The 144,179-nt window shown below is 39.5% G+C and overlaps 8 protein-coding genes across 9 annotated transcripts in view; all 8 read right to left on the bottom strand.

Annotated features, from left to right (window-relative positions):
• Positions 1-2,491, bottom strand: part of LOC148069431 (uncharacterized) — a 5,363-nt gene extending 2,872 nt beyond the window's left edge. The window contains exons 1-2 of the mRNA XM_087802800.1: positions 2,434-2,491; positions 2,273-2,364 (exon numbers count right to left, since the gene is read on the bottom strand). Coding sequence (XP_087658926.1) covers positions 2,273-2,364; positions 2,434-2,473 — 132 coding nt within the window. The 5' untranslated portion in view covers positions 2,474-2,491. The remainder of the gene's footprint in view (positions 1-2,272; positions 2,365-2,433) is intronic.
• Positions 2,492-4,953: 2,462 nt separating this feature from the next.
• LOC148069430 (high affinity choline transporter 1-like) lies at positions 4,954-9,912 on the bottom strand. The gene is made up of 8 exons (XM_087803381.1): positions 9,726-9,912; positions 8,853-8,969; positions 8,081-8,236; positions 7,829-7,977; positions 7,034-7,177; positions 6,242-6,395; positions 5,661-5,878; positions 4,954-5,586 (listed from the first exon to the last, which is right to left on the bottom strand). Exons 1-8 carry the CDS (start codon positions 9,907-9,909, stop codon positions 5,047-5,049), a joined length of 1,662 nt encoding a protein of 553 aa, XP_087659507.1. The 5' UTR covers positions 9,910-9,912; the 3' UTR covers positions 4,954-5,046.
• Positions 9,913-15,002: 5,090 nt separating this feature from the next.
• LOC148069429 (high affinity choline transporter 1-like) lies at positions 15,003-20,587 on the bottom strand. Its single transcript, XM_087803283.1, has 8 exons — positions 20,401-20,587; positions 19,478-19,594; positions 18,649-18,804; positions 18,397-18,545; positions 17,563-17,706; positions 16,755-16,908; positions 15,624-15,841; positions 15,003-15,542 (listed from the first exon to the last, which is right to left on the bottom strand). The coding sequence occupies exons 1-8, from the start codon at positions 20,582-20,584 to the stop codon at positions 15,003-15,005; spliced, it is 1,662 nt and encodes a 553-aa protein (XP_087659409.1). The 5' UTR covers positions 20,585-20,587.
• An 11,927-nt stretch (positions 20,588-32,514) lies between these two features.
• On the bottom strand, positions 32,515-38,876 carry LOC148069428 (high affinity choline transporter 1-like). The gene is made up of 8 exons (XM_087802115.1): positions 38,690-38,876; positions 37,817-37,933; positions 37,041-37,196; positions 36,789-36,937; positions 35,911-36,054; positions 35,139-35,292; positions 34,005-34,222; positions 32,515-33,923 (listed from the first exon to the last, which is right to left on the bottom strand). The coding sequence occupies exons 1-8, from the start codon at positions 38,871-38,873 to the stop codon at positions 33,384-33,386; spliced, it is 1,662 nt and encodes a 553-aa protein (XP_087658241.1). The 5' UTR covers positions 38,874-38,876; the 3' UTR covers positions 32,515-33,383.
• Positions 38,877-44,138: 5,262 nt separating this feature from the next.
• Positions 44,139-49,747, bottom strand: LOC148069427 (high affinity choline transporter 1-like). The gene is made up of 8 exons (XM_087803282.1): positions 49,564-49,747; positions 48,641-48,757; positions 47,815-47,970; positions 47,563-47,711; positions 46,699-46,842; positions 45,891-46,044; positions 44,760-44,977; positions 44,139-44,678 (listed from the first exon to the last, which is right to left on the bottom strand). The coding sequence occupies exons 1-8, from the start codon at positions 49,745-49,747 to the stop codon at positions 44,139-44,141; spliced, it is 1,662 nt and encodes a 553-aa protein (XP_087659408.1).
• Positions 49,748-61,335: 11,588 nt separating this feature from the next.
• LOC148069426 (high affinity choline transporter 1-like) lies at positions 61,336-77,182 on the bottom strand. Of its 2 annotated transcripts, XM_087802477.1 has the most exons (9): positions 77,022-77,182; positions 67,627-67,922; positions 66,708-66,824; positions 65,712-65,867; positions 65,460-65,608; positions 64,574-64,717; positions 63,542-63,695; positions 62,405-62,622; positions 61,336-62,323 (listed from the first exon to the last, which is right to left on the bottom strand). In XM_087802477.1, exons 2-9 carry the CDS (start codon positions 67,808-67,810, stop codon positions 61,784-61,786), a joined length of 1,662 nt encoding a protein of 553 aa, XP_087658603.1. In that variant the 5' UTR covers positions 67,811-67,922; positions 77,022-77,182; the 3' UTR covers positions 61,336-61,783. The 2 variants fall into 2 exon arrangements, with proteins under 2 accessions (XP_087658603.1, XP_087658604.1); XM_087802478.1 differs by lacking the exon at positions 67,627-67,922.
• Positions 77,183-85,678: 8,496 nt separating this feature from the next.
• On the bottom strand, positions 85,679-91,126 carry LOC148069425 (high affinity choline transporter 1-like). Its single transcript, XM_087802078.1, has 8 exons — positions 90,910-91,126; positions 90,266-90,382; positions 89,184-89,339; positions 88,932-89,080; positions 88,596-88,739; positions 87,775-87,928; positions 86,565-86,782; positions 85,679-86,483 (listed from the first exon to the last, which is right to left on the bottom strand). Exons 1-8 carry the CDS (start codon positions 91,091-91,093, stop codon positions 85,944-85,946), a joined length of 1,662 nt encoding a protein of 553 aa, XP_087658204.1. The 5' UTR covers positions 91,094-91,126; the 3' UTR covers positions 85,679-85,943.
• A 23,195-nt stretch (positions 91,127-114,321) lies between these two features.
• LOC148069424 (high affinity choline transporter 1-like) lies at positions 114,322-120,083 on the bottom strand. The gene is made up of 8 exons (XM_087802079.1): positions 119,900-120,083; positions 119,256-119,372; positions 118,130-118,285; positions 117,878-118,026; positions 117,546-117,689; positions 116,824-116,977; positions 115,691-115,908; positions 114,322-115,609 (listed from the first exon to the last, which is right to left on the bottom strand). Exons 1-8 carry the CDS (start codon positions 120,081-120,083, stop codon positions 115,070-115,072), a joined length of 1,662 nt encoding a protein of 553 aa, XP_087658205.1. The 3' UTR covers positions 114,322-115,069.
• Between the last annotated feature and the right edge of the window lie 24,096 nt (positions 120,084-144,179).

Genomic DNA, 144,179 nt, shown 5'->3' with positions numbered 1-144,179 from the left:
ATAAATGTCTAACCAGCTTTCACCGTGGTTATGAAGAATTAACAAGCCTGGTTAGAGGTTGAAGCACATAGAAATGGATCTCGTGGATAAGCTGGCGGTTAGCAAGGTTCCACAAATAAGTGTGACCAACAACCCCTGCACATCTGCATGGCTGCCTTTCTTTCTTAGTGGAAGAAAGAAGTAGGAATCACACCCTAAAATTGCAAACCTTCTTCAGAGGGTGTCAAACCTATTTTTATAACTTGGATGTTTACAAATGTAGTCATTCTTTAAATCAATTGTTAAGAGTTATACATTGTTACGGTAGACACAACATAAGACTATGTACAAAGGTTTGGGTTATTTTATCATTAAAAGAAACTTATATCTTGTTAACAGCTAATGGATGTCATCACAAGAAGCAAACAGGTTGGGTTGGCCCAAGTATGTGGGGTAATAAAATGAGAAACTTCGGGAGATCGACTGCTGATTGCTATGGTTTTAAAAAGGCCCAATGGCACCCTATGACAAGGTTTGGCCTAATGCAAGGGAGTATGCAAAGGTGTTCCTGATACTGGTCGACGGTTCATAGCATAGCAGAGAAACGAGTTATCCTCAAGACATTGTTTTAGTAAAATAAACCATTGCTTTGAATCAACAGCACTTTTTTACAGTTCAGGACATGTTTATGTAAGGAGGGTACCATTACTGTGCATGGCAATTTATATCTTGGGACTGAAGACAGTGTCAAGTAGAATACTTGTCAGGATATGCAGACATGGCATGAAATATTGGGCCACTACAACGACAAATGAATGTAGTGTTAATCTAGGTAGATGATGTAATAATTGCTGCCAGCAATGGTGGATGTAAATGACATGCATTCAGTCAATTTGAATTTCTTGAATTTCAAGATGGAAGACTTAGCTAAGCTTAAGCATTTTCTTGATTGACATTTTTACTCCAATCTGATGGATGTGTAAGGAACCAAAACGGGTGCAATGGGTGAGAGGCAGGCAGAGTTCAGAGGTACAAGAGAGAGTGACAGTGAGAAGTTAGGCCTAATAGCTTAGAGTGACCCAGAATTACTGTGTAAGCCTAAGTAAGATCAGTTCTTTAGGTTCAGGAAAAATGAAGAAAGAGCCCACAGGAGCGCTTTTAACCTGTGAGACAGAATAAACAGGTATGGCCTCTACTATGCAAAAGTGTATATATTCAGGGAAAAATAAAGATGACTACAAATAAAACCAAAGAGAAGTATATGAGGATAATCAGGAACCAATCACCTTAGCCAAAAAAAAACACAAAACAATAGGCAGACAGAGGTGCAAATATCAGGTGATCCATTGTGAAGTACGGAATTGTAACAATTGCATTCTGCACTACTGTTGTAGACGTCACAAGCAAACATTGAATCAAAACTGTAAAAGATTAGCAGAAATAACATTGGTGTCTTAAGAGTGGAAAATGCACATTTGTGTTGTATTCTATTGTGTTTAATTTTTTGGGTGGGATTTTAGCAACCTAAGTAAAATTCGGAGATTCAGAGTCATTCTTTATTTAGTGTACTCAGTTGTTAAGGTACATAAATCAAAAACCAAAAAACCTCACAACTAACAAAAAGACAATGTTAGATTGTGAAATTGTATTATACTGCTGTTAATAAACTTTAGATGTAATGTATTATTTTCGCCACAGTGAGGAGTAAGAGTTTAAGCCAGAAGCTCATGTGACCTCATCACATTTTTCTAGATAAAGCCACCTCTAATTTTTTCTTTAGTTTCTGTCGGTATTGTGGGAATTTGAAGTTCAGTAAGTCTTTATTAAATATGCTTTAATAAGCTAATGAATACCCCCCATAAGTTCAGCTTGAGAAGAGGGTGCACAGCTCAACACAGGTTTCACGAAGATCTTCTGACTTAAAACTAGTACAAACAGGTTCTCAGAGAGTCTGTTACAACACCACATTTAACAGATCCCTTGGAGACCTTCAAATACAATAAAGTGGTTTAAACATTAATCGCAGTATAGCTTAGGGTAGGTTAGGTAGAACCTTAGTTTTTTTTCCATGAAGTCAGTATGTTGACGTGACAATTTTACATCACAATAGAGTGACTGTTTTTAGGCATTTTAAGGGTTGTATCTTACAGGATACAGCTAGGATAGTCACAACTGATTGAATACACTATTTTTGAGAATAAAGTTGACACACAAGTAACTCCCTTTAGACTATTATTCCTGATAAATAGGAAAACAGATGACAAAGTTCAGTTAGTGTTAAACAATCTCTGACCTCAAGATCATTGGCTAGACGGCCGAACAGCTGAGTTTTTGAGCTGCAGTTTTGAGGTCCACTCTCATCTGGAGAAATAGAAAATGACACGGCTGCCCAAAGAAAAAGAAAATTGCATTTAAAAAATATATGCATTTAGTTATGAGCAATGTAATATTTACCCGCTAGTGAGAGCATTAGTAACAGTCCTTTGATGTCCATGGCTGATGGGAAACTGAAGATAAATGATACTGTTTATTGGGATCATGCATATTTAGGGAGCCAAGTTTGCTGAACATTGTGCAATTATTTATTTACACAGAACTTTCCTGAATATTTACAAACTGCTGTGATGCAATATGAGCAATGAGTCAACATTCGACGAACAAATGTCATGAAATCAATAAAGTGTACGGGGATATATCTTACATTTAAAATGTTTAACAAAGTCACGAGTCATCGTTTATTTTTGTTTTTTTATTGTTTTTTTTTTTTATATAAAACAACAACTCAAAATACTCAACTCGAAATAATGCAACACAAATGGCAGTGGCTATCATCGAAAAGTTTTAATTTCAGAATGTTTGACACTTTTTGTATATCATTTATTTATAGTAAAAACAGTTTTGGCCCCAGAACTGACCCCTATGGGTCCCCACAGACTATGACCAAACAAGTTGATGTGTTATCACCTATTTTTACATATTGGGATCGCTTGTGTAAATAGCTCTTGACCCATTCCAGTACTACACCTCTAATGCCATATCTTTGTAGTTTAAGCTATTATTATTATGGTTAATGGTGTCAAAAGCTTTTTTCAGGTCTATGAAATTCCTATTGAGTGTAGTTTTAGTTAATGGCATCAGTAATGATTTCCACTGACTCAGTTAGCACTATGAAAGTCGAGTAATTCTTTCTGAATCCATACTGGCTGTCATATAGCAATTTGTGTTTGTTGATGAAGTCGTCTAGCCTATTGTTAAATAGCTTCTCTAGAATTTTTGACAGTTGTGGCAGTATTGAGATTGGTCTGTATTTGGTAAACTCATGTGTACCACCTTTTTTAAACAGAGGAACAACTTTGGCAACTTTCATTTTGGTGGGAAATGACCCAGCTGAAATGAGAGATTGAAAATGTAAGTGAGCGGAGCAATGATATCAAATAAGACCTTTTTAACCAGTTTCATATCCAGGTAATTTACATCAGTGGATGTTTTTGCTAAGCATTTGTTCACCAGGTGTCTAGGTGTGCTGTGTGCCTTCAGTGGTGTGGGAAGCATTGCATTATCAAAGTGGTCCCGGTGTAGGGGTGAGCTCAGAATGACCTTGGCTAGCTCGGGCCCGATGTTGACAAACAATTCATTGAATCTATTTGTTATGACTCATTGGTTCTCTTCCTGCATGTTGTCATATTTGAAGTACTTCAACTCGGTTTTGGGCAATTATTATTGGTCACTTTGTTTAGAAAATTCCATATTTTTCTTGTTTAATTAGAGTTTTCTGCTAATAGATTGCTGTAGTATTCTTTCTTGCATTTATTAAAGATGTTATTTCGAATGTTTCTTTACCTTTTGTATCTCATTTCTGACTGGATTGTCCTAGTTTTAATGAACTGTCTGTACAGTGTTTTTTTTCTGCAAGCATTAATCACTTTTTTTAAAGCCATGGTTTCCCTTCCTTATTCTGATGTGTGTTTCTTTTTTCACAAAACAAAGTTTGCAGAAAGCCTGCTACAATTGCCAACCATAATATAAACCGTATTTTTAGGGATGGCCCTGACTTCACTTTTAAAGCCTTTTTTTTTCTCTGTTCATTTCACAGTAAAAAATAAAACTTAAGCTCACCTTAAATATAGTGGACACTTGGCTTTTGTGTTATTCATTTTAAATACATCCCTGGCCATCCCTTTACTCTTAATGAATTAGATTACATTATCGATTGCTAATGTATATAGATCATGTAATAGGATATTTAATTTACTCTTATTAATATATATAAGAGATCGATATGTGTATATATACTGAATATTGGTATATACCCCTGTCAGAAATGCTTCAAATTCATTAATACAATCATATTCCAGTTAAGGATCGAGACGATTAAAAAAAGCACATTATGATTAGCACAACATAGTGAAACAACTGTCTACTGCATGTCCCAGAATGCAATGTGCAAGCCCTTAATATATTAATACTCTCTATTAATATTATTTTCTTTGGCAAGAAAATTAATAGCATCACATTTTTGAATTTCCATTTGTGCTGTCAAATCAAAATGAATTGTATGTGATGGATGACAGGATTCCTGTGGGTTCATTTTGTGTAATCACGTTAAAAAAACATTGATGTTCATCAGTTTGAAACATGTTAAATGTTGCCTGAACAAACGGATGGAAGAGAAAAGGGATTAAGACCAATGCTTTTTGGTTTTTCTTTTTTCTTTTTTTTTAAATTAAATGTACTTCTTGACAACTTGACAAACTGAGATACACCCGAAAAGACATATGACAAAACTGTCCTCTTAAATAATTAGAGAAGTGCTCATTACTATTTGAACTTTAATAGAATTTGTTTAATTACTATTTCACATCATTTTTAAACCTACTAAGCTCTAATATCTAGTAAACTGACTCACAAAGCTTCAATATGATTAATGTAAAGACAATAAAAATAGTAAGAATTGTGCCTTGGTGTGCATTATCTGCATGATGATGGATTCATCTTCATTAAAAACCCTTAAATCCATATACCAGTGTAATTTATGAAGTACTTTAAAACATACAGTATAGGCAGGTTTCAAAACTTGGTGCTCCTCAGCAACTTGGCAGATCGGTTCTCTGTAAAATAGACACTTTCTCTTGTGTCCATCGTGGTTGGGACTGGCTCTAGTGAACCAGTATTTTTGATTCTGAAGACATCAAATTTGTTGGGTAACACACCCTTGTGGAAAAGAAAGTGGGTCAAGGATGAAAACAAGACGATGTTACTAAAACCAATGATCATGGAAATGGACTTCACTGGAGCATACTGTACATAGACTCCATCTTCCAGAGCATATCCTGGGAAGAGCAGGATTGGTGGAATCCCTAGTAAAGTTTCACCACTCAACAGTCTTATGAGTAGTCCTGACACCAATCCCATTATACCACCATAACCATTGGTTACTTTGATGAAAAGGATGCAAACGAGTTGAGGGACGATTAGAACGTAGGCCATGTCTGTACTCAAGAACCAAAAGAATAAAGAGCTTTTTTTAAAGTGGGTTAAGGCAGTTCCAACAACACCCACAACGACTACAGAGATCCGAATCACCCAATGGATCTCTCTGTCCGAGGCCTGTATAGGAGAGCAGAGAAGGATGAACATAAGAATCTTTGTAAGAGCATAAATTATCTGGTTAAAAAACATACCTGTGGCCTTAGGATGTTCTTGTAGATGTTCGTTGAGAAGAGCGATGATGAAGAAAGCAACACAGAGTCCGCTGATGACATCACAGCTGCGGCAATACAAGCTGTACAAATGATTGAGACATAGTTTGGAGTGAGGTGGAGCAGACTGATCGGCAGTGCAATAGCTGCTTCTCCACGTTCATAAGGAGACGGTGAGCCATAAGATGTCTGGTTCCAATCTGAAAAAGAAGAAGGTTAAGTTCTCAAATTGGATTACAGATGCTGTATTTGATTTTCTTTACTACAATAATGTTTACTAACAAAAAAGTGAAAAAGAAACAATGGAGAAAACAAGAAACATCCATACTCACATCGAGGTAATAAAGTGACATTGGAACACTATGCCCACCCCTGTTAGATAATGAGTATCATTTGTGAATGTTTTGAGAATTAATTCGTTTTGAGAATTGTAAGAAGTATTTTTTGTTATGAGGATTATAAAAGACAAAGTCCAACTAGTGGTCTTCCAAAATTAAGATGATGTATCTACTATGTTCCCTAATGAATTCCCCTTTATTGATACAGATTGAACTGTTGCATACCTGTTGATGCGGCCACAGCTCCAAACAGCATAGAAGGGATAGCAAATATTGGTAAAGAAATGGCTGCAAGCAAGCATGAACGCCTTGCTGATGAAATGTTTGGGGATGACAGAGTCCTCTGGTGTAGGCACTGATATCCCAAACTGCCAAGGCTCTGCAACATAATGTAACGTTCGTCAAAGTTCAGAGTTACGATTCTTTAAATCGAAAATAAACTGTTCATGTGTTGTAACAGTACGACAACAGTAAGACAAGGAAAATAATTTACTCTTAGCGATACTTCACTGATTTGTATAGTCTAGAAATTTGTGGTCGAATAGAAAAAATAAAAATAAAACCAAGCCTATAGTGTACACCAGTGGTCCCCAAACTAACTTATTTTTACCACCCATTTTTAGGGGGTTGATAATTCTTTGAAGTACCTAAATAAGGTTGTTTTTTTTAGGTTTTTTTTTAATATACACCTTCTTCAATTTGTTTGCTATCTAAGAAAGTTTTGTTCAAATTGATTTCATAAATAGTGTTGTTATTTATTTCCTAACTTTCTTTCTGTAAGGAACCTGGAAAGGGTTTGTGTGGCTTTCTTGAAAACAATACATTTTCACGTTTAGGCACCTCGGCTATTTTTTCTGTTATAAATTGAGCCCCTATCAAAGGACAGATTTACGTGGGAGGTTTGGGGACGTTTGCTGTCTGCTCTTCCCCTCTCTAGAGGTTGTTTGTTTCTTTGGCAGATGATAACATGCTCATCATCAGATTCAGTTAGACAATAAAATGAGTGTTTCAACGTACCAAGAAAAGGAATTGATCAATCACCAACCCAATGTTTTTGACTTTCATTTCACCAATCCATGGAGCGTGGAGGGAGTTGTTGAACAAAGTCTCGCTGATATCCAAGCTATGAGGGGTCATCAGGATGAAAGGCACGCAGAACCACTGTAGATTGAAACACAATTATTTTTAATAATTTATCAATGTGTGTAAAAGTGGGTTTCATGGTTATGTCAAGTTTTAAGTTCAGGATTTTACACAGGTAGGTGAAGGTGTGATGATACTGATCAGCTGAGTTGAAAGAACTGTATGTTGGTCAAAGGGTAAAAAAAACAAGCAGTTTTATTGTTTGTTTTAGCTTAGGCTGAGTTGTACCGCATTTCTGAATAAAATTGATAAAAACTACAGACATGAGTTGCTTCGTTGGTCTTGGATGTCACAACAGTATTTAAATATGCAGTACTTTAGGCAGAAATGTATAACAAACGCAATGGCAAGGCAATCACTGTATTTACGGTAAAATTTTGAGCACATTAAGGCTGTTTGATTAGAGATCATGGCTCATGTGCAACTTTCGCAGGCAATTTGATGCCATTTTTAAATATTTTTACATGTCTTTTAAGAAAAGGGCTTGCCAATTTTGTATTGGATGAGGCTCGTTGGAAAATACAACCCTTATTATCATGTTCCTTTTTGTTTGTTTTAAAAGCTTGTGTACAGTAAGCCTGTCACAGACACCTTAAGAAAATAAGCACATCTACCAAATCCAAATTAAAAAAACATTTAGCCATTTAGCAAAGGTTCTAAGAAACTCACCAAGCTGAAAAAAACAAGGGAGAGTTGAATAACATCAGTGTATGCCACAGAGTAGAGTCCACCTAGCAGTGTGTAGGTCACTGCCACAGCTGCAGAGATCCAGACACAAACGTTGTAATCCAAATCCAGAATAACAGCCATGACTCCTCCTGTGTGGTTACATTCACAGTATTTATTTATACATATGTTTAGAGAGCAAGGAATCATGGTCAATCAGGGAATGTTCACTTAAAAGGGGAAAATACACTTTACCTAGACCGATCAATGTTGGTGGAATATACAGCGTTTCAAGCAACACTGAGAGCATGCTGATGACTGATGTCAGGACTGGCCCATACCTCAAATGGAAAGGATCCAACATTGTCGTGTAGCGACTTTCTCTCATTCGCTTTGCAAAAACGAGACCAGCTTTGAAAGAGAAGTTAAAAGATTAAATCGAGAGGTCTACAAATGATTGTGTCTCCATGACTGCAACCATGTTTAACCTAATGATACAAAACAATTGAATATATTAAAAACAATCAACAGGGATAATTAAAAGAAAATATAGACAAGAGACTGATGGTGAATCAACCGATGATCTTCCTGCTGTCAAACAAAAAAGAAGAGGTTGGAGAAAGTACAGTGCTGAGTACTTTTCATTGGGATTTTTTGGGAATGACAATTGATGTAAGTGTACATGTATGAGTGTGCCTGTGTGCACATGTGTATGCATGCTTCTAATACTGAAGGTGTTGCAACAAGTTACATATGCTGTGTTAGTGACTGTGGAGCTTCCAATATGTTTCTCCTCTATAGATTTCAGTCCTTTATGTTCAATCTACAATAAAAAGTGCTCTGTGAACGCAAACAATTTCTATCTATCTTTTATTATAATGCCTCCGTATTTATGGGGTCCGAGTTGGGCCGCAAAGGTTTTCTTTGGGACTTAAAACTGGGCCCTGAGATAAAATAGGTTGGGGACCACTGTCCTCGAAGTTTCAAATTCAGAGGGTACATTTTGCACGTATGAACACAAACTTACCTAATGCATACGTTGTCATATAAGCCACCAACATCAATATAGCCGACAACAGTCCCTTGGATGGGGTATAGACCATTTCTGTGGTTCCGACTATGAAGCCTCCACCAACCCATGTAGCTAAAACCAAGAGAAGGAAGATTGTATGTAAAGTGAAAAAGTAAAAAGAAATAAAAAGCACTTAATTATATATTTTTTTGACTATTTGTCATCGAACCAGATTTGCATCACAACCAAATTATTTTCAGTATAGTCCATCAAGTTGTAACTTGTCCGTCCTCTCACCTGCAGGGGCTCAACTGACAAACCTTGTTCCTCTCTTCCCCTTCTCTAAGTTCTAAGTTGGGCTTCCCCAGTATAAAGTAATCCAATTAAAGTATGTGTTAGTTCAAAGATATGAATCTGTTCATTATTTAGAAAAAAAAGCCAAAGTGGCTCAATGGAAACTACAGAAAAACGATACACAGTATTTACACTCCTAATGTTTCATTTTCAATTAACAAAATTAGCAGGTGATGTTACAGATTGCATTGATCTTTCTTAATAACAAGGGCCTTCAGAGTCAGACTATAAACACCTGACAGCATGTAGTAAACACAATAATAGAACCTTGGTTATGAAGGTAACCAGGGAATTTTATTTCTGAAGACGTGCAAGTTTAGAAATGCATATGATCTCAAAAAAACTGATACCAGATTTCTATTCTAGTCAGTAAGAAGGCAAATCCATGTCCCTGCAGTTCTTAAAAATATTATAGTTGTTCAAGTGTAACTACATGTAAAGAGCCAATAGTCTCTATTTATAATATATATTTTATGTTGTCTTGCATACATACTAATGATTTAGCCTCCAAAGGTTAAGAATTTGCTCTGTTACCTGTCAAACTGAAGACTCCAACCACCCAGTTGATGTTGCGGTTCCCTAGCACTGCCATACTCGTGCTAGTGGCTCCACTCTTTTTCTGCTCCCTTCGGGCCTTATAAGAAGCCCAGATGCCACAGCCAAAGATTAAAAGGTAGAACATTGCCATAACCACAACTCCTGGGATGTTGACAGCCATGGTGCTGGATCACATCTGAAGATTTCCGGGCTCAGAGTGGGAGGGTGGATGCCTTTTTTTTTTTTTCATGTCTTTGAACCTGCTTCTCTACATTCCCTTAGTTCACTGAGACACAAAAGCAAAAATGCAATTAGTTATTACGACCTCTTTTAATGATTGCTGAGGATGACTATGAGTTCTTGTTACTGTAAGATATTACGATAACAACTTTAACAGACTAGATAAACTTTCTGCAAACATAGCAAAGTTCAGCCCACCATATACATAGTATCAATGTGACGTTGGTGAAAGTGTAACTAAAGTTGATCAGATTCACAAGTCTGTTCCTCACCAGGCTCTTGTCGACCGATTGCATGCTCGTCACTGAATTTTCTCTTTCACATGGAAAGCATTTTGGCATGGATTAAAGAGGGATGGCTGTTTTTGATCTAAAATAGTTGTGTAAAATGTGTTTATATTCAATGGTTTGTGTACATTACTGAAACCAACATTACAAGTACAATAGCGAGTTGGCAGATCCATTAACCTGTTCGCGGGCTATATGCACTCTGATGATGTCTCGTCCCTGAAGAAGGATGATGGGCGCCTGTGAGTAAATGTCAAGGATAAAGTGTGCGAATTGACCTTACATTCCAATCTCTCTGCTGCCCCTCTTTCATTCACCTCTCTCTGCCATCTGCCTGCCTCAAAACAATGGGAAGCAAAGCCATCAGTCGCTGGAACTCTCTACCACCTGAACTCTATAACTGTGACTCTCTACCACTCTTCAAGAGCGGCTTTATTCGTCATTACATATTGGTATACATACGTGGAATTTTTCGTGGTTGTGGACGACTCCGGAATTTGTAAAAAAAAAAATAGATTAAGTAAAAACAATATATACTGTAAGGAAATGATGACAATTGATAAAGGTAAGACAAAACGTATTAAGTCAACAATTAAATAGCACATTAACTTTAATTATTACTATTTTCTTTAATATAATCAAACAGTTTAGTGAATAGAATTGAAGATGACGAAAGAATGTGTGTGAAGATGAAACAGCAGGGTGGGTCAGTGAGGAAAAGAGGGAAGTCTTAGAAGTTCAACCTCTAAGTGAAACCACTAATGCAAGGAAGGATGCAAAGGTGTGGCTGATACTGGTCGACGGTGCATAGCATAGCAGAGAAACGAGTTATCCTTAAGACGTTGTTTTAGTAAAATAAACCATTGCTTTGAAGGAACAGCACTTTTTCTTTTACAAAAGTTCAGGACATGTTTATATAAGGAGTGTACCATTAGTGTGTATGGCAATTTATATCCTTGGCACTGAAGACAGTGTCAATTGGAATACTTGTCAGGATATGCAGACATGGCAAGAAATATTACAAATTACAAATATCCGGATGTTATCCGACGAATGAATGTAGTGTTAATCTGGGTGGATGATGTAATCATTTCTGCGACCTATAAACAAAAAATGGTGGATGTAGATGACATGCATTCAGACAATTTCAAGATGGAAGACTTAGCTAAGCTTAAGCATTTTCTTGATATAGATTTTTACTCCAATCTGATGGATGTGTAAGGAACCAAAACAGGTACGTGAGAGGCAGGCGGAGCTCAGAGGTACAACAGACAGTTTTGTGTTTCAAGAGAGTGACAGTGAGAAGTTAGGCCTAATAGTTTAGAGTGACCCATAATTACTGTGTAAGCCTAAGTAAGATCAGTTCTTTAGGTTCAGGAAAAATGAAGAAAGAGCCCACAGGAGCGCTTTTAACCTGTGAGACAGAATAAACAGGTATGGCCTCTACTATGCAAATGTGTATATATTCAGGGAAACTGTTGAAAAATAAAGATGACTACAAATAAAACCAAAGAGAAGTATATGAGGATAATCAGGAACCAATCATCTTAGCCAAAAAAAACACAAAACAATAGTCAGACAGAGGTGTAAATATCAGGTGATCTGCTGTGAAGTACGGAATTGTAACAATTGTATTCTGCACTACTGTTGTAGACGTCACAAGCAAACATGGAATCAAAACTGTAAAAGGTTAGCAGAAATAACGTTGGTGTCTTAAGAGCGGAAAATGCAAATTTGTGTTGTATTCTATTGTGTTTATTCTTTTTTATTTTTATTTTAGCAACCTAAGTAAAATTCAGAGATTCAGAATCATTCTTTATTTAGTGTACTCAGTTGATAAGGTACATAAATCAAAAACAAAAAAAAGTGACAACTAACAAAAAGACAATGTTAGATTGTAAAATTGTATTATACTGCTGTTAATAAACTGTAGATGTAATGTATTATTTTCGCCACAGTGAGGAGTGAGAGTTTAAGACAGAAGCTCATGTGACCTCATCACATTTTTCTTGATAAAGCCACCTCTAATTTTTAGTTTCTGTCAGTATTGTGGGAATTTGAAGTTCAGTAAGTCTTTATTAAATATGCTTTAATAAGCTAATGTTAACGCGACAATTTTACATTAAAATAAAGTGACATGTAAATCATGTTTTTAGGCATTTTAAGGGGAGAGGGGTTCTAAATGTTTGTATGTTACACAAGCTAGGATAGTCACAACTGATTGAATACACTATTTTTGAGAATAAGGTTGACACACAAGAAACTCCCGGTAGACTATTATTCCTAGTAAATAGGAAAACAGATGACAAAGTTCAGTTAGTGTCAAAATATCTCTGACCTCAAGATCATTAGCTAGACGGCTGAACAGCTGAGTTTTTGAGCTGCAGTTTTGAGGTCCACTCTCATCTGGAGAAATAGAAAATGACACGGCTGCCAAAAGAAAAAGAAAATTGCATTTAAAAAATATATGCGTTTAGTCATGAGCAATGGTAATATTTACCCGCTAGTGAGAGCATTAGTAACACTCCTTTTATTTATTTACACAGCACTTTCCTGGATATTTACAAACTGCTGTGATGCAATATGAGCCATGAGTCAACATCCGAGGAACAAATGTCATGAAATCAATAAAGTGTACAGGGATATATCTTACATTTAAAATTTTCAACAAAGTCACGTGTCATCGTTTATTTTTGTTTTTGCTTTTCAATACAAAACAACAACTCAAAATACTAAACTCAAAAAAATGCAACACAAATGGCAGTGGCCTGCTTTTTTTTGTCAGAACTGTGTTTATTTGTAGTGGTAATGGATATAATATATGAGCGGCTTGTTTTAATTCATTTCAGTTTCACTTCATTGTTTATCTTATGTTTGTAGGTTACACATTGCAATACAATCCAAAGTTGTTTTTTTAATTTAACTTAAAACTGTCTAATCTCTGTGCTGTGTGCCTTCAGTGGTGTGAGAAGCATTGCATTATCAAAGTGGTTCCAGTGTAGGGGTGAGCTCAGAATGACTCAACTCAACTAAACTTTATTTATAAAGCACTTTAAAAACAACAACAGTCGTTTACAAAGTGCTGTACAGTGACATAATAGAAAGCATAGTTAAAACACACAAAGGTGAAAACAATATCAAATAAAACAAGTAAAAAGCACTCAAAACAGCTCAGAGTCTCATGCTGTGTAAAAAGGCGTGGGAATAAAAGTGTGACCTTGTCCAGCTCGGGCCTGATGTTGACAAACAATTCATTGAAACTATTTGTTATGACTCGTTGGTTCTCTTCCTGTCCCAGTTTTAATGAACTGTCTGTACAGAGTGTTTTTTTTCCGCAAGCATTTATCTATGTTTTTTTAAGCCATGGTTTCCATTCCTTATTCTGATGCGTGTTTCTTTTTTCACAAGACAAAGTTTGCAGAAAGGAATCATATGGTTTATTCACATCTGTTTCATTATAAATATTGTTCCAGTTTTGCTTAAGTAGTTCATTGTTTAGAGTATTCATTACTTTTTCTGTCCTGACTCTAATGTATGTGTTTTTATTCAGTGTCTGTCTCGCAGTGTTTTCCAAGTTATATGTAGCAAAGATTGATAGGTGGTGACTTATGTCATTAATCAGGAGACCTCTTGCTATATCATTAGCGTTAGTTAAAATGTTATCAATTAGAGAAGCACTGTGTGTTGTGATCCTGCTTGTGATAAGAGGTTGTAAGCCAATTGTGAACATTATATTGGTGTGCTCATCAATTAGCGTGTTTTCGTTTGGATTGAGCAGGTCTTTTTGCGTGAACTTGTGGGAGCCTGCTACAATTGCCAACCATAATATAAACCTTATTTTTAGGGATGCCCCTGACTTCACTTTCAAAGCCTTTTTTTTCTCTGTTCATTTCACAGTAAATAATAAAACATAATTTCACCTTAAATAAAGTGTACACTTGGCTTTTGTGTTATTAGTTTTAAATACATCCCTGACTTTACTCTTAATGAATTAGATTAAAGTCTATATTGCTAATGTATATAGATCATGTAATAGGATATTTACTTTACTCTTATTAATATATATAAGAGATCGATATGTGTATATATACTGTATATTGGAATCACACTAAAGGATCCCAGAGCCCATACCCCTGTCAGAAATGCTTCGAATTCATTAATACAATCTGATTCCAGTTATGTCAGACGATTAAAAAAAAGCACATTATGACTAGCACAACATACTGAAACAACTGTCTACTGCATGTCCCAGAATGCAATGTGCAAGCCCTTAAGAAATTCATACGCTCTATTAATATTATTTTCTTTGGAAAATTAATGGCATCACATTTTTGAATTTCTATTTGTGCTGTCAAATCAAAATGAATTGTATGTGATGGATGACAGGATTCCTGTGGGTTCATTTTGTGCAATCAAAAAATAACAAAACATTGATATTTATCAGTTTGAAACATGTTTAATGTTGCCTGAAGAAACAGATGGAAGAAATAAGGGAGTAAGATGTTTTTTGTTTTTCATTTATTACTAATTACTATTTCACATCATTTTTAAACCTACTAAGCTCTAATATCTAGTAAACTGACTCACAAAGCTTCAATCTGATAATGTAAAGACAATAAGACTAGTAAGAATTGTGCCTTGGTGTGCATTATCTGCATGATGATGGATTCATCTTCATTAAAAACCCTTAAATCCATATACCATTGTAATTTATGAAGTACTTTAAAACATACAGTATAGGCAGGTTTCAAAACTTGGTGCTCCTCAGCACCTTGGCAGATCGGTTCTCTGTAAAATAGACACTTTCTCTTGTGTCCATCGTGGTTGGGACTGGCTCTAGTGAACCAGTATTTTTGATTCTGAAGACATCAAATTTGTTGGGTAACACACCCTTGTGGAAAAGAAAGTGGGTCAAAGATGAGAACAAGACGATGTTACTAAAACCAATGATCATGGAAATGGACTTCACTGGAGCATACTGTACATAGACTCCATCTTCCAGAGCATATCCTGGGAAGAGCAGGATTGGTGGAATCCCTAGTAAAGTTTCACCACTCAACAGTCTTATCAGTAGTCCTGACACCAATCCCATTATACCACCATAACCATTGGTTACTTTAATGAAAAGGATGCAGACGAGTTGAGGGACGATTAGAACGTAGGAGATGTCTGTACTCAAGAACCAAAACAATAAAGGGCTGTTTTTAAAGTGGGTTAAGGCAGTTCCAACAACACCCACAACGACTACAGAGATCCGAATCACCCAATGGATCTCTCTGTCTGAGGCCTGTATAGGAGAGCAGAGGAGGATGAACATAAGAATCTCTGTAAGGGCATCAATTATTTATTATCTGGTTAAAAAACGTACCTGTGGCCTTAGGATGTTCTTGTAGATGTTCGTTGAGAAGAGCGATGATGAAGAAAGCAACAAAGAGTCCGCTGATGACATCACAGCTGCGGCAATACAAGCCGTACATATGATTGAGACATAGTTTGGAGTGAGGTGGAGCAGAATGATCGGCAGTGCCATAGCTGCTTCCCCACGTTCATAAGGAGACGGTGAGCCATAAGATGTCTGGTTCCAATCTGAAAAAAGGAGCAGGTTAAGTTCTCAATATGGATTACAGATGCTGCATTTGATTTTCTTTACTGTTGTTTACAAACAAAAAAGTGAAAAAGAAAAAATGGAGACGACAAGAAACATCCATACTCTCATCGAGGTAATAAAGTGACATCATAAAGAATTGGAAAAAATGTATAAAACTCTGTTTTTGTGTGATGTTCTGTATTATAACTTGTTTCTTCCCAAATGGTGTTCTTAAACTGGTTATTGAGGATGTATTGACTGCCCATAGCTGATGACAATTCTGACAAACTGTGGCAGCACTTAAGTTTGTAATGAAGGATGAATGTGAGAAACGAAGCATTGAGTCTTCAATCTTTCTGCTGGGTTGTCGACTTTTCACAGGCCATAAAAGGGAGAGCAAAGTAGATCACTGACCAAAATGAATCTGTGAAAAACCAAGTTGACCTGTCACAGACAACACTGCTAATACGAAGTGTGGTTATGCAATAACAGCAGTAATATGACAGTGAGGGTGATGAGGAGAGGAATATTTTGGTTTCAACCAAAAGCGCCCTCAGTTAAAAAAAATTGGTTCCTGCTGAAACTAGCAATACCAGTGCGACAGTCAACTGAGTACACTCCTTAGATTCCTAAATTATACAATGTTGTCCTCTTGATTGGTTGGAACACAGACCAGAACTCACTGTGTCCCTTTGTGGAACCCGATGCCCAACCCTGATAGATAATTAATATCCTTTGTGAATGTTTTGAGAATTAATTAGTTTTGAGAATTGTAAGAAGTATTTTTTGTTATTAGGATTATAAAAGACAAAGTCCAATCTAGTGGTCTTCCAAAATTAAGGCGAAGTATCTTCATCTACTATGTTCCCTATTGAATTCCCCTTTATTGATAGAGATTGAACTGTTGCTTACCTGTTGACGCGGCCACAGCTCCAAACAGCATAGAAGGGATAGTAAATATTGGTAAAGCAATGGCTGCAATCAAGCATGAACGCCTTGCTGATGAAATGGTTGGGGATGACAGAGTCCTCTGGTGTAGGCACTGATTTCCCAAACAGCCCAGGCTCTGTAACATAATGTAACGATTGTCAAAGTTCAGAGTTACGATTCTTTAAATCGAAAATAAACTGTTCATGTGTTATACACAAAATATTCTGCATAATTTAAGACATGTTAACAGTACGACAACAGTAAGGAAGGAACAAGGAAAATAAGTTACATTTTATGGGTACTTAACTGATTTGTATAGTCTAGAAATTTGAGGTCAAATAGAAAAAAATGACTAAATAAAACCAAGCCTATAGTGCACCCCAGTGGTCTCCAAACTACTATTTTTTACCACCCATTTTTAGGGGGTTGATAAGTCTTTGAAATACCTCCATAAGTAAGGTTTTTGTTTTTTTTAATATACACGTACTTCAATTTGTTTGCTATCTAAGGAAGTGTGGTTCAAATTGATTTCATAAAAAGTGTTATTTATTTCCTGACTTTCTTTCTGTGAGGAACCTAGAAAGGGTTTGTTATGTGTGGCTTTCTGAAAACACTCACACTTTTTCTGTTAAAAATTGAACCCCTATCAAAGTACACATTTCCGTGGGAGGTTTTGGGACGTTTGCTGTCTGCTCTTCCCCTCTCTAGAGGTTGTTTGTTTCTTTGGCAGATGATAACATGCTCGTCATCACATTCAGGTAGTCAATAAAATGAATGTTTAAGAACGTACCAAGAAAAGGAATTGATCAATCATCAATCCAATTTTTTTGACTTTAATTTCACCAATCCATGGAGCGTGGAGGGAGTTGTTCAACAAAGTCTCACTGATATCCAAGCTATGAGGGGTCATCAGGATGAAAGGCACGCAGAACCACTGTTGATTGAAACACAATTATTTTTAATAGTTTATCAATGTGTGTAAAAGTGGGGTTTATTGTTATGTGAAGTTTTAAGTTCAAGATTCAGGATACACAGGTAAGCGAAGGTGTCATGAGACTGATCAGTTGAGTTGACAGAACTGTGTGTTGGTCAAAGGGTAAAAAAAAAACAAGCAGTTTTGTTGTTTGTTTTAGCTTAGGCTGAGTCGTACAGGATTTCTTAATAAAATTGATAAAAACTAAAGACATATTAGTAGCTTCGTTGGTCTTTGATGTCACAACAGTATTTAAATATGCTGTACTCTAAGCATAAATGGATAACAAACGCAATGGCAAGGGACCACTGTATTTACGGAAAAATGTTGAGCATATTAAGACTGTATGATTAGAGATCATGGCTCATTTGCAACTTTTGCGGGAAATTTTGATGCCATTTCTAAATATTTTCATTATTGGATGAGGCTCGTTGGAAAAAACAATCCTTAGTATCATGTTCCTTTGTGTGTTTTAAACGCTTCTGTACAGTAAGCCCATGTAGGTTATAATGTGGAAAGCGCCTGTGACTTGGAAACTGGAAGAGTAAACATTTCACTGTTATATTTCCAAATCACAGAAAATAAGCACATCTACTAGATCTCAATTTAAAAAAATATTTAGTCATTTAGCAAAGGTTCAAAGAAACTCACCAAGCTGAAAAAAACAAGGGAGAGTTGAATAACGTCAGTGTATGCCACAGAGTAGAGTCCACCTAGCAGTGTGTAGGTCACTGCCACAGCTGCAGAGATCCAGACACAAACGTTGTAATCCAAATCCAGAATAACAGCCATGACTCCTCCTGTGTTGTTACATTCACAGTATTTCTTTATACACATGTTTAGAGAGCAAGGAATCATGGTCAATCAGGGAATGTTCACTTAAAAGGGGAAAATACACTTTACCTAGACTGATCAATGTTGGTGGAATATACAGCATTTCAAGCAACACTGAGAGCATGCTGATGAATGATGTCAGGACCGGCCCATACCTCAAATGGAAAGGATCCAACATTGTCGTGTAGCGACTTTCTCTCATTCGCTTTGCAAAAACGAGACCAGCTTTGAAAGAGAAGTTAAAAGATTAAATCGAGAGCTCTAAAAATGATTGTGTCTCCCTGACTGCAACCATGTTTAACCTAATGATACAAAAAAAGTGAGCATATTAAAAACCACTTACAGGGAATCATGAAAAAGTGAATCTAAAAATATAAGTAAAATTAACCAATAAATAGCAATGACACATAATGTTTAAAATTTAAAACGATATGAAACATTTTCAAATGTTCTTTTCATCGTATTTTTTTTTTCATTCGAGTATTTTACATGAGACAAGGAAATGAGCGATAAGAACTTTTGTTATTATCGGCCGGACCTAATTGCAGTGGACCGCAATGCACTTGACTCGTTTACGCTTGGCGTTGATAGCAAAAGCTGGAGTAGAAAAAATGGATATCTGTTTCATATGCTGTTAGTGACTGTGGAGCTTCCAATATGTTTCTCCTTTTTAGATTTCAGTCCTTTATGTTCAATCTTCAATAAAAAAGTGCTCTGAGAACGCAAACAATTTCTATCTATCTTTCATTATAATGTCTTCGCATTTTTGGGGTCAGAGTTGGGCCGCAAAGTTCTTTGACACTTAAAAGTGGGCCCTGAGATAAAATAAGATGGGGACCACTGTCCTCGTTATTTCAAATTCAGAGGGTACATTTTGCATGTATGAACACAAACTTACCTAATGCATACGTTGTCATATAAGCCACCAACATCAATATGGCCGACAACAGTCCCATGGATGGGGTATAGACCATCTCTGTGGTTCCGACTATGAAGCCTCCACCAACCCATGTAGCTAAAACCAAGAGAAGGAAGATTGTAAGTAAAGTGAAAAAGTATAAAGAAATAAAAGGCACTTGACTATATATTTTTTGACCATTTGTCATCGAACCAGTGTTGCATTACAACCAAATTATTTTCAGTACAATCCATCAAGTTGTAACTTCTCCGTCCTCTCACATGCAGGGGCTCACCTGACAAACCTTGTTCCTCTCTTCCCTTCCTCTTAGTCAAAAGTCGGGCTTTCCCAGTATAAACTCAATTCAATGATTACAGTATGTGTTAGTTCAAACACATGAATCTGTTCATTATTTAGAAAAATAAGCCAAAGCGGCTCAATGGAAACTCCAGAAAAACGATACACAGCATTTACACTCCTAATGTTTCATTTTCAATTACCAAAATTATCAGGTGATGTTACAGAGTGCATTGATCTTTCTAAGCAACGAGGGCCTTGAGAGTCAGACTATAAACACCTGACAGCATGTAGTAAACAAAATAATAGAGCCTTGGTTATGAAGGTAACCAGGGGATTTTATTTTTGAAGACGTGCAATTTTGTAAATACATATGATCTCAGAAAATTGATATCTGATTTCTATTCTAGTCAGCAAGAAAGCAAATCCATGTCCCTTCAGTTATTATAAATATTATTATAGTTGTTCAAATGTAACTTCATATAAAGAGCCAATAGTCTCTATGTTTAATATATTTTATGTTGTCTTGCATAGACTAATGATTTAGCCTCCAAGGTTTATTTAATCTATGTCATGCCTCAACATCTTTTAAGAATAATGAACTAGTTAAGAATTTGCTCTGTTACCTGTCAAACTGAAGACTCCAACCACCCAGTTGATGTTGCGGTTCCCTAGCACTGCCATACTCATGCTAGTGGCTCCACTTTTTTTCTGCTCCCTTCGGGCCTTAAAAGAAGCCCAGATGCCACAGCCAAAGACTAAAAGGTAGAAAATTGCCAAAACCACAACTCCTGGGATGTTGACCGCCATGCTGCTGGATCACAAATGATGTTTTCATTCAAGATTTCCGGGCTCAGAGTGGGAGGGTGCATGCCTTTTTTTTAATTCTTTGAACCTGCTTCTCTACATTCCCTTAGTCCACTGAGACCCAAAAGCAAAAATGCAATTAGTTAACAATGCCTAGTATGCCTCCAGGACCTCATTTAATTATTGGTGAGGATGACTATGAGTTCCTGTTATGTAAGATAAGATATTACGATAACAACTTTACCAGACTAGATAAACTTTCTGCAGACATAGCAAAGTTATCTCGATCGCTTAAATAGCTTTCAAACACCCTGGATAGGAGACCACTCAACTACTCCAACCTATTCAACCCCCGTTGAACTAGCTCTAGACTAATCACCAATGAGACCTTATCCATCACAGTGATTGTTCGGAAAAAATTAACTAGCACTGACTATACTGCCAAATACCTGTGGAGCCTCTCAGCACAGAAACACAATGAGAGCTAACTGGACTACACACCGGCTGGCAGAGCCTCCATACCAGGATATTGGGAGACACCGCTCAAATCCCAAATATCCCCAAATTTATGATGGCTACTTGGCTTACCGAAAAAGTAAGTCTACATTAATCAACCATAGGCCAAGTATCCTAACTAGTTTAGGAATCTGGAAAAACGTCAGATGCCTCGTAGAGGGAGCTGGTTATACTTCCAACCCTACTCTGAATCCCAGGGGTTACCAGGTCATGTAACTCCGTCTCCTCTGCCTATCAATTCCACTTAAATTCTAATCAACGTTTTTTCAACGATGCTTCTTCTTCCCGGGACACGATAGTGTCGTCTACACTTAAAACAACAACAAACAACAACTGACCATGCAATACCCCATAAAACGAGCATCAGCTTAAGAAAGCAGTATTGAAAAATATAATCTAAATTTGTGACAGAACCAGAGACTTACGTTTATTCTTCCAGGCAACAAAAACTAATATAAAATATAAATATATGTAATCTTTCCTAACCAAAAATATAAACTAACAAAAATCTATGTAAAAAATAAGATATAATCTTTCTCACCTGATTCCTGAAGTAAGGTATAGTTGCCGGCCTGGTTGCCTGGAGAACAATCAGCTCAGAGTTTGTCTAGGAATAAAAAGGGCCTTCAGACCACCAGACCACGCCAAGGGTCACAGGAGCAAGTTGTGGGGATTTTGTGTTCCGGTGAACCGACCCCTCCCCAGTCTCGTACGCGATGGTGGAGAATGAGAATTTAAGAAAAATGCTTGTTTAGTGAATTATGCAGAAGTCAGAGACAAACTTACGTGAACACGGGCGCTAGCAAGCAGAGAGATCTATCGCGGACGCTTTCGAATGCCAGAACGCAAATATCTCACAGAATAGTGGATCTTTTATAGTATGAATATTCAGGTTAACTCCTCTAGTCAATTGTGCATGTAGGATTGGTCAGTAACTGTAAACACTTGATTCTAAGATTGCCGCCGCATCTGGTCGTCGTGGAAATTTACCAAAGTTTGTTGTCTTCTAGGGAAAATCTGTTCCCAGTTACTTGCTGGCCTGTTGTGTCTTTTCAGGTTCCCACAGACTTTCTGGGAATCTGGGATTGATTACAGTAAAGTTGTTTCCTTACATTACATTACGTACGAGACTGCGGAGAGGTCTGTTCACCGGAACACACAATCCCCACAGTACAAAATATACAAGAGAAAGAATACTAATACTAATAAACACAGTGCAGAAACTTGAATGAGAATAAACCCTAAAACTCATGTGTTCTGCCTTGCATACTCATTAATTCCATGTTAAACTGTTGATTCAAAGATAAAATATAAATTTCATGTATATTTTAGTTAAAGTATAGAATATATTTCCCTTCAAATGTATAAACATGTATGTAATCTAACCGTGTTGTGTGGGTTTACCCTGGGCACTCCGGTTTCCTCCCACAGTCCAGAAACATACAGAGGTTGATTGAGAATTTGGGGAAATTGTCCATAGGTATGAGTTTGTGTGTGAATGTCTTCGTGTGCCCTGCGACAGACTGGCGTCCTGTGCAGGGTGTCCCCTGCCTGTCGCCCAATGAAACTGGGATGAAACTTTGCCTCTAGGTAAGAATACCTTAAAAAGTTGAAGAACATCCTTTGAGTCTTAGTCCAAAGAAAACTATTACATTTACCTGGATAAAAACAATGAATTGGCCTTATCAATTAATTATGTTTATATTAAACACAAGTTTAAATCAAACTCTTGAAGTCACTACTTGTTCTTGTGATTAATGTTCTTTACTGAAAAAGAGGCTCTTAAATTGATTATAAAAAAAATATGAGATATTGTAAAGGCAACTAACGTACTTATTAAAGGATTTATTAAAAGCAACAAAGAGAAAAGGGAGAACAGTTAAGGAAAATGTAATGGAATGATGATGCTATTGAAGAAGGAACCAAGAGGTTGTTGACTGGAAATTAAGGTCAACGGGATGATGGATTTTATTAACTGTGGGTCGAAGCCCAGCAGGTAATTCACAAAGCAATCCGTATGATCATCAGATTCTTATCACCATTCACATGACTTCATACAGGACACAAGGGGGTCCGCCCTCCAGATCTAAGGTGTAGTCTACTGAGCGTTCTAATTCTCTCATTGTTACTACCCCTCTTCCCGTGTCCATGTTTCTTATTCCAATGATGGCTTCATATGTTTGTTCGGAATTCACCGGTTGGTCTTTTCTAACCCTAATCCTTAGCACCTGGTCTAAAACTTCTATTGCAACTTAACAACTGTTCACTATTAAAATAACTGTTACTACCTTAAAATTTACTTAAACTTCAAAATGGAAAAACTTTCAAAATGTCTTGCCTTAAATTTCAAAATGGCTTCTCTTTCAAAATGGCTTCTTTTAAATGTAGAAATGATTTATTATTCAACCTGGCTATTTTTCCAAAATGGCTTCTCTTTTAAAATTACTTATTTTTTCAAAATGGTTACTTTTCCAAAATGGCTTCTCTTGGGCTACAAAACTAGTTATTTTTCAAAATGGTTACTTTTCCAAAATGTCTTCTGTTAAATTTCAAAAATGGCTTCTGTTGGACTACAAATGATCACTCTGATTCAAAATGGCATCACCTTATCTTCAAAATGACGTTTTTAATTCAAAATGGAGAATCTCTGTAATCGGAGTGGGTTGGTTGTATCCTCTAGTCCCACCCCTCTAGTGTCTTTCATATCTTCCTGATTTGGCCTCAGTCTAGTTTTGACCACTCTGGTCAATAGTCCTCTCTGAAAACTGTTTCAACATTGTGGTCCAGAGGACCCTACGGGCAACGCCCTTCTCCTCAATTTTTAACTGCGACACACACTAAAATATTACGAGGCCCAAATTTCCCCATTCAAACCTGTTACTCCAAGTAAACCAGATCTCAATTCTAACTGCGTCACACACTTCAGAATCAACTATTTCAATCTCCCTTTGGGCCTGTAACTCAGACAAAGTCTTAATACAATTCTAAATGCATCACAATTTTCAAACACAATAACTGAGAGTGATTATTATAATAACCCTTTACCCCACCACAATGCTTGCTTTGATATCATGTAAGGAACAATATTAATTAATCAGGAAGTAACTGACTATATAGGCTTTTATGATTGTCAACTTCTGGGAAAGCTTTACAACTTATTTTAAGCTAATCTTGCTACCTTTGATCAATTTGAAAAATCCCAACAAATCAGTCAATGCAAAAGTGACAATGTTACAGTTTCTTACGTCGTCCAGAGGAGAGAGGATGTCGGTTGAGGTGAGGAGGATGATGAAGAGGTGAGCAGCAGCAGGCGCATAAAGCAAAGGCCCTGGATCCAGTGGCGTTGTGGCGTGAATTAGCAGCGACCACGGTGAAGACGACTTGGCTGCGGAAAACGCTGACGGTCTTCTTCGTTCTTCATTTGTTGCAGGTTGGCAAAGTTCTTTCTCCACCGAGTTGGCGTAACCGACCAGAAACATACTGTAGCTCTAGACACATGGATCTTCTCTGGAAGAGCAGTTTAGTCGCTTGGTGGAGCCGGCTCTTTCTAACGATCAAAATGATATCAAACATTACATGTTATGAAAACACAATATAGAGATGTATGTTCAAACAGCATATAGACATCAAAACACTTTTATGTTTGGTTATATAGTTCATTTGACATTCTTCTTTGGCTTCTCTGTATCTGAAAATATTTTATTGAACAAGAAAATTAGTCATCCGGTGATTCTGGTTCTCTGTGGTCATTTTGGCTCACCGGCCATGTGTGGAGGATGGTCGGCCTTTTTGATGCCAGAAGATTGATAGTGAAAGGTCTGCACTTAAAAGTAGTAAAATGAGGGCTATGGTGTTTTAGTGTTAGCTAACACAAACATGAAGGATTTCACTACATAGTCATCCTTTGAAAAAAAAAAAAAAACTCATATAATACATTAGGAAAAACAGACTTGTCTCACATGCACAGTGGATAATGTCCCTGGTGCCTACTTACATCATTGTTTAAGACGATATGTGGGGTATAGGCCAACTTAAAAGATACTGTTATGTTAAAATTAGTGCTTGTTAACATTTGGACAGTGGACAGACCATCTTTTTTTAAATTGTAGATGTTGGTTGTAATAGTTCGTTTTGTCTTAGATTAGGGAGGTAGGACACTATTCATTTAATTATGACAACAGAAAAAATAAAATGTAATAACTTTGAAAGAAGATCATTATGCTTTACTATATTCATTGCCCTTTTCAAATCCAAGAAGACTCCCACAGCAAACCCACTATCTAGTCTCTGATTAGCTGCAGAAACATCTCAAGGCTGCACAGTGGAAACAGAAGGCACCTTCTGCTCCTGGAGCTGACATTTAAACTTCATTGTAAAGGCTGTGAATAATTATGTACATGTCATTCTCTGTTATTTTATTGTTAATACATTTGGCAAAAGTTGAAATTAACATTGTCATTATGGGGTATTTTGTGTAGAATTTTGAGGAAAACATACATTTAATCCATTTTGAAACAAAGTTGTAACATACAAATCGTGGAAAAGATGAAGCGCTGTTAATACTTTCCGGGTTTACTGTACTTTGCTTAGATACATTAGTTAGAACAGTTCAGGAAAAATTGCCAAAGTGGGGCTTGGTTCAGAAAAGAACCCCCCACCAATTTGTATACTCCTGTCACTTGTCATAGTAAAGACTAAGAACCTAGTTAAAATTGTTGTTTTCCAGAACTGACATATTTATGCTGGACGCTCCACGCCAAACACTAAAATATACATTACCAAAAACTCTGGATCACTCCTGCATATTACAGATCCTATGTTTTCCATCTCGAAGCATAAGAGGGATGTACCTCTTTTGTATCTCCAAAGGATGAATTTATCCTCATTCCCTGCACACTTTAAATGGATCACAGTTTACCATGTCATTCATTTTTGGAGAGGAGTGTAGTTTATAACAGCAAACTTTACAGACCAGATTTACTGTTTGCAGACGGAGCAAAGTGCACAATATTCCTGAGTTGCATTTAGGCATTCATTTGTCAGCAGGTCACCTCGACCTAAACAGAAAAATTGCCAGGCACTGATTTGCCAATGAGATTGTTGTTTCAACCAGGTTGTTAAATACGTTCTTATTATCATTTTTCTTTGGGGCTTCGTGAAACTGGGGCAGATGTTAATAGTTCCAATTTTTAAAGAATGAAAAGAGAGTTAAAATTTGAGTCTTTTACAAAACTATTTTTTGGCACACAGTGCCTTAAAAAACCATTCATACACCTTTCATTTGTTTGTCACTTTACAACCAAAAACTTGTGATATATCAATAGAAAGTAGCACACAATTGTGAAGTGGAATGAAAATATGAGACTTTAAAAAAACCAAGACAAATAATAAGTGTTCGTACATATTCAGCCCCTGTACTTTGCCATCTAAGATCTACAATTAAATGCCTTTAGTAGTCACCTAAATGTTTCCTGTGAATTAAATCTTGTTTCCTATCCTATCCTAACCAGCATTAAGGTTTGTCGTCAATCCTGGGAGTTTCTGTGGGGTTCATTTTATAAACAAAGCGGGGCCTGATCAGAGCTTGCTGGAGGGGGAGTGAAGCCATTTTAAGTCATAATGGACTCTGTTCTTGTAATAACTTCCAAACATTGTCAAAATCAAGGACTTCAATAGGAGCTATTTGTTGATGAGTCCTTATGAAACAGTGGTGTACTGAAGACAGTGTATCATAATACAGCGTCTAGAAGAAAGAGACAGGCAACATCTCTTCATATGGGGGAGTAGCTCTGAGTCAGATCAAGTGGATTCAGGCCCTCTCAGCATGCCCCCAGGACTCCAGGACAAACATGTGGCAAAAACTGGTTAGTATAATTTGGTGTGTATTTTTAAAAAATAATAGTAATTATTTAGTTGTAAGTCTTGATTTTATTTCCTCTCTAGCTGATATAAAGCATTACATATTTCTCATTATTTTTCATGACTTTTTCTCCCGGAGTTTAATCAGGACCACTGCACCTGTTGCTCTCCCTCACCAGCTACAACTGATCAACTTAAACTGTGGATCTTGAAGCCACCTCTTACTTAGCAACTGGTGCCAAATTGTTACCTTTGACCATCACTCTTTGTTTTGCAGCCTTTATTTGCTCTCTCTCTGGTTTGTGGTGCATTTTTAGTCTACAAGTATATTCTGTTTTCCACAGTGTTAAACACAAACATGATATATAATATTTCCACGATGAACATTAATAGATTAACATTATAGAACAATTTAACAAAACAATAAAAACCTTTATAAGATTGCATTCTCTAGTCTAGTTTTTAGGCAATGCAAAAAAGTGTGAATTCCATGCCAACACCATCTTGTTCTTGGGTAACATCATCTCACCTGAGAGGGTCACCATGGATCCAATCACATTTTCTTGCTTTAAGTTAGTGGCCCTTAGCCCAAGACCGATGGCCATTACAATCGGTGCACTTACTCATCCACCAGAACCACACAAAAGGATTTACAAGTTAGGAAATTAATCCATGAGCACAACTGTAGCTCAGGCTGACAGGAGTGGAAGAAACTAAACAAAGCCACTAAAATAACTAAGAGATAAGTTCAGCTGTGAAGCAGCTAAACCTAGGGGGGAACTAAACTTGTCGTATTTACACTGACTAAATGTTAACATGCAGTATTACAGAAAAGTTAATAATTTATTCATTTTGAAAGACACTCTCTGCTTCATACGATTAGGCTCCAATCTATTTATTAAACAAAACATGGTAGGATCTTTCAATCTTGGAGTGCCATCAAGTGGCCTTTCATGAGGCGCATCACTACCTGTGCATACATTTATAGCAATTATTAGTTATATGATCAAATGGATTTAATCAATTATTATATGAAACATGATAATCATTTACAAGAGTTTCTTTTTTTTTTTAATCTCAATAACTATATTATCTGATCCGGTAAAAACTTGTTTGATTAGACCAGTAAATAATTTAGCTACATATGAAACCTGTTAAATAATGTTCATTATTTAGTTGATGTCAGGAAAAAATGCCTGAGTGTAATTAAAAATCCATTGTTAAGTGTATTAATTAAACAAAGTAAAAATGTGTGATTGTTTCAAACCACATAGTGTTACTAAAACTGATGTAAAGGTTGAAACAAATCAATAAATATGACAACTGGCTGCCCAAAGACATGATGGTTGTCAGAGTGCTTGAACAGATCATGGTTATATGCCAGTTCTTCAAGATTCAGGAGTATTTAATGTTATTTGACAACATTTTTAGAAGTATAGTAACACATTTTCTTTTTCGAAAGAGACTAGATGTTAATTCTGATTGAGCTTACTAGTTTATCAAACAAATCAAAGCATACGATGGTTTCATTAAATGCTCATGCATTCTTATTCATAAAAGTCACCCCAAATTATTATTAAAGAATTAGATTTACTCTGTCAGCTGGCATAGTAAAGACTCCAACCAATAGGTTGAGGTTCCAACTTCCCAGCACCACAACTGTTGCTGGCCATGATGCAGGAATAAGAGGTAACATTTTCATCCAAAATTTCAGGTATCACAGCAGGAGGAGGATGGCCCTTTTTTTCTGTAAAGGGCCAGCTTCTCAATATTCCAGTGAACGCCTGATAGTGGTTTGACTCAACGGCCACTAGATAGCACTATACGTGTAAAAATGGAGCCAGGTTTCATTGAATTGGTGGATTAGACTCCACACGCAAAGGTTTGGCTGTCACTTGAGACCGACACTTAAAAACAGATAATATCTGCATCCTGCTCTCTGGGGTTTAGTCCAACTGTCTCTGAGCCGTGACATTAAAATTTAAGAGCAGAAGACACCCTGTGTATCATGTTTTGACCTAAATGTCAACTGTAACCTATCAGGTAGCATGTAAACATGGCGTTTATGTATTGCAAGACTTCATCTCTTAAGTTCAAGTTCAAGTTCTTTCATTTGTCAAATATAAATGTATCAAGACATACAGCATAGATGAAATTGTGGTCCTCTCAGACCCACGATGCAAAACATGAAGTAGACAATGAAAGGACACTAAAAAATAATAAATAAAAATAAATAATCATCAAAATGAAATAACAATACTTATATAATTAATTAAAACCAAACAGATTATCAACAAAAAATAGAGTTAATGCACGGGTAGTGCAAGGGGAGGTGAGACCAATGATCCTCTCAGATGCTCTCACGATGCGCTGCAGGGTCTTGCGGCAGTAAACGGTGCAGGCGCATCACAATATGATGCAGCTTGACAGGATGCTCTCGATGGTGCCTCTGTAAAAGGTGAGCATCATGGGTGGTAGGGCTCTTGCTCTCCTCAGTCTGCGTAGGAAGTACAGGCGCTAGTCGGCTTTTTTGGCCAGTGATGCTGTATTGTGGCTCCAGGACAGATCTTCAGAGATCTCAATGGATGCACACATTAAATCCTGTGACTAGCTGCAAGGTAGTTTCCTGCCGAGACTCCAGGATTGTTTTGTGACCTGCAGATCTTCAACAATCCTCACATCAAAACTATCTAACTACTAAGACATGTCTTATTTAGTTTAGCATGTAATTATATCTCATACTTTGGTACAATATTGCTTTTACAAAAATATTGTACATTGAACATTGTGATGATGTGAAAAGTGCAAAACAACCACACAATTGAAGCCCGGGTTTCTGACAATTTTTTTTTTTTTTATAGAACTGTAGCTCAGAAAGTTATCAAAGAATATTTGCTCTCTGCATATCAGCTCGGTTTCATTAAATCAAAAGGGTTTCCAAACTTTCCAGTGGAAACCCACAGGCCGATCTCTGATCCTTTTTCTTTTTCTTCTGTTGTTTCTAACGTGTCTTTCTCACTGGCTACTGATTGCGTCTACCTATCACTTATTTACGAGATTAACGCCCCCACAAACAGGGCAGGAGTGATTAAGTACTGACGGTAACAAGGAGACAAACCTGTGATTAAATAAAATAGCAAAATTTGCCGTTAGTATACCGGTTGTTCATTGCGAAAGAGAGCACAACTATATATTGTGATAAAGATGTTTCCTACATCCCTATTAGCAAACTAACTTCAAGGCCACATGTGGTAGGCTTGCTAGCTAGCTGTTCACTATTAGCCACATATCATCTAAAAGCTTTAACTAAATTGCGTTTAACAAAGATATTACTTACCTTTTCGTCCTACAACGTCTTCTTTCACCATTTCTCCCGCCCGTTAGCTTACAGTAATCGTACTTTTAATTAACATCGTTAAGCCCTGCCTTGTTGTGAATTAACCAATGACGATGCAGCACTTGTGATTGATGCACTCTCTTCCAATAAAATGTTGATGAGACTGCATCGTACTCTAGAGGTTTAACAGTTCTACGTCATTTGGTGCTCTGCCCTCTAACCGCTTCACTATCGGTTTACCCCTGAGGCACCGCCTAGTCTTTTAGAAAGCTCAATGAACTCGCCAACCAGCTGGGTGCAGTCCACTTCCTATAAAGGTGGGAAATACCTGCCGCACTTCCTCCCTTTTCAACTCGGCGAGAAAGCTCCAGACAGATCAATTGTATCGAAATGGCATATGTAAGTGATCTTATGAATATCAACGTGGACAAAAGTGTGTGCCTGACGTGCAATACCAGCCTGGGGAGGGGGGACACACATGTTCTCTGTTGTCTCTGCCTAGATCATGTGACTGGCCAGGCCAACCTGTAGCTCTGCCTAGAGCTGAAGACAAGTTGACGGCAATGTTGTTCAACAGAACCTATAAGGGGGGGATGCAGGTGGTCTCCCTCGCGAACAACATGTTTCTACTGTGTGGTGCGCTCAACAGGCTCACCTAGATCGAGACGACCTGGGACCTTCAGGTATGGAGTAGGTCAAAGATCCGGTATCTGCTCTCATTAGGATGTCACAGGCCTATGCGATCATGTGGGGGAGACTCCGCGATGCTGGACAGATGGGCCATCGGCATTTGTGGCTAGGCTTAGCCACGGCGCTGCCTGAGAAGGATTGCAAGGCGCTCCTGGATGGAAACATAACAGAGGACTCTCTGTTTGGTCCGTAGCTCAAGAGGATCGTGGCCCGCCAGGAGGCGGCGCAGCAGGAGTCCGCGCAGCTCTGGGATCACCTGCACAGGCGTGATGAGGAGAGGCGATGGGGATACGGTGCTCGACGACTGAGGTCCCGTTCGTCGGCTTTATCCTCTGGTGCTGGAGGGATACGGCATCAGAGCCAGGGCGATGAGTCAGCGTCGTCAACATCTGAAGCAGGAGCCAGAGAGCCAGCTTCTGCAGCAGGGTCGATGGACAATTGGTCAGCAAAAGCGAGCATGGAGCAGAGGCGGCGAGGCATCTTCCCGGCGGCCCCTCCTCCACCCTACTCTTTGAAGGGCATTTACGGAAATAAAAAAAAAGAAAATGTTATACGTTTCACGTTTCAGACGTGGAGGACGTCACGTTTGGAAATTGAAAAACGCCACAGAACAGACGCACCATGGCGCCTTTACGCGCCGTTTCCCGCCATTCTGAGAGCAGGCGAGGGCACTGAGCTACCGCCCCTGCAGGTCAGTCATCTGGAGAGGTGCGTGGCGGTCGGATCTGTCCTCAACTCATCAGCTCTGTGTAAATTCTCCAGCATATTCCTCCACATATATTCGGGTTTCGTCAGCTCCAGTGACACTAAGGGGAGCTGGGGAGACTTCCGTGGACAAGAGGGTACACGCACGACACATATCTGAGGTTTCTCCCAGTTTCTCCCACAGAGCCGAATCATATGTACGGGAGTGTGGGTTCTAGTGAATCCAGCTCGCGTACATGCTCTGTTGGTTCAAGACATGAAGATGGGTCTTGTGTGATGCCCATTCGTCATCGGCCCGACCTGGGACAGTCCCGGAGGAGAGCCGGATGACAACCCAACATACGTCAGAGCTGTGGCTCTGGCGGAACATTATTTGGCTTGGTGTCACCTGGTTTTCCTTCATAAATGATTGCAGAGGGAAGTAATCAGGCGGGGCTATGCGCTCCGATTTGCCCCTTAATGCCTGCATTTTTCAGGGATTCTCTAGACACGCGTGGTGGAAACGAGGTCTCTAATCTGCTGCAGAAGGAGGTGGTAGAGCCAGTTCCAGCAGCAGCGATGATGAGGGGGTTTTACCTTTTCAAAGCTCCCTTTTCTAGGTGAAAGGAAACTTCCAACTGCTGGGTGGCAAGAAAATGAATAGCATCACATTTTTTTATTTCTATTGGTGCTGTCAAATAGAAATTTATCGTACATGATGGATGACAGGATTCCTGTGGGTTCATTATGTGTTATCACTATAAAAAACACATTGATCAGTTTGAAACAAGTTTAATGTTGCCTGAACAAACAGATTGAAGAAATAAGAGATTAAGACAAATGTGTGTTTGTTTTTATTTTTTATTTAAATGTACTTGACAAACTGATATACCCTAGAAAGTAAAAATAACAAAACTCTCCTCTAAAACAATACAAAATAAATCAAATCAACAAAATAATTCCCCTGAATCACAGTATTTAAGTGTTCTACCTCTGCCAGCATCATTTGTAACTTAGATCTAACTAAGATCGAAAATTCCATTTGATGTCAAAACTTGTGTCGTATCAGTTAGCTAAGTTAGCTAAGTATTTGATTTGCTCTGACTTGCAGAAACTCTATCAATTGTCAAAGGGCAAAACTTATCCTTAGACATGTTTTGCCCTTCTTTATAAAAAATGAGAGGATTCTATTCTTGAATTCTTAGTGAATCAATACAAGATATAAAAAGTAGTCATGGCCGATAATTCACTTTAACTCTTACTATTATGCATTTACATTAGTAATAATAATTATTATTATATAATATATATATATATATATATATATATATATATATATATATATATAATTGTATTTATTAGATTAAATTACAGTCTGTGTAAAGAAAAAAGAGAAGAAAGAAAAGTGTTAATTTCTATATGAACTGTAATAGAACTTGTATTGTTAGATAGATGGCACTCTCTGATCTATAATATATTCCATAAACAGCTTTTTAATTACTATTTCACATCATTTTTAAACATACTAGCTCTAATATCTACTAAACTGACTCCCAAAGCTTCAATCTGATTAATGTAAAGACAATAAGACTAGTAAGAATTGTGTCCTGATGTGCATTGTCTGCATGATGATGGATTTATCTGCATTAAAAACCCTTAAATCCATATACCATTGTAATTAATGAAGCACTTTAAAACATACAGTATAGGACGGTGTCAAAACTTGGTGCTCCTCAGCACTTTGGCAGATCGGTTCTCTGTAAAATAGACACTTTCTTTTGTGTCCATCGTGGTTGGGACTGGCTCTAGTGAACCAGTATTTTTTATTCTGAAGACATCAAATTTGTTGGGTAACACACCCTTGTGGAAAAGAAAGTGGGTCAAAGATGAGAACAAGACGATGTTACTAAAACCAATGATCATGGAAATGGACTTCACTGGAGAATACTGTACATAGACTCCATCTTCCAGAGCATATCCTGGGAAGAGCAGGATTGGTGGAATCCCTAGTAAAGTTTCACCACTCAACAGTCTTATCAGTAGTCCTGACACCAATCCCATTATACCACCATAACCATTGGTTACTTTAAGGAAAAGGATGCAGACGAGTTGAGGGACGATTAGAACGTAGGACATGTCTGCACTCAAGAACAAAAACAATAAAGGGCTGTTTTTAAAGTGGGTTAAAGCAGTTCCAACAACACCCACAATGACTACAGAGATCCGAATCACCCATTGGATCTCTTTGTCTGAGGCCTGAACAGGAGAGCAGAGGAGGATGAACATAAGAATCTCTGTAAGAGCATAAATTATTTATTATCTGGTTAAAAAACGTACCTGTGGCCTTAGGATGTTCTTGTAGATGTTCGTTGAGAAGAGCGATGATGAAGAAAGCAACATAGAGTCCGCTGATGACATCACAGCTGCGGCAATACAAGCCGTACAAATGATTGAGACATAGTTCGGAGTGAGGTGCAGCAGAATGATCGGCAGTGCAATAGCTGCTTCCCCACGTTCATAAGGAGACGGTGAGCCATAAGATGTCTGGTTCCAATCTGAAAAAAGGAGCAGGTTAAGTTCTCAATTTGGGTTACAGATGCTGTATTTGATTTTTTTTACTACAATAATGTTTACTAACAAAAAAGTGAAAAAGAAAAAATGGATACAACAAAAAACATCCATTCTCACATCGAGGCAATAAAGTGACATCATAAAGAATTGGAAAAAATGTATAAAAATGTTGTTTTTGTGTGATGTAATGTATTATAACTTGTATCTTCCCAAATGGTGTTCTTTAACTGGTTATTGAGGATGTATTGACTGCCCATAGCTGATGCTGACAAACTGTGGCACTTGAGTGCGCAATGAAGGATTAATGTGAGAACTGAAGCATTGAGTCTTCAATTATTCTTGCTGGTTTGTCGACTTTTTACAGGCCAAAAAGGGGAGAGCAAATTAATTTTGAGTAGATCACTGACCAATATGTTATCTGTGAAAAACCATGTTGACCTGTCAAGGAAAACGCTTTTAATATGAAGTGTGGTTATGCAATAACAGCAGAAATATGACAGTGAGAGTGATGAGCAGAGGAAGATTTTTGTTTCAACCGATGAGGAAATTAATTTAAAAAATGAGGTTCAAGCTGAAAAAAGCAATAGCAGTCCGACAGTTAACTGAATACACTCCTTAGATTCCTAAATGATACAATGTTGTCCTCTTGATTGTTTTGAAAACAAACCTAAACTCACTTTGTCCCTGTGTGGAACACTATGCCCACCCCTGATAGATAATGAGTATCCTTTGTGAAAGTTTTGAGAATTATAAGAAGTATTTTTTGCTATTAGGATTATAAAAGACTTATAAAAGACAAAGTCCAATCTAGTGGTCTTCCAAAATTAAGACACTGTATCTACATCTACTATGTTCCCTAATGAATTCCCCTTTATTGATAGAGATTGAACTGTTGCTTACCTGTTGATGCGGCCACAGCTCCAAACAGCATAGAAGGGATAGTAAATATTGGTAAAGCAATGGCTGCAACAAAGCATGAACGCCTTGCTGATGAAATGGTTGGGGATGATAGAGTCCTCTGGTGTAGGCACTGATATCCCAAACAGCCTATGCTCTGTAACACAATGTAACGTTTGTCAAAGTTCAGAGTTATGATTCTTTAAATCGAAAATAAACTGTTCATGTGTTATACACAAAATATTCTGCATAATTTAAGACATGTTAACAGTATGACAACAGTAAGACAAGGAAAATAAGTTACATTTTAGGGATACTTCACTGATTTGTAGTCTAGAAATTTGTGGTACCCAAACTAGTTCTTTTTACCACCCATTTTCAGGGGATAGATCTTTGAAGTACCTACATAAGGTTTTGTTTTTTTTAATCTACACCTACCTCAATTTGTTTGTTATCTAAGAAAGTGTGTTTCAAATTGATTTCATAAAAAGTGTTATTATTTATTTCCTCACTTTCTTTCTGTGAGGAACCTGGTAAGGGTTTGTTATGTGTGGCTTTCTGGAAAACAATGCACTTTTACGTTTAGGCACCTCAGCGATCGTCACACTTTTTCTGTTAAAAATTGAGCCCCTATCTAAGGACAAATATACGTGGGAGGTTTTGGGACCTTTGCTGTCTGCTCTTCCCCTCTCTAGAGATTGTTTGTTTCTTTGGTAGATGATAACATTCTCATCATCACATTCAGTTAGTAAATAAAATGAGTGTTTCAACGTACCAAGAAAAGGAATTGATCAATCATCAACCCAATGTTTTTGACTTTCATTTCACCAATCCATGGAGCGTGGAGGGAGTTGTTGAACAAAGTCTCACTGATATCCAAACTATGAGGGGTCATCAGGATGAAAGGCACGCAGAACCACTGTAGATTGAAACATAATTATTTTTAATAGTTTATCAATGTATGTAAAAGTGGGGATCATAGTTTTGTGAAGTTGTAAGTATCAGGATTTTACACAGGTAAGTGAAGGTGTCATGAGACTGATCAGCTGAGTTGAAAGAACTGTGTGTTGGTCAAAGGGTAAAAAAAACAAGCAGTTTTTTTGTTTGTTTTAGCTTAGGCTGAGTCTAAAGCATTTCTTAAAATTTATAAAAACTACAGACATAAGTAGCTTCGTTGGTCTTGGATTTCACAACAGTATTTAAATATGCAGTACTGTAAGCAGAAATGGATAATAAACGCAATGGCAAGGGACCACTGTATTTACGGTAACATTTTGAGCATATTATATATAGGACAGTTTGATTAGAGATCATGGCTCATGTGCAACTTTTGCGGGAAATTTCTATGCCATTTCTAAATATTATCACATGTGTCTTAAGAAAAGGGCTTGCCAATTTTGTATTGGATGAGGCTCGTTGGAAAATACAGACCTTAGTATCATTTTGTGTGTTGTAAACGCTTGTGTACAGTAAGCCCGTGTAGGTTATAATGTGGAAAGCGTTTGGACACCTCTGACTTGGAAACTGGAAGGGTTAACCTTTCACCATGTATTATATTTCTGAGTCACAGACACCTTAAGAAAAAAAGCACATCTACCAGATCCCAATTTTTTAAAACATTTAGCAATTTAGGAAAGGTCCTAAGAAACTCACCAAGCCAAAAAAAACAAGGGAGAGTTGAATAACGTCTGTGTGTGCCACAGAGTAGAGTCCACCTAGCAGTGTGTAGGTCACTGCCACAGCTGCAGAGATCCAGACACAAACGTTGTAATCCAAATCCAGAATAACAGGCATGACTCCTCCTGTGTTGTTACATTCACAGTATTTCTTTATACACATGTTTAGAGAGCAAGGAATCATGGTCAATCAGGGAATGTTCACTTAAAAGGGGAAAATACACTTTACCTAGACTGATCAATGTTGGTGGAATATACAGCATTTCAAGCAACACTGAGAGCATGCTGATGACTGATGTCAGGACTGGCCCATACCTCAAATGGAAAGGATCCAACATTGTCGTGTAGCGACTTTCTCTCATTCGCTTTGCAAAAACGAGACCAGCTTTGAAAGAGAAGTTAAAAGATTAAATCGAGAGGTCTACAAATGATTGTGTCTCCCTGACTGCAACCATGTTTAACCTAATGATACAAAACAATTGAATATATTAAAAACAATCAACAGGGATAATTAAAAGAAAATATAGACAAGAGACTGATGGTGAATCAACCGATGATCTCCCTGCTGTCAAACAAAAAAGAAGAGGTTGGAGAAAGTACAGTGCTGAGTACTTTTCATTGGGATTTTTTGGGAATGACAATTGATGTAAGTGTACATGTGTGAGTGTGCCTGTGTGTGCATGTGTATGCAGGCATGCTTCTAATACTGAAGGTGTTGCAACAAGTTACATATGCTGTGTTAGTGACTGTGGAGCTTCCAATATGTTTCTCCTTTATAGATTTCAGTCCTTTATGTTCAATCTACAATAAAAAGTGCTCTGTGAACGCAAACAATTTCTATCTATCTTTTATTATAATGCCTCCGTATTTATGGGGTCCGAGTTGGGCCGCAAAGGTTTTCTTTGGGACTTAAAACTGGGCCCTGAGATAAAATAGGTTGGGGACCACTGTCCTCGAAGTTTCAAATTCAGAGGGTACATTTTGCACGTATGAACACAAACTTACCTAATGCATACGTTGTCATATAAGCCACCAACATCAATATAGCAGACAACAGTCCCTTGAATGGGGTATAGACCATCTCTGTGGTTCCGACTATGAAGCCTCCACCAACCCATGTAGCTAAAACCAAGAGAAGGAAGATTGTATGTAAAGTGAAAAAGTAAAAAGAAATAAAAAGCACTTAATTATATATTTTTTTGACTATTTGTCATCGAACCAGATTTGCATTACAACCAAATTATTTTCAGTATAGTCCATCAAGTTGTAACTTGTCCGTCCTCTCACCTGCAGGGGCTCACCTGACAAACCTTGTTCCTCTCTTCCCCTTCTCTAAGTCCAAAGTTGGGCTTCCCCAGTATAAAGTAATCCAATTAAAGTATGTGTTAGTTCAAAGACATGAATCTGTTCATTATTTAGAAAAAAAAGCCAAAGTGGCTCAATGGAAACTACAGAAAAACGATACACAGTATTTACACTCCTAATGTTTCATTTTCAATTAACAAAATTAGCAGGTGATGTTACAGATTGCATTGATCTTTCTTAATAACAAGGGCCTTCAGAGTCAGACTATAAACACCTGACAGCATGTAGTAAACACAATAATAGAACCTTGGTTATGAAGGTAACCAGGGAATTTTATTTCTGAAGACGTGCAAGTTTAGAAATGCATATGATCTCAAAAAAACTGATACCAGATTTCTATTCTAGTCAGTAAGAAGACAAATCCATGTCCCTGCAGTTCTTAAAAATATTATAGTTGTTCAAGTGTAACTACATGTAAAGAGCCAATAGTCTCTATTTATAATATATATTTTATGTTGTCTTGCATACATACTAATGATTTAGCCTCCAAAGTTTAAGAATTTGCTCTGTTACCTGTCAAACTGAAGACTCCAACCACCCAGTTGATGTTGCGGTTCCCTAGCACTGCCATACTCGTGCTAGTGGCTCCACTCTTTTTCTGCTCCCTTCGGGCCTTATAAGAAGCCCAGATGCCACAGCCAAAGATTAAAAGGTAGAACATTGCCATAACCACAACTCCTGGGATGTTGACAGCCATGGTGCTGGATCATATCTGAAGATTTCCGGGCTAAGAGTGGGAGGGTGGATGCCTTTTTTTTTTTTTCATGTCTTTGAACCTGCTTCTCTACATTCCCTTATTTCACTGAGACACAAAAGCAAAAATGCAATTAGTTATTACGACCTCTTTTAATGATTGCTGAGGATGACTATGAGTTCTTGTTACTGTAAGATATAACGATAACAACTTTAACAGACTAGATAAACTTTCTGCAAACATAGCAAAGTTCAGCCCACCATAAACATAGTATCAATGTGACGTTGGTGAAAGTGTAACTAAAATTGATCAGATTCACAAGTCTGTTCCTCACCAGGCTCTTGTCGACCGATTGCATGCTCGTCACTGAATTTTCTCTTTCACATGGAAGGCATTTGGGCATGGATTAAAGAGGGATGGCTGTTTTTGATCTAAAATAGTTGTGTAAAATGTGTTTATATTCAATGGTTTGTGTACATTACTGAAACCAACATTACAAGTACAATAGCGAGTTGGCAGATCCATTAACCTGTTCGCGGGCTATATGCACTCTGATGATGTCTCGTCCCTGAAGAAGGATGATGGGCGCCTGTGAGTAAATGTCAAGGATAAAGTGTGCGATTGACCTTAAAAGAGCATGATGAAGAGCAACTTCTGGGGTTGGGATATCTTCTCTATTGTTTGGGATATCATTGCACCAATCATATCACTCTCATCTTCCAGCACCTTCACTGGCTCCCATTCAGTCAACGAATCCCCACAAACTCCTCCACAACTTCACACCACCGGTTTGACCTCATACTCGCATACATTCTGATCTCTCTGCTGCCCCTCTTTCATTCACCTCTCTCTGCCATCTGCCTGCCTCAGCACAATGGGAAGCAAAGCCATCAGTCGCTGGAACTCTCTACCACCTGAACTCTATAACTGTGACTCTCAACCACTCTTCAAGAGCGGCTTTATTCGTCATTACATATTGGTATACATACGTGGAATTTTTCGTGGTTGTGGACGACTCCGGAATTTGTAAAAAAAAAAAATAGATTAAGTAAAAACAATATATACTGTAAGGAAATGATGACAATTGATAAAGGTAAGACAAAACGTATTAAGTCAACAATTAAATAGCACATTAACTTTAATTATTACTATTTTCTTTAATATAATCAAACAGTTTAGTGAATAGAATTGAAGATGACGAAAGAATGTGTGTGAAGATGAAACAGCAGGGGGGGTCAGTGAGGAAAAGAGGGAAGTCTTAGAAGTTCAACCTCTAAGTGAAACCACTAATGCAAGGAAGGATGCAAAGGTGTGGCTGATACTGGTCGACGGTGCATAGCATAGCAGAGAAACGAGTTATCCTTAAGACGTTGTTTTAGTAAAATAAACCATTGCTTTGAAGGAACAGCACTTTTTCTTTTACAAAAGTTCAGGACATGTTTATATAAGGAGTGTACCATTAGTGTGTATGGCAATTTATATCCTTGGCACTGAAGACAGTGTCAATTGGAATACTTGTCAGGATATGCAGACATGGCAAGAAATATTACAAATTACAAATATCCGGATGTTATCCGACGAATGAATGTAGTGTTAATCTGGGTGGATGAGGTAATCATTTCTGCCACCTATAAACAAAAAATGGTGGATGTAGATGACATGCATTCAGACAATTTCAAGATGGAAGACTTAGCTAAGCTTAAGCATTTTCTTGATATAGATTTTTACTCCAATCTGATGGATGTGTAAGGAACCAAAACAGGTACGTGAGAGGCAGGCGGAGCTCAGAGGTACAACAGACAGTTTTGTGTTTCAAGAGAGTGACAGTGAGAAGTTAGGCCTAATAGTTTAGAGTGACCCATAATTACTGTGTAAGCCTAAGTAAGATCAGTTCTTTAGGTTCAGGAAAAATGAAGAAAGGGCCCACAGGAGCGCTTTTAACCTGTGAGACAGAATAAACAGGTATGGCCTCTACTATGCAAATGTGTATATATTCAGGGAAACTGTTGAAAAATAAAGATGACTACAAATAAAACCAAAGAGAAGTATATGAGGATAATCAGGAACCAATCATCTTAGCCAAAAAAAACACAAAACAATAGTCAGACAGAGGTGTAAATATCAGGTGATCTGCTGTGAAGTACGGAATTGTAACAATTGTATTCTGCACTACTGTTGTAGACGTCACAAGCAAACATGGAATCAAAACTGTAAAAGGTTAGCAGAAATAACGTTGGTGTCTTAAGAGCGGAAAATGCAAATTTGTGTTGTATTCTATTGTGTTTATTCTTTTTTATTTTTATTTTAGCAACCTGAGTAAAATTCAGAGATTCAGAATCATTCTTTATTTAGTGTACTCAGTTGATAAGGTACATAAATCAAAAACAAAAAAAAATGACAACTAACAAAAAGACAATGTTAGATTGTAAAATTGTATTATACTGCTAATAAACTGTAGATGTAATGTATTATTTTCGCCACAGTGAGGAGTAAGAGTTTAAGACAGAAGCTCATGTGACCTCATCACATTTTTCTTGATAAAGCCACCTCTAATTTTTAGTTTCTGTCAGTATTGTGGGAATTTGAAGTTCAGTAAGTCTTTATTAAATATGCTTTAATAAGCTAATGTTAACGCGACAATTTTACATTAAAATAAAGTGACATGTAAATCATGTTTTTAGGCATTTTAAGGGGAGAGGGGTTCTAAATGTTTGTATGTTACACAAGCTAGGATAGTCACAACTGATTGAATACACTATTTTTGAGAATAAGGTTGACACACAAGAAACTCCCGGTAGACTATTATTCCTAGTAAATAGGAAAACAGATGACAAAGTTCAGTTAGTGTCAAAATATCTCTGACCTCAAGATCATTGGCTAGACGGCTGAACAGCTGAGTTTTTGAGCTGCAGTTTTGAGGTCCACTCTCATCTGGAGAAATAGAAAATGACACGGCTGCCAAAAGAAAAAGAAAATTGCATTTAAAAAATATATGCGTTTAGTCATGAGCAATGGTAATATTTACCCGCTAGTGAGAGCATTAGTAACACTCCTTTTATTTATTTACACAGCACTTTCCTGGATATTTACAAACTGCTGTGATGCAATATGAGCCATGAGTCAACATCCGAGGAACAAATGTCATGAAATCAATAAAGTGTACAGGGATATATCTTACATTTAAATTTTTCAACAAAGTCACGTGTCATCGTTTATTTTTGTTTTTGCTTTTCAATACAAAACAACAACTCAAAATACTAAACTCAAAAAAATGCAACACAAATGGCAGTGGCCTGCTTTTTTTGTCAGAACTGTGTTTATTTGTAGTGGTAATGGATATAATATATGAGCGGCTTGTTTTAATTCATTTCAGTTTCACTTCATTGTTTATCTTATGTTTGTAGGTTACACATTGCAATACAATCCAAAGTTGTTTTTTTAATTTAACTTAAAACTGTCTAATCTCTGTGCTGTGTGCCTTCAGTGGTGTGAGAAGCATTGCATTATCAAAGTGGTTCCAGTGTAGGGGTGAGCTCAGAATGACTCAACTCAACTAAACTTTATTTATAAAGCACTTTAAAAACAACAACAGTCGTTTACAAAGTGCTGTACAGTGACATAATAGAAAGCATAGTTAAAACACACAAAGGTGAAAACAATATCAAATAAAACAAGTAAAAAGCACTCAAAACAGCTCAGAGTCTCATGCTGTGTAAAAAGGCAGGGAATAAAAGTGTGACCTTGTCCAGCTCGGGCCTGATGTTGACAAACAATTCATTGAAACTATTTGTTATGACTCGTTGGTTCTCTTCCTGTCCCAGTTTTAATGAACTGTCTGTACAGAGTGTTTTTTTTCCGCAAGCATTTATCTATGTTTTTTTAAGCCATGGTTTCCATTCCTTATTCTGATGCGTGTTTCTTTTTTCACAAGACAAAGTTTGCAGAAAGGAATCATATGGTTTATTCACATCTGTTTCATTATAAATATTGTTCCAGTTTTGCTTAAGTAGTTCATTGTTTAGAGTATTCATTACTTTTTCTGTCCTGACTCTAATGTATGTGTTTTTATTCAGTGTCTGTCTCGCAGTGTTTTCCAAGTTATATGTAGCGAAGATTGATAGGTGGTGACTTATGTCATTAATCAGGAGACCTCTTGCTATATCATTAGCGTTAGTTAAAATGTTATCAATTAGAGAAGCACTGTGTGTTGTGATCCTGCTTGTGATAAGAGGTTGTAAGCCAATTGTGAACATTATATTGGTGTGCTCATCAATTAGCGTGTTCTTTTGGATTGAGCAGGTCTTTTTGCGTGAACTTGTGGGAGCCTGCTACAATTGCCAACCATAATATAAACCTTATTTTTAGGGATGCCCCTGACTTCACTTTCAAAGCCTTTTTTTTCTCTGTTCATTTCACAGTAAATAATAAAACATAATTTCACCTTAAATAAAGTGTACACTTGGCTTTTGTTTTATTAGTTTTAAATACATCCCTGACTTTACTCTTAATGAATTAGATTAAAGTCTATATTGCTAATGTATATAGATCATGTAATAGGATATTTACTTTACTCTTATTAATATATATAAGAGATCGATATGTGTATATATACTGTATATTGGAATCACACTAAAGGATCCCAGAGCCCATACCCCTGTCAGAAATGCTTCGAATTCATTAATACAATCTGATTCCAGTTATGTCAGACGATTAAAAAAAAGCACATTATGACTAGCACAACATAGTGAAACAACTGTCTACTGCATGTCCCAGAATGCAATGTGCAAGCCCTTAAGAAATTCATACGCTCTATTAATATTATTTTCTTTGGAAAATTAATGGCATCACATTTTTGAATTTCTATTTGTGCTGTCAAATCAAAATGAATTGTATGTGATGGATGACAGGATTCCTGTGGGTTCATTTTGTGCAATCAAAAAATAACAAAACATTGATATTTATCAGTTTGAAACATGTTTAATGTTGCCTGAAGAAACAGATGGAAGAAATAAGGGAGTAAGATGTTTTTTGTTTTTCATTTATTACTAATTACTATTTCACATCATTTTTAAACCTACTAAGCTCTAATATCTAGTAAACTGACTCACAAAGCTTCAATCTGATAATGTAAAGACAATAAGACTAGTAAGAATTGTGCCTTGGTGTGCATTATCTGCATGATGATGGATTCATCTCCATTAAAAACCCTTAAATCCATATACCATTGTAATTTATGAAGTACTTTAAAACATACAGTATAGGCAGGTTTCAAAACTTGGTGCTCCTCAGCACCTTGGCAGATCGGTTCTCTGTAAAATAGACACTTTCTCTTGTGTCCATCGTGGTTGGGACTGGCTCTAGTGAACCAGTATTTTTGATTCTGAAGACATCAAATTTGTTGGGTAACACACCCTTGTGGAAAAGAAAGTGGGTCAAAGATGAGAACAAGACGATGTTACTAAAACCAATGATCATGGAAATGGACTTCACTGGAGCATACTGTACATAGACTCCATCTTCCAGAGCATATCCTGGGAAGAGCAGGATTGGTGGAATCCCTAGTAAAGTTTCACCACTCAACAGTCTTATCAGTAGTCCTGACACCAATCCCATTATACCACCATAACCATTGGTTACTTTAATGAAAAGGATGCAGACGAGTTGAGGGACGATTAGAACGTAGGAGATGTCTGCACTCAAGAACAAAAACAATAAAGGGCTGTTTTTAAAGTGGGTTAAGGCAGTTCCAACAACACCCACAACGACTACAGAGATCCGAATCACCCAATGGATCTCTCTGTCTGAGGCCTGTATAGGAGAGCAGAGGAGGATGAACATAAGAATCTCTGTAAGGGCATCAATTATTTATTATCTGGTTAAAAAACGTACCTGTGGCCTTAGGATGTTCTTGTAGATGTTCGTTGAGAAGAGCGATGATGAAGAAAGCAACATAGAGTCCGCTGATGACATCACAGCTGCGGCAATACAAGCCGTACAAATGATTGAGACATAGTTTGGAGTGAGGTGGAGCAGAATGATCGGCAGTGCCATAGCTGCTTCCCCACGTTCATAAGGAGACGGTGAGCCATAAGATGTCTGGTTCCAATCTGAAAAAAGGAGCAGGTTAAGTTCTCAATATGGATTACAGATGCTGCATTTGATTTTCTTTACTGTTGTTTACAAACAAAAAAGTGAAAAAGAAAAAATGGAGACGACAAGAAACATCCATACTCTCATCGAGGTAATAAAGTGACATCATAAAGAATTGGAAAAAATGTATAAAACTCTGTTTTTGTGTGATGTTCTGTATTATAACTTGTATCTTCCCAAATGGTGTTCTTAAACTGGTTATTGAGGATGTATTGACTGCCCATAGCTGATGACAATTCTGACAAACTGTGGCAGCACTTAAGTTTGTAATGAAGGATGAATGTGAGAAATGAAGCATTGAGTCTTCAATCTTTCTGCTGGGTTGTCGACTTTTCACAGGCCATAAAGGGGAGAGCAAAGTAGATCACTGACCAAAATGAATCTGTGAAAAACCAAGTTGACCTGTCACAGACAACACTGCTAATACGAAGTGTGGTTATGCAATAACAGCAGTAATATGACAGTGAGGGTGATGAGGAGAGGAATATTTTGGTTTCAACCAAAAGCGCCCTCAGTTAAAAAAAATTGGTTCCTGCTGAAACTAGCAATACCAGTGCGACAGTCAACTGAGTACATTCCTTAGATTCCTAAATTATACAATGTTGTCCTCTTGATTGGTTGGAACACAGACCAGAACTCACTGTGTCCCTTTGTGGAACCCGATGCCCACCCCTGATAGATAATTAATTTCCTTTGTGAATGTTTTGAGAATTAATTAGTTTTGAGAATTGTAAGAAGTATTTTTTGTTATTAGATTTACAAAAGACAAAGTCCAATCTAGTGGTCTTCCAAAATTAAGGCGCCGTATCTTCATCTACTATGTTCCCTAATGAATTCCCCTTTATTGATAGAGATTGAACTGTTGCATACCTGTTGATGCGGCCACAGCTCCAAACAGCATAGAAGGGATAGTAAATATTGGTAAAGCAATGGCTGCAATCAAGCATGAACGCCTTGCTGATGAAATGGATGGGGATGACAGAGTCCTCTGGTGTAGGCACTGATTTCCCAAACAGCCCAGGCTCTGTAACATAATGTAACGATTGTCAAAGTTCAGAGTTACGATTCTTTAAATCGAAAATTAACTGTTCATGTGTTATACACAAAATATTCTGCATAATTTAAGACATGTTAACAGTACGACAACAGTAAGGAAGGAACAAGGAAAATAAGTTACATTTTAGGGGTACTTAACTGATTTGTATAGTCTAGAAATTTGAGGTCAAATAGAAAAAAATGACTAAATAAAACCAAGCCTATAGTGCACCCCAGTGGTCTCCAAACTACTATTTTTTTACCACCCATTTTTAGGGGGTTGATAACTCTTTGAAATACCTCCATAAGTAAGGTTTTTTTTTTTTTTTAATATACACGTACTTCAATTTGTTTGCTATCTAAGGAAGTGTGGTTCAAATTGATTTCATAAAAAGTGTTATTTATTTCCTGACTTTCTTTCTGTGAGGAACCTAGAAAGGGTTTGTTATGTGTGGCTTTCTGAAAACACACACTTTTTCTGTTAAAAATTGAGCCCCTATCAAAGTACAAATTTCCGTGGGAGGTTTTGGGACCTTTGCTGTCTGCTCTTCCCCTCTCTAGAGGTTGTTTGTTTCTTTGGTAGATGATAACATGCTCATCATCACATTCAGGTAGTCAATAAAATGAGTGTTTAAGAATGTACCAAGAAAAGGAATTGATCAATCATCAATCCAATTTTTTTGACTTTAATTTCACCAATCCATGGAGCGTGGAGGGAGTTGTTCAACAAAGTCTCACTGATATCCAAGCTATGAGGGGTCATCAGGATGAAAGGCACGCAGAACCACTGTAGATTGAAACACAATTATTTGTAATAGTTTATCAATGTGTGTAAAAGTGGGGTTCATTGTTATGTGAAGTTTTAAGTTCAAGATTCAGGATACACAGGTAAGCGAAGGTGTCATGAGACTGATCAGTTGAGTTGACAGAACTGTGTGTTGGTCAAAGGGTAAAAAAAACAAGCAGTTTTGTTGTTTGTTTTAGCTTAGGCTGAGTCGTACAGGATTTCTTAATAAAATTGATAAAAACTAAAGACATATTAGTAGCTTCGTTGGTCTTTGATGTCACAACAGTATTTAAATATGCTGTACTCTAAGCATAAATGGATAACAAACGCAATGGCAAGGGACCACTGTATTTACGGAAAAATGTTGAGCATATTAAGACTGTATGATTAGAGATCATGGCTCATGTGCAACTTTTGCGGGAAATTTTGATGCCATTTCTAAATATTTTCACGTGTCTTAAGAAAAGGGCTTGCCAATTTTGTATTGGATGAGTCTCGTTGGAAAAAACAACCCTTAGTATCATGTTCCTTTTTGTGTGTTTTAAACGCTTCTGTACAGTAAGCCCATGTAGTTTATAATGTGGAAAGCGCCTGTGACTTGGAAACTGGAAGAGTAAACATTTCACTGTTATATTTCCGAGTCACAGAAAATAAGCACATCTACTAGATCTCAATTTAAAAAAATATTTAGTCATTTAGCAAAGGTTCAAAGAAACTCACCAAGCTGAAAAAAACAAGGGAGAGTTGAATAACGTCTGTGTATGCCACAGAGTAGAGTCCACCTAGCAGTGTGTAGGTCACTGCCACAGCTGCAGAGATCCAGACACAAACGTTGTAATCCAAATCCAGAATAACAGCCATGACTCCTCCTGCGTGGTTTCATTCACAGTATTTCTTTATACACATGTTTAGAGAGCAAGGAATCATGGTCAATCAGGGAATGTTCACTTAAAAGGGGAAAATACACTTTACCTAGACTGATCAATGTCGGTGGAATATACAGCATTTCAAGCAACACTGAGAGCATGCTGATGACTGATGTCAGGACCGGCCCATACCTCAAATGGAAAGGATCCAACATTGTCGTGTAGCGACTTTCTCTCATTCGCTTTGCAAAAACGAGACCAGCTTTGAAAGAGAAGTTAAAAGATTAAATCGAGAGGTCTACAAATGATTGTGTCCATGACTGCAACCATGTTTAACCTAATGATACAAAAAAAGTGAGCATATTAAAAACCACTTACAGGGAATCATGAAAAAGTGAATCTAAAAATATAAGTAAAATAACCAATAAATAGCAATGACACATAATGTTTAAAATTTAAAACGATATGAAACATTTTCAAATGTTCTTTTCATCGTATTTTTTTTTTCATTCGAGTATTTTACATGAGACAAGGAAATGAGCGATAAGAACTTTTGTTATTATCTGCCGGACCTAATTGCAGTGGACCGCAATGCACTTGACTCGTTTACGCTTGGCGTTGATAGCAAAAGCTGGAGTAGAAAAAATGGATATCTGTTTCATATGCTGTTAGTGACTGTGGAGCTTCCAATATGTTTCTCCTTTTTAGATTTCAGTCCTTTATGTTCAATCTTCAATAAAAAAGTGCTCTGAGAACGCAAACAATTTCTATCTATCTTTCATTATAATGTCTTCGCATTTTTGGGGTCAGAGTTGGGCCGCAAAGTTCTTTGACACTTAAAAGTGGGCCCTGAGATAAAATAAGATGGGGACCACTGTCCTCGTTATTTCAAATTCAGAGGGTACATTTTGCATGTATGAACACAAACTTACCTAATGCATACGTTGTCATATAAGCCACCAACATCAATATGGCCGACAACAGTCCCATGGATGGGGTATAGACCATCTCTGTGGTTCCGACTATGAAGCCTCCACCAACCCATGTAGCTAAAACCAAGAGAAGGAAGATTGTAAGTAAAGTGAAAAAGTATAAAGAAATAAAAGGCACTTGACTATATATTTTTTTACCATTTGTCATCGAACCAGTGTTGCATTACAACCAAATTATTTTCAGTACAATCCATCAAGTTGTAACTTCTCCGTCCTCTCACATGCAGGGGCTCACCTGACAAACCTTGTTCCTCTCTTCTCTTCCTCTTAGTCAAAAGTCGGGCTTTCCCAGTATAAACTCAATTCAATGATTACAGTATGTGTTAGTTCAAACACATGAATCTGTTCATTATTTAGAAAAATAAGCCAAAGCGGCTCAATGGAAACTCCAGAAAAACGATACACAGCATTTACACTCCTAATGTTTCATTTTCAATTACCAAAATTATCAGGTGATGTTACAGAGTGCATTGATCTTTCTAAGCAACGAGGGCCTTGAGAGTCAGACTATAAACACCTGACAGCATGTAGTAAACAAAATAATAGAGCCTTGGTTATGAAGGTAACCAGGGGATTTTATTTTTGAAGACGTGCAATTTTGTAAATACATATGATCTCAGAAAATTGATATCTGATTTCTATTCTAGTCAGCAAGAAAGCAAATCCATGTCCCTTCAGTTATTATAAATATTATTATAGTTGTTCAAATGTAACTTCATATAAAGAGCCAATAGTCTCTATGTTTAATATATTTTATGTTGTCTTGCATAGACTAATGATTTAGCCTCCACGGTTTATTTAATCTATGTCATGCCTCAACATCTTTTAAGAATAATGAACCAGTTAAGAATTTGCTCTGTTACCTGTCAAAGTGAAGACTCCAACCACCCAGTTGATGTTGCGGTTCCCTAGCACTGCCATACTCATGCTAGTGGCTCCACTTTTTTTCTGCTCCCTTCGGGCCTTAAAAGAAGCCCAGATGCCACAGCCAAAGACTAAAAGGTAGAAAATTGCCAAAACCACAACTCCTGGGATGTTGACCGCCATGCTGCTGGATCACAAATGATGTTTTCATTCAAGATTTCCGGGCTCAGAGTGGGAGGGTGCATGCCTTTTTTTTTAATTCTTTGAACCTGCTTCTCTACATTCCCTTAGTCCACTGAGACACAAAAGCAAAAATGCAATTAGTTAACAATGCCTAGTATGCCTCCAGGACCTCATTTAATTATTGGTGAGGATGACTATGAGTTCCTGTTATGTAAGATAAGATATTACGATAACAACTTTACCAGACTAGATAAACTTTCTGCAGACATAGCAAAGTTATCTCGATCGCTTAAATAGCTTTCAAACACCCTGGATAGGAGACCACTCAACTACTCCAACCTATTCAACCCCCGTTGAACTAACTCTAGACTAATCACCAATGAGACCTTATCCATCACAGTGATTGTTCGGAAAAAATTAACTAGCACTGACTATACTGCCAAATACCTGTGGAGCCTCTCAGCACAGAAACACAATGAGAGCTAACTGGCCTACACACCGGCTGGCAGAGCCTCCATACCAGGATATTGGGAGACACCGCTCAAATCCCAAATATCCCCAAATTTATGATGGCTACTTGGCTTACCGAAAAAGTAAGTCTACATTAATCAACCATAGGCCAAGTATCCTAACTAGTTTAGGAATCTGGAAAAACGTCAGATGCCTCGTAGAGGGAGCTGGTTATACTTCCAACCCTACTCTGAATCCCAGGGGTTACCAGGTCATGTAACTCCGTCTCCTCTGCCTATCAATTCCACTTAAATTCTAATCAACGTTTTTTCAACGATGCTTCTTCTTCCCGGGACACGATAGTGTCGTCTACACTTAAAACAACAACAAACAACAACTGACCATGCAATACCCCATAAAACGAGCATCAGCTTAAGAAAGCAGTATTGAAAAATATAATCTAAATTTGTGACAGAACCAGAGACTTACGTTTATTCTTCCAGGCAACAAAAACTAATATAAAATATAAATATATGTAATCTTTCCTAACCAAAAATATAAACTAACAAAAATCTACGTAAAAAATAAGATATAATCTTTCTCACCTGATTCCTGAAGTAAGGTATAGTTGCCGGCCTGGTTGCCTGGAGAACAATCAGCTCAGAGTTTGTCTAGGAATAAAAAGGGCCTTCAGACCACCAGACCACGCCAAGGGTCACAGGAGCAAGTTGTGGGGATTTTGTGTTCCGGTGAACCGACCCCTCCCCAGTCTCGTACGCGATGGTGGAGAATGAGAATTTAAGAAAAATGCTTGTTTAGTGAATTATGCAGAAGTCAGAGACAAACTTACGTGAACACGGGCGCTAGCAAGCAGAGAGATCTATCGCGGACGCTTTCGAATGCCAGAACGCAAATATCTCACAGAATAGTGGATCTTTTATAGTATGAATATTCAGGTTAACTCCTCTAGTCAATTGTGCATGTAGGATTGGTCAGTAACTGTAAACACTTGATTCTAAGATTGCCGCCGCATCTGGTCGTCGTGGAAATTTACCAAAGTTTGTTGTCTTCTAGGGAAAATCTGTTCCCAGTTACTTGCTGGCCTGTTGTGTCTTTTCAGGTTCCCACAGACTTTCTGGGAATCTGGGATTGATTACAGTAAAGTTGTTTCCTTACATTACATTACGTACGAGACTGCGGAGAGGTCTGTTCACCGGAACACACAATCCCCACAGTACAAAATATACAAGAGAAAGAATACTAATACTAATAAACACAGTGCAGAAACTTGAATGAGAATAAACCCTAAAACTCATGTGTTCTGCCTTGCATACTCATTAATTCCATGTTAAACTGTTGATTCAAAGATAAAATATAAATTTCATGTATATTTTAGTTAAAGTATAGAATATATTTCCCTTCAAATGTATAAACATGTATGTAATCTAACCGTGTTGTGTGGGTTTACCCTGGGCACTCCGGTTTCCTCCCACAGTCCAGAAACATACAGAGGTTGATTGAGAATTTGGGGAAATTGTCCATAGGTATGAGTTTGTGTGTGAATGTCTTCGTGTGCCCTGCGACAGACTGGCGTCCTGTGCAGGGTGTCCCCTGCCTGTCGCCCAATGAAACTGGGATGAAACTTTGCCTCTAGGTAAGAATACCTTAAAAAGTTGAAGAACATCCTTTGAGTCTTAGTCCAAAGAAAACTATTACATTTACCTGGATAAAAACAATGAATTGGCCTTATCAATTAATTATGTTTATATTAAACACAAGTTTAAATCAAACTCTTGAAGTCACTACTTGTTCTTGTGATTAATGTTCTTTACTGAAAAAGAGGCTCTTAAATTGATTATAAAAAAAATATGAGAAATTGTAAAGGCAACTAACGTACTTATTAAAGGATTTATTAAAAGCAACAAAGAGAAAAGGGAGAACAGTTAAGGAAAATGTAATGGAATGATGATGCTATTGAAGAAGGAACCAAGAGGTTGTTGACTGGAAATTAAGGTCAACGGGATGATGGATTTTATTAACTGTGGGTCGAAGCCCAGCAGGTAATTCACAAAGCAATCCGTATGATCATCAGATTCTTATCACCATTCACATGACTTCATACAGGACACAAGGGGGTCCGCCCTCCGGATCTAAGGTGTAGTCTACTGAGCGTTCTAATTCTCTCATTGTTTCTACCCCTCTTCCCATGTCCATGTTTCTTATTCCAATGATGGCTTCATATGTTTGTTCGGAATTCACCGGTTGGTCTTTTCTAACCCTTATCCTTAGCACCTGGTCTAAAACTTCTATTGCAACTTAACAACTGTTTACTATTAAAATAACTGTTACTACCTTAAAATTTACTTAAACTTCAAAATGGAAAAACTTTCAAAATGTCTTGCCTTAAATTTCAAAATGGCTTCTTTTAAATGTAGAAATGATTTATTATTCAACCTGGCTATTTTTCCAAAATGGCTTCTCTTTTAAAATTACTTATTTTTTCAAAATGGTTACTTTTCCAAAATGGCTTCTCTTGGACTACAAAACTAGTTATTTTTCAAAATGGTTACTTTTCCAAAATGTCTTCTGTTAAATTTCAAAAATGGCTTCTGTTGGACTACAAATGATCCCTCTGATTCAAAATGGCATCACCTTATCTTCAAAATGACGTTTTTAATTCAAAATGGAGAATCTCTGTAATCGGAGTGGGTTGGTTGTATCCTCTAGTCCCACCCCTCTAGTGTCTTTCATATCTTCCTGATTTGGCCTCAGTCTAGTTTTGACCACTCTGGTCAATAGTCCTCTATGAAAACCTTTTCCACCTTGTGGTCCAGAGGACTCTACAGGCAACGCCCTTCTCCTCAATTTTCAACTGCGACACACACTAAAATATTACGAGGCCCAAATTTCCCCATTCAAACCTGTTACTCCAAGTAAACCAGATCTCAATTTTAACTGCGTCACACACTTCAGAATCAACTATTTCGATCTCCCTTTGGGCCTGTAACTCAGACAAAGTCACAACACAATAACTGAGAGTGATTATTATAATAACCCTTTACGCCACCACAATGCTTGCTTTGATATCATGTATTGCTCCTGATGGTGAACTTGGCGCAAGTGTGCATGCCTACTCACATCAGTATGTGTGAATGGTTGAATTTCCCCTCGCGGGACTAATAAGGGATTCTAAAAAAAAAATTAAAAAAAATTAAAAAATGTAAGGAACAATATTAATTAATCAGGAAGTAACTGACTATATAGGCTTTTATGATCGTCAACTTCTGGGAAAGCTTTACAACTTATTTTAAGCTAATCTTGCTACCTTTGATCAATTTGAAAAATCCCAACAAATCAGTCAATGCAAAAGTGACAATGTTACAGTTTCTTACGTCGTCCAGAGGAGAGAGGATGTCGGTTGCGGTGAGGAGGAGGATGATGAAGAGGTGAGCAGCTGGCTGCGGAAAACGCTGACGGTCTTCTTCGTTCCACTCCTGGTCATTTGTTGCAGGCTGGCAAAGTTCTTTCTCCACCGAGTTGGCGTAACCGACCAGAAACATACTGTAGCTCTAGACACATGGATCTTCTCTAGAAGAGCAGTTTAGTTGCTTGGTGGAGCCGGCTCTTTCTAACGATCAAAATGATATCAAACATTACATGTTATGAAAACACAATAGAGAGATGTATGTTCAAACAGCATATAGACATCAAAACACTTTTATGTTTGGTTATATAGTTCATTTGACATTCTTCTTTGGCTTCTCTGTATCTGAAAATATTTTATTGAACAAGAAAATTAGTCATCCGGTGATTCTGGTTCTCTGTGGTCATTTTGGCTCACCGGCCACGTGTGGAGGATGGTCGGCCTTTTTGATGCCAGAAGATTGATAGTGAAAGGTCTGCACTTAAAAGTAGTAAAATGAGGGCTATGGTGTTTTAGTGATAGCTAACACAAACAAGGATTTCACTACATAGTCATCCTTTGGAAAAAAAAACAAACTCATATAATACATTAGGAAAAACAGACTTGTCTCACATGCACAGTGGATAATGTCCCTGGTGCCTACTTACATCATTGTTTAAGACGATATTTGGGGTAGAGGCCAACTTCACTTACTGTTATGTTAAAATTAGTGCTTGTTAACATTTGGACAGTGGACAGACCATATTTTTTTAAATTGTAGATGTTGGTTGTAATAGTTTGTTTTGTCTTAGATTAGGGAGGTAGGACACTATTCATTTAATTATGTCAACAGAAAAAATAAAATGTAATAACTTTGAAAGAAGATCATTATGCTTTACTATATTCATTGCCCTTTTCAAATCCAAGAAGACTCCCACAGCAAACCCACTATCTAGTCTCTGATTAGCTGCAGAAACATCTCAAGGCTGCACAGTGGAAACAGAAGGCACCTTCTGCTCCTGGAGCTGACATTTAAACCTCATTGTAAAGGCTGTGAATAATTATGTACATGTCATTCTCTGTTATTTTATTGTTAATACATTTGCCAAAAGTTGAAATTAACATTGTCATTATGGGGTATTTTGTGTAGAATTTTGAGGAAAACATACATTTAATCCATTTTGAAACAAAGTTGTAACATACAAATCGTGGAAAAGATGAAGCGCTGTTAATACTTTCCGGGTTTACTGTACTTTGCTTAGATACATTAGTTAGAACAGTTCAGGAAAAATTGCCAAAGTGGGGCTTGGTTCAGAAAAGAACCCCCCACCAATTTGTATACTCCTGTCACTTGTCATAGTCAAAGACTAAGAACCTAGTTAAAATTGTTGTTTTCCAGAACTGACATATTTATGCTGGACGCTCCACGCCAAAGACTAAAATATACATACCAAAAACTCTGGATCACTCCTGCATATTACAGATCCTATGTTTTCCATCTCGAAGCATAAGAGGGATGTACCTCTTTTGTATCTCCAAAGGATGAATTTATCCTCATTCCCTGCACACTTTAAATGGATCACAGTTTACCATGTCATTAATTTTTGGAGAGGAGTGTAGTTTATAACAGCAAACTTTACAGACCAGATTTACTGTCTGCAGACGGAGCAAAGTGCACAATATTCCTGAGTTGCATTTAGGCATTCATTTGTCAGCAGGTCACCTCGACCTAAACAGAAAAATTGCCAGGCACTGATTTGCCAATGAGATTGTTGTTTCAACCAGGTTGTTAAATACGTTCTTATTATCATTTTTCTTTGGGGCTTCGTGAAACTGGGGCAGATGTTAATAGTTCCAATTTTTAAAGAATGAAAAGAGAGTTAAAATTTGAGTCTTTTACAAAACTATTTTTTGGCACACAGTGCCTTAAAAAACTATTCATACACCTTTCATTTGTTTGTCACTTTACAACCAAAAACTTGTGATATATCAATAGAAAGTAGCACACAATTGTGAAGTGGAATGAAAATATGAGACTTTAAAAAAACCAAGACAAATAATAAGTGTTCGTACATATTCAGCCCCTGTACTTTGCCATCTAAGATCTACAATTAAATGCCTTTAGTAGTCACCTAAATGTTTCCTGTGAATTAAATCTTGTTTCCTATCCTATCCTAACCAGCATTAAGGTTCGTCATCAATCCTGGGAGTTTCTGTGGGGTTCATTTTATAAACAAAGCGGGGCCTGATCAGAGCTTGCTGGAGGGGGAGTGAAGCCATTTTAAGTCATAATGGACTCTGTTCTTGTAATAACTTCCAAACATTGTCAAAATCAAGGACTTCAATAGGAGCAATTTGTTGATGAGTCCTTATGAAACAGTGGTGTACTGAAGACAGTGTATCATAATACAGCGTCTAGAAGAAAGAGACAGGCAACATCTCTTCATATGGGGAAGTAGCTCTGAGTCAGATCAAGTGGATTCAGGCCCTCTCAGCATGCCCCCAGGACTCCAGGACAAACATGTGGCAAAAACTGGTTAGTATAATTTGGTGTGTATTTTTAAAAATAATCGTAATTATTTAGTTGTAAGTCTTGATTTTATTTCCTCTCTAGCTGATATAAAGCATTACATATTTCTCATTATTTTTCATGACTTTTTCTCCACATTACGTGCACATTATATATAAAATGGTCATATGAAGTAAATACATTTACAGCAATTATTAGTTATATGATCAAATGGATTTAATCAATTATTATATGAAACATGATAATCATTTACAAGAGTTTCTTTTCTTTTTTTTATCTCAATAACTATATTATCTGATCTGGTAAAAACTTGTTTGATTAGACCAGTAAATAATTTAGCTACAGATAAAACCTGTTAAATAATGTTCATTATTTAGTTGATGTCAGGTGAAAATGCCTGAGTGTAATTAAAAATCCATTGTTAAGTGTATTAATTAAACAAAGTAAAAATGTGTGATTGTTTCAAACCACATAGTGTTACTAAAACTGATGTAAAGGTTGAAACAAATAAATAAATATGACAACTGGCTGCCCAAAGACATGATGGTTGTCAGAGTGCTTGAACAGATCATGGTTATATGCCAGTTCTTCAAGATTCAGGAGTATTTAATGTTATTTGACAACATTTTTAGAAGTATAGTAACACATTTTCTTTTTCGAAAGAGAACAACTAGATGTTAATTCTGATTGAGCTTACTAGTTTATCAAACAAATCAAAGCATACGATGGTTCATTAAAAAGCTCATGCATTCTTATTCATAAAAGTCACCCCAAATGATTATTAAAGAATTAGATTTACTCTGTCATCTGGCATAGTAAAGACTCCAACCAATAGGTTGAGGTTCCAACTTCCCAGCACCACAACTGTTGCCGGCCATGATGCAGGAATAAGAGCTAACATTTTCATCCAAAATTTCAGGTATCACAGCAGGAGGAGGATGGCCCTTTTTTCTGTAAAGGGCCAGCTTCTCAATATTCCAGTGAACGCCTGATAGTGGTTTGACTCAACGGCCACTAGATAGCACTATACGTGTAAAAATGGAGCCAGGTTTCATTGAATTGGTGGATTAGACTTCACACGCAAAGGTTTGGCTGTCACTTGAGACTGACACTTAAGAACAAATAATATCTGCATCCTGCTCTCTGTGGTTTAGTCCAACTGTCTCTGAGTTGTGACATTAAAATTTAAGAGCAGAAGACACCCTGTGTATCATGTTTTGACCTAAATGTCAACTGTAACCTATCAGGTAGCATGTAAACATGGCGTTTATGTATTGCAAGACTTCATCTCTTAGGTTCAAGTTCAAGTTCTTTCATTTGTCAAATATAAATGTATCAAGACATACAGCATATATGAAATTGTGGTCCTCTCAGACCCACAATGCAAAACATGAAGTAGACAATGAAAGGACACTAAAAAATAATAAATAAAAATAAATAATCATCAAAATGAAATAACAATACTTATATAATTAATTAAAACCAAACAGATTATCAACAAAAAATGGAGTTAATGCACGGGTAGTGCAAGGGGAGGTGAGACCAATGATCCTCTCAGATGCTCTCACGATGCGCTGCAGGGTCTTGCGGCAGGAAACGGTGCAGGCGCATCACAATATGATGCAGCTTGACAGGATGCTCTCGATGGTGCCTCTGTAAAAGGTGAGCATCATGGGTGGTGGGGCTCTTGCTCTCCTCAGTCTGCGGAGGAAGTACAGGCGCTGGTCGGCTTTTTTGGCCAGTGATGCTGTATTGTGGCTCCAGGACAGATCTTCAGAGATCTCAAAGGATGCACACATTACATCCTGTGACTAGCTGCAAGGTAGTTTCCTGCCGAGACTCCAGGATTGTTTTGTGACCTGCAGATCTTCAACAATCCTCACATCAAAACTATCTAACTACTAAGACATGTCGTATTTAGTTTAGCATGTAATTATGTCTCATACTTTGGTACAATATTGCTTTTACAAAAATATTGTACATTGAACATTGTGATGATGTGAAAAGTGCAAAACAACCGCACAATTGAAGCCCGGGTTTCTGACTATTTTTTTTTTTTTTATAGAACTGTAGCTCAGAAAGTTATCAAAGAATATTTGCTCTCTGCATATCAGCTCGGTTTCATTAAATCAAAAGGGTTTCCAAACTTTCCAGTGGAAACCCACAGGCCGATCTCTGATCCTTTTTCTTTATCTTCTGTTGTTTCTAACGTGTCTTTCTCACTGGCTACTGATTGCGTCTACCTATCACTTATTAACAAGATTAACGCCCCCACAAACAGGGCAGGAGTGATTAAGTACTGACGGTAACAAGGAGACAAACCTGTGATTAAATAAAATAGCAAAATTTGCCGTTAGTATACCGGTTGTTCATTGCGAAAGAGAGCACAACTATATATTGTGATAAAGATGTTTCCTACATCCCTATTAGCAAACTAACTTCAAGGCCACATGTGGTAGGCTTGCTAGCTAGCTGTTCACTATTAGCCACATATCATCCAAAAGCTTTAACTAAATTGCGTTTAACAAAGATATTACTTATCTTTTCGTCCTACAACGTCTTCTTTCACCATTTCTCCCGCCCGTTAGCTTACAGTAATCGTACTTTTAATTAACATCGTTAAGCCCTGCCTCGTTGTGAATTAACCAATGACGATGCAGCACTTGTGATTGATGCACTCTCTTCCAATAAAATGTTGATGGGGCTGCATCGTACTCTAGAGGTTTAACAGTTCTACGTCATTTGGTGCTCTGCCCTCTAACCGCTTCACTATTGGTTTACCCCTGAGGCACCGCCTAGTCTTTTAGAAAGCTCAATGAACTCGCCAACCAGCTGGGTGCAGTCCACTTCCTATAAAGGCGGGAAATACCTGCCGCACTTCCTCCCTTTTCAACTCGGCGAGAAAGCTCCAGACAGATCAATTGTATGGAAATGGCAGATGTAAGTGATCTTATGAATATCAACGTGGACAAAAGTGTGTGCCTGACGTGCAATACCAGCCTGGGGAGGGGGGACACACATGTTCTCTGTTTTCTCTGCCTAGATCATGTGACTGGCCAGGCCAACCTGTAGCTCTGCCTAGAGCTGAAGACAAGTTGACGGCAATGTTGTTCAACAGAACCTATATGGGGGGGATGCAGGTGGTCTCCCTCGCGAACAACATGTTTCTACTGTGTGGTGCGCTCAACAGGCTCACCGTCGTTCGAGATGACCTTGGACCTTCAGGTATGGAGTAGGTCAAAGATCCGGTATCTGCTCTCATTAGGATGTCACGGGCCTATGCGATCATGGGGGGGAGACTCCGCGATGCTGGACAGCTGGGCCATCGGCATTTGTGGCTAGGCTTAGCCACACCGCTGCCTGAGAAGGATTGCAAGGCGCTCCTGGATGGAAACATAACAGAGGACTCTCTGTTTGGTCCGTAGCTCAAGAGGATCGTGGCCCGCCAGGAGGCGGCGCAGCAGGAGTCCGCGCAGCTCTGGGATCACCTGGACAGGCGTGATGAGGCGATGGGGATACGGTGCTCGGCGACTGAGGTCCCGTTCGTCGGCTTTATCCTCTGGTGCTGGAGGGATACGGCATCAGAGCCAGCCACAGCAGGAACAAAAACGGCAACAGAGGTGGCGGGCGATGAGTCAACAGCGTCGTCAACATCTGAAGCAGGAGCCAGAGAACCAGCTTCTGCAGCAGGGTCGATGGACAATTGGTCAGCAAAAGCGAGCATGGAGCAGAGGCGGCGAGGCATCTTCCCGGCGGCCCCTCCTCCACCCTACTCTTTGAAGGGCATTTACGGAAATAAAAAAAAAGAAAACGTAATACGTTTCACGTTTCCGACGTGGAGGACGTCACGTTTGGAAATTGAAAAACGCCACAGAACAGACGCACCATGGCGCCTTTACGCGCCGTTTCCCGCCGTTCTGAGAGCAGGCGAGGGCACTGAGCTACCGCCCCTGCAGGTCAGTCATCTGAAGAGGTGCGTGGCGGTCGGATCTGTCCTCAACTCATCAGCTCTGTGTAAATTCTCCAGCATATTCCTCCACATATATTCGGGTTTCGTCAGCTCCAGTGACACTAAGGGGAGCTGGGGAGACTTCCGTGGACAAGAGGGTACACGCACGACACATATCTGAGGTTTCTCCCAGTTTCTCCCACGGAGCCGAATCATATGTACGGGAGTGTGGGTTCTAGTGAATCCACCTCGCGTACATGCTCTGTTGGTTCAAGACATGAAGATGGGTCTTGTGTGATGCCCATTCGTCATCGGCCCGACCTGGGACAGTCCCGGAGGAGAGCCGGATGACAACCCAACATACGTCAGAGCTGTGGTTCTGGCGGAACATTATTTGGCTTGGAGTCCCCTGGTTTTCCTTCATAAATGATTGCAGAGGGAAGTAATCAGGCGGGGCTATGCGCTCCGATTTGCCCCTTAATGCCTGCATTTTTCAGGGATTCTCTAGACACGCGTGGTGGAAACGAGGTCTCTAATCTGCTGCAGAAGGAGGTGGTAGAGCCAGTTCCAGCAGCAGCGATGATGAGGGGGTTTTACCTTTTCAAAGCTCCCTTTTCTAGGTGAAAGGAAACTTCCAACTGCTGGGTGGCAAGAAAATTAATAGCATCACATTTTTTTATTTCTATTGGTGCTGTCAAATAGAAATTTATCGTACATGATGGATGACAGGATTCCTGTGGGTTCATTATGTGTTATCACTATAAAAAACACATTGATCAGTTTGAAACAAGTTTAATGTTGCCTGAACAAACAGACTGAAGAAATAAGAGATTAAGACAAATGTGTGTTTGTTTTTATTTTTTATTTAAATGTACTTGACAAACTGATATACCCTAGAAAGTAAAAATAACAAAACTCTCCTCTAAAACAATACAAAATAAATCAAATCAACAAAATAATTCCCCTGAATCACAGTATTTAAGTGTTCTACCTCTGCCAGCATCATTTGTAACTTAGATCTAACTAAGATCGAAAATTCCCAATGATGTCAAAACTTGTGTCGTATCAGTTAGCTAAGTTAGCTAAGTATTTGATTTGCTCTGACTTGCAGAAACTCTATCAATTGTCAAAGGGCAAAACTTATCCTTAGACATGTTTTGCCCTTCTTTATAAAAAATGAGAGGATTCTATTCTTGAATTCTTAGTGAATCAATACAAGATATAAAAAGTAGTCATGGCCGATAATTCACTTTAACTCTTACTATTATGCATTTACATTAGTAATAATAATTATTATTATATAATATATATATATATATATATATATATATATATAATTGTATTTATTAGATTAAATTACAGTCTGTGTAAAGAAAAAAAAGAAGAAAGAAAAGTGTTAATTTCTATATGAACTGTAATAGAACTTGTATTGTTAGATAGATGGCACTCTCTGATCTATAATATATTCCATGAACAGCTTTTTAATTACTATTTCACATCATTTTTAAACATACTAGCTCTAATATCTACTAAACTGACTCCCAAAGCTTCAATCTGATTAATGTAAAGACAATAAGACTAGTAAGAATTATGTCCTGATGTGCATTGTCTGCATGATGATGGATTTATCTGCATTAAAAACCCTTAAATCCATATACCATTGTAATTAATGAAGCACTTTAAAACATACAGTATAGGACGGTGTCAAAACTTGGTGCTCCTCAGCACTTTGGCAGATCGGTTCTCTGTAAAATAGACACTTTCTTTTGTGTCCATCGTGGTTGAGACTGGCTCTAGTGAACCAGTATTTTTTATTCTGAAGACATCAAATTTGTTGGGTAACACACCCTTGTGGAAAAGAAAGTGGGTCAAAGATGAGAACAAGACGATGTTACTAAAACCAATGATCATGGAAATGGACTTCACTGGAGCATACTGTACATAGACTCCATCTTCCAGAGCATATCCTGGGAAGAGCAGGATTGGTGGAATCCCTAGTAAAGTTTCACCACTCAACAGTCTTATCAGTAGTCCTGACACCAATCCCATTATACTACCATAACCATTGGTTACTTTAATGAAAAGGATGCAGACAAGTTGAGGGACGATTAGAACGTAGGACATGTCTGCACTCAAGAACAAAAACAATAAAGGGCTGTTTTTAAAGTGGGTTAAGGCAGTTCCAACAACACCCACAATGACTACAGAGATCCGAATCACCCATTGGATCTCTTTGTCTGAGGCCTGAACAGGAGAGCAGAGGAGGATGAACATAAGAATCTCTGTAAGAGCATAAATTATTTATTATCTGGTTAAAAAACGTACCTGTGGCCTTAGGATGTTCTTGTAGATGTTCGTTGAGAAGAGCGATGATGAAGAAAGCAACATAGAGTCCGCTGATGACATCACAGCTGCGGCAATACAAGCCGTACATATGATTGAGACATAGTTTGGAGTGAGGTGCAGCAGAATGATCGGCAGTGCAATAGCTGCTTCCCCACGTTCATAAGGAGACGGTGAGCCATAAGATGTCTGGTTCCAATCTGAAAAAAGGAGCAGGTTAAGTTCTCAATATGGGTTACAGATGCTGTATTTGATTTTCTTTACTACAATAATGTTTACTAACAAAAAAGTGAAAAAGAAAAAATGGATACAACAAAAAACATCCATTCTCACATCGAGGCAATAAAGTGACATCATAAAGAATTGGAAAAAATGTATAAAAATGTTGTTTTTGTGTGATGTAATGTATTATAACTTGTATCTTCCCAAATGGTGTTATTAAACTGGTTATTGAGGATGTATTGACTGCCCATAGCTGATGCTGACAAACTGTGGCAGCACTTGAGTGCGCAATGAAGGATTAATGTGAGAACTGAAGCATTGAGTCTTCAATTATTCTTGCTGGTTTGTCGACTTTTTACAGGCCAAAAAGGGGAGAGCAAATTAATTTTGAGTAGATCACTGACCAATATGTTATCTGTGAAAAACCATATTGACCTGTCAAGGAAAACGCTTTTAATATGAAGTGTGGTTATGCAATAACAGCAAAAATATGACAGTGAGAGTGATGAGCAGAGGAAGATTTTTGTTTCAACCGATGAGGAAATTAATTTAAAAAATGAGGTTCAAGCTGAAAAAAGCAATAGCAGTCCGACAGTTAACTGAATACACTCCTTAGATTCCTAAATGATACAATGTTGTCCTCTTGATTGTTTTGAAAACAAACCTAAACTCACTTTGTCCCTGTGTGGAACACTATGCCCACCCCTGATAGATAATGAGTATCCTTTGTGAAAGTTTTGAGAATTATAAGAAGTATTTTTTGCTATTAGGATTATAAAAGACTTATAAAAGACAAAGTCCAATCTAGTGGTCTTCCAAAATTAAGACGCTGTATCTACATCTACTATGTTCCCTAATGAATTCCCCTTTATTGATAGAGATTGAACTGTTGCTTACCTGTTGATGCGGCCACAGCTCCAAACAGCATAGAAGGGATAGTAAATATTGGTAAAGCAATGGCTGCAACAAAGCATGAACGCCTTGCTGATGAAATGGTTGGGGATGATAGAGTCCTCTGGTGTAGGCACTGATATCCCAAACAGCCTATGCTCTGTAACACAATGTAACGTTTGTCAAAGTTCAGAGTTACGATTCTTTAAATCGAAAATAAACTGTTCATGTGTTATACACAAAATATTCTGCATAATTTAAGACATGTTAACAGTATGACAACAGTAAGACAAGGAAAATAAGTTACATTTTAGGGATACTTCACTGATTTGTAGTCTAGAAATTTGTGGTACCCAAACTAGTTCTTTTTACCACCCATTTTTAGGGGATAGATCTTTGAAGTACCTACATAAGGTTTTTTTTTTTTTAATATACACCTGCTTCAATTTGTTTGCTATCTTAGAAAGTGTGGTTCAAATTGATTTCATAAATAGTGTTATTTTTATTTTCATGCATTTCATTTATTATTTTCCTCTAGAAATTTGAGGTCAAATAGAAAAAAAAGACTTAATTAAAAACAAGCTTATAGTGCACACCAGTGGTCTCCAAACTACTTTTTTACCACCCATTTTTAGGGGGTTGATGATTCTTTGGAGTACCACCATAAGTAGGGTTTTTTTTTTTTTTTAATCTACACCTACCTCAATTTGTTTGCTATCTAAGAAAGTGTGTTTCAAATTGATTTCATAAAAAGTGTTATTATTTATTTCCTCACTTTCTTTCTGTGAGGAACCTGGTAAGGGTTTGTTATGTGTGGCTTTCTGGAAAACAATGCATTTTTACGTTTAGGCACCTCAGCGATCGTCACACTTTTTCTGTTAAAAATTGAGCCCCTATCTAAGGACAAATGTACGTGGGAGGTTTTGGGACCTTTGCTGTCTGCTCTTCCCCTCTCTAGAGATTGTTTGTTTCTTTGGTAGATGATAACATTCTCATCATCACATTCAGTTAGTAAATAAAATGAGTGTTTCAACGTACCAAGAAAAGGAATTGATCAATCATCAACCCAATGTTTTTGACTTTCATTTCACCAATCCATGGAGCGTGGAGGGAGTTGTTGAACAAAGTCTCACTGATATCCAAACTATGAGGGGTCATCAGGATAAAAGGCACGCAGAACCACTGTAGATTGAAACATAATTATTTTTAATAGTTTATCAATGTATGTAAAAGTGGGGATCATAGTTTTGTGAAGTTGTAAGTATCAGGATTTTACACAGGTAGGTGAAGGTGTCATGAGACTGATCAGCTGAGTTGAAAGAACTGTGTGTTGGTCAAAGGGTAAAAAAAACAAGCAGTTTTTTTGTTTGTTTTAGCTTAGGCTGAGTCTAAAGCATTTCTTAAAATTTAAAAAACTACAGACATAAGTAGCTTCGTTGGTCTTGGATTTCACAACAGTATTTAGATATGCAGTACTGTAAGCAGAAATGGATAATAAACGCAATGGCAAGGGACCACTGTATTTACGGTAAAATTTTGAGCATATTATATATAGGACAGTTTGATTAGAGATCATGGCTCATGTGCAACTTTTGCGGGAAATTTCTATGCCATTTCTAAATATTTTCACATGTGTCTTAAGGAAAGGGCTTGCCAATTTTGTATTGGATGAGGCTCGTTGGAAAATACAGCCCTTAGTATCATGTTCCTTTTTGTGTGTTGTAAACGCTTGTGTACAGTAAGCCCGTGTAGGTTATAATGTGGAAAGCGTTTGGACACCTGTGACTTGGAAACTGGAAGGGTAAACCTTTCACCATGTATTATATTTCTGAGTCACAGACACCTTAAGAAAAAAAGCACATCTACCAGATCCCAATTTTTTTTAAAACATTTAGCAATTTAGGAAAGGTCCTAAGAAACTCACCAAGCCAAAAAAAACAAGGGAGAGTTGAATAACGTCTGTGTATGCCACAGAGTAGAGTCCACCTAGCAGTGTGTAGGTCACTGCCACAGCTGCAGAGATCCAGACACAAACGTTGTAATCCAAATCCAGAATAACAGCCATGACTCCTCCTGTGTTGTTACATTCACAGTATTTCTTTATACACATGTTTAGAGAGCAAGGAATCATGGTCAATCAGGGAATGTTCACTTAAAAGGGGAAAATACACTTTACCTAGACTGATCAATGTTGGTGGAATATACAGCATTTCAAGCAACACTGAGAGCATGCTGATGACTGATGTCAGGACCGGCCCATACCTCAAATGGAAAGGATCCAACATTGTCGTGTAGCGACTTTCTCTCATTCGCTTTGCAAAAACGAGACCAGCTTTGAAAGAGAAATTAAAAGATTAAATCAAGAGCTCTAAAAATGATTGTGACTCCCTAACTGCAACCATGTTTAACCTAATGATACAAAACAAGTGACCATATTTAAAACCACTTACATGGAATCATGAAAAAGTGAATCTAAAAATAAAAGTAAAATGAACCAATAAATAGCAATGGGTGCACTTACTATGTAGTAGAAAAATCTCTATACAGGATGTAATATGTCCTAGAACAGTGATTCCCAACCTGTGGGTATTGCAAGTGGGCCGCAAAATCGTTTCCAAAATGGTATCATATTCTGTGGGAGGGTGAATGTAATTTTATGAAAATAAAAATAAACATAATATTGTTTAAAGTTTAAAAGGATATGAAACATTTTTAAATGTTCTTTTCATCATATATATTTTTTTTCATTCGAGTAATTTACATGTGGCAAGGAAATGAGAGATAGGAACTTTTATTATTATCTGCCGGACCTAATTGCAGTGGACCGCAATGCACTTGACTCGTTTACGCTTGGCGTTGATAGCAAAAGCTGGAGTAGAAAAAATGGATATCTGTTTCATATGCTGTGTTAGTGACTGTGGAGCTTCCAATATGTTTCTCCTTTTTAGATTTCAGTCCTTTATGTTCAATCTTCAATAAAAAAGTGCTCTGAGAACCCAAATAATTTCTATCTATCTTTCATTATAATGCCTTCGTATTTATGGGGTCGGAGTTGGGCCGCAAAGGTTTTTGAGACTTAAAAGTGGGCCCTGAGATAAAATAGGGTGGGGACCACTGTCCTCGAAGTTAAAGATTCAGAGGGTACATTTTGCATGTATGAACACAAACTTACCTAATGCATACGTCGTCATATAAGCCACCAACATCAATATAGCAGACAACAGTCCCATGGATGGGGTATAGACCATCTCTGTGGTTCCGACTATGAAGCCTCCACCAACCCATGTAGCTAAACCAAGAGAAGGAAGATTGTAAGTAAAGTGAAAAAGTAAAAATAAATAAAAAGCACTTAATTACATTTTTTTTTGACTATTCGTCATCGAAGCAGTGTTGCATTACAACCAAATTATTTTCAGTACAATCCATCAAGTTGTAACTTGTCCGTCATCTTACCTGCAGGGGCTCAACTGAAAAACCTTGTTCCTCTCTTCCCTTCCTCTTTGTCAAAAGTTGGGCTTTCCCAGTATAAAGTAATCCAATCAAATGATTACAGTTTGTGTTAGTTCAAAGACATGAATCTGTTCATTTAGAAAAATAAAGCAGCTCAATGGAAACTACAGAAAAATGATATACAGCATTTACACTCCTAATGTTTCATTTTCAATTACCAAAATTAGCAGGTGATGTTACAGAGTGCATTGATCTTTCTTAGCAACAAGTACCTTCAGAGTCAGACCATAAACACCTGACAGCATGTAGTAAACAAAATAATAGAGCCTCGGTTATGAAGGTAACCAGGGGATTTTATTTCTGAAGACGTGCAAGTTTGTAAATGCATATGATCTCAGAAAATGGATATCTGATTTCTATTCTAGTCAGTAAGAAGGCAAATCCATCTCCCTGCAGTTCTTAAAAATGTTATAGTCGTTCAAATGTAACTACATGTAAAGACCCAATACGCTCTATTTATAATATATATTTTATGATGTCTTGCATAGACTAATGATTTAGCCTCCAAAGGTTTTCTTGATATATGTCATGCCTCAACATCTTTTAAGAATTATGAAACAGTTAAGAATTTGCTCTGTTACCTGTCAAAGTGAAGACTCCAACCACCCAGTTGATGTTGCGGTTCCCTAGCACTGCCATATTCGTGCTAGTGGCTCCACTTTTTTTCTGCTCCCTTCCGGCCTTAAAAGAAGCCCAAATGCCACAGCCAAAGACTAAAAGGTAGAAAATTGCCAAAACCACAACTCCTGGGATATTGACCGCCATGGTGCTGGATCAGAAATTATGTTTTCATTCAAGATTTCCTGGCTCAGAATGGGAGGGTGGATGCCTTTTTTTTTAATTCTTTGAACCTGCTTCTTCACATTCCCTTGGTTCACTGAGACACAAAAGCAAAAACTTAATTTATTAACATCAAGGACTGCTTCCAGGACCTCTTTTAATCATTGCTGAGAATGACTGAGCTCTTGTTACTATAAGATATTACGATAACAACTTTAACAGACTAGATAAACTTTCTGCAGACATAGCAAAGTTCAGCCCACCATAAACATAGTATCAATGTGGCGTTGGTGAAAGTGTAACTACAGTTGATCAGATTCACAAGTCTGTTCCTCACCAGGCCCTTGTCGACCGATTGCATGCTCGTCACTGAATTTCTCTTTCACTTGGAAGGCATTTGGGCATGGATTAAAGAAGGATGGCTGTTTTTGATTCATAATAGTTTTGTAAAATGTGATTATAGTCAATGGTTTGCGTACATTACTTAGACCAACATTACAAACTAAGACCCAGCCCGGGTCTTCTGTGCGTTGGGTGAGTTGGCAGATCCATTAACCTGTTTGCGGGCTTTATGCACTCTGATGATGTCTAGTCCCTGAAGAAGGAGGATGGGCGCCTGTGAGTAAATGTCAGGGATAAAGTATGCAATTGACATTAAAAGAAATGATGAAGAGCAACTTCTGGTGTTGGTATCACTTCTCTATTGTTTGGGATATCATTGCACCCATCATATCACTCTCAACCTCCAGCACCTTCACTGGCTCCCATTCAATCAACGAATCCCCACAAACTCCTCCACAGATTCACACCACCAGTTTTACCTCATACACACATACATTCTGACTCGATATCTCTGCTCCCCCTCTTTCATTCACCTCTCTGCCATCTGCCCGCCTCAGCACAATGGGAAGCAAAGCCATCAGTCGCTGGAACTCTCTACCACCTGAACTCTATACCACTTTTCAAGAGCCGCTTTATTCGTCAGTACATATTGGTATACATGCGTGGAATTTTTCGTGGTCGAGAAAAAATAAAAATACTAATAAACACAGTGCAGAAACTTGAATGAGAATAAACCCCAAAAAATGTGTTCTGCCTTGCATACTCCTTAATTTCAAAGATTCAAAGATAAAATATACATTTCATGTATATTTGAGTTAAAGAACAGAATATATTTCTCTTCAAATGTATAAAAATAAATGTAATCTAACCATGTTGGGTGGGTTTACCCTGGGCACTCCGGTTTCCTCCCACAGTCCAAAAACATACAGAGGTTGATTGAGAACTTGGGGAAATTGTCCATAGGTATGAGTGTGTGTGTGAATAGTTGTTTGTCTTCGTGTGCCCTGTGACAGACTGGCGTCCTGTCCAGGGTGTCCCCTGCCTGTCGCCCAATGAAACTGGGATACAGTCTCCCCGTAACCCCCATAAGGTATAAAGCGGTAGAAAATGAATGAATGTATGTAATCAAAATGTATGGCAGCAATCTGGAGGTCTAGATGACATACTGCCCATGTCTCACTGCTGTAGCAGTCAAGCTAAGCCTCAACCTGTGAGTAGATCTTTAGCATCACATTTTAGGTACTTTATCTAATATGTTGTAGGTGCAGTTGCCCCCATGTTCTAAGAATATAGACTTCTTAATTGCTGTTTATGATGCTAACAAAATACTGTAAATATGGAGGTTGAAGAGCAGAGAAAAAATCCAGTCTATATTTCATGTTTGCAATTTCCGCTGTGACATTTTAAAACCACAAAGTCAGCATCAAGATTTTTTTTTTTTGTTTTCTTATTTTATAGGCTTCTGATGAAGAAGGTGCAGTCCACAGGAGTTTTTTTTTTTTTTTTTTAGAATCCCTTATTAGCGAGGGGAAATTCAACCATTCACACATACTGATGTGAGTAGGCTCAGGAGCAATCAGGGTGAAGTGTCTTGCTCAGGGACACAACGACACAAGCTTGTCTGGAGCTGGGATTGAACCTGCAACCTTTTGGACTGCAGGCAACCACTCTACCATCTCAGCTATGTCGCCCCTTTAAGGAATATGATGGAAAACAACACATAACCTACAATCAGTTGTAGCGATTATATCCCTTAAAAAAGGTTTACTTTCAGAAGATGTAAGTTCTGGTAAAATAAACTTTAAATTTGCCTCTAGGTTAGAATACCTTAAAAAGTTGGAGAACCACCTTTGACTCAGTCCAAAGAAAACTATTACATTTACGTGGATAAAAATTAATGAATTGGCCTTATTATTTTATTATGAAACACAAGTTTAAATCAATTACTTTAACTGAAGTCACTACTTGTTGTAGTGATTTATTTGTTCTTTACTGAAAAAGAGGCTCTTAAATTAATTATACAAAAATCTGAAAAATTGTAAAGGCAACTAACGTACTTATTATAGGATTTATTGAAAGAAAGAAAGAGAAAAGGGAGAACGGTAAAATATAATGGAATGATAATGCTTGCTTTGATATCATGTAAGGAACAATATGTGCCAAAAATATGAATGCAAGCAGCACGCAATATGTGAAAAAATAATGGAGTGCATATATAGTTTAGCTGGATCTAAGGGAAGTTGGTTTTTGGATTTATCTAAAATTTCTCAAGTTGAATTTGACAGTTTAACACACCTGCTTTATGTGTTTTTTGATGGACAAATTGGAGTCAACAGTACATCCTAGATATTTAAAATTTGACACATTCTGGATCTTTTCCCTTCTTACAATGATGTCTGGCTGGCTCCTATTTTTTCTAATATAACAATACATGTAGGCAGTTTTACTAATGTTTAGTGTCAGGCAAGGCTTTAAAGCCAAGTAGATTTTTTTGTTATAGCAACTGTTAATGTGGAAGCCACTTCACATCTATCTTTTCCATGCACAAGGATAACCCTGTAATCAGCGTACATTTGGGTTTCTACCTCAGGGCACACCAGTGGCAAATCATTGACATATACACTAAATAATAAAGGACCCAAAATTGATCCTTGCGGGACACCAACAGAAAAGTCAATAAAGGATGACATTTTATCCCCAACTCTTGTACATTGCCTTCTCATAGGGAGGTAGGACTTTATCCATTACATTATGTCAACAGATAAAATGTGATAACTTTGAAAGAAGATCATTATGGTTTACTATATTAAATGCCTTTTTCAAATCCAAGAACAACCACTATCTATTCTTGATTTGGTTTTTTTTCAAGAAAATAACAAGTAGCCATCTCTGATAAGCTGCAGAAACATCTCAAGGCTGCACAGTGGAAACAGAAGGCACCTTCTGTTCCTGGAGCTGAATCTTAAACCTCATGGTAAAGGCTGTGAATAATTATGTACATGTGATTCTCTGCTATTTTATTTTTTTCATACATTTGCCAAAAGTTCAAATTAACATTTTCATTATGGGGTCTTTTGTGTAGAATTTTGAGGAAAACATACATTTAATCCATTTTGAAACAAATTTCTTTCCAGAACTGATATATTCATGGTAGATGTTCTATGCCAAAGACTAGAATATACATTCCCAAAAACTCTGGGCTATTAAAGTTTGGTGCTGGACTCCCGAGTATTACAGATTCTATGTTTTCCATCTCGAAGCATAAGGGGGATGTACCTCTTTTGTATCTCTAAAAGATGAACTTATCCTCATTCTGTTCATACTTTAAATGGATCACAGTTTACCATGTCAATAATTGTTGGAGAGGAGTGTAGTTTATAACATTATGATAGCAAACTTTACAAAGCAGATTTACTGTCTGCAGACGGAGCAAAGTGCACAATAATCCTGAGTTGAATTTAAGTTGTCATTTGCGAGCAGGTCGCTTCGCAAAAACAGCTAAATTGCCATGCAGGGACTGGAGTGTATTGAAGAAGGAACCAGAGGTTGTCGACTGGAAATGAGTGAACCCAGACCAGGTCAACGGGATGATGGATTTTATTAACTGTGGGTCGAAGCCCAGCAGATAATTCACAAGCAATCCGTACAAGCTTAGAATCCAGAAAATCATCCAAGTCTTACAACATTCACATTGACTTTATACAGTGCACAGTGGGGTCCGCCTTCCGGACCTCCTCGGCATGACGATGCCTGGACACTTGGCCAAGGTGATTTCACAAGATGTTTCCCAATCTCATTATATAAGATGTTTGTCTCTCAAATTCTGGTTTCTCCAGTAGCTGGAAAAGTTATTAGGATGATGTCAGTGATCTTGGACCAATAACCCTTTACGCCACAACATATCCACCCGTTGTTAGTTTCAACTAACACTACTGATAATGTTTTTATTGGTCTTAGATTATGTATAAGTTATATGACCGATAGTAACTGTCTGTAGGTTGTAACCTTAAATGTTTGTATGTTTAAAGACTAGCTTTGAGTAGGTTTGTGAATTACCTTTAAATGTGTGTATACCCCGTAGGAATGTTAGTACCATCGCAGGAAAGTTTAGTAAGTCACTTCCGGAAGTGCCAAAGACAAAAAGTTAATTCCGTGATGTACGACTGAACAAGAAAATGATTAGCAGTTAGCTCATACTTTAGCATATTCAATTTAAACATAACTTGTAATAGTTTTTCAAACACTTGAAATTCAATAGAATAACTTCAGGCACATAAACATGAATATTCAAAAACACAGGAACATATGCTTGTCATTTCATGGTTCAAATAATACACAATCAATATCAGTTTCATAATGTCACAGTTTTCAGGAATACTTTCATATTGTCACAATGTCATAGCGGGTGTATACTCCACCCTTTTTTTTTTTTTAATACAAACACATTATATCATCAATCACGATTATATTCACTCATCATCGTCGTCATCTCCGGCATGGTCATTATCAATGTCCTCCATGTAATCCGGGATGGGATACAAGTCTGGTATTGTCACCATAACTTGAGCAAGTTGTTCAGTCGTCATCATCTGCATCATCCCCGCGTGTAGAGCACCAGTCACGACGTCCGCCCATTTGCCAATTTTTCTTAACAACAGCCTCCTCATCATGGGTACGAAACAACAAGCCAAAAAGAAAATAACAGTTAATTTTATTGCTGCAGTTATTCCTATTTTAGCAAATGAACCTCCCCATTTGCCTAATCTCTCTTCTAACCAATCCCAGGCCTAATTATTTGGTCCTGCATTCTTCTTTGTCATGGCTACTGAAAATGCAGTTTATAACATAAAGTTTATATGTTTCTGGAAGTGTGTTCTCATCAACTTCCCTTTTCCGTCTTGTTAAAGTATCTCCTTTGCCAGTTATTTTGAATGCATCGTTTATTCTACCATACACAACCGTTGCAGACATTCTGAGTCGAACTAGTGCACATAATCCCACCCAGTAAAGCGGCAACGCGTTGAACAAAATGTTATCTCCACACATCCAATAACTGTCCGCAATCGCTACAGTTTGTATTATCATGAATAATGCAATAGAGTTAGTCATTGTTATCTTTTGACAACTCTGGTCTAATTTCGTAGGATTCTCATACCATATGTGTTATTATGCGACCATTAACAGGCTTGTTTGAATCGTACTTATCTGAGGTGCTTCTTTCATTCTTCTTTTGGATTGGCTGGTTGGGCGTCGCACTGGAGGCTCCTCCCGTCGGGCACAAGGTTGTCTTTCGCGTCGTCGCAAGCTTGTTCCCTAGCAATAACCAAATGAGAAAGATTGTCACCACAAGAAGATATTTCACCAGCATTTTAATTTTCTACTGACTGAACTTCACTGCCCTGATTATCGGTGTTGTCATTGGTCTTTGGTGTGTGAGCCTTGATGCAGTGGCTCAGATGAAACCCAGTCTTGCTGCCTTCGACTTGGACTGCGGTTGGGGTGGCTCGGACCACCGTGTATGGGCCCTCTCGTCTCGGCTCGTGCCACTTCCGTTGGAAGACCTTTATGTAGACAAGATCTCCTGGGACCACCAGACTCTTGGTCCCCATCACCCCCTTTTTTTTTTTTTTTGTTATAGTTACAACCTGCGGTTTTTCTCTCATTAGAGAGAAAATAATATAAATCATATATTAAAATCTTTTTTAATTTGCACAGCGTGTCTCTTCCCAATAGGTTTATGGGTGTTTGGTCCGACACCAAAATCGGTAAACGGACTTCGTCATTATTTGTGGCGAGTCTCACTGGATCGGTCATTTCGAGGACTTGTGTTGTTCCCGAGAATCCTATTGGTTTTACAAATTTTTGTTTGGACAATCTCTTTTTATGTGCCACCGTCTTTGGCAGTTATAACATGTCTTTACTGCAGGTTGACTTCGCTGTCTATACTCCCCTCTTTGTGATGGGCGGTACAGGGCTTGTCTAGACTGGTTATATGGCTGGTTATATCGGCCACCTTAGGGTTGTTGTGGGTAACTTTCAGTCTCTTGTTGGGCATTCGTTAGCAGTTCTGGGGGCATGGAAGGTGTCGTGGCTTCCACCACGGGGGCTTGAAAACTTGGAGTCTTTCCCTGGAGTTCGACAAGTTGCATTTGCGCCAACTTTCTCTGGACTCGTCTTTCTTGTTTTTTGGTTCTTTTTTCGTCTTTTCTGTACTTTTCAATGGCTTTTGCCACATGATTACGGGAACACTCGGTATGGCATGGATGTGAGACCAACCACGTCCTCCAGTTTGTTTTGTATGGCTGATGGTAGAGCATCGACAACAGATGTGCGGAACAACGTTGACATTAGAGGGATATTTTCAGCACCCTCCTCTGTCTCTTGTTTCCACCGCTTCAGTTGCTTGGTGAGATAGGCTGCTGCGTTCTCATCGTCTCTGATGGGGTTCCCCTTTAGTGCTCTGGGGTCAATCCTTGTGGGATATTCATCCCTCAATGCCTTCCATAGCGTTGGTCGGTAGGCATTGAATTCAGTTCCATTTGACATGGCCTCTACCATCCACTCGTTTCCACTTTGGTACAGAACGTTCTCCATGGCGGGTATTCCAAAGCTTTGTGCCCAGACTCCTTTTACGTCCCCAATGGAAAGCATCTTCCCCACAGTTTCTTCTTCAAACTTCTTTATCCACTTTCCTGCTCCTTCATGGATGTCTAGAAGTCGGGTCACCAACCCAGTCAGATCCTGGGTCTGCCAAGGAATGTAGTGGGCTTTTGATCCCTTAATCAATATCGGATATTGACCAGGATCTGTATACCTGTCCGGTGGTTTGATATTAGGTCTATATCTTTGATCATAGTTTTTATCTTTCTGACCTATTCTTACCCTTTTTGTTTCTGCCCCAGCTCCACCCATTGTCTGCTCATGTTTTTCGTCTATTTCATCTTCTAGCTCTTGCTGGCTTTCCAATTTAAATCACGCGTGTTTTCTTCTCCTACCTTGTCTAGTTTGATCCAGTAGGACTCACCACCTGTTTTTTTTTATTTATCGTTTCGTTCCGTTCGGCATAACAATCTAGAATTCTTAACTTACTTATTTATTTCTGTTAGTGTTGTTTAATTTACTTTACGTATCAGTAAATTACTTGTTTACTCTTATGTTATTTTGTTTTAAAATTAAAATTAACTTAAACTTCAAACTGGAAGAACTTTCAAAATGTCTTGCCTTAAATTTCAAAATGGCTTCTCTTTCAAAATTACTTGTTTTCCAAAATGGCTTCTGTTGGCCTACAAAATAGTTTGTTATTCAACATGGTTACTTTTTCAAAATGGCTTCTGTTAACTTCAAAAATGGCTTCTGTTGGACTACAAATGATGACTGATTCAAAATGACATCAACTTGACTTCAAAATGATGTTTTCAATTCAAAATGGAGAATCTCTGTAATCGGAGTGGGTTGGTTATATCCTCTAGTCCCACCCCTCTGGTGTCTTTCCTTATCTTCGTATTTCGGCCTCAGTCTAGTTTTGACCACTCTGGTCGATAGTCCTCTCTGAAAACTGTTTCAACATTGTGGTCCAGAGGACCCTACGGGCAACGCCCTTCTCCTCGATTTTTAACTGCGACACACACTAGAATATTACGAGGCCCAAATTTCTCCCTTCAAACCTGTTACTCCAAGTGCACCAGATCTCAATTTTTAACTGTGTCACACACTTCAGAATCAACTATTTCGATCTCCCTTCAGGCCTGTAACTCCAACAACGCCTTAATACAATTCCAACTGCGTCACAATGTCCAAACACAATGTTTTCCACGTTCCAACCAATATTTTCAACACTTACTACAATTCCAACTGCTTCACAATGTCCAAACACAATGTTTTCCATGTTCCAACCAATATTTTCAACACTTACTACACACTCCTATTTTTCCAGATTGTCTGGACCTCTTTCTACAGACAGGCTCAATATTTTTCTTCTTGTCAGCGCTCCCTTGTGCTATTCAACAGCTGTGTTTCACATCAAGTTTCAGCATTTCATCAGTGCAACATTTAACACACATTAACAGTACACGCAACTTTATATGAACGATTATATGCGTTGCTTTTTAATATTTTGTAACGACAGATTATATACGTTGGTTATAATATTTTGGTTGTTTATGGATTATATGCAGATCTGTTGAGAGGGTTTGGAAATCTCTTATTTAGATACGAACTCCGCACACATTCACTCGCGCACACACACACTTTGACTCCTTCACACACACTTCTTCTGCTTTTTTCTACGCAGCTTTTGGTTTATTATTACTAATACAACATTTGATGTGAAATCCTCACATCATTAATTTTCCCTATTTTCTAAGACCACGATTTACTGTTCCGGGTTTCACAACCAACGCAGCTCAGCTGCCAAAAGTTTTATTACTTTTATCCAACTAGCTACTTTGATTTCTATGACCCTTCTAGAGACAATAATAAAACTGTCATATATCTATTTTAGCCCAAACCTTATCAGCAGGCTCCGATTATCTTAAGCTTCCCTGACAGCCTCAGTTTGGTTATCTTGGACTTACTCGGTACCCTTCTGGCACGTATCCTCCGGTTTAAAACCGTTTTTTTTTTTAATCTTAACCACGGTCTGGCCTTTATTTCAACTGGCCCCAAGCTTGATCTAAAAAAGGTCACACAGACTGCCCTGTTTTCTACGTTGACCCTAGGAATTCACCCTTCCACCTCTTTAATGGTTTGTGTTTTTTGTGGGGAGTTTAAAACGACTAATCAAAACACAGATCAGCAAGCCTTCACACTTCCTCGAGGCAAAACGCTTTTTCAAATCAAAATGAGAATAACTCACCTCTTAGTTGTGATTCAGACTCTTGGTCAGCGCTTTGTTGTCACTCTCCAGCAAGGTACCTCACCAACAGGGACGCCAATATATTGAAGAAGGAACCAGAGGTTGTCGACTGGAAATGAGTGAACCCAGACCAGGTCAACGGGATGATGGATTTTATTAACTGTGGGTCGAAGCCCAGCAGATAATTCACAAGCAATCCGTACAAGCTTAGAATCCAGAAAATCATCCAAGTCTTACAACATTCACATTGACTTTATACAGTGCACAGTGGGGTCCGCCTTCCGGACCTCCTCGGCATGACGATGCCTGGACACTCGGCCAAGGTGATTTCACAAGATGTTTCCCAATCTCATTATATTAGATGTTTGTCTCTCAAATTCTGGTTTCTCCAGTAGCTGGAAAAGTTATTAGGATGATGTCAGTGATCTTGGACCAATAACCCTTTACGCCACAACAAGTGCGAGTGAGATTATTGTTTCAACCAGGTTGTTAAAATACATTCTCACTATTAGTTTTCTATGGGGCTTCATTAAACTGGGTAGATGTTAATAGTTCAATTTTTTCAAGAATGAAATGAGAGTTAAAATGTTTGTCCTTCACAAAACCATTTTTTTGGCAGACAGCGCCCTGACAGTAACATATTCATACCCCTTACATTTGTTTGTCTCTTTACAACCAAAAACGTATGATATATCAACAGAAAGTAGCACAAAATTGTGAAGTGGAATGAAAATATGAGGCCTTGATTTTCTGGAACTCATGTGGTGTTATCATTTTTATCTTGCCCTTTAAAGTTTATACTTTATTGAATATTGTTTTGATTGTTTAAGCGCTTTGTGACCCTGGTTTGGAAAAGCGCTATATAAATAAAAATTACTTACTTACTTACTTTAAAAAAACCAAGACAAATAAAAATTGTTATGTGCGTACCAGTGGCGGGCCAACAGGGCCTTCTCTGCTGGCCTACACATAATCAGAAGATAAATTTAAAGTTTTAATAAAAAAAAAAGAAGTTTTATTTCTGTTATTGTTTATTTTTCATACATATGTAATAAATGATTCCTCATAGTCTTTTCTCTTCATTTCATTTCTTTCCTCTTGCTTGCGCAAGGTGCGCACTGCTTCCAGGATTCTACCTTCATGTAAGAGCTTTCATCCAATCATATTTGAGCAGCCGGGCATGTGTTACCCGAGGCCTTCAGTCGCTTTAGAGCTGGTCCTTGCCCATTGAAATCAACGGCAGCCGAAGGATTGTGTTAACCAATCAGATTCGAGTTAGCGACACAACGTTCACGCTTGGGAAGCTACACGCGTCGCAGCTTCCACGACGCTGGATGCGTTGAACAGGTGACACGTTCATGTCCTCTGATTGGATAGCACTGAGACTCGTCTTTTCAAGAAAAGCTGGACGTTGTTAAGAAAGTTATGCTAACTCCGAGACGAGTCTTTCACAAGTTTAAAAGGATTTATTTATTTCCTCCATGAACAACGTGAGTAAATGCATTTTTTTCTTAATAACGTTGCGCTTTATGAGATCAATAGTGGTGCTTGTGTGTGTGTGTGAGTGTGTATGTGTGTGTGTGAGTGTGTATGTGTGTGTGTGAGTGTGTGTGTGTCGCTTTAGCGTATGTCGCTTTAGCGTATGTGTGTTTGTCGCTGAAGCGCGTAGAGTGTGTGTGTGTGTGTGTGTGTGTGTGTGTGTGTGTGTGTGTGTGTGTGTGTGTGTGTTTTGGGGGGTACTGGCGATGCAGAGCCTGTGTGTCGTGGCCATGGAAACCAAACAGACTAGTGGGAGTGACATTTTGATTCAATTTCTTATAATGCACTGTTGTTCTATTGATCTATAACAGTACACGCTCAGATCCCTGTTGTGTATAAAGAACCCTAAAGTAGTTATTGAGAGGTGGATTCATTCAAATGTGCGCCACTGAAGGCCTATGTGTGAAATGCACGGCCCGCCACTGGTGCGTACATATTCAGCCCCTGTACTTTGCATTCTAAGATCTACAATCCAACGACTTTAGTAGCAACCTAAAAGGTTTCCTGTGAATTAAATCTTGTTAAATCGTAACCACACCCACTCTGCTGGGATTAGTCAAGCATTAAGTGTTTATTTAAAAAAAGAAGAAGAAGAAGTCTTGATGTTATTTCCTCTCTAGCTGTTGTAAAGCATTACATATTTCTCACTCTTTTTCATGACTTTTCCCCCGGAGTTTAATTAGGACCACTGCACCTGATCAACTTAATCTGTGAGCTTAAAGCCACCTCTTACCTAGCACCAGGTGCAATATTGTTACCTTTTACCATCACTCTTTTTGTTTTGCAGTCATCCTTAATTTTCTCTCTCTCTGGTTTGTTGCGCATTTTGAGTTTACAAGTATATTCTGTTTTCCACAGTGTTGAACACAAACATGATATATACTATTTCCACAATGAAAATTAATAGATTTACATTATAGAACAATTTCACAAAACAATAAAAACCCTTTATAAGATTGCATTCTCCATGTTTAATTTTTAGGCAAAGCAGAAAAGTGTGAATTCCATACCAACACCATCTGGTTTTTGGGTTACATCATCTAACCTGAGAGGGTATGGTAACACATTTTCTTTTTGTCCGTGTACCGTTTTAATGTCTAATGTGTTCATTAATACACCCTTGTCGAAAAGAAAGTGAGTGAAAGAGAACAACTAGATGTTAACTCTGATTGAGCTTACTAGTTTATTAAACAAATCAAAGCATACGTAGTTTCATTAAAATGCTCATGCATTCTTATAAATAAAATTCACCCCAAATTATTATTAAACAATTAGATTTACTCTGTCAGCTGGCATAGTAAAGACTCCAACCAATAGGTAGATGTTCCAATTTCCTGTTGCCGGACATGATGCAGGAATAAGAGGTAACATTTTCATCCAAGATTTCAGGTATCAGAGCTTTTTTCTGTAAAGGACCAGCTTCTCAATATTCCAGTGAACGCCTGATAGTGGTTTGACTCAACGGCCACTAGATAGCACTTTACGTGTAAAAATGGAGCCAGGTTTCATTGAATTAGTGGATTACACTTCACACGCAAAGGTTTGGCTGTCACTTGAGACCGACACATAAAAAACAGATAATGTCTGCATCCTGATCTCTGTGGTTTAGTCCAACTGTCTCTGAGCCGTGACGTTAAAATTTAAGAGCAGAAGACACCATGTATACCATGTTTTGACCTAAATGTCAACTGTAACCTCTCAGGTAGCATGTAAACATGGCGTTAATGTATTGCAAGACTTCATCTCTTAAGTTCAAGTTCAAGTTATTTTATTTGTCAAATATACATGTATCAAGACATACAGCATAGATGAAATTGTGGTCCTCTCAGACCCACAATGCAAAACATGAAGTAGACAATGAAAGGACATTAAAAAATAATAAATAATCAACAATACTTAAATAATTAACTAAAACCAAGCAGAATATCAACAAAAAAAGGTAATGCACAGGTAGTGCAAGGGGAGGTAAGACCAATGACCCTCTCAGATGCTCTCACAATGAGCTGCAGGGTCTTAAGGCAGGAAATGGAGCAGGCGCACCACAAGGTGATGCAGCTTGACAGGATGCTCTCGATGGTGCCTCTGTAAAATGTGAGAATCATGGGTGGTGGGGCTCTTGTTCTCCTCAGTCTGCGGAGGAAGTACAGGCGCTGGTGGGCTTTTTTAGCCAGTGATGCTGTATTGTGGCTACAGGATAGATCTTCAGAGATCTTAATGGATGCACGCATTAAAACTCATAGGCTGATCTGTGATCCTTTGTTCTTTTTCTGTTGTTTCTAACATGTATTTGTCACTGGCTGCTGATCTACCTTATTTACGGGATTAGCGCCCTCACAAACAGGGCAGGAATGATTTAGTATGACGGTGACAACGGGACAAACCTGTGATAAAAAAAAAAAAAAGGAAATTTGCTTTTAGTATATCGGTTATTTATTGCGAAAGAGAGCACAACTATATAATGTGATAAAGATATTTCCTCCATCCCTATTAGCAAACTAACTTCATGGTAGGCTTGCTAGCTAGTTGTTCACTATTAGCCACATATCATATGCCAACCACCATAAGCAGATGCCATCTAAAAGTTTTACCCAAATTGAGTTTAACAAAGATAATACTTGCCTTTTCGTCCTACAACGGCTTTTTTCACCATTCCTCCCACCCCTTAGTTTATCGTTATCGTACTTTTAATTAACGTTGTTAAGCCCCGCCCGTTGTGAATTAACCAATGATGATGCAGCACTTGTGACTGATGCACTCTCTTCCAATGAAATATTGATTTTGGGGCTGCATCGTACTCTAGAGGTTAAACAGTTCTATGTCATTTGGTGCTCTGCCCTCTAACCGCTTCGCTATTGGAGGCACCGCCTACTGTGCGTGCAGTCCACTGCCTATAAAGGCCGGAAATACCCGCCGCACTTCCTCCCTTTTCAACTCAGCGAGAAAGCTCCCAACAGATCAATTGCATAGAAATGGCAGACGTAAGTGATCTTATGAATATCGACGTGGACAAAAGTGTGTGCCTGACGTGCAATACCCCCCTGGTGAGGGGGGACACAGATGTTCTCTGTTTTCTCTGTCCAGATTATGTGACTGGCCAGGCCAACCTGTAGCTCTGCCTAGAGCTGAAGTCAGGTTGACGGCAATGTTGTTCAACAAAACCTATATGGGGGGATGCAGGTGGTCTCACTCGCTAACAACATGTTTGTCCTGTGTGCACCACACAGGCTCACCGTCGTTCGAGACGACCTGGGACCTTCAGGTATGGAGTAGGTAAAAGATTCGGCGGCTGCTCTCCTTAGGATGTCACAGGCCTATGCGATCCTGGGGGGGAGACTCCGCGATGTTGGACAGCTGGGCCATCGGCATTTGTGGCTATGCTTAGCTGCCGGAGAAGGCGCTCCTGGATGAAAAAATAACAGAGGACTCTCTGTTTGGAATGGAGCTGAAGAGGATCATGGCCCGCCAGGAGGTGGCGCAGCAGGAGTTGCCGCAGCTACGGGATCACCTGCACGTGATGAGGAGAGGCGACAGGGATACGGCACTCTGCGACGGAGGACCCAGTCGTCGGCTTTATCCTCTGGTGCTGGAGGGATACGGCATCAGAGCCAGCCACAACAGCAACAACAATGGCAACAGAGGTGGCGGGCGACAAGTCAGCGTTGTCAACATCTGAAGCAGGAGCCCGAGAGCCAGCAGCTGCAGCAGGGTCAATGGCCAATGGGTCGGCAACAGCGACCAAGCAGCAGAGGCGGTGAGGCATCTTCCCGGGGGCCCCTCCTCCCCCCTACTCTTTGAAGGGCATTTACGGAAATAAAAAAGGAAAACGCAAGACGTTTCTGTGCTTCGTTCTGAGATTTATATTGGTAGAGTGCATGTGTTTCCGCCTGAGGGTGACGTATCTACAGGCATCACTAGACACTTTTGCCGCTAATGCTAATCTAACACGCTCCGCCGTTCATAGATGGCGAGAGTTTCCTCTAAGAACACAGTTCGAGGGAGATTTTGAACACCTTCGTCCGGGTCATGCCAAGATTGTAATAAGAGTCTATCCACAAGAATGAGGGACAGACTCCAACCACGTGTGTTTTGTTTCCAGTAAAACGATTAAAACCAGTCCGTTTCTGTCGCTCCAACACGACGTCACGATCTTAATACTCTTCTTAATACTTTGCTTTATGGAGAGAAAAGGTCAAAATGCAGAGTGTACGGGTCGTTTATTCGCCGCTACAAGTCAAACAAAGATACAACTTTACGATCGAAAGGACTCGATCTTTGCCGGCAGCTCTACAGGTCAATAGCTCCGGAAAGACAGTCTCGGGTTATGGGGCTTCTTTCTATTTAAGGGAAAGTTTCCTGTCCAGGGGGTCGACTATTCCGGGGCAGTAGTTCTTTCATGTTAGCTTCTGTCTCGGGTCACCTGGAGAGTAACTTCCTTCCTTGCCTGTTGTGTGGGCTAGTTCCTTTGTCTTCCAGCCCCCCTTTTTTGGGTGTGTTCCGTTTTGCCCTTTTGTTTCACGCCCAAAGGTGTGAACTGAGCAGACAGACAGATGCTTCATTAAGTCGTAAGTGAAACTAGACCAGACGTGTCTGTCTGCACGCGAGGTTGTTCAGCCAGATGACAACCCAACATACGACATAGCTGTGGTTCTGGCGGAACATTATTCATTCCAGATGGCAGAGGGAAGTTATCAGGCAGGGCTATGTGCCCCAATTTGCCCGTTAACGCCTGCATTTTTCCGGGGGTTCTCTGGACACGCGTGGTGGAAACGAGGTCTCTTATCTGCTGCAGAAGGAGGTGGTAGAGCCAGTTCCAGCAGCAGAGATGATGACAGGGTTTTTACCTTTTTAAAGCTCCCTTTTCTAGGTGTGGGGAAACTTCCAACTGCTGGGTGGCCAGTGCATTACTCTTTCTCAGTGGCAGGACAGATTCTCAGGGGATAAACCATTAGCATAGCTTTGCTCGTGGGCCTCACATGTATAATCATAGAACCTGTTTCCCCAGCATTTCAATAGTAAGCAGTAAGTTGTAGTGGAACCTGATGACCACTAGGGTGTGCTGTACTGTTGACATGGTTTGAGGTGTGTGGAGAGATCGGGGAGAGAATAAAGTATTTTGAATCCCTAATGGCTGTTAGCGTTGTTGTGTGAAACTAACTCAAGAGTTGAGCTACAACATCATATATAAGTAAGTAAAGTTAATTGGTAAAGTGCCTTTCTAAACCAGGGTCACAAAGTACACAAAAGTGTCGAGGGAGAGGACAATCGTTCAAAAGCTTCAACAGCATTGAAGTATTTCTGAACCATTTCGGAACCATCAGCAGATTCTGATCCATAAACCTAAGAGCCTGTGTAAGGCTGATGTAAAGTGGATTCTGACCATGAAAAGCGCTGAAGGTAAGAACTAGAATTTCAAAATTGATCCAGAAAGAATCTGGCAGCCAGTGAAGAGTTTTAAAGGATAAGGGAAATGTGAGTTCTTCTACTAGAGAAGGCCTGAATTCTTGTGGCAGAGAATAGTCTAATATCTAAATGAGAAGACACAAACTCATGGATTAAAAGCTCCGGATCAAATTGTGTGAAAGAAGCTAGAAAAAAAAAAAGAGAAGATAAAAAAATGCCATTACTACAACTCAACTTGGAATGTTTATTGTGATATCTATAATGGATATCTATCATTGAAATACTGATGGTTCAAGTTATTTTTTGTCATCTGTTGCTATGGAAAATGCCAATACATAATGTGTTAATCTAATTAGAGTCAGCTTGTTTAACTTGACTTATTATTATATATTATTTTGTAACTGCAATCATAATTTATTCTTTTTGTTGTTGTAGGAAACAGCTACAATTGCCAACCATATTATAAACCTATTGTTTAGGGATGTCTCTGACTTCCCTTCAAAGCCCTTTTTTTTTCATTTCATAATGAAAGATAATTTCACTTTAAATATATAGTACACTTGGATTTTGTTTTTAATTCTTTTTAAATACATCCCTGACTTCACTCTTAATGAAATAAAGTATCTATTGTTAATGTATATAGATCACGTAATAGGATATTTACTTTAATTCATTAATACCATTTTTAATTTTAATTTTAATTATTAAAAAAAGCACATTATGACTAGCACAACATGGTTAAACAACTGTCTACTGCATGTCCCAGAATGCAATGTACAATCCCTTAATATATTCATATGCTCTATTAATATTATTTTCTTTAGCAAGACAATTAATAGCATCACATTTTTGAATTTCTACTGGTGCTGTCAAATCAAAATTAATTGTATGTGATGAATGACAGGATTCCTGTGGGTTTATTTTGTGTAATCACGTTAAAAAACCATTGATGTTCATCAGTTTGAAACATGTTTAATGTTGCCTGAACAAACAGATTGAAGAAATAAGGGATTACGACAAATTTTTGTTTGTTTTTATTTTTTATTTAAATGTACTTCTTGACAAAGTGATATATATACAACATAGTACAAATAACAAATCTGTCCTCTAAAATAATACAAAATAAATCAAAACAACAAAATAATTCCCCTGAATCACAGTATTTAAGATTTCTACCTCTGCCAGCATCATTTTTAATTTAGATCTAACTAAGATCAAACATTCCATTTGATGTCATAACTTGTGTCGTATCAGTTAGCTAAGTATTTGATTTGCTCTGACTTGCAGAAACTCTATCAATTGTCAAAGGGCAAAACTTATCCTTAGACATGTTTTGCCCTTCTTTATAAAAAATGAGAGGATTATATTCTTGAATTCTTTATGAATGGATACAAGATATAAAAAGTAGTCATGGCCAATAATTCACTTTAACTCTTACTATTATGCATTTACATTAGTAATAAGAATATAATCTATCTAATAAATACAATCGTATATATATATATATATATATATATATATATATATATATACAATATATATATATATATATATATATATATATTGTAATAAATACAATCGTATATATATATATATATATATATATATATATATATATATATACAATTGTATTTATTAGATTGAATTACAGTCTGTGTTAAGAAAAAAAAGAATAAAGAAAAGTGCTAATTTCTATATGAACTGTAATATAATTCATATTGTTAGATAGATGGCACTCTCTGATCTATAATATCTTCCATAAACAGCTTTTATTTACTATTTCACATCATTTTTAAACCTGCTAAGCTCTAATAACTAGTAAACTGACTCACAAAGCTTCAACCTGATTAATGTAAAGACAATAAGACTAGTAAGAATTGTGACCTGATGTGCATTATCTGCATGATGATGGATTTATCTGCATTAAAAACCCTTAAATCCAAATACCATTGTAATTCATAATACATACAGTATAGGCAGGTGTCAAAACTTGGTGCTCCTCAGCACCTTGGCAGATCGGTTCTCTGTAAAATAGACACTTTCTTTTGTGTCCATCGTGGTTGGGACTGGCTCTAGTGAACTAGTATTTTTTATTCTGAAGACATCAAATTTGTTGGGTAACACACCCTTGTTAAAAAGAAAGTGGGTCAAGGATGAGAACAAGACGATGTTACTAAAACCAATGATCATGGAAATGGACTTCACTGGAGCATACTGTACATAGACTCCATCTTCCAGAGCATATCCTGGGAAGAGCAGGATTGGTGGAATCCCTAGTAAAGTTTCACCACTCAACAGTCTTATCAGTAGTCCTGACACCAATCCCATTATACCACCATAACCATTGGTTACTTTAATGAAAAGGATGCAGACGAGTTGAGGGACGATTAGAACATAGGCCATGTCTGTACTCAAGAACATAAACAATAAAGGGCTGTTTTTAAAGTGCGCTAATGCCGTTCCAACAACACCCACAACGACTACTGAGATCTGAATCACCCAATGGATCTCTCTGTCTGAGGCCTGAACAGGAGAGCAGAGGAGGATGAACATAAGAATCTCTGTAAGAGCATAAATTATTTATTATCTGGTTTAAAAACGTACCTGTGGCCTTAGGATGTTCTTGTAGATGTTCGTTGAGAAGAGCGATGATGAAGAAAGCAACATAGAGTCCGCTGATGACATCACAGCTGCGGCAATACAAGCCGTACAAATGATTGAGACATAGTTTGGAGTGAGGTGGAGCAGAATGATCGGCAGTGCCATAACTGCTTCCCCACGTTCATAAGGAGACGGTGAGCCATAAGATGTCTGGTTCCAATCTGAAAAAAGGAGCAGGTCAAGTTCTCAATTTGGATTACAGAGGCTGTATTTGATTTTCTTTACTGTTGTTTACTAACAAAAAAGCTAAAAAGAAAAAATGGAAACAACAACAAACATCCATAAATTATAAAAGTGTTGTTTCTGTGTGATGTAATGTATTATAACTTGTATCTTCCCAAATGGTGTTCTTAAACTGGTTATTGAGGATGTATTGACTGCCCATAGCTGATAAAATTGCTGACAAACTGTGGCAGCACTTGAGTGTGCAATAAAGGATGAATGTGAGAACTGAAGCATTGAGTCTTCAATTATTCTTGCTGGGTTGTCAAATTTTCACAGGCCATAAAGGGGAGAGCAAAGTAGATCACTGACCAATATGGTATCTGTGAAAAACCAAGTTGACCTGTCACAGACAACACTGCCAATACGAAGTGTGGTTATGCAATAACAGCAGTAACCCTGATTGCTCCTGATGGTAGACTTGGCGCAGGTGTGCAGCCTACTCCCATCAGTATGTGTGAATGGCTGTCAAAAGCACTACCGAATTTCCCCTCGCGGGACAAATAAGGGATTCTAATATGACAGTGAGGGTGATGAGGAGAGGAAGGTTTTGTTTCAACCGATAGCGCTCTTAGTTAAAAAAATGAGGTTCAAGCTGAAACTAGCAATACCAGTGCGACAGTCAACTGAGTACACTCCTTAGATTCCTAAATGATACAGTGTTGTCCTCTCGATTGGTTGCAACACAAACCTGAACCCACTGTGTCCCTTTTTGGAACACTATGCCCAACCCTGATAGATAATGAGTATCCTTTGTGAATGTTTTGATAATTAATTAGTTTTGAGAATTGAAAGAAGTATTTTTTTGTTATTAGGATTACAAAAGACAAAGTCCAATCTAGTGGTCTTCCAAAATTAAGGTGCCGTATCTACATCTACAATGTTCCCTAATGAATTCCCCTTTATTGATAGAGATTGAACTGTTGCATACCTGTTGATGCGGCCACAGCTCCAAACAGCATAGAAGGGATAGTAAATATTGGTAAAAAAATGGCTGCAAGCAAGCATAAACGCCTTGCTGAGGAAATGGATGGGGATGACAGAATCCTCTGGTGTAGGCACTGATTTCCCAAACTGCCTATGCTCTGTAACATAATGTAACGTTTGTCAAAGTTCAGAGTTACAATTCTTTAAATCGAAAATAAATTGTTCATGTGTTATGCACAAAATATTCTGCATAATTTAAGACATGTTAACAGTACGACAGCAGTAAGACAAGGAAAATGAGTTACATTTTAGGGGTACTTCACTGATTTGTATAGTCTAGAAATTTGTGGACAAATAGATTTTTTATTTTTTATAAAACCAAGCATAGTGCACACCAGTGGTCTCCAAACTACTTTTTTACCACCCATTTTTAGGGGGTTGATAATTCTTTGAAGTACCTAAATAAGGTTCTTTTTTTTTAATATACACCTACTTCAATGAGTTTGCTATCTAAGTCAAATCAAAATTGATTTAATAAAAACTTTTATTATTTATTTCCTGACTTTCTTTCTGTGAGGAACCTTGAAAGGGTTTGTTATGTGTGGCTTTCTGGAAAACAATACATTTTTACGTTTAGGCACCTCAGCGATCGTCACACGTTATAAATTGACCCCAGCCACCTATCAAAGGACAAATTTACATGGGAGGTTTTGGGACCTTTGCTGTCTGCTCTTCCACTCTCTAGAGGTTGTTTGTTTCTTTGGCAGATGATAACATGCTCATAATCACATTCAGTCAGACAATAAAATGAGTGTTTCAACGTACCAAGAAAAGGAATTGATCAATCATCAACCCAATGTTTTTGACTTTCATTTCACCAATCCATGGAGCGTGGAGGGAGTTGTTCAACAAGGTCTCACTGATATCCAAACTATGAGGGGTCATCAGGGTGAAAGGCACGCAGAACCACTGTAGATTGAAACACAATTATTTTTAATAATTTATCAATGTGTGTAAAAGTGGGGTTCATGGTTTTGTGAAGTTTCAAGTATAAGGACTTTACACAGGTAAGTGAAGGTGTCATGAGACTGATCAGCTGAGTTGAAAGAACTCAATTTTTTAAAACATTTAGCAATTTAGCAAAGGTTCTAAGAAACTCACCAAGCCAAAAAAAACAAGGGAGAGTTGAATAACGTCTGTGTATGCCACAGAGTAGAGTCCACCTAGCAGTGTGTAGGTCACTGCCACAGCTGCAGAGATCCAGACACAAACGTTGTAATCCAAATCCAGAATAACAGCCATGACTCCTCCTGTGTTGTTACATTCACAGTATTTCTTTATACACATGTTTAGAGAGCAAGGAATCAAGGTCAATCAGGGAATGTTCACTTAAAAGGGGAAAATACACTTTACCTAGACTGATCAGTGTTGGTGGAATATACAGCATTTCAAGCAACACTGAGAGCATGCTGATGACTGATGTCAGGACTGGCCCATACCTCAAATGGAAAGGATCCAACATTGTCGTGTAGCGACTTTCTCTCATTCGCTTTGCAAAAATGAGACCAGCTTTGAAAGAGAAATTAAAAGATTCAAATCAAGAGCTCTAAAAATGATTGTGACTCCCTAACTGCAACCATGTTTAACCTAATGATACAAAACAAGTGACCATATTAAAAACCACTTACAGGGAATCATGAAAAAGTGAATCTAAAAATAAAAGTAAATTAACCAATAAATAACATGAGTGCACTTACTATGTAGTAGAAAAATCTCTATACAGGATGTAATATGTCCTAGAACAGTGATTCCCAACCTGTGGGTATTGCAAGTGGGCCGCAAAATCGTTTCCAAAATGGTATCATTTTTTGTGGGAGGGTGGATGTAATTATATAAAAAAAAAATTTCATTCAGGTATTTTACATGTGACAAGGAAATGAGAGATAGGAACTTGACTCGTTTACGCTTGACGTTGATAGCAAAAACTGGAGTAGAAAAAATGGATATCTGGCTATCAACAGGGATAATTAAAAGGACAGATAGACAAGAGACTGATGGTAAATCAACCGGTGATCTCCCTGCTGTCAACAAAAAAGAAGAGGTTGGAATAAGTACAGTGCTGAGTACTTTTCGCTGACAATTGATGTAAGTGTGCTTGTGTGAGTGTGACTTTATGTGTATGCATGCTTCTAATACTGAAGGTGTTGCAACAATTTACATATGCTGTGTTAGTGACTGTGGAGCTTCCAATATGTTTCTCCTTTATAGATTTCAGTCCTTTATGTTCAATCTTCAATAAAAAAAAAGTGCTCTGAGAACGCGAACAATTTCTATCTATCTTTCATTATAATGACTTCGTATTTATGGGGTCGGAGTTGGGCCGCAAAGATCTTTGAGAATTAAAAGTGGGCCCTGAAATAGAATAGGGTGGGGACCACTGTCCTCGTAGTTTCAAATTCAGAGGGTACATTTTGCATGTATGAACACAAACTTACCTAATGCATACGTTGTCATATAAGCCACCAACATCAATATAGCCGACAACAGTCCCATGGATGGGGTATAGACCATCTCTGTGGTTCCTATTATGAAGCCTCCACCAACCCATGTAGCTAAAACCAAGAGAAGAAAGATTGTATTTGAAGTGAAACAGTAAAAAGAAATAAAAAGCACTTAATTATATATTTTTTTGATTATTTGTCATCGAACCAGTTTTGCATTACAACCAAATTATTTTCATTACAATCCATCAAGTTGTAACTTGTCCATCCTCTCACCTGCAGGGGCTCAACTGACAACATGTAGTAAACACGATAATAAAACCTTGGTTATGAAGGTAACCAGGGGATTTTATTTTTGATGACGTGCAAGTTTGTAAATACAAATTATCTCAGAAAATTGATATCTGATTTCTATTCTAGTTAGAAAGAAGGAAAATCCATGTCCCTTCAGTTCTTATAAATATTATTATATTTGTTCAAATGTAACTACATGTAAAGAGACAATAGTCTCAATTTCTAATATATATTTTATGTTGTCTTGCATAGACAAATAATTTAGCATCCAAGGTATTATTAATCTATGTCATGCCTTAACATCTATTAAGAATTATGAACTAGTTAAGAATTTGCTCTGTTACCTGTCATACTGAAGACTCCAACCACCCAGTTGATGTTGCGGTTCCCTAGCACTGCCATATTCATGCTAGTGGCTCCACTTTTTTTCTGCTCCCTTCGGGCCTTAAAAGAAGCCCAGATGCCACAGCCAAAGATTAAAAGGTAGAAAATTGCCAAAACCACAACTCCTGGGATGTTGACCGCCATAGTGCTGGATCACAAATGATGTTTTCATCCAAGATTTCCGGGCTCAGAGTGGGAGGGTGGATGCCTTTTTTTTAAATTCTTTGAACCTGCTTCTCCACATTCCCTTGGTTCACTGAGACACAAAAGCAAAAACTTAATTTATTAACATCAGTGACTGCCTCCAGGACCTCTTTTAATCATTGCTGAAGATGACTGAACTCTTGTTACTGTAAGATATTACGATAACAACTTTAACAGACTAGATAAACTTTCTGCAGACACAGCAAAGTTCAGCCCACCATATACATAGTATCAATGTGGCGTTGGTGAAAGTGTAACTACAGTTGATCAGATTCACAAGTCTGTTCTTCACATGGCTCTTGTCGACCGATTGCATGCTCGTCACTGAATTTCTCTTTCACATGGAAGGCATTTTGGCATGGTCTTAAAGAGGGATGGCTGTTTTTGATCTATAATAGTTGTGTAAAATGTGTTTATATTCAATGATTTTTGTACATTACTGAGACCAACATTAAAAACTAAGACCCAGCCCGGGTCTTCTGTGCGTAGGGCGTGTTGGCAGATCCATTAACCTGTTCGCGGGCTTTATGTACTCTGACGATGTCTTTTCCCTGAAGAAGGATGATGGGCGCCTGGGAGTAAATGTCAGGGATAAAGTGTGCGATTGACCTTGAAAGAGCATGATGAAGAGAAACTTCTGGTGTTGGTATCACTTCTCTATTGTTTGGGATATCATTGCACCCATCATATCACTCTCATCCTCCAGCACCTTCACTGGCTCCCATTCAATCAACGAATCCCCACAAACTCCTCCACAACTTCACACCACCGGTTTGACCTCATACTCGCATACATTCCGACTCGATATCTCTGCTCCCCCTCTTTCATTCACCTCTCTGCCATCTGCCTGCCTCAGCACAATTGGAGGCAAAGCCATCAGTCGCTGGAACTCTCTACCACCTGAACTCTATAACTGTGACTCTCTACCACTCTTCAAGAGCCGCTTTATTCGTCAGTACATATTGGTATACATCACTGAATTTTTCAACAAAACAAAAACAATATGTACAAAATATACAAGAGAAATAATAATAATACTAATAAACACAGTGCAGAAACTTGAATGAGAATAAATCCCAAAACTCATGTGTTCTGCCTTGCATACTCATTAATTTCGTGTTAAACTGTTGATTCAAGGATAAAATATAAATGTCATGTATATTTGAGTTAAAGTACAGAATATATTTCCCTTCAGATGTATAAAAATGTATGTAATCTAACCGTTTTGTGTGGGTCATAGTCGAAAGAAATTTTTTTACATGGATAAAAAAGAATTAATTTGCCTTATTAATTAATTATGAAACACAAGTTTAAATCAATCTATTTAACTTAAGTCACTACTTGTGGTGATTGTCTTTACTGAAAAAGAGGCTCTTAAATTGATTATAAAAAAATCTGAACATTTGTAAAGGCAACTAACTCTCTAGAGGTTCTTTGTTTCTTTGGCAGATGATAAATGCTCATCATCACATTCAGTTAGACAATAAAAATGAGTGTTTCAACGTAACAAGAAAAGGAATTGATCAATCATCAAACCAATGTTTTTGACTTTCATTTCACCAATCCATGGAGCGTGGAGGGAGTTGTTACAGGATTTATTGAAAAGCAACAAAGGGAAAAGGGAGAACAGTTAAGGAAAATGTAATGGAATGATGATGCTTGCTTTGATATCATGTAAGGAACAATATTAATTAATCAGGAAGTAACTGACTATATAGGTTTTGATGATTGTCAACTTCTGGGAAAGCTTTACAACTTATTTTAAGCTAATCTTGCTACCTCTGATTAATTTGAAAAATCCCAAAACATCAGTCAATGCAAAAGTGACAATGTGACAGTTTCTTACGTCGTCCAGAGGAGAGAGGAAGGCTGTTGAGGTGAGGAGGATGATGAAGAGGTGAGCAGCAGCAGGCGCACAAAGCCAAGTCCCTGGATCCAGTGGCGTTGTGGCGTGAATGAGCAGCGACCACGGTGAAGACGGCTTGGTTGCGGAAAACACAGATGGTCTTCTTGGGTAAAGATCTTTCTCTACCAAGTTGGAGTAACCGACCAGAGACCTAGCCTTAGACACATGGATCTTCTCTGGAAGGGCAGTTTGGTTGCGTGGTGGAGCCGGCTCTTTCTAACGATCAGAATGATATCAAACATTACATGTTATGAAAACACAATATTGAGACGTATGTTCAAACAGCATATAGACATCAAACACTTTTATGTTTTGTTATATAGTTCATTTGACATTCTTATTTGGCTTGTCTGTATCTGAAAATATTTTATTGAACAAGAAAATGACATTTAATACTCTGAAAGTCATCCGGTGATTCTGGTTCTCTGTGGTAATTTTGGCTCACCGGCCACGTGTGGAGGATGGTCGGCCTTTTTGATGCCAGAAGATTGATGGGGGAAGGTCTGCATTTAAAAGTAGTAAAATGAGGGCTTTGGTGTTTTAGTGATAGCTAAAACAAACATGAAGGATTTCACTACATAGTCATCCTTTAAAAAAAATTATTATAATACACTAGGAAAACCGACTTGTCTCAGATGCACAGTGGATAAGGTCGCTGGTGCCTACTTACATCATTGTTTAAGACGATGTGTGGGGTAGAGGCCAACTTAAAAGACAGACCATCTTTTTTTTAATTTTCAGATGTTGGTTGTATTAGTTTGTTTTGTCTTAGATTCAAGAGTGCCAAATGCAGAACAAATGTATCTGTCTCTGTCCAACTATTAAAAAGTAAATTATGTCTTCATAGTGCAAGGTTTTATTCTGTATTGAATATCTTTCCAAAAAACATTCTAATCTTACTACTAAGACGAATATGTCTGGCTAGCTGTTCTTAAATAAATAACTTTCGGTTAACTTATTGTAGGAGCTTCCTTAGCAAGTAGCAAATTCATAACATTACTGACACTAGTGTTGACGATATACCGTCTTTGATAAACATGAACTACAAAAAAACTGCCAAAAATATGCATGCAAGCAGCATGTTATATGTGAAAAAATCATGGAGTGCATATATAGTTTAGCTGGATCTAAGGGAAGTTGTTTTTTTCCGATAAAATAACAAGTAGACATCTCTGATAATCTGCAGAAACATCTCAAGGCTGCACAGTGGAAACAGTATGCACCTTCTGCTCCTGGAGCTGAATTTTAAACCTCATGGTAAAGGCTGTGAATAATTATGTATGTGATTCTCGGTTATGTTATTTTTAATACATTTGCCAAAAGTTCAAATTAACATTGTCATTATGGGGTCTTTTGTGTAGAATTTTGAGGAAAACATACATTTAATCAATTTTGAAACAACGTTGTAACATACAAATCGTGGAAAAGGTGAAGCGCTGTTAATACTTTCCGGGTTTACTGTACTTTGCTTAGATACATCAGTTAGAACAGTTCAGTGAAAATTGCCAAAGTGGGGCTTGGTTCAGAAAAGCCCCCCCAACCAATTTGTATACTCCTGTCACTTGTCATGATGATCACAGACTTGTTAAACAATGACTTGTTAAATGATCACAGTTTACCATGTCAATCATTGTTGGAGAGGAGTGTAGTTTATACCATTATGATAGCAAACTTTACAGACCAGATTTACTGTCTGCAGACGAAGCAAAGTGCACAATAATCCTGAGTTGAATTTTAGTAGTCATTTGTCTGCAGTTCACTTCTATCTAAACAGCAAAATTGCCAGGCACTGATGTGCCAGTGAGATTTTGATTTCAACCAGGTTGTTAAAATACATTCATACATCATTAGTTTTCTATGGGGCTTCATCAAACTGGGGCAGATGTTAATAGTTCTAATTTTTCAAGAATGTTATGAGGGTTAAATGTGGGTCTTTTAGGAAACTTTTTTTGGCACACAGTGCCTTAAAAAAAAACTATTCATACACCTTACATTTGTTTGTCACTTTACAACCAAAAACTTGTGAAATAAAAACAGAAAGTAGCACAAAATTGTGAAGTGGAATTAAAAAAAGAGGCTTTAAAAAAAACAAGACAAATAAAAAGTCTTGTGTGCGTACATATTCAGCCCCTGTACTCTGCATTCTAAGATCTACAATCAAATGCCTTTAGTAGTCACCTAATTTTTTCCTGTGAATTCATTCTTGTTAAATCCTAACCACACCCATTCTGCTATGATTGGTCAAGCATTAAGGTTCCTCATCAATCCTGGGAGTTTCTGTGGGGCTTGTTTTATAAACAAAGTGGGGCCTGATCACAGCTGGCTGGAGGGGAGTGAAGCCATTTTAGGTCATAATGGACTCGGTTCTCGTAATATCTTCCAAACATTGTCATAATCAAGGTCTTTAGCTATTTGTTGATGAGTCCTTATGAAACAGTGTTGTAGTGAAGACAGTGTATCATGATACAGCGTCTAGAAGAAAGAGACAGGCAACATCTCTTCATATGGGGAAGTAGCTCTGGGTCAGATCAAATGGATTCAGGCCCTCACAGCCTGCCCCCAGGACTCCAGGACAAACATGTGGCAATAACTTGTTAGTATAATTAAGTGTTTGTTTTAAAAAAAATAAATCGTAATTATTCCGTAGAGGTCTTGATGTTATTTCCTCTCTAGCTGTTGTAAAGCATTGAATATAATATATATATTTTTTCATGACTTTTTCAGGACCACTGCACCTCTTGCTCTGGTGCCACATTGTTACCTTTGACCATCACTCTTTTTGTTTTGCAGTCAGCCTTAATTTGCTCTCTCTCTGGTTTGTGGTGCATTTTGAGTTTACAAGTATATTCTGTTCTACGTCATATTGGTGCTCCGCCCTCTAACGGCTTCGCTATTGGTTTACCCCGAGGCACCGCCTCGTCTCTGAGAAAGCTTAATGAACTCGCCACCAAGCAGGGGGCAGTCCACTTCCTATAAAGGCGGGAAACACCCGCCGCACTTCCTCCTTTTCAACTCAGCGAGAAAGCTCCTGGATCAGCATGGCAGACGTGAGCATGAACATTGATGTGGACAGATCATTGTGCCTGACGTGTGACACCCCCCTGGGGAGGGAAGACACACATGTTCTCTGTTTTGTTTGCCTAGGCCCGGATCACGCGTTTGCGGATTGTGGGGCCTGCCTTATGCTTCCCGTGGAGGTCCGAAGGAGACGGGAGGCGTACGAGGCCTGATGACGCACGGCGCGTCCTCCAGCCAAGTCGTGGGCCGACTACGATGAGGAGGACGACCAGCGGTGTTATGAGGCGGATCTGAGCACCCTGTTCGGTTCCGAGCCGGGGGATGTTGAAGCGGTCGAGGGATCCGGGCTTGTTCCTCGCTACCCGCTTGACTTCCTGCCGCGCATATTCACCGCTGCGGCGAACCCGCATGGAGGTCGAGCTCCCCCCCGCACCTCCACTCGTGCCACCCCGGTTAACATGTGGAGTGAAGGTCGGGCGGAATGAGGCACACAGGGCTACGGTTCCGGGGGTTGTCTGTCCAAAGCTGGACGAAATCTGGGACTACGCGCTGCGGGGGTCTGCCTCTCCCATAGCTTCAGGGCCTCCCGTAGGAGCCTACGGACCCTACTTCCGTGTGGACGGGGTGGACTGGTGGCTCGGTGTCCTGGAGCCCTCGGATGCGGTACGTGCTGCCCTCGACCCGGGAGCTCGGCTCTGGCCAGGCCGCCCTGTAGCTAGCTCTGCCTAGAGCTAAAAACAGGTTGACGGTGATGTTGTTCAACAGAACCTATACGGGGGGGACGCAGGTGGTCTCCCTCGCGAAAAACATGGCTCTCCTGTGCTCGACAGGCTCACCGTGGACCGAGACGACCTTGGACCTTCTGACAGGGAGGAAGTCAAGGACTCGGTGGTTGCGCTCCTCAGGATGTCGCAAGCGTACGCAATCTTGGGAGGGAGACTCCGCCACGCTGGACAGCTGGGCCACCGGCATCTGTGGCTAGACTTGGCCACAGCGCTGCCGGAGAGAGACGGGAGGGTACTCCTGGATGGACCCATAACAGAGGATTCTCTGTTTGGTCCGGAGCTCCGGAACATCGTGGCCCGCCAGGAGGCAGCGCAGCAGGAGTCAGCGCAGCTCCGCCAACACCTGCATGGGCGTGAGGACGTGGCGCGACGGGGGTTCGGTGCTCAGAGACCGAGATCCTGTTCGTCGGCCTCATCATCTGGTGCTGGGGGGAAGCGTCACCAGAGCCAGCCACCCCAGCAGCACCAGCAACAACGGCAACAGCAGCGGGAGCCGGGGAGCCAGCAGACGGAGCGTAGCCAGCGGCCGAGAAGGCAGAGGCGGCGAGGCTTCTTCTCGGGGGAGCCCTCCCCCCCTACTCCTTTAAGGGGATTTATGTAAATAAAACGAAGAAAACGTATGACGTTTCTGTGGTTCGTTCTGAGAGAGATGTTAGTAGTGTGCATGTGTTTCCGCCTGTGAGTGTGACGTATTCACAGGCGTCATTAGAAACCTTCACCACTAATGCTAAGCTAGCATGCTCCGCCGTTCATAGACGGCGAGAGTTTTCTCTCAGAACACAGTTCGAGGGAGGTGTTAAACACCTTCATCCGGGTCATGCCGAGACTGTAATAACGGAGTATGTCCACACGAATGAGGGGCAGACTCCAACCACATGTGTTTTGTTTACAGACACGCAGAGGTCCGCGAGACCTGCTGAGTCAGCTGTGTTTACTTCCGCGTCGACCTATTCTGAACTCACATCAGCTCCGGCGGGCCGGAGGACAACCCAAAGTTCCCAAAGAATCCATTATTCGGCTTGGAGTCGCCTGGTTTTACTTCATTTCAGATGGCAGAGGGAAGTAATCAGGCAGGGCTATGCGCTCCAATTTGCCCGTCAACCCCCGCGTTTTTCAGGGATTCTCTGGACTCACGTGGCGGAGCAGGAGAAGTTATCCCGTCTGAGAAACGAGGTGTCTACACTGCTGCAGAAGGAGGTCGTAGAACTGGTTCCTGCAGTTGAGATGAGGACAGGGTTTTACTCCCGGTACTTCCTTGTGCCAAAGAAGACCAGGTGTAAGTCCAGGAGATTGGATGACATCTATCAACCTGACCGACGCGTACTTTCACATACCGATAGTCAAGAGACATCGAAAGTACTTTCACCCTCGAGGATCGTGTGTTTCAATACACTTGACTTCTGTTCGGCTACTCTCTGGCACCCAGGACCTTCACCAAGTGTGTGGAGGTGGCACTGGAGCCATTAAGAGTGAGTGGGGTAAGGATCTTGACCTATCTGGACGACTGGTTGATCCTTGCCAGGTCAGAGGCAGAAAGTTACGCTCACACACAGAAGGTGTTGAGCCATATTGCCACCCTGGGGTTCACGGTGAACCTCAGCAAGAGCGCTCTGACTCCAGTTCAACATTTAGTTTACCTGGGGGTACTGTTGAACACGGAGGAGGGATACGCGCGCGTCCCGGACGTGCGTATTCTCCGACTGACAACACAGTTACTGGAAGCTCGGCGTCATGTGATAACAGCAGGCACTGTTATGTCCCTCCTGGGGCTCATGGCAGCAGCTCACACAGTAGTTTGGCTGGGCTTGCTGCATATGAGGGAGCTTAAGAGATGGTTTGGTCGTCTCAAGCTAGACCTCAAGCGAGAACAAGGTCAAAAAGTGCGCCTTCCCGCTCGGGTTTTGCAGGACATCCATTTGTGAAACTCTCTAGCCAACCTCAGACGGAGAGTTCCGTTGGGTTGCGTCCTTCATTACACTCAGGTGTTCACAGACGCTTCTCTGACAGGTTGGGGACGCACCTCGGGTCAGGCCTATGCCAGCGGGGTCTGGAACAGACCGGTGCACAGACACATAAACTGGCTAGGGCTGAAGGCAATTTACAACGTCCTGCTTCACCTCTCTCCCCAACTGTCACGGTCCAACGTCCTAGTGCTATCCGACAGCTCCAATGCCATGGCGTACGTAAATCGCCAAGGTGGAATCAGGTCCCCAGCCCCTCTGAGTGTGGCAAAGAAGATTTGGGTGTGGGCAGACCGTCACCTGCTTTCGCTCAGAGCTCAGCATGTTCCGGGCGAGCTGAACGCAGTAGCGGACAGACTGTCGAGGGGGGCCGTCCAGGACGAATGGGGTCTGTCCGAGGCAGTGGCAAACAAGATCTGGTCTCGGTTCGGTCACCCGGTTGCAGACCTCTTCGCCAGCAAGGAGAACTTCAAATGTCCTCTCTGGTTCTCCCTCAGGGCATCGGATTGCCCCCCACTAGGCGTGGACGCTTTAGCCCATCCGAGTTGGCCGGTCGGACTGCTGTTTGCCTTCCCTCCTCCGCGTCTCCTCCTCCCCTTAGTTCGGAGGGCGAGGCGGGAGGGGCTGAGGTTGTTACTAGTAGCGCCAGACTCCCCGGGGGCACTCTGGTTCCCAGAGCTGATGCGCATCGTGGTCGGGGACCCGTGGGCCATCCCTTGGACTCTGACAGCGCCCCCTGTGCTGGGCTGGCCTCTCAAAGTGTGGCTCCTGCACGGGGCGAGCTGAGCGGGACTTTGGACGAGTGTGGAGAACGCCCGGGCCCCGTTGACACGCAGGCTTTATGCCTCAAAGTGGGGGATTTTCGCCCGCTGGTGTTCAGACAGGTCCTTGGACCCCAGCTTCTGTTTGGTCTCCGCTGTCCTGTCTTTCCTGCAACATTTGCTGGATAGCGGACGGACTGTGGCGACACTGAGAGTGTTCGCATCAACCAAAGCGACGAGGCATGTCGAGTTTGAGGGTGCTTTGGCTCGCGCCCACCCTCTGGTGGCACGTTTCTTGCGGGGTGCCTGCAGGCTTCGACCTCCTGCAAGGCCTTCCAGCCCTCAGTGGGATCTCCAGTTGGTCCTGGACTCTCTCACAGGCCCGACCTTCGAGCCTCTTGACCAAGTCCCGCTGCATATCTTGTCTTTCAAGGTATCGCTCCTTCTGCCATGAAGAGAGCGAGTGAGCTTTGTGCTCTCTCTCTCCATTTGGCGTCGAGGAGTCTTCGGTGTCATTGCGTCCTAACCCAGCGTTCCGCCGGAAGATTCTGAGTTCTTTGTTCTGGGCGACGACCATCACGCTGCGGGCCTTTCATCCACCACCCCATTCGGACCTGGGTCAGGAACGTTTTCACCTGTTGTGTCCAGTGAGGGCTTTGGCCTGTTACTTGCGGCTGGTGGCTGTGTTTAGGCGCTCTGATGCCCTATTCGTCTACCACGGTAGATGCCGACGGGGAGAGGCGGTCTCCTCCCAGAGGTTTTCTCATTGGGTGAGATCGGCCATTATCCGGTCCTACCAAGCAGCGGGTGGATCTGCTCCTAGCGGACTGAGGGCACATTCCACCCGTGGTGTGGCAGCCTCAATGGCCCTTTTGCGGGGTGTGGCAGCAGAGGATATCTGCTCAACTGCTTCTTGGGCGTCCACGTCTACCTTTGCTAGGGCCTATCTCCTCAACGTGACGGCCGGATCAGTTGCTGATACGGTTTTGAGCGCTGCAGTGCCCTAGCAATGCTGCTTCAGGAGCGGCGTCCAGCTGGGGGTACATTTATCCCGTCAGGCTTCGCCTTGGGGTAAACCAATAGGGAAGCCGTTAGAGGGCTTCGCACCAATTCGTAGAACCTGAGGTTATGATAGATAACTCAGGGGTTTTCCACAGTGTTGAACACAAACATGATATATTATATTTCCACAATGAACATTAATAGATTACCATTATAGAACAAAACAATAAAAAGCCTTTATAAGGTTGCATTCTACATGTTAGTAGTAGTTTTTAGGCAAAGCAGAAAAGTAAGGATTCCATGCCAACACCATCTCGTTCTTGGGTTTCATCATCACACCTGAGAGGGTCACCATGGATCCAATCACATTTTCTGCTTTAAGGTAGTGGCCCTTAGCCCAAGACCAGTAGCCATTACAATCAGTGCACTAACTCATCCACCAGAACCACACAAAACGATTAACAAGTTAGCAAATTAAACATGAGCTTTAATCAACACAACTGTAGCTCAGGCTGACAGGAGTGGAAAAAAACTAAACAAAGCCAATAAAATAACTAAGAGATAAATCTAGCTGTGAAGCAGGTAAACTCAGAGGTGAAACTAAACTTGTATTTTCACTGTCTAAATGTTAACATGCATTATAACAGAACAGTGAATCGTTTATTTATTTTGAAAGACAATCTCTGCTTTATACGATTAGGCTCTAATCTATTTATTAAATTAAACATTGTAGAATTTTTCAATCTTGTAGTTCCATCTAGTGGCCTTTCATGAGGTGCATCACTGCCTGACACATTACATGCACATTATATATAAAATGCTCATATCAAGTAAATACATTTGTAGCAGTTACTAGTTTCATGATCAAATGGATTTATTCAATTATTATATGAAACATGATGATAATTTACAAGGGATTTTTAATCTCAATAACTATATTGTCTGATCCGGTAAAAACTTGTTTGATTAGACCAGTAAATCATTTAGCCACAGATGAAACCTGTTAAATAATGTTCATAATTTGGTTGATGTCAGGTGAAAATGCCTGAGTGTAATTAAAAATCCATTGTAAAGTGTATTAATTAAACAAAGTAAAAATGTATGATTGTTTCAAACCACATAGTGTTACTAAAACTGAAAGTAACAAGTGAAAGGGAACAACTAGATGTTAATTCTGATTGAGCTTACTAGTTTATTAAACAAATCAAAGCATACGATGGTTTCATTAAATGCTCAAGTATTGTTATTCATAAAAGTCACCCCAAATGATTATTAAAGAATTAGATTTACTCTGTCAGCTGGCATAGTAAAGACTCCAACCAATAGGTTGATGTTCCAATTTCCCAGCACCACAACTGTTGCTGGCCATGATGCAGGAATAAGAGCTAACATTATCATCCAAGATTTCAGGTATCAGGTATCCTTTTTTCTGTAAAGGACCAGCTTCAATATTCCAGTGAACGCCTGATAGTGGTTTGACTCAACGGCCACTAGATAGCACTTTACGTGTACAAATTGAGCCAGGTTTCATTGAATTAGTTGATTAGACTTCACTTTGTCAAGTTAATCAACAGCAGCAAAGGTGTGGCTGTCACTTGACACAGACAATTAAAAACGGGTAATGCTAAAATCATGAAACAATAATTATACAGCAGAAAACAGCCTTTTTAAAGTGAATGGTGACCACGGATAAAACATCACAAGAACAAGAACACAAAACAAACACATAATGACTTAATCCTGCTCTCTGTGGATACCATGTTTTGACCTAAATGTCAACTGTAACCTCTCAGGTAGCATGTAAACATGGCGTTAATGTATTGCAAGACTTCATCTCAAGTTCAAGTTTAAGTTTTTTTATTTGTCAAATATACATGTATCAAGACATACAGCATAGATGAAATTGTGGTCCTCTCAGACCCACGATGCAATACATGAAGTAGACAAAGGCCAATTAAAAAATAAAAAATAAAAATTAATAATCAACAAAATGAAATAATCAACAATACCTAAATAATTAATAAAACCAAACAAAATATCAACAAAAAAAGTTAATGCACAGGTAGTGCAAGGGGAGGTGAGACCAATGATCCTCTCAGCTGCTCTCACGATGCGCTGCAGGGTCTTGCGGCAGGAAACGGTACAGACGCACCACAAGGTGATGCAGTTTGACAGGATGCTCTTGATGGTGCCTCTGTAATAGGTGAGCATCATGGGTGGTGGGGCTCTTGTTCTCCTCAGTCTGCGGAGGAAGTACAGGTGCTGGTCTGATTTTTTATCCAGTGATGCTGTATTGTGGCTCCAGGACAGATCTTCAGAGATCTTAATGGATGCACGCATTAAATCCTGTGACTAGCTGCAAGGTAGTTTCCTGCCGAGACAATCCTCACATCAAAACTTTCATAATCTAAATAAGACATGTGTAGTGATTTATATGCCTTATAAAAAGGTTTATTTCCAGAACATCTAAGTTCTGGTAGATTTCAATTTAAAATTGCCTCTAGGTAAGATTTACCTGAAGAAAGGGGGCACCACCCTTGTTTTATAGTGCAAGGGAAACTATTACATTTACGTGAATAATAATTAATTAATTGGCCTAATTAATTAACTATGAAACACTAGTTTTAATCAATCTCATTTAACTGAAGTTTACTACTTTTTGTCGTGATTATCTGTTCTTTACTGAGTAAGAGACTCTTAAATTGACCATTAATTACACCAGAATAGAGACACGTACAATGACGTGACGTTTTGTAGCTTTATTTAAAAAGGGATGAATAATGAATGACAAAAATGAGTATGTTATGGTTAGTTTCGGAACCGAGAATAAAAACGGAAACGGGAAAAGAATCATGGACGAAATCTTACTGGACTACGTGCATATTAAACAACCCAGACACAAATCAATTTGTTCAAGATGAAGTGATCAGCTTCTTACTTGACGGTAGATGGTGAACAGGTTTAGGCAGCAGCTGGAGACCAGATGAAGGTGGCAAGCGGGTGGATGTCAACAGAGTTGGAGGATGAGGATGAAGGAGAGGATGATGAGGAGGACAGTCAGGAACGAGGGAATCAAAGTTCTTTCGACGAGGGGACCGAACGGTCCGATGAATCACAGTGTCGGCTTCCTGGTTGTAGACACCTCACGTGAACGCGCTGAACGCCTGGAATGTTCACTTCGCTGAGGGAAAGTCTTTAGGTCAGGAATACTTTCTTCTTACGGGATGTAAGGATGATTCACGGGCTGTTTGCTTCTTGATGGAGATTCGCAGTCTGGGAGACATGCTGCGAATATTGGAATAATCGGACCGGTCTGGTCAAGATTATTAAGAAACTCACAGAACTTTGCGGAGTCTGGAAGGATGCTGGAAGCGGTCCTTCAGTGCGGTCCTCAGTTTGGACTTGCAGGAGCTCGTCAGGAGGCCAGAGATCGTCTTGAAGGCAGTTGGTGATGACCCAGTTTATCACACGGGAGGTGATAAACTCTGATGTTACGAGGTACGCTCTGATCTTTTGGAGAAAACAACACAAATTCTCTAAGTTAAACACAGTTCTTATGTTGAAACTTAGTGATCGTAAAAAGGGGCAAACCCTTATGATTGGTTGACGTTTCTTCGGCGGGAAAAGGGTCCTTCCAGACTGACACCCCCTCCTCCTCCTTCTTACCTCTCCAATTGTCTTTTCTTCTCATCACACAAGAAAAATCATAAGTACATTAAAAATGCTTTAAAACGATTTGTTCTTTATAGATTATTTTCCCACGGAGCGCGGACATTCAAATAACACCAAACATGACAAATGTAGAACACTATTACAAAATGAAGGTTTTGATAATGATTAATTCAATTCTTATATTTCATCTGTGATTTTTTTCTTCATTTTGATAACTTCAGACACCTTGCACGTAGCTCCATTCACTTACAAGTATATTTCTTTAAGCAGGTCATACACATTTCGATGAATATTATCCAAGACACACACACACACACACACACACACATTATGCCTGTGAAGACATCTGTTAGCACTTTCAATGTTGATTCGCATCTTCACCATCTCTGCGTCTGCAGGAAGCCATAAAAGTTCTTATCTGATCTTGGTTGGTCAGAATCTCACCATGAAGTGTTGAACTCTTCGGTCATTGAAGGTTTAGCTTGACCGTTCGTCAAACTTCTAATCCTCCTTGCTTCGGGAAGTCGGGCTAATGGACTTTATTGCCCTGAAATATCCCTCCACTGCTGTTATTCCTCACTCGAAGTTTGTGAAATGCCAATTCCATCTGGTGTGGGGTTTTCTTATCATCGGAAGAATGTTGACACAGATCCTGAGGAGTGGGTGAGCTTTCACAGATGTTTTCCAATGAAGATTCATTACAGTTCATTACACATGTCTTATTTAGTTTGTTAGATTGAAAATTATTCTACACTATACGTATACGCCATAAGTTAAATGAATGCTAAAAAGATAATAAAAATATAGAGTATAAATTACTAGCCTCATCTAAGAGCTTAAACGTTTAAATACACATTCACAACCAACATTTCACTTTCATACTGATATACACTGTCTCAAGGGTAGCTTGAAACAGACTAGAGATTATTCAGCGACTTAATGAAGGACAGACTGTCTGCTCAGTTCACACCTTTGGGCGTGAAACAAAAGGGCAAAACGGAACACACCCAAAAAAGGGGGGCTGGAAGACAAAGGAACTTGCCCACACAACAGGCAAGGAAGGAAGTTACTCTCCAGGTGACCCGAGACAGGAGCTAACATAAAAGAACCACTGCCCCGGAATAGGCGACCCCCTGGACAGGAAACTTTCCCTTAAATAGAAAGAAGCCCCATAACCCGAGACCGTCTTTCCCGGAGCTATCGACCAGAGCTATCGACCTGTAGAGCTGCCGGCAAAGATCGAGTCCTTTTGATCGTGAAGTTGTATCTTCGTTTGACTTGTAGCGGCGAATAAACGACCCTTACACTCTGCATTTTGACCTTTTCTCTCCATAAAGCAAAGTATTAAGACCCGGACGTGACGTCGTGTTGGAGCGACAGAAACGGACTAGTTTTAATCGTTTTAAATGGTGCAAGTGACCCTCGGATTTGTTTGGAGATTCTTGGACGAAAAGACGGCGACTGAGGCCAGTCAGACGAACGGGCCCAAAATATGGTAAGCAGAAAACCTTTTATTTAATTTCTGCATTTAGTTTCGTCTGGCTGAGTTAATCGATTTAGAAGCCGTATGAGTGGATGGGTTGTGCGTTGATTCCGCTTGTAAGGCAAGCAAACATATAACTTCTTGTTTTGGTTTTATTTTCCGTACGACTCTTGGCACCTAAAGTAATCCCAGATAGAACATAATTGGCCGGGGGTTCTATCGAGTGACAAATATATCTCTATTTAGCACGCTTTAAAGGCATTTAATTCACCCTTTTAGAGAGGCTTAATCCCCTTGAGTACGAATGGCGTGTGAATGGGAAAAAATAGAGCTTTTTATAGGTTACGCTGCCTTATGAATACTTACGTTATGATAAAAAACAAAAAACAACTTTCTTGATTAATGCAACGTTAACGCTAATGTGTGTTTTTCAAGTTTTAAATAAAGAAATGTATAGCTTTCTTAAATTTCTATTGGCTAAAAAAGATTTTTTTCTTGTAAGTTTTATGCTGCGAGTTTATTTTTAAAAGAGGAAAAAAACGGCTTACTATATTTATAAAATAAGTTTCACGGTCAACTGCCGTGGACTTCTATTGGTTGAAAAAAGCGTTTTTTTGCTTGTGAATTTCATGTTGCAAGTTTTTTTATACAAATTTTTGGTAATTATAAAATAAGTATTCAAGCGTGTTATATATTATATATATATATATAGTATATAATATTTTTGGGGAAAAAAGCATTTCTTGTGTCGCAAGTTTTACGAATTCAAATACTCTTGTTGTTTCTTATGTTACGTTGGTTGCATAGTGAGTACCTATATTGTGATAAAAAAAATAACGACTTTCTTGACTAAATGCGACGTTAATGCTAATACGTGTTTTTCAAGTTTTGTGAAAAGAAATTCTTCAGTTTCTATTGGTTTAAAAAAGAGTTTTTTCTTGTAAGTTCTATGAGTTTTTTTTTAAATGGTAAAATTAACTTTATTTGATTGTCATGTCATAATAAAGTTTGGGATTATAATATAGGTATTCAAGCGTGACAGTTCTCTTATAGAGAGGGAGACGAACAATTGGTGTAAAAATAAATAAAATAAAAATAAAAAATAAAGGAAAAAATAAAATAAATAAAAATAATAAATGGATTTATCTGAACTGCAGGTAAAATGGCAGTCTTGTGGAATAGGATCATGTGGTGCTGTATTGTTTCGCTCTGTAAGTTCGTATGTGGAAAAAATTGCTCCGTTGGATCGGAAAAATGTTGTAAAAAACTGGTATAAATGGGCTAAAAAGCAAAGAAAGGTTGGAAATCTGCCTGATTGGGGCGTATGCCTGAAGAAGATATTCTAGGTGAAAATGTGAAAAATATAAATCTAGAACTTGAAGTCATTAGGAGGAGAAAAACAAGCATGTTGTTTAGTGAAAAACACAGACTGGCTTTGTTAGAAAAAACTAAAACTGATAGAGACAGATTTTTTGTGATTATGGAAATGGTGAAAATGACAAAGTTAAATACTGAAGTGATGGCACCATTGAAAGCTGTTGAAAAGGAAGTTGTTGATGAAAATAATGTAACTGAAAAAACGGATTCACCACCACCTTACCTAGAAGGTGGAAACCAAAATGTAAACTCACAAATGTTGTCTGATAGATTGCATAAAATGGTAATGAAAGAGAAAGTGAACACCCAGACACCAGTGTTCAATGTTACAGGAGGGCAGCTGATGATGGATCAAGATGTTAATGAAATAGATAAAACAAAAATGATACATTTAAAAGAGATAATCGATAATGTAGCAATAATAACACATAGGCAAGACATTCTCACAAGAGATCTGTTAGACACAACAGAAAAAACACTTAACATATTTGAAATAGCAATAAGACAAGACAAAGTAGATAAAGATGTGAGCGCAGCCATGACACTCCAAGTACACTTGGAACTATAGAGCAGCTGTGTGAGGAGGTAGATGACAAATCAGAAAAATTGAAAAAGAAAAATGACAGTGAGGAAAGAAGCAGCAGTAAGAATGAGGAACAAGACAATCATTGTAATTATAGACTTGACCCAAGCACGCCACTGACACCCTCTAAACATAAAGTTAAAACTAGAAAAGGTGAGAAAGGGAGACTAGATGGATTGGGAACAGAACCTCATGGACAGTTTCCTCTAGTGATGAAGAGTAAAAGAAAGAGGGATTATACTGATTACGTCCCAGCAACTATGATGGATGTACAATGTCTGAAAGAAAAACTTCCTCCTTTGGAAAGGGGAGCAGGTCCGTGGATTAATGTTTTTTGCAACAATATGACAGGAATTGTATTGGCTATTGGAGATTGGAGACAAATTGTTATGGCATGTGTGGGTTTTGCTAATTTGTTAAAAATAGAGGAAAAAGCAGGAACTTGTAGGGAGCCATATCAAGCACTTTTTTCTCCTCATGCAAAACGAATATTTAAGGCCATGAGAAAGGTGTTCCCTACAAATGTGGATGTGAATGAACTGATGTCATGCATGCACAAAGATTTGGAAGCTGAACAGCGGCAGCAAATGGCTGCAGCCCAACAGTATTTCACACCAGGCAACGACTGCTGCTTTTCATGTGGACAACCAGGTCACTGGAGAAATGAATGTCCTTTCTACCCACAGATCCCAGCACATTACAAATCTCTTAAAATAAAAAGGGGATGTAGATTTTTCAGTAGTCATGCAGGACAACAGTTCCGCAAGCCGAGTAGAAGGGGCCGGCATCTACTGCCCCTACCTGATATAAGTCCTCAGCCCTCATCAAACTAGTGATAGCAGAAAGAAAAGCTAAAAACAACAGATAAATAATCATCAAGACGAAGGAATTCAATTTCATGGCTATTACTAACTGAATGTGTTAAGTTGTGTAATTACAGGACAGGAGATGTTTAAAATCAGCTGCACAGAGGCTGGAGCGAGTTGTGTTGTGAGGACAGTTAAAACAAAGGACACGGACCCCTGCTGACATTCCAGAGGTTATAAACAATTCCACATGCAACAGAGGAGATGATGTAAGGCTCATGGAGAAAGTGACTTCTGTGTCCAGTTGTAGGTTGTAGGTAAGGAGAAGAATTTTGAGTAGTAATGGAGGTGTGAATCAGGTTGTAGAAGTGGAGGTGTGAATCAGGTTGTAGAAGTGGAGGTGTGAATCAGGTTGTAGAAGTGGAGGTGTGAATTAGGTTGTAGAAGTGGAGGTGTGAATCAGTTGCTGAAATGGTCAGTTAAGAAAGGTCTCTAATGTAATTAATGATAAAAACAATTGGTCTAAAGGAAAGATACTTTTTTTGGGCAAGACAGTGATGCACAGAGGATTCTAGTTGGCTTTGAAAAAACATTGCATTACAAAGCCCATGAGATATGTTTTTATCAGGAATTTGTTAATTACAGAAGTTGAATTTATCAATGAAAGTGAAAATGGTTACTCTTACATCCTTACTGTACAATGCTTTACAATCTCATTTAGAAGACTTGTTTCTGACAGGGAAGTCTTAGCAACATAAATAAATAGTGGTGACATTCATTTGAAAATTGACTTAAAAGGTTTCATATAAAATAGATGTAGGTTTTAATTGAATGGTAAAGGAATGATTTCCAAAGTTCAGCACAGGTGAGGTCAGACAACATAACACCCCAGTTTCAATTTTGCAGAAAGAAAAGTTGTATGTTTTTCTTGTATTTAACGTCTAGTTCTCCTTTTACAGTTGAAGGAGACAAAGGAAGCCTTAAAAATGACCTAACAAAGGTCATGAAGGATCCAGGTTTAAATTAGCATTCAGGTGGAGATACCTGGAATGTGACACTGCAGCGGGTGGCACCAACACCAGTGCAGAACAATCACACCACCATTTGAAGAAAACCTGGTAAAATAACATCTTAAGACTCTCACAGGTTCCACAAGAGGGACTACAGCAGAGACGGCGTAATTTAACAGGGGGAGTTGGATCAAGGTGATCTTTGAGATGATCTGACAACAGTAACCCAAAGGACAGGTAACATAAAAATATGTTATGTGTCCTCTAGGGGAAATTGATGAATGAATGGAATGAGCAATGAATGAACAGTGAACAGTATTGATCAAAGCGAAAAAGAAAAGAAAAATGAAAAAATAAGCAAACAAAAACTAAGAATGAACCTAAAAACTTAAACTACACTAACAATAAAAATTAGCTCATTTAGATTAAAACTAAAACTGATCTAGATTTAAAATAAACTAAAGAAGAAATAAAATATATATTAAAAGTAGAAATAAAAAAATATATATATATAAAAAATGTTAATAGGAACCAATATGGAAATAATAAAAATACAAAATAAAACACTAACAACAAAACAAATGGGGTAAAAGAACATGCATTGTGGTCGCTCATACTGCCAGATAACAGGCAGAGGGCAGCGGACGTGTATATTACTCTCTCCAACCAGGGTCAAAATCAGTGGACGCAGGATTTTCTGACCTGGATGAGTAAACGCACTCAGAAGCATCAACCACATTCCCCATCAGAAGAAACAAGCGGATAAGTACATGGGGAAATTACCCAATTCTATTACATTAATAAAAAAAATTTTGGCCAGAGCTACTCCTGAATGAAGGTTGTTTGTGTGTAGATTCAAGAAGATGGACTCGGAAAAGTGTGTCACCGTTTAAAAATAATATTAATATTACAGACAGATGATTATATTTTCGGTTATACATATAGCGTGTGCAGGTACATGATAATAATATGTTGTTGGGAAAATGATAATATTAGATAAAAAACTATAAAATGTTGCTGCGGAACAACCATTGATTTAGAAAATTGATTTGAACTTTTGAAGAAAGAATTGAACTTTTTGTTTATGACGTGACCTGTAAAGGCCACGTCAACAGGGGGAGTTGTTAGATTGAAAATTATTCTACACTATACGTATACGCCATAAGTTAAATTAATTCTAAAAAGATAATAGAATAGAATAGAATAGAATAGAAAAGCTTTATTCATCCCCAGAGGGGAAACACACTTTCACAACAGCGCAGTTGGAAAAAAAATGAAGTGCAAGGAAAAAGAAATAATAAAAGAGATAATACAAAATAAAATAAAAACGATCTTAAGAATATACAAATTATTTACAAAATTAGAAATTGACACTATTAACAAAATAAAATAGAATAAAAATAAAATAAAATAAAATAGAAATAAAAAATGGAAAAAAATAATAAAAATATAGAGTATAAATTACTAGCCTCATCTAAGAGCTTAAACGTTTAAATACACATTCACAACCAACATTTCACTTTCAACAGACTAGAGATTATTCAGCGACTTAATGAAGGACAGACTGTCTGCTCAGTTCACACCTGTGGGCGTGAAACAAAAGGGCAAAACGGAACACACCCAAAAAAGGGGGGCTGGAAGACAAAGGAACTTGCCCACACAACAGGCAAGGAAGAAAGTTACTCTCCAGGTGACCCGAGACAGGAGCTAACATAAAAGAACCACTGCCCCGGAATAGGCGACCCCCTGGACAGGAAACTTTCCCTTAAATAGAAAGAAGCCCCATAACCCGAGACCGTCTTTCCCGAAGCTATCGACCTGTAGAGCTGCCGGCAAAGATCGAGTCCTTTCGATCGTAAAGTTGTATCTTTGTTTGACTTGTAGCAGCGAATAAACGACCCGTACACTCTGCATTTTGACCTTTTCTCTCCATAAAGCAAAGTATTAAGACCCGGACGTGACGTCGTGTTGAAGCGACAGAAACGGACTAGTTTTAATCGTTTTAAGTTTTAGCATGTTATTATATCTCCGTTGTGAATTAACCAATGATGATGCGGCACTTGTGATTGATGCGCTCTCTTCCAATAAAATATAGATTTTGGGGCTGCATCGTACTCTAGAGGCTGGGGAGGGGGGACACAGATGTTCTCTGTTTTCTCTGCCTAGGCCCAGATTATGTGACTGGCCAGGCCAACCTGTAGCTCTGCCTAGAGCTGAAGTCAGGTTGACGGCAATATTCAACAGAACCTATATGGGGGGGAGGCAGGTGGTCTCCCTCGCGAACAACATGTTTCTCCTGTGTGGTGCGCTCAACAGGCTCACCTAGATCGAGACGACCTGGGACCTTCAGGTATGGAGTAGGTCAAAGATTCGATGGCTGCTCTCCTTGGCTAAGTCAGCTGTGTTTACTTCTGCGTAGACATGCGCGCGTGCCCGACAGAGCTTGACAGCTGATGTGATAAGTGAAACTAGACTAGACATGTCTATGTTGACCGGAGGTTGTTCCTTCCCCTACAGCACTGTCAAGAAAGACCGGTGCCTTTACGCGCAAGTTTTCTCGCCGTTCTGAGAGCAGACGAGGGCACTGAGCTACCGACCCTGCAGGTCGGTTATCTGGAGAGGTGCGTGGCGATCGGATCTCAGGAGAGAGGAGCAGGTCAGGACCGCCAGCGGAGCTTGAGAATGTACTGGACACAGTGAGCGATGCAGTGCCGACGCGTGATCTGTCCTCAACTCACATCAGCTCTGTGTAAATTCTCCAGCACATTCCTCCACATATATTCGGGTTTCGTCAGCTCCGGTGACACTAAGGGGTTCTTGGAGAGGTGGGGAGACTTCCGGGGTGGAAGAGGGTACACACACGACACATCTGAGGTTTCTCCCACAGAGCCGGATCATATGTACGGGAGTGTGGGTTCTAGTGAATCCAGCTCACGTACATGCTCTGTTGGTTCAAGACATGGAGATGGGTCTTTTGTGATGCCCATTCGTCATCGGCGGGGGTGAGCCGGAAGACAACCCGACATACGTCAGAGCTGTGGTTCTGGCAGAAAAATTATTCGTCTTGGAATCGCCTGGTTATACTTCATTCCAGAGGGCAGAGGTAAGTAATCAGGTGGGGCTATGTGCTCCAATTTGCCTGTTAACGCCTGCATTTTTTTTTAATTTGCTGCAGAAGGAGGTGGTAGAGCCAGTTCCAGCAGCAGAGATGATGACGGGGTTTTACCTTTTTAAAGCTCCCTTTTCCAGATGAGCAGCATTTCAATGGTAAACAGTAAGCTGTAGTGGAATCTGATGACCACTAGGGTCGGCTGTACTGTTGACATGGTTGGAGGTGTGTGGAGAGATCGGGAAGAGAATAAAAAAAGTATTTTGAATCCCTAATGGCTGTTGTTGTGTGTTGTGTGAAAATAACTAAAGACTTGAGCTACAACATCGTACATAAGTAAGTAAAGTTAATTGGTAAAGCGCTTTTCTGTGCAAAGGGAAAAGAGGATCGTTTAAAAGCTTCAACAGCCTTGAAGGTTTTCTGAACCATTTCGGAACCATCAGCAGATTCTGATCCACAGACCTAAGAGCCCAAGCTGGGGTGTAGGGCTGGATCAGATCACTGATGTAAAGTGGAGCCTGACCATGAAAAGCTCTGAAGGTAAGAAATAGAATTTCAAAATTCATCCAGAAAGAAACTGGCAGCCAAGAGTTTTACTGGATAAGGGAAATGTGAGTTCTTCTACTAGAGAAGGTCAGAATTCTTGTGGCAGAGAATAGTCTAATATCTAAATGAGAAGACACAAACTCATGGATTAAAAGCTCCAGATCGTATTGTGTGAAAGAAGCTAGAAACAAAAACGAGAAGATAAAAAAATGCCATTACTACAACTCTTGGAATGTTTTGTGTTATATCTATAATGGATATCTATCATTGATATACTGATGGTTCAAGTTATTTTTTGCCGTCTGTTGCTATGGAAAATTAACTTGACTTATTATATTCCATTATGATTGATTTGGTGCAACAACTGCTTATCCATGGGTGTGTGTGACCAATTATGTTACTTCGTATTTGCTTAATTAATACTATTATTATGTAACTGCGCTCATAATGTATTATTTTTGTTGTTGTAGGAAACTGCTGCAATTGCCAACCATAATAGAAACCTAATTATTAGGGATTTTCCTGACTTCCCTTCAAGACCTTTTTTTTTCATTTCACAGTAAATAATGAAAGATAATTTCACCTGAAATATAGAGTACACTTAGATTTAAAAAAACAAAAAAAAATTATATACATCCCTGACTTCACTCTTAATGAAATAAAGTATCTATTGTTAATGTATATAGATCATGTAATAGGATATTTACTTTAATTTATTAATACAATTTTTATTTTAATTTTAATTATTAAAAAAGCACATTATGGCTAGCACAACATGGTTAAACAACTGTCTACTGCATGTCACAGAATGCAATGTACAATCCCTTAATATATTCATGTGCTCTATTAATATTATTTTCGTTGGCAAGAAAAGTAATAGCATCACATTTTTGAATTTCTAATCTTAATCTTAATCATTGTATGTGATGGATGACAGGATTCTGTGGGTTCATTTTGTGTTATCACATTAAAAAAAAACATTGATGTTCAACAGTTTGAAACATGTTTAATGTTGCCTGAACAAACAGATTGAAGAAATAAGGGATTAAGACCAATGTTTGTTTGTTTTTATATTTTATTTAAAAGTACTTCTTGACAACTTGACAAACTGTTATATACCAGAAAGTAAAAATAACAAAACTCTCCTCTAAAATAATACAAAATAAATCAAATCAACAAAAGAATTTCCCTGAATCACAGTATTTAAGTTTTCTACCTCTGCCAGCATCATTTGTAACTTAGATCTAACTAAGATCGAACATTCCATTTGATGTCATAACTTGTGTCATATAAGTTAGCTAAGTATTTGATTTGCTCTGACTTGCAGAAACTCTATCAATTGTCAAAGGGCAAAACTTATCCTTAGACATGTTTTGCCCTTCTTTATGAAAAAAAATGACAGGATTATATTCTTGAATTCTTAATGAATCAATACAAGATATAAAAAGTAGTCATGGCCAATAATTCACGTTAACTCTTACTATTATGCATTTACATTAGTAATAATATTTTTTATATATATATATATATATATATAATTGTATTTATTAGATTAAATTGCAGTCTGTGTTAAGTAAAAAAAGAAGAAAGAAAAGTGCTAATTTCTATATGGACTGTAATAGAATTCGTATTGTTAGATAGATTGGACTCACTGATCTACAATATCTTCCATAAACAGCTTTTGAATTACTATTTCATGTCATTTTTAAACCTAGTAAGCTCTAATATCTTGTAAACTGACTCCCAAAGCTTCAATCTGATTAATGTAAAGACAATAAGACTAGTAAGAATTGTTCCTCGATGTGCATTACCTGCATGATGATGGATTTATCTGCATTAAAAACCCTTATAAATCCATATACCATTGTAATTTAGAAACATACAGTATAGGCAGGTGTCAAAACTTGGTGCTCCTCAGCACCTTGGCAGATCGGTTCTCTGTAAAATAGACACATTCTTTTGTGTCCATCGTGGTTGGGACTGGCTCTAGTGAACCAGTATTTTTTATTCTGAAGACATCAAATTTGTTGGGTAACACACCCTTGTGGAAAAGAAAGTGGGTCAAAGATGAGAACAAGACGATGTTACTAAAACCAATGATCATGGAAATGGACTTCACTGGAGCATACTGTACATAGACTCCATCTTCCAGAGCGTATCCTGGGAAGAGCAGGATTGGTGGAATCCCTAGTAAAGTTTCACCACTCAACAGTCTTATCAGTAGTCCTGACGCCAATCCCATTATTGCACCATAACCATTGGTTACTTTAATGAATAGGATGCAGACGAGTTGAGGGACGATTAGAACGTAGGCCATGTCTGTACTCAAGAACCAAAACAATAAAGGGCTGTTTTTAAAGTGGGTTAAGGCAGTTCCAACAACACCCACAACTACTACAGAGATCCGAATCACCCAATGGATCTCTCTGTCTGAGGCCTGAACAGAAGAGCAGAGGAGGATAAACATAAGAATCTCTGTAAGAGCAAAAATTATTAATTATCTGGTTAAAAAACGTACCTGTGGCCTTAGGATGTTCTTGTAGATGTTCGTTGAGAAGAGCGATGATGAAGAAAGCAACACAGAGTCCGCTGATGACATCACAGCTGCGGCAATACAAGCCGTACATATGATTGAGACATAGTTTGGAGTGAGGTGGAGCAGAATGATCGGCAGTGCCATAGCTGCTTCCCCACGTTCATAAGGAGACGGTGAGCCATAAGATGTCTGGTTCCAATCTGAAAAAAGGAGCAGGTTAAGTTCTCAATATGGATTACAGATGCTGCATTTGATTTTCTTTACTGTTGTTTACAAACAAAAAAGTGAAAAAGAAAAAATGGAGACGACAAGAAACATCCATACTCTCATCGAGGTAATAAAGTGACATCATAAAGAATTGGAAAAAATGTATAAAAGTGTTGTTTTTGTGTGATGTAATGTATTATAACTTGTATCTTCCCAAATGGTGTTCTTAAACTGGTTATTGATGTATTGACTGCCCATAGCTGATGACATTGCTAACAAACTGTGGCAGCACTTGAGTGTGTAATGAAGGATTAATGTGAGAACTGAAGAATTGAGTCTTCAATCATTGTTGGTGGGTTGTCGACTTTTCACAGGCCAAAAAAGGGGAGAGCAAAGTAGATCACTGACCAATATGGTATCTGTGAAAAACCAAGTTGACCTGTCACAGACAACACTGCTAATACGAAGTGTAGTTATGCAATAACAGCAGTAATATGACAGTGAGGGTGATGAGGAGAGGAAGGTTTTTGTTTCAACCAATAGCGCTCTCAGTTAAAAAAAATGACGTTCAAGCTGAAACTAGCAATACCAGTGCGACAGTCAACTGAGTACACTCCTTAGATTCCTAAATGATACCAATTTGTCCTCTTGATCAGTTAGAACACAGACCTGAACTCACTGTGTCTCTTTTTGGAACACTATGCCGACCCCTGATAGATAATGAGTATCCTTTGTGAATGTTTTGAGAATTAATTAGTTTTGAGAATTGAAAGAAGTATTTTTTGTTATTAGGATTATAAAAGACAAAGTCCAATCTAGTGGTCTTCCAAAGTTAAGGCGCCGTATCTACATCTACAATGTTCCCTAATGAATTCCCGTTTATTGATAAAGATTGAACTGTTGCTTACCTGTTGACGCGGCCACAGCTCCAAACAGCATAGAAGGGATAGTAAATATTGGTAAAGTAATGGCTGCAAGCAAGCATAAACGCCTTGCTGAGGAAATGGTTGGGGATGACAGAGTCCTCTGGTGTAAGAACTGATTTCCCAAACTGCCCAGGCTCTGCAACATAATGTAACGTTTGTCAAAGTTCAGAGTTACAATTCTTTAAATCGAAAATAAACTGTTAATGTGTAATACACAAAATATTCTGCATAATTTAAGACATGTTAACAGTACAACAACAGTAAGACAAGGAAAATAAGTTACATTTTAGGGTTACTTCACTGATTTGTATAGTCTAGAAATTTGTGGTCAAACTAAAAAAAAAAGTTTTTTTTTTTTTAAATATACACCTACTTCAATTTGTTTGCTATCTAAGTCAAATCAAATTTGATTTCATAAAAACTGTTATCATTTATTTCCTGACTTTCTTTCTGTGAGGAACCTGGAAAGGGTTTGTTATGTGTGGCTTTCTGGAAAACAATACATTTTTACGTTTAGGCACCTCGGCGATCGTCACAATTTTTGTTATAAATTGACCCCCTACCAAAGGACAAATTTACGTGGGAGGTTTGGGGACCTTTGCTGTCTGCTCTTCCACTCTCTAGAGGTTGTTTGTTTCTTTGGCAGATGATAACATGCTCATCATCACATTCAGTTAGACAATAAAATGAGTGTTTCAACGTACCAAGAAAAGGAATTGATCAATCATCAAACCAATGTTTTTGACTTTCATTTCACCAATCCATGGAGCGTGGAGGGAGTTGTTGAACAAAGTCTCACTGATATCCAAACTATGAGGGGTCATCAGGATGAAAGGCACGCAGAACCACTATAGATTGAAACACAATTATTTTTAATAATTTATCAATGTGTGTAAAAGTGGGGTTCATGGTTTTGTGAAGTTTTAAGTATCAGGATTTTACACAGGTAAGTGAAGGTGTCATGAGACTGATCAGCTGAGTTGAAAGAACTTTTTTAAAACATTTAGCAATTTAGCAAAGGTTCTAAGAAACTCACCAAGCCAAAAAAAACAAGGGAGAGTTGAATAACGTCTGTGTATGCCACAGAGTAGAGTCCACCTAGCAGTGTGTAGGTCACTGCCACAGCTGCAGAGATCCAGACACAAACGTTGTAATCCAAATCCAGAATAACAGCCATGACTCCTCCTGTGTTGTTACATTCACAGTATTTCTTTATACACATGTTTAGAGAGCAAGGAATCAAGGTCAATCAGGGAATGTTCACTTAAAAGGGGAAAATACACTTTACCTAGACTGATCAATGTTGGTGGAATATACAGCATTTCAAGCAACACTGAGAGCATGCTGATGACTGATGTCAGGACTGGCCCATACCTCAAATGGAAAGGATCCAACATTGTCGTGTAGCGACTTTCTCTCATTCGCTTTGCAAAAATGAGACCAACTTTGAAAGAGAAGTTAAAAGATTAAATCGAGAGCTCTACAAATGATTGTGTCCATGACTGCAACCATGTTTAACCTAATGATACAAAACAAGTGACCATATTAAAAACCACTTACAGGGAATCATGAAAAAGTGAATCTAAAAATAAAAGTAAAATTAACCAATAAATAACATGAGTGCACTTACTATGTAGTAGAAAAATCTCTATACAGGATGTAATATGTCCTAGAACAGTGATTCCCAACCTGTGGGTATTGCAAGTGGGCCGCAAAATCGTTTCCAAAATTGGTATCATTTTTTGTGGGAGGGTGGATGTAATTATATAAAAAAAAAATTTCATTCAGGTATTTTACATGTGACAAGGAAATGAGAGATAGGAACTTTTGTTATTATCGGCCGGACCTAATTGCAGTGGACCGCAATGCACTTGACTCGTTTACGCTTGACGTTGATAGCAAAAACTGGAGTAGAAAAAATGGATATCTGGCTATCAACAGGGATAATTAAAAGGACAGATAGACAAGAGACTGATGGTAAATCAACCGGTGATCTCCCTGCTGTCAACAAAAAAGAAGAGGTTGGAATAAGTACAGTGCTGAGTACTTTTCGCTGACAATTGATGTAAGTGTGCTTGTGTGAGTGTGACTTTATGTGTATGCATGCTTCTAATACTGAAGGTGTTGCAACAAGTTACATATGCTGTGTTAGTGACTGTGGAGCTTCCAATATATTTCTCCTTTATAGATTTCAGTCCTTTATGTTCAATCTACAATAAAAAAAAGTGCTCTGAGAACGCAAACAATTTCTATCTATCTTTCATTATAATGACTTCGTATTTATGGGGTCGGAGTTGGGCCGCAAAGATCTTTGAGAATTAAAAGTGGGCCCTGAAATAGAATAGGGTGGGGACCACTGTCCTCGTAGTTTCAAATTCAGAGGGTACATTTTGCACGTATGAACACAAACTTACCTAATGCATACGTTGTCATATAAGCCACCAACATCAATATAGCCGACAACAGTCCCATGGATGGGGTATAGACCATCTCTGTGGTTCCGACTATGAAGCCTCCACCAACCCATGTAGCTAAAACCAAGAGAAGAAAGATTGTTTTTGAAGTGAAACAGTAAAAAGAAATAAAAAGCACTTAATTATATATTTTTTTGATTATTTGTCATCGAACCAGTTTTGTTTTACAAACAAATTATTTTCATTACAATCCATCAAGTTGTAACTTGTCCATCCTCTCACCTGCAGGGGCTCAACTGACAACATGTAGTAAACACGATAATAAAACCTTGGTTATGAAGGTAACCAGGAGATTTTATTTTTGATGACGTGCAAGTTTGTAAATACAAATGATCTCAGAAAATTGATATCTGATTTCTATTCTAGTTAGCAAGAAGGAAAATCCATGTCCCTTCAGTTCTTATAAATATTATTATATTTGTTCAAATGTAACTACATGTAAAGAGACAATAGTCTCAATTTCTAATATATATTTTATGTTGTCTTGCATAGACAAATAATTTAGCATCCAAGGTATTATTAATCTATGTCATGCCTTAACATCTTTTAAGAATTATGAACTAGTTTAGAATTTGCTCTGTTACCTGTCATACTGAAGACTCCAACCACCCAGTTGATGTTGCGGTTCCCTAGCATTGTCATATTCATGCTAGTGGCTCCACTTTTTTTCTGCTCCCTTCGGGCCTTAAAAGAAGCCCAGATGCCACAGCCAAAGACTAAAAGGTAGAAAACTGCCAGAACCACAACTCCTGGGATGTTGACCGCCATAGTCCTGGATCACAAGTGCTCAAGGGCTCAGAGTGGGAGGGCTGATGCCTTTTTTTTTAATTCTTTGAACCTGCTTCTCCACATTCCCTTGGTTCACTGAGACACAAAAGCAAAAACTTAATTTGTTAACATCAGTGACTGCCTCCAGGACCTCTTTTAATCATTGCTGAAGATGACTGAACTCTTGTTACTGTAAGATATTACGATAACAACTTTAACAGACTAGATAAACTTTCTGCAGACATAGCAAAGTTCAGCCCACCATATACATAGTATCAATGTGGCGTTGGTGAAAGTGTAACTACAGTTGATCAGATTCACAAGTCTGTTCTTCACCAGGCTCTTGTCGACCGATTGCATGCTCGTCACTGAATTTCTCTTTCACATGGAAGGCATTTTGGCATGGTCTTAAAGAGGGATGGCTGTTTTTGATCTAAAATAGTTGTGTAAAATGTGTTTATATTCAATGATTTTTGTACATTACTGAGACCAACATTAAAAACTAAGACCCAGCCCGGGTCTTCTGTGCGTAGGGCGTGTTGGCAGATCCATTAACCTGTTCGCGGGCTTTATGTACTCTGACGATGTCTTTTCCCTGAAGAAGGATGATGGGCGCCTGTGAGTAAATGTCAGGGATAAAGTGTGCGATTGACCTTGAAAGAGCATGATGAAGAGCAACTTCTGGTGTTGGTATCACTTCTCTATTGTTTGGGATATCAATGCACCAATCATATCACTCTCATCCTCCAGCACCTTCACTGGCTCCCATTCAATCAACGAATCCCCACAAACTCCTCCACAACTTCACACCACCGGTTTGACCTCATACTCGCATACATTCCGACTCGATATCTCTGCTCCCCCTCTTTCATTCACCTCTCTGCAAAGCCATCAGTCGCTGGAACTCTCTACCACCTGAACTCTATAACTGTGACTCTCTACCACTCTTCAAGAGCCGCTTTATTCGTCAGTACATATCGGTATACATCATTGAATTTTTCAACAAAACAAAAACAATATGTACAAAATATACAAGAGAAATAATAATAATACTAATAAACACAGTGCAGAAACTTGAATGAGAATAAATCCCAAAACTCATGTGTTCTGCCTTGCATACTCATTAATTTCGTGTTAAACTGTTGATTCAAGGATAAAATATAAATGTCATGTATATTTGAGTTAAAGTACAGAATATATTTCCCTTCAGATGTATAAAAATGTATGTAATCTAACCGTTTTGTGTGGGTCATAGTCGAAAGAAAAATTTTTACATGGATAAAAAATAATTAATTTGCCTTATTAATTAATTATGAAACACAAGTTTAAATCAATCTCTTTAACTTAAGTCACTACTTGTTGTGGTGATTTTCTTTACTGAAAAAGAGGCTCTTAAATTGATTATAAAAAAATCTGAACATTTGTAAAGGCAACTAACTCTCTAGAGGTTCTTTGTTTCTTTGGCAGATGATAAATGCTCATCATCACATTCAGTTAGACAATAAAAATGAGTGTTTCAACGTAACAAGAAAAGGAATTGATCAACCATCAAACCAATGTTTTTGATTTTCATTTCACCAATCCATGGAGCGTGGAGGGAGTTGTTACAGGATTTATTGAAAAGCAACAAAGGGAAAAGGGAGAACAGTTAAGGAAAATGGAATGGAATGATGATGCTTGCTTTGATATCATGTAAGGAACAATATTAATTAATCAGGAAGTAACTGACTATATAGGTTTTGATGATTGTCAACTTCTGGGAAAGCTTTACAACTTATTTTAAGCTAATCTTGCTACCTCTGATTAATTTGAAAAATCCCAAAACATCAGTCAATGCAAAAGTGACAATGTTACAGTTTCTTACGTCGTCCAGAGGAGAGAGGAAGGCTGTTGAGGTGAGGAGGATGATGAAGAGGTGAGCAGCAGCAGGCGCACAAAGCCAAGTCCCTGGATCCAGTGGCGTTGTGGCGTGAATGAGCAGCGACCACGGTGAAGACGGCTTGGTTGCGGAAAACGCAGATGGTCTTCTTGGGTAAAGATCTTTCTCTACCAAGTTGGAATAACCGACCAGAGACATAGCCTTAGACACATGGATCTTCTCTGGAAGGGCAGTTTGGTTGCTTGGTGGAGCCGGCTCTTTCTAACGATCAGAATGATATCAAACATTACATGTTATGAAAACACAATATTGAGACGTATGTTCAAACAGCATATAGACATCAAACACTTTTATGTTTTGTTATATAGTTCATTTGACATTCTTCTTTGGCTTGTCTGTATCTGAAAATATTTTATTGAACAAGAAAATGACATTTAATACTCTGAAAGTCATCCGGTGATTCTGGTTCTCTGTGGTAATTTTGGCTCACCGGCCACGTGTGGAGGATGGTCGGCCTTTTTGATGCCAGAAGATTGATGGGGGAAGGTCTGCATTTAAAAGTAGTAAAATGAGGGCTTTGGTGTTTTAGTGATAGCTAAAACAAACATGAAGGATTTCACTACATCGGCATCCTTTAAAAAAAACAAAAAACTATTATAATACACTAGGAAAACCGACTTGTCTCAGATGCACAGTGGATAAGGTGGTGCCTACTTACATCATTGTTTAAGACGATGTGTGGGGTAGAGGCCAACTTAAAAGACAGACCATCTTTTTTTTAATTTTCAGATGTTGGTTGTATTAGTTTGTTTTGTCTTAGATTCAAGAGTGCCAAATGCAGAACAAATGTATCTGTCTCTGTCCAACTATTAAAAAGTAAATTATGTCTTCATAGTGCAAGGTTTTATTCTGTATTGAATATCTTTCCAAAAAAACATTCTAATCTTACTACTAAGACGAATATGTCTGGCTAGCTGTTCTTAAATAAATAACTTTCGGTTAACTTATTGTAGGAGCTTCCTTAGCAAGTAGCAAATTCATAACATTACTGACACTAGTGTTGACGATATACCGTCTTTGATAAACATGAACTACAAAAAAACTGCCAAAAATATGCATGCAAGCAGCATGTTATATGTGAAAAAATCATGGAGTGCATATATAGTTTAGCTGGATCTAAGGGAAGTTGGTTTTTTCCGATAAAATAACAAGTAGACATCTCTGATAATCTGCAGAAACATCTCAAGGCTGCACAGTGGAAACAGTATGCACCTTCTGCTCCTGGAGCTGAATTTTAAACCTCATGGTAAAGGCTGTGAATAATTATGTATGTGATTCTCGGTTATGTTATTTTTAATACATTTGCCAAAAGTTCAAATTAACATTGTCATTATGGGGTCTTTTGTGTAGAATTTTGAGGAAAACATACATTTAATCAATTTTGAAACAACGTTGTAACATACAAATCGTGGAAAAGGTGAAGCGCTGTTAATACTTTCCGGGTTTACTGTACTTTGCTTAGATACATCAGTTAGAACAGTTCAGTGAAAATTGCCAAAGTGGGGCTTGGTTCAGAAAAGCCCCCCCAACCAATTTGTATACTCCTGTCACTTGTCATGATGATCACAGACTTGTTAAACAATGACTTGTTAAATGATCACAGTTTACCATGTCAATCATTGTTGGAGAGGAGTGTAGTTTATACCATTATGATAGCAAATTTTACAGACCAGATTTACTGTCTGCAGACGAAGCAAAGTGCACAATAATCCTGAGTTTTTAGTCATTTTTAGTAGTCATTTGTCTGCAGTTCACTTCTATCTAAACAGCAAAATTGCCAGGCACTGATGTGCCAGTGAGATTTTGATTTCAACCAGGTTGTTAAAATACATTCATACATCATTAGTTTTCTATGGGGCTTCATCGAACTGGGGCAGATGTTAATAGTTCTAATTTTTCAAGAATGTTATGAGGGTTAAATGTGGGTCTTTTAGGAAACTTTTTTTGGCACACAGTGCCTTAAAAAAAACTATTCATACACCTTACATTTGTTTGTCACTTTACAACCAAAAACTTGTGAAATAAAAACAGAAAGTAGCACAAAATTGTGAAGTGGAATTAAAAAAAGAGGCTTTAAAAAAAACAAGACAAATAAAAAGTCTTGTGCGTACATATTCAGCCCCTGTACTCTGCATTCTAAGATCTACAATCAAATGCCTTTAGTAGTCACCTTATTTTTTCCTGTGAATTCATTCTTGTTAAATCCTAACCACACCCATTCTGCTATGATTGGTCAAGCATTAAGGTTCCTCATCAATCCTGGGAGTTTCTGTGGGGCTTGTTTTATAAACAAAGTGGGGCCTGATCACAGCTGGCTGGAGGGGAGTGAAGCCATTTTAGGTCATAATGGACTCGGTTCTCGTAATATCTTCCAAACATTGTCATAATCAAGGTCTTTAGCTATTTGTTGATGAGTCCTTATGAAACAGTGTTGTAATGAAGACAGTGTATCATGATACAGCGTCTAGAAGAAAGAGACAGGCAACATCTCTTCATATGGGGAAGTAGCTCTGGGTCAGATCAAATGGATTCAGGCCCTCACAGCCTGCCCCCAGGACTCCAGGACAAACATGTGGCAATAACTTGTTAGTATAATTAAGTGTTTGTTTTAAAAAAAAAAATCGTAATTATTCCGTAGAGGTCTTGATGTTATTTCCTCTCTAGCTGTTGTAAAGCATTGAATATAATATATATATTTTTTCATGACTTTTTCAGGACCACTGCACCTCTTGCTCTGGTGCCACATTGTTACCTTTGACCATCACTCTTTTTGTTTTGCAGTCAGCCTTAATTTGCTCTCTCTCTGGTTTGTGGTGCATTTTGAGTTTACAAGTATATTCTGTTCTACGTCATATTGGTGCTCCGCCCTCTAACGGCTTCGCTATTGGTTTACCCCGAGGCACCGCCTCGTCTCTGAGAAAGCTCAATGAACTCGCCACCAAGCAGGGGGCAGTCCACTTCCTATAAAGGCGGGAAACACCCGCCGCACTTCCTCCTTTTCAACTCAGCGAGAAAGCTCCTGGATCAGCATGGCAGACGTGAGCATGAACATTGATGTGGACAGATCATTGTGCCTGACGTGTGACACCCCCCTGGGGAGGGAAGACACACATGTTCTCTGTTTTGTTTGCCTAGGCCCGGATCACGCGTTTGCGGATTGTGGGGCCTGCCTTATGCTTCCCGTGGAGGTCCAAAGGAGACGGGAGGCGTACGAGGCCTGATGACGCACGGCGCGTCCTCCAGCCAAGTCGTGGGCCGACTACGATGAGGAGGACGACCAGCGGTGTTATGAGGCGGATCTGAGCACCCTGTTCGGTTCCGAGCCGGGGGATGTTGAAGCGGTCGAGGGATCCGGGCTTGTTCCTCGCTACCCGCTTGACTTCCTGCCGCGTATATATTCACCGCTGCGGCGAACCCGCATGGAGGTCGAGCTCCCCCCCGCACCTCCACTCGTGCCACCCCGGTTAACATGTGGAGTGAAGGTCGGGCGGAATGAGGCACACAGGGCTACGGTTTCGGGGGGTTGTCTGTCCAAAGCTGGACGAAATCTGGGACTACGCGCTGCGGGGGTCTGCCTCTCCCATAGCTTCAGGGCCTCCCGTAGGAGCCTACGGACCCTACTTCCGTGTGGACGGGGTGGACTGGTGGCTCGGTGTCCTGGAGCCCTCGGATGCGGTACGTGCTGCCCTCGACCCGGGAGCTCGGCTCTGGCCAGGCCGCCCTGTAGCTAGCTCTGCCTAGAGCTAAAAACAGGTTGACAGTGATGTTGTTCAACAGAACCTATACGGGGGGGACGCAGGTGGTCTCCCTCGCGAAAAACATGGCTCTCCTGTGCTCGACAGGCTCACCGTGGACCGAGACGACCTTGGACCTTCTGACAGGGAGGAAGTCAAGGACTCGGTGGTTGCGCTCCTCAGGATGTCGCAAGCGTACGCAATCTTGGGAGGGAGACTCCGCCACGCTGGACAGCTGGGCCACCGGCATCTGTGGCTAGACTTGGCCACAGCGCTGCCGGAGAGAGACGGGAGGGTACTCCTGGATGGACCCATAACAGAGGATTCTCTGTTTGGTCCGGAGCTCCGGAACATCGTGGCCCGCCAGGAGGCAGCGCAGCAGGAGGCAGCGCAGCAGGAGTCAGCGCAGCTCCGCCAACACCTGCATGGGCGTGAGGACGTGGCGCGACGGGGGTTCGGTGCTAAGAGACCGAGATCCTGTTCGTCGGCCTCATCATCTGGTGCTGGGGGGAAGCGTCACCAGAGCCAGCCACCCCAGCAGCACCAGCAACAACGGCAACAGCAGCGGGAGCCGGGGAGCCAGCAGACGGAGCGTAGCCAGCGGCCGAGAAGGCAGAGGCGGCGAGGCTTCTTCTCGGGGGAGCCCTCCCCCCCTACTCCTTTAAGGGGATTTATGTAAATAAAACGAAGAAAACGTATGACGTTTCTGTGGTTCGTTCTGAGAGAGATGTTAGTAGTGTGCATGTGTTTCCGCCTGTGAGTGTGACGTATTCACAGGCGTCATTAGAAACCTTCACCACTAATGCTAAGCTAGCATGCTCCGCTGTTCATAGACGGCGAGAGTTTTCTCTCAGAACACAGTTCGAGGGAGGTGTTAAACACCTTCATCCGGGTCATGCCGAGACTGTAATAACGGAGTATGTCCACACGAATGAGGGGCAGACTCCAACCACATGTGTTTTGTTTACAGACACGCAGAGGTCCGCGAGACCTGCTGAGTCAGCTGTGTTTACTTCCGCGTCGACCTATTCTGAACTCACATCAGCTCCGGCGGGCCGGAGGACAACCCAAAGTTCCCAAAGAACCCATTATTCGGCTTGGAGTCGCCTGGTTTTACTTCATTTCAGATGGCAGAGGGAAGTAATCAGGCAGGGCTATGCGCTCCAATTTGCCCGTCAACCCCCGCGTTTTTCAGGGATTCTCTGGACTCGCGTGGCGGAGCAGGAGAAGTTATCCCGTCTGAGAAGCGAGGTGTCTACTCTGCTGCAGAAGGAGGTCGTAGAACTGGTTCCTGCAGTTGAGATGAGGACAGGGTTTTACTCCCGGTACTTCCTTGTGCCAAAGAAGACCAGGTGTAAGTCCAGGAGATTGGATGACATCTATCAACCTGACCGACGCGTACTTTCACATACCGATAGTCAAGAGACATCGAAAGTACTTGCGTTTCACCCTCGAGGATCGTGTGTTTCAATACACTTGACTTCTGTTCGGCTACTCTCTGGCACCCAGGACCTTCACCAAGTGTGTGGAGGTGGCACTGGAGCCATTAAGAGTGAGTGGGGTAAGGATCTTGACCTATCTGGACGACTGGTTGATCCTTGCCAGGTCAGAGGCAGAAAGTTACGCTCACACACAGAAGGTGTTGAGCCATATTGCCACCCTGGGGTTCAAGGTGAACCTCAGCAAGAGCGCTCTGACTCCAGTTCAACAGTTAGTTTACCTGGGGGTACTGTTGAACACGGAGGAGGGATACGTGCGCGTCCCGGACGTGCGTATTCTCCGACTGACAACACAGTTACTGGAAGCTCGGCGTCATGTGATAACAGCAGGCACTGTTATGTCCCTCCTGGGGCTCATGGCAGCAGCTCACACAGTAGTTTGGCTGGGCTTGCTGCATATGAGGGAGCTTAAGAGATGGTTTGGTCGTCTCAAGCTAGACCTCAAGCGGGAACAAGGTCAAAAAGTGCGCCTTCCCGCTCGGGTTTTGCAGGACATCCATTTGTGAAACTCTCTAGCCAACCTCAGACGGAGAGTTCCGTTGGGTTGCGTCCTTCATTACACTCAGGTGTTCACAGACGCTTCTCTGACAGGTTGGGGACGCACCTCGGGTCAGGCCTATGCCAGCGGGGTCTGGAACAGACCGGTGCACAGACACATAAACTGGCTAGGGCTGAAGGCAATTTACAACGTCCTGCTTCACCTCTCTCCCCAACTGTCACGGTCCAACGTCCTAGTGCTATCCGACAGCTCCAATGCCATGGCGTACGTAAATCGCCAAGGTGGAATCAGGTCCCCAGCCCCTCTGAGTGTGGCAAAGAAGATTTGGGTGTGGGCAGACCGTCACCTGCTTTCGCTCAGAGCTCAGCATGTTCCGGGCGAGCTGAACGCAGTAGCGGACAGACTGTCGAGGGGGGCCGTCCAGGACGGATGGGGTCTGTCCGAGGCAGTGGCAAACAAGATCTGGTCTCGGTTCGGTCACCCGGTTGCAGACCTCTTCGCCAGCAAGGAGAACTTCAAATGTCCTCTCTGGTTCTCCCTCAGGGCATCGGATTGCCCCCCACTAGGCGTGGACGCTTTAGCCCATCCGAGTTGGCCGGTCGGACTGCTGTTTGCCTTCCCTCCTCCGCGTCTCCTCCTCCCCTTAGTTCGGAGGGCGAGGCGGGAGGGGCTGAGGTTGTTACTAGTAGCGCCAGACTCCCCGGGGGCACTCTGGTTCCCAGAGCTGATGCGCATCGTGGTCGGGGACCCGTGGGCCATCCCTTGGACTCTGACAGCGCCCCCTGTGCTGGGCTGGCCTCTCAAAGTGTGGCTCCTGCACGGGGCGAGCTGAGCGGGACTTTGGACGAGTGTGGAGAACGCCCGGGCCCCGTTGACACGCAGGCTTTATGCCTCAAAGTGGGGGATTTTCTCCCGCTGGTGTTCAGACAGGTCCTTGGACCCCAGCTTCTGTTTGGTCTCCGCTTTCCTGTCTTTCCTGCAACATTTGCTGGATAGCGGACTGACTGTGGCGACACTGAGAGTGTTCGCATCAACCAAAGCGACGAGGCATGTCGAGTTATAGGGTGCTTTGGCTCGCGCCCACCCTCTGGTGGCACGTTTCTTGCGGGGTGCCTGCAGGCTTCGACCTCCTGCAAGGCCTTCCAGCCCTCAGTGGGATCTCCAGTTGGTCCTGGACTCTCTCACAGGCCCGACCTTCGAGCCTCTTGACCAAGTCCCGCTGCATATCTTGTCTTTCAAGGTATCGCTCCTTCTGCCACGAAGAGAGCGAGTGAGCTTTGTGCTTTCTCTCTCCATTTGGCGTCGAGGAGTCTTCGGTGTCATTGCGTCCTAACCCAGCGTTCCGCCGGAAGATTCTGAGTTCTTTGTTCTGGGCGACGACCATCACGCTGCGGGCCTTTCATCCACCACCCCATTCGGACCTGGGTCAGGAACGTTTTCACCTGTTGTGTCCAGTGAGGGCTTTGGCCTGTTACTTGCGGCTGGTGGCTGTGTTTAGGCGCTCTGATGCCCTATTCGTCTACCACGGTAGATGCCGACGGGGAGAGGCGGTCTCCTCCCAGAGGTTTTCTCATTGGGTGAGATCGGCCATTATCCGGTCCTACCAAGCAGCGGGTGGATCTGCTCCTAGCGGACTGAGGGCACATTCCACCCGTGGTGTGGCAGCCTCAATGGCCCTTTTGCGGGGTGTGGCAGCAGAGGATATCTGCTCAACTGCTTCTTGGGCGTCCACGTCTACCTTTGCTAGGGCCTATCTCCTCAACGTGACGGCCGGATCAGTTGCTGATACGGTTTTGAGCGCTGCAGTGCCCTAGCAATGCTGCTTCAGGAGCGGCGTCCAGCTGGGGGTACATTTATCCCGTCAGGCTTCGCCTTGGGGTAAACCAATAGGGAAGCCGTTAGAGGGCTTCGCACCAATTCATAGAACCTGAGGTTATGATAGATAACTCAGGGGTTTTCCACAGTGTTGAACACAAACATGATATTGTGGTAAGAGTGAAGAAGCAGAGAAGGAGTCGAACACAACTTTATTCTTCACTCAGCAAAACCAACTGCAGGTGTCTTGCCCAGACACAACACCCTGATGGGTGAGATGAAACCGCGCAGGTCCTAGTGCCCGCCACACTACCCCCCCCAGAACACCCAGAAGGGAAAACTCAGGGTCTATATGGTGCCTTTATAAGCCTCCCAAAACGGCTGCGTCGTCCGTCTGCTGAAGAGTGAGCTTCAGCACCAGTGTCCACACTCTGAGCAGCTTCAGTCACTCTCTTGGAAGGCGGTCGGCCCCGACGGGGAACCTGTGCCGGGGACAAAATCTCATCAGCCACCATGTGAGCAGGCTTGAGCCGGTCAACAGTCACATGCTCTCTTCGGCCCCCCATGTCCAACACAAAATACTTTGGGCCTGGCTCAAGAACCCTAAAAGGTCCATCGTATGGCGGTTGAAGTGGTGTGCGGTGCGCATCATGACGCACAAAAACAAAAAGAGCATTCTGTAGCTGAACAGGCACAAATATTTTAGGGAAACAGTGATGAACAGGTCCCGGGACCCTAGCTCCGTCCGAACTATCGGTCACACGGAACTGTGGAGCAGAGTTAACAGGCAAAAATTCCCCAGGGATGCGCAGGGGCTGTCCAATGACCAACTCCGCGGCGGATGCCTCAAGATCCTCTTTCGGAGCGGAACGTAACCCAAGCAAAACCCAGGGTAATCGATCCACCCAGTTCGAATCCGTAAGCGTAGCGCGTAAGGCTGCTTTTAACGACCGGTGGAACCTTTCGCACATGCCGTTCGACTGCGGGTGGTACGCTGTAGTGCGGTGTGTCCGCACGCCTAAGGATCTCGCTAGTGTCGACCACAACTCTGAAACGAACTGGGGGCCCCTGTCGGATGTTATATCAGAGGGCACCCCAAAACGAGCAACCCAGGTTGAGAGGAACGCTCGCGCAACGTCTGCAGAGGTCGTGGAGGAAAGAGGGACAACTTCAGGCCACCGAGTTGTTCTATCCACCATGGTGAACAGGTGAGTGAAACCTCGCGATGGCGGCAATGGACCAACCAAGTCCACATGCACATGATCAAACCTCCTGGCAGGAATAGGAAAAGGCTCAAGCGGGGCCTTCGTGTGTGTGTGGACTTTCGCCCGCTGACACGCAACACAAGCGGCTGCCCACTCCTTAACATCCCTGCGTAGCCCTGGCCAGACAAATCTAGCACTGACCATCTTGACTGATGCCTTAACCCCGGGATGTGAGAGGGAGTGTACCGAATTGTAAACACGACGACGCCAAACTATCGGAACAAGGGGCCGTGGGCGACCGGTAGAAACGTCGCAGAGGAGCACGGGACCACCTTCTTGAACCACAGCTTCCTCCAGCTTAAGGCTTGTATCTCCCGATCGGAGAGAAACAATATCTGGGTCGGTGGCTTGGTCAGCAGCCATGGCTGAGACATCAAACCCCAGCTGAACAGGGCACACCAGCGCACGTGACAAACAATCCGCCACGTGGTTAGACTTCCCAGCTACATGTCGAATATCGGTCGTGAATTCTGAAACGGCGGCAAGATGGCGCTGTTGACGGGCTGACCAGGGCTCAGAGACCTTCGACATAGCAAACATCAAAGGTTTATGATCCACGTACGCGGTGAAAGGCCGACCTTCGAGCAAGAACCGAAAATGGCGTGTAGCCAGGTACAGTGCCAGTAACTCTCGTTCAAAAACACTGTACCTGCATTCACTGTCTCGAAGCTTGCGGCTAAAAAACGCTAGAGGCTGCCACACACCTCCAACATGCTGCTCAACCACAGCTCCCACAGCTATGTCCGAAGCGTCTGTTGACAACGATAAACGCGCAGCCGGTTTAGGGTGTGCTAGGAGGGTTGCTCGAGCCAAGGCCGATTTGGCCGACTCGAAGGCCTGGATCCGTTCCGGGGTCCAGTCGACAGGATCCTTAGCTGCCCGCTTGCGCAACGCGTCGTACAGGGGCTTCAGGATGTGGGCGGCATGGGGAAGAAAACGATTGTAAAAATTGACCATGCCCAGAAACTCCTGAAGGCCTTTAGTCGTGCTGGGCAAGGGAAATTCCGCGACGGCCTGAACTTTTAATGGCAAGGGAACCGCACCTTCTGCCGAAACGCGGTGGCCTAAAAAATCAATAACGTGCAGACCAAATTGACACTTGGTATTATTGATAATCAAGCCATGTTGCTCGAGCCGCTGAAAAACCTGCTTCAGGTGGTCTATGTGCTCTTCAGCCGACGCGCTAGCCACCAATATGTCGTCAAGATAGACAAACACAAAAGCGAGGTCCCGCAAAACAGAGTCCATCAATCTCTGAAATGTCTGCGCTGCGCCTTTAAGACCAAAAGGCATGCGGAGGAACTCAAATAACCCAAACGGGGTTATTACTGCGGTCTTTGCTACATCGTCTGCATGCACCGGAACTTGGTGATAACCGCGCACCAGGTCCACTTTTGAAAACACACTAGCACCGGCTAGGTGTACAGAAAAGTCCTGAATGTGTGGAACAGGATAACGGTCGTGCGAAGTGATGTTATTTAGACGCCGAAAGTCACCACACGGTCGCCACGAGCCATCAGCCTTAGGTACCATGTGAAGAGGCGAGGCCCACGGGCTGTCAGAACGCCTGACTATGCCTAAACGTTCCATGGTGGCAAACTCTTCTTTGGCGATGGACATTTTCATGGAATCAAGACGACGTGCACGTGCAAACACTGGAGGACCAACTGTTGGAATATAATGTTCCACACCATGGCGGGCCACTGCAGCCGAAAAAGCAGGTTTAGTAAGCGATGGAAACTCAGCAAGTAACCGTTGATAAACATCGCCCGCAGCTAAAAAGTTAGCGTGTGGTACATGCACAGATCCCCCAGTAACACATGGAAAAGTGGTGAAAGACACAGAATGAATCAAACGCCTGTTAGCAACATCTACAAGTAACCCATTTGCACACAGGAAGTCTGCGCCAATAATAGGAACAGTAATTGAAGCTACTACAAAGTCCCACTTGAATGTGTGTCCCTGAAAATTCACAGTCACGAACCTCGATCCAAAAGTTGAGATGCTAGATCCATTTGCTGCGCTCAACTGCAACCCACATCCCTGAGTCTTCAAGTCCCGGTGGGTCGCAGGGAGCAAACTTTTCTGAGAACCCGAGTCCACCAAAAAACGAGTCCCGGAGACTGAATCTTTGATGAACAGCAGCTCTTCATGGTCACCAGAACCCACAGCTGCTACTGGGTGCTGGCGCTGGCGTTTCCCGAAGCCTCAAAAGAGCAAGGTGGAACACATCGTCGTGCTCTGCGGCCAAAACGCTGATGGAAATGACACCAGCTGCTCTCGCGCCTCTTTCTCACCCCCGCCACCACTCCAGCGTCGCCGACCTCCGGAACAGTGGAGACACTCTGCACGTGGAACTGTGTTGTCGCCAGCAGGACACGATCCGCTTCTTCGGCCAGACCACGACAGTCTCCCGCGGTCAAGCACGCAGAGTTTGCCAGTGCAGCGCGCACAGGAGGAGGAAGTTGACGCAGGAACAAATGAAGAAAAAGAAATCCACCTTCATCTGGTCCCAGTAGAGAAAGCATTCTGTCCATCAAATCCACCGCCGACCCGTCGCTCAGACCCGACAAGGACAGCAGTCGTTCTGCCCTCTCGGCCGCCGAGAGAGAAAATCTCCGGAGCAGAAGATCTTTGAGCGCGACATACTTGTGACGTTGTGGCGGATCTCTAAGCAGCGCCATGGAGCGACGAGTCGTCTGTTGATCGAGTGCAGACACGACCAGGTAATACTTGGAGTCATCGTCGGTAACTCCGCGAAGGTGAAACAGCGCCTCGACATGCTGGAACCAGGACGCGGGATCACTTTGCCAGAAGTCCGGGAGTTTAACAGCGGAGGCGGGGGCAGGCTGCGCAGGTGAGCGAGACACGTCGGAGGAGGAAACTCCGTGGTCTTCGTCACCAAACATGCTCAAAAACGGGGTCACCAATGTGGTAAGAGTGAAGAAGCAGAGAAGGAGTCGAACACAACTTTATTCTTCACTCAGCAAAACCAACTGCAGGTGTCTTGCCCAGACACAACACCCTGATGGGTGAGATGAAACCGCGCAGGTCCTAGTGCCCGCCACAATATATTATATTTCCACAATGAACATTAATAGATTACCATTATAGAACAAAACAATAAAAAGCCTTTATAAGGTTGCATTCTACATGTTAGTAGTAGTTTTTAGGCAAAGCAGAAAAGTAAGGATTCCATGCCAACACCATCTCGTTCTTGGGTTTCATCATCACACCTGAGAGGGTCACCATGGATCCAATCACATTTTCTGCTTTAAGGTAGTGGCCCTTAGCCCAAGACCAGTAGCCATTACAATCAGTGCACTAACTCATCCACCAGAACCACACAAAACGATTAACAAGTTAGCAAATTAAACATGAGCTTTAATCAACACAACTGTAGCTCAGGCTGACAGGAGTGGAAAAAAACTAAACAAAGCCAATAAAATAACTAAGAGATAAATCTAGCTGTGAAGCAGGTAAACTCAGAGGTGAAACTAAACTTGTATTTTCACTGTCTAAATGTTAACATGCATTATAACAGAACAGTGAATCGTTTATTTATTTTGAAAGACAATCTCTGCTTTATACGATTAGGCTCTAATCTATTTATTAAATTAAACATTGTAGAATTTTTCAATCTTGTAGTTCCATCTAGTGGCCTTTCATGAGGTGCATCACTACCTGACACATTACATGCACATTATATATAAAATGCTCATATCAAGTAAATACATTTGTAGCAGTTACTAGTTTCATGATCAAATGGATTTATTCAATTATTATATGAAACATGATGATAATTTACAAGGGATTTTTAATCTCAATAACTATATTGTCTGATCCGGTAAAAACTTGTTTGATTAGACCAGTAAATCATTTAGCCACAGATGAAACCTGTTAAATAATGTTCATAATTTGGTTGATGTCAGGTGAAAATGCCTGAGTGTAATTAAAAATCCATTGTAAAGTGTATTAATTAAACAAAGTAAAAATGTATGATTGTTTCAAACCACATAGTGTTACTAAAACTGAAAGTAACAAGTGAAAGGGAACAACTAGATGTTAATTCTGATTGAGCTTACTAGTTTATTAAACAAATCAAAGCATACGATGGTTTCATTAAATGCTCATGTATTGTTATTCATAAAAGTCACCCCAAATGATTATTAAAGAATTAGATTTACTCTGTCAGCTGGCATAGTAAAGACTCCAACCAATAGGTTGATGTTCCAATTTCCCAGCACCACAACTGTTGCTGGCCATGATGCAGGAATAAGAGCTAACATTATCATCCAAGATTTCAGGTATCAGGTATCCTTTTTTCTGTAAAGGACCAGCTTCAATATTCCAGTGAACGCCTGATAGTGGTTTGACTCAACGGCCACTAGATAGCACTTTACGTGTACAAATTGAGCCAGGTTTCATTGAATTAGTTGATTAGACTTCACTTTGTCAAGTTAATCAACAGCAGCAAAGGTGTGGCTGTCACTTGACACAGACAATTAAAAACGGGTAATGCTAAAATCATGAAACAATAATTATACAGCAGAAAACAGCCTTTTTAAAGTGAATGGTGACCACGGATAAAACATCACAAGAACAAGAACACAAAACAAACACATAATGACTTAATCCTGCTCTCTGTGGATACCATGTTTTGACCTAAATGTCAACTGTAACCTCTCAGGTAGCATGTAAACATGGCGTTAATGTATTGCAAGACTTCATCTCAAGTTCAAGTTTAAGTTTTTTTATTTGTCAAATATACATGTATCAAGACATACAGCATAGATGAAATTGTGGTCCTCTCAGACCCACGATGCAATACATGAAGTAGACAAAGGCCAATTAAAAAATAAAAAATAAAAAATAATAATCAACAAAATGAAATAATCAACAATACCTAAATAATTAATAAAACCAAACAAAATATCAACAAAAAAAGTTAATGCACAGGTAGTGCAAGGGGAGGTGAGACCAATGATCCTCTCAGCTGCTCTCACGATGCGCTGCAGGGTCTTGCGGCAGGAAACGGTACAGACGCACCACAAGGTGATGCAGTTTGACAGGATGCTCTTGATGGTGCCTCTGTAATAGGTGAGCATCATGGGTGGTGGGGCTCTTGTTCTCCTCAGTCTGCGGAGGAAGTACAGGTGCTGGTCTGATTTTTTATCCAGTGATGCTGTATTGTGGCTCCAGGACAGATCTTCAGAGATCTTAATGGATGCACGCATTAAATCCTGTGACTAGCTGCAAGGTAGTTTCCTGCCGAGACAATCCTCACATCAAAACTTTCATAATCTAAATAAGACATGTGTAGTGATTTATATGCCTTATAAAAAGGTTTATTTCCAGAACATCTAAGTTCTGGTAGATTTCAATTTAAAATTGCCTCTAGGTAAGATTTACCTGAAGAAAGGGGGCACCACCCTTGTTTTATAGTGCAAGGGAAACTATTACATTTACGTGAATAATAATTAATTAATTGGCCTAATTAATTAACTATGAAACACTAGTTTTAATCAATCTCATTTAACTGAAGTTTACTACTTTTTGTCGTGATTATCTGTTCTTTACTGAGTAAGAGACTCTTAAATTGACCGTTAATTACACCAGAATAGAGACACGTACAATGACGTGACGTTTTATAGCTTTATTTAAAAAGGGATGAATAATGAATGACAAAAATGAGTATGTTATGGTTAGTTTCGGAACCGAGAATAAAAACGGAAACGGGAAAAGAATCGTGGACGAAATCTTACTAGACTACGTGCATATTAAACAACCCAGACACAAATCAATTTGTTCAAGATGAAGTGATCAGCTTCTTACTTGACGGTAGATGGTGAACAGGTTTAGGCAGCAGCTGGAGACCAGATGAAGGTGACAAGCGGGTGGATGTCAACAGAGTTGGAGGATGAGGATGAAGGAGAGGATGATGAGGAGGACAGTCAGGAACGAGGGAATCAAAGTTCTTTCGACGAGGGGACCGAACGGTCCGATGAATCACAGTGTCGGCTTCCTGGTTGTAGACACCTCACGTGAACGCGCTGAACGCCTGGAATGTTCACTTCGCTGAGGGAAAGTCTTTAGGTCAGGAATACTTTCTTCTTACGGGATGTAAGGATGATTCACGGGCTGTTTGCTTCTTGATGGAGATTCGCAGTCTTGGAGACATGCTGCGAATATTGGAATAATCGGACCGGTCTGGTCAAGATTATTAAGAAACTCACAGAACTTTGCGGAGTCTGGAAGGATGCTGGAAGCGGTCCTTCAGTGCGGTCCTCAGTTTGGACTTGCAGGAGCTCGTCAGGAGGCCAGAGATCGTCTTGAAGGCAGTTGGTGATGACCCAGTTTATCACACGGGAGGTGATAAACTCTGATGTTACGAGGTACGCTCTGATCTTTTGGAGAAAACAACACAAATTCTCTAAGTTGAACACAGTTCTTATGTTGAAACTTAGTGATCGTAAAAAGGGGCAAACCCTTATGATTGGTTGACGTTTCTTCGGCGGGAAAAGGGTCCTTCCAGACTGACACCCCCTCCTCCTCCTTCTTACCTCTCCAATTGTCTTTTCTTCTCATCACACAAGAAAAATCATAAGTACATTAAAAATGCTTTAAAACGATTTGTTCTTTATAGATTATTTTCCCACGGAGCGCGGACATTCAAATAACACCAAACATGACAAATGTAGAACACTATTACAAAATGAAGGTTTTGATAATGATTAATTCAATTCTTATATTTCATCTGTGATTTATTTCTTCATTTTGATAACTTCAGACACCTTGCACGTAGCTCCATTCACTTACAAGTATATTTCTTTAAGCAGGTCATACACATTTCGATGAATATTATCCAAGACACACACACACACACACACACATTATGCCTGTGAAGACATCTGTTAGCACTTTCAATGTTGATTCGCATCTTCACCATCTCTGCGTCTGCAGGAAGCCATAAAAGTTCTTATCTGATCTTGGTTGGTCAGAATCTCACCATGAAGTGTTGAACTCTTCGGTCATTGAAGGTTTAGCTTGACCGTTCGTCAAACTTCTAATCCTCCTTGCTTCGGGAAGTCGGGCTAATGGACTTTATTGCCCTGAAATATCCCTCCACTGCTGTTATTCCTCACTCGAAGTTTGTGAAATGCCAATTCCATCTGGTGTGGGGTTTTCTTATCATCGGAAGAATGTTGACACAGATCCTGAGGAGTGGGTGAGCTTTCACAGATGTTTTCCAATGAAGATTCATTACAGTTCATTACACATGTCTTATTTAGTTTGTTAGATTGAAAATTATTCTACACTATACGTATACGCCATAAGTTAAATGAATGCTAAAAAGATAATAAAAATATAGAGTATAAATTACTAGCCTCATCTAAGAGCTTAAACGTTTAAATACACATTCACAACCAACATTTCACTTTCATACTGATATACACTGTCTCAAGGGTAGCTTGAAACAGACTAGAGATTATTCAGCGACTTAATGAAGGACAGACTGTCTGCTCAGTTCACACCTTTGGGCGTGAAACAAAAGGGCAAAACGGAACACACCCAAAAAAGGGGGGCTGGAAGACAAAGGAACTTGCCCACACAACAGGCAAGGAAGGAAGTTACTCTCCAGGTGACCCGAGACAGGAGCTAACATAAAAGAACCACTGCCCCGGAATAGGCGACCCCCTGGACAGGAAACTTTCCCTTAAATAGAAAGAAGCCCCATAACCCGAGACCGTCTTTCCCGGAGCTATCGACCAGAGCTATCGACCTGTAGAGCTGCCGGCAAAGATCGAGTCCTTTTGATCGTAAAGTTGTATCTTCGTTTGACTTGTAGCGGCGAATAAACGACCCTTACACTCTGCATTTTGACCTTTTCTCTCCATAAAGCAAAGTATTAAGACCCGGACGTGACGTCGTGTTGGAGCGACAGAAACGGACTAGTTTTAATCGTTTTAAATGGTGCAAGTGACCCTCGGATTTGTTTGGAGATTCTTGGACGAAAAGACGGCGACTGAGGCCAGTCAGACGAACGGGCCCAAAATATGGTAAGCAGAAAACCTTTTATTTAATTTCTGCATTTAGTTTCGTCTGGCTGAGTTAATCGATTTAGAAGCCGTATGAGTGGATGGGTTGTGCGTTGATTCCGCTTGTAAGGCAAGCAAACATATAACTTCTTGTTTTGGTTTTATTTTCCGTTACGACTCTTGGCACCTAAAGTAATCCCAGATAGAACATAATTGGCCGGGGGTTCTATCGAGTGACAAATATATCTCTATTTAGCACGCTTTAAAGGCATTTAATTCACCCTTTTAGAGAGGCTTAATCCCCTTGAGTACGAATGGCGTGTGAATGGGAAAAAATAGAGCTTTTTATAGGTTACGCTGCCTTATGAATACTTACGTTATGATAAAAAACAAAAAACAACTTTCTTGATTAATGCAACGTTAACGCTAATGTGTGTTTTTCAAGTTTTAAATAAAGAAATGTATAGCTTTCTTAAATTTCTATTGGCTAAAAAAGATTTTTTTCTTGTAAGTTTTATGCTGCGAGTTTATTTTTAAAAGAGGAAAAAAACGGCTTACTATATTTATAAAATAAGTTTCACGGTCAACTGCCGTGGACTTCTATTGGTTGAAAAAAGCGTTTTTTTGCTTGTGAATTTCATGTTGCAAGTTTTTTTATACAAATTTTTGGTAATTATAAAATAAGTATTCAAGCGTGTTATATATTATATATATATATATAGTATATAATATTTTTGGGGAAAAAAGCATTTCTTGTGTCGCAAGTTTTACGAATTCAAATACTCTTGTTGTTTCTTATGTTACGTTGGTTGCATAGTGAGTACCTATATTGTGATAAAAAAAATAACGACTTTCTTGACTAAATGCGACGTTAATGCTAATACGTGTTTTTCAAGTTTTGTGAAAAGAAATTCTTCAGTTTCTATTGGTTTAAAAAATACTTTTTTCTTGTAAGTTCTATGAGTTTTTTTTTAAATGGTAAAATGAACTTTATTTGATTGTCATGTCATAATAAAGTTTGGGATTATAATATAGGTATTCAAGCGTGACAGTTCTCTTATAGAGAGGGAGACGAACAATTGGTGTAAAAATAAATAAAATAAAAATAAAAAATAAAGGAAAAAATAAAATAAATAAAAATAATAAATGGATTTATCTGAACTGCAGGTAAAATGGCAGTCTTGTGGAATAGGATCATGTGGTGCTGTATTGTTTCGCTCTGTAAGTTCGTATGTGGAAAAAATTGCTCCGTTGGATCGGAAAAATGTTGTAAAAAACTGGTATAAATGGGCTAAAAAGCAAAGAAAGGTTGGAAATCTGCCTGATTGGGGCGTATGCCTGAAGAAGATATTCTAGGTGAAAATGTGAAAAATATAAATCTAGAACTTGAAGTCATTAGGAGGAGAAAAACAAGCATGTTGTTTAGTGAAAAACACAGACTGGCTTTGTTAGAAAAAACTAAAACTGATAGAGACAGATTTTTTGTGATTATGGAAATGGTGAAAATGATAAAGTTAAATACTGAAGTGATGGCACCAGTGAGAGCTGTTGAAAAGGAAGTTGTTGATGAAAATAATGTAACTGAAAAAACTGATTCACCACCACCTTACCTAGAAGGTGGAAACCAAAATGTAAACTCACAAATGTTGTCTGATAGATTGCATAAAATGGTAATGAAAGAGAAAGTGAACACCCAGACACCAGTGTTCAATGTTACAGGAGGGCAGCTGATGATGGATCAAGATGGTAATGAAATAGATAAAACAAAAATGATACATTTAAAAGAGATAATCGATAATGTAGCAATAATAACACATACGCAAGACATTCTCACAAGAGATCTGTTAGACACAACAGAAAAAACACTTAACATATTTGAAATAGCAATAAGACAAGAAAAAGTAGATAAAGATGTGAGCGCAGCCATGACACTCCAAGTACACTTGGAACTATAGAGCAGCTGTGTGAGGAGGTAGATGACAAATCAGAAAAATTGAAAAAGAAAAATGACAGTGAGGAAAGAAGCAGCAGTAAGAATGAGGAACAAGACAATCATTGTAATTATAGACTTGACCTAAGCACGCCACTGACACCCTCTAAACATAAAGTTAAAACTAGAAAAGGTGAGAAAGGGAGACTAGATGGATTGGGAACAGAACCTCATGGACAGTTTCCTCTAGTGATGAAGAGTAAAAGAAAGAGGGATTATACTGATTACGTCTCAGCAACTATGATGGATGTACAATGTCTGAAAGAAAAACTTCCTCCTTTGGAAAGGGGAGCAGGTCCGTGGATTAATGTTTTTTGCAACAATATGACAGGAATTGTATTGGCTATTGGAGATTGGAGACAAATTGTTATGGCATGTGTGGGTTTTGCTAATTTGTTAAAAATAGAGGAAAAAGCAGGAACTTGTAGGGAGCCATATCAAGCACTTTTTTCTCCTCATGCAAAACGAATATTTAAGGCCATGAGAAAGGTGTTCCCTACAAATGTGGATGTGAATGAACTGATGTCATGCATGCACAAAGATTTGGAAGCTGAACAGCGGCAGCAAATGGCTGCAGCCCAACAGTATTTCACACCAGGCAACGACTGCTGCTTTTCATGTGGACAACCAGGTCACTGGAGAAATGAATGTCCTTTCTACCCACAGATCCCAGCACATTACAAATCTCTTAAAATAAAAAGGGGATGTAGATTTTTCAGTAGTCATGCAGGACAACAGTTCCGCAAGCCGAGTAGAAGGGGCCGGCATCTACTGCCCCTACCTGATATAAGTCCTCAGCCCTCATCAAACTAGTGATAGCAGAAAGAAAAGCTAAAAACAACAGATAAATAATCATCAAGACGAAGGAATTCAATTTCATGGCTATTACTGACTGAATGTGTTAAGTTGTGTAATTACAGGACAGGAGATGTTTTAAATCAGCTGCACAGAGGCTGGAGCGAGTTGTGTTGTGAGGACAGTTAAAACAAAGGACACGGACCCCTGCTGACATTCCACAGGTTGTAAACAATTCCACATGCAACAGAGGAGATGATGTCAGGCTCATGGAGAAAGTGACTTCTGTGTCCAGTTGTAGGTTGTAGGTAAGGAGAAGAATTTTGAGTAGTAATGGAGGTGTGAATCAGGTTGTAGAAGTGGAGGTGTGAATCAGGTTGTAGAAGTGGAGGTGTGAATCAGGTTGTAGAAGTGGAGGTGTGAATTAGGTTGTAGAAGTGGAGGTGTGAATCAGTTGCTGAAATGGTCAGTTAAGAAAGGTCTCTAATGTAATTAATGATAAAAACAATTGGTCTAAAGGAAAGATACTTTTTTTGGGCAAGACAGTGATGCACAGAGGATTCTAGTTGGCTTTGAAAAAACATTGCATTACAAAGCCCATGAGATATGTTTTTATCAGGAATTTGTTAATTACAGAAGTTGAATTTATCAATGAAAGTGAAAATGGTTACTCTTACATCCTTACTGTACAATGCTTTACAATCTCATTTAGAAGACTTGTTTCTGACAGGGAAGTCTTAGCAACATAAATAAATAGTGGTGACATTCATTTGAAAATTGACTTAAAAGGTTTCATATAAAATAGATGTAGGTTTTAATTGAATGGTAAAGGAATGATTTCCAAAGTTCAGCACAGGTGAGGTCAGACAACATAACACCCCAGTTTCAATTTTGCAGAAAGAAAAGTTGTATGTTTTTCTTGTATTTAACGTCTAGTTCTCATTTTACAGTTGAAGGAGACAAAGGAAGCCTTAAAAATGACCTAACAAAGGTCATGAAGGATCCAGGTTTAAATTAGCATTCAGGTGGAGATACCTGGAATGTGACACTGCAGCGGGTGGCACCAACACCAGTGCAGAACAATCACACCACCATTTGAAGAAAACCTGGTAAAATAACATCTTAAGACAGGTTCCACAAGAGGTACTACAGCAGAGACGGCGTAATTTAACAGGGGGAGTTGGATCAAGGTGATCTTTGAGATGATCAGACAACAGTAACCCAAAGGACAGATAACATAAAAAGATGTTTTGTGTCCTCTAGGGGAAATTGATGAATGAATGGAATGAGCAATGAATGAACAGTGAACAGTATTGATCAAAGCGAAAAAGAAAAGAAAAATGAAAAAATAAGCAAACAAAAACTAAGAATGAACCTAAAAACTTAAACTACACTAACAATAAAAATTAGCTCATTTAGATTAAAACTAAAACTGATCTAGATTTAAAATAAACTAAAGAAGAAATAAAATATATATTAAAAGTAGAAATAAAAAAAAAAATATATATAAAAAATGTTAATAGGAACCAATATGGAAATAATAAAAATACAAAATAAAACACGAACAACAAAACAAATGGGGTAAAAGAACATGCATTGTGGTCGCTCATACTGCCAGATAACAGGCAGAGGGCAGCGGACGTGTATATTACTCTCTCCAACCAGGGTCAAAATCAGTGGACGCAGGATTTTCTGACCTGGATGAGTAAACGCACTCAGAAGCATCAACCACATTCCCCATCAGAAGAAACAAGCGGATAAGTACATGGGGAAATTACCTAATTCTATTACATTAATAAAAAAATTTTTGGCCAGAGCTACTCCTGAATGAAGGTTGTTTGTGTGTAGATTCAAGAAGATGGACTCGGAAAAGTGTGTCACCGTTTAAAAATAATATTAATATTACAGACAGATGATTATATTTTCGGTTATACATATAGCGTGTGCAGGTACATGATAATAATATGTTGTTGGGAAAATGATAATATTAGATAAAAAACTATAAAATGTTGCTGCGGAACAACCATTGATTTAGAAAATTGATTTGAACTTTTGAAGAAAGAATTGAACTTTTTGTTTATGACGTGACCTGTAAAGGCCACGTCAACAGGGGGAGTTGTTAGATTGAAAATTATTCTACACTATACGTATACGCCATAAGTTAAATGAATTCTAAAAAGATAATAGAATAGAATAGAATAGAATAGAAAAGCTTTATTCATCCCCAGAGGGGAAACACACTTTCACAACAGCGCAGTTGGAAAAAAAGTGCAAGGAAAAAGAAATAATAAAAGAGATAATACAAAATAAAATAAAAACGATCTTAAGAATATACAAATTATTTACAAAATTAGAAATTGACACTATTAACAAAATAAAATAGAATAAAAATAAAATAAAATAGAAATAAAAAATGGAAAAAAATAATAAAAATATAGAGTATAAATTACTAGCCTCATCTAAGAGCTTAAACGTTTAAATACACATTCACAACCAACATTTCACTTTCATACTGATATAC

The sequence above is a fragment of the Callionymus lyra genome, chromosome 11 (assembly GCF_982586985.1).
Source record: "Callionymus lyra chromosome 11, fCalLyr1.hap1.1, whole genome shotgun sequence".
Classification (NCBI taxonomy): domain Eukaryota; kingdom Metazoa; phylum Chordata; class Actinopteri; order Syngnathiformes; family Callionymidae; genus Callionymus; species Callionymus lyra.
The sequence above is the reverse complement of the archived record's forward strand: the minus strand, read 5'-3'. Positions and strand labels throughout refer to the sequence as shown.

Excerpts from the sequence above, each read along its gene's own strand:
- LOC148069430 (XM_087803381.1), bottom strand. The coding sequence starts at position 9,909 with ATGGCTGTCAACATCCCAGGAGTTGTGGTTATGGCAATGTTCTACCTT. Across the intron at positions 8,237-8,852 it reads TATGACAACGTATGCATTAG|CTGGTCTCGTTTTTGCAAAG; the intron begins GTAAGTTTGTGT and ends TCTCTTTCAAAG. Across the intron at positions 7,978-8,080 it reads ACCAACATTGATCGGTCTAG|GAGGAGTCATGGCTGTTATT; the intron begins GTAAAGTGTATT and ends GTAACCACACAG.
- LOC148069429 (XM_087803283.1), bottom strand. The coding sequence starts at position 20,584 with ATGGCGGTCAACATCCCAGGAGTTGTGGTTTTGGCAATTTTCTACCTT. Across the intron at positions 18,805-19,477 it reads TATGACAACGTATGCATTAG|CTGGTCTCGTTTTTGCAAAG; the intron begins GTAAGTTTGTGT and ends TCTCTTTCAAAG. Across the intron at positions 16,909-17,562 it reads TTGATCAATTCCTTTTCTTG|AGCCTGGGCTGTTTGGGAAA; the intron begins GTACGTTCTTAA and ends ATTATGTTACAG.
- LOC148069428 (XM_087802115.1), bottom strand. The coding sequence starts at position 38,873 with ATGGCTGTCAACATCCCAGGAGTTGTGGTTATGGCAATGTTCTACCTT. Across the intron at positions 36,055-36,788 it reads CCCTTGTTTTTTTTGGCTTG|TGGTTCTGCGTGCCTTTCAT; the intron begins GTGAGTTTCTTA and ends TTCAATCTACAG. Across the intron at positions 35,293-35,910 it reads TTGATCAATTCCTTTTCTTG|AGCATAGGCTGTTTGGGATA; the intron begins GTACGTTGAAAC and ends ATTGTGTTACAG.
- LOC148069427 (XM_087803282.1), bottom strand. The coding sequence starts at position 49,747 with ATGGCGGTCAACATCCCAGGAGTTGTGGTTTTGGCAATTTTCTACCTT. Across the intron at positions 46,045-46,698 it reads TTGATCAATTCCTTTTCTTG|AGCCTGGGCTGTTTGGGAAA; the intron begins GTACATTCTTAA and ends ATTATGTTACAG. Across the intron at positions 44,978-45,890 it reads AGCTGTGGCCGCATCAACAG|ATTGGAACCAGACATCTTAT; the intron begins GTATGCAACAGT and ends TCCTTTTTTCAG.
- LOC148069426 (XM_087802477.1), bottom strand. The coding sequence starts at position 67,810 with ATGGCGGTCAATATCCCAGGAGTTGTGGTTTTGGCAATTTTCTACCTT. Across the intron at positions 65,868-66,707 it reads TATGACGACGTATGCATTAG|CTGGTCTCGTTTTTGCAAAG; the intron begins GTAAGTTTGTGT and ends TCTCTTTCAAAG. Across the intron at positions 62,324-62,404 it reads AGAACATCCTAAGGCCACAG|GCCTCAGACAAAGAGATCCA; the intron begins GTACGTTTTTTA and ends TCTCCTGTTCAG.
- LOC148069425 (XM_087802078.1), bottom strand. The coding sequence starts at position 91,093 with ATGGCGGTCAACATCCCAGGAGTTGTGGTTTTGGCAATTTTCTACCTT. Across the intron at positions 89,340-90,265 it reads TATGACAACGTATGCATTAG|CTGGTCTCATTTTTGCAAAG; the intron begins GTAAGTTTGTGT and ends TCTCTTTCAAAG. Across the intron at positions 88,740-88,931 it reads CCCTTGTTTTTTTTGGCTTG|TGGTTCTGCGTGCCTTTCAC; the intron begins GTGAGTTTCTTA and ends TTCAATCTACAG.
- LOC148069424 (XM_087802079.1), bottom strand. The coding sequence starts at position 120,083 with ATGGCGGTCAACATCCCAGGAGTTGTGGTTCTGGCAGTTTTCTACCTT. Across the intron at positions 115,909-116,823 it reads AGCTGTGGCCGCGTCAACAG|ATTGGAACCAGACATCTTAT; the intron begins GTAAGCAACAGT and ends TCCTTTTTTCAG. Across the intron at positions 115,610-115,690 it reads AGAACATCCTAAGGCCACAG|GCCTCAGACAGAGAGATCCA; the intron begins GTACGTTTTTTA and ends TCTTCTGTTCAG.